Source organism: Hemicordylus capensis, chromosome 4 (assembly GCF_027244095.1).
Source record: "Hemicordylus capensis ecotype Gifberg chromosome 4, rHemCap1.1.pri, whole genome shotgun sequence".
Classification (NCBI taxonomy): domain Eukaryota; kingdom Metazoa; phylum Chordata; class Lepidosauria; order Squamata; family Cordylidae; genus Hemicordylus; species Hemicordylus capensis.
Genome location: NC_069660.1, coordinates 30,004,558 through 30,120,013, shown reverse-complemented (window position 1 = coordinate 30,120,013; position 115,456 = coordinate 30,004,558). Strand labels below are relative to the sequence as shown.

The window sequence follows — 115,456 nt, the reverse complement described above, 5'->3', positions numbered from 1 at the left end:
TTACCATTGCCTCTTCCTGCACAGCATGAGATGATGCCTTTCAGCATGTTCCTATATCGCTGCTGCCCGATATAGTACCAGTGGGGATTTGAACCGGCAACCTTGTGCTTGTTAGTCAAACATTTCCCCGCTGCGCCACTTAAGGTGACTTTAACTGCTGCAGCTGCAAGCATTGTAACCTAAGGAGGTAGCTTAAGGAAAGGTGTTTGTTATAATTAGGCAAATATTCTGAATGTAAAAAATTACTGTTCTTCTTCAGCTTATATGTTTCTGGAGATGCCCCAAAGATACAACTGGACCAGGCGCGTAACAACGATCGGGCAAGGGGAGACAGTTGTTTGGGGGCCCCACTGCCTGGAGGGGCACCCCAGAGGCACCTCACGTGGCTCCCCATTGCCCCCTGCCCAGCCCCAAGGCCCCTCAGCCACTTGCCCTGTTCGCCGTCTCTCCAGCTTGTTCTCCTGGCCGGCAATCCAGCAGCCGACAAGCTGCAAAGAGCTCCTTTTCTCCCGCCTCTCAGCTGATCGGCGGGTGGGCGGGGCTTCCACGGAGGCCTCCTGTAGGCCTCTGTGAAGCCTGAACTCGAGTAGGGAGCAAGCCAGCCAGGAAGGAGGAGGCAGCCAGAGTGGCCACCACTGTTCTCTGCAGCAGAAGACCCCCTGCTGCCAGGTAGAGTGTGAACTCCTTTTTGTGGTTACCTTCCCCGCCCGCAATATATAGGCATCTGCTTGCCATAGGGCTTTGATATGGGGGGGGGGGGAGGGACTGAGAAGTCTCTGAATATTTATTTTTAAACAGCTTGGAAAACTTGCTGGCTTAAAAAAAAACTATCTAAAAAGTCCTATAAGTGGCTTGTTTCATGGCAGAAAATTACAAAAACTTCTGGAAGAAACAGTATTATATTTATTTTATTCATTCATTCATTCATTTATAAATGCACTTATGTTCAAGTTGTTTTGCAACCCAGAAGGTCTGAGTGAGAACTGAGAAGCAGGTGTGGTGCTTTTATTCTATTTTATTTTTCTTGTGTGTGAACTGCTCTCCAGTAACTTGCAGGGACTTCAGGGTAAATCTGGCCAAAGTGTGAATGCAGCACCTCCATAATTCCAGAGGAGAAGTGTGTTAAAGGGCTTTAAAAGCCTGGTGTGGAAAACCTCCTGCAGTCAAACTTGACTGAATTTGTTCGGAATTCTGAGAAAACAAACATAGGCTCACCCTGCATGGTTGAAAGTCTCCTTTGCTAATCTGCAGCAAGGGGACCATTTTAATAATTAGTGTTGCTAGTGTGTTCTAGGCATTAAAAGTAGCACAAATGTATAGTACTCAATGTATATCACTGTATATTGTGACGTGTGCGTGTGTGTATTCAGTGAAATGTATTTCCAGGCAACATACTTATTTTGAAATATCAGACTTAAATCCTTGGGGGCCTGGAGTGTGTGGAGGCCCTGGACTGAGTGGGGGGGCACCATTTTAAAACCTCGTCTCTGGGCCCACTCCAACCTTGCTACGCCCCTGAACTGGACAGCATTCTTGGGGCCAAACATGGTAGTTCTGTAAGTAATTGGAAACGCCAATGTCTTTTTCTTTTTTAAAAGAACAACAGAGAGGAGGAGGAGGGGGGAGGAAGAGGAAGAGGAAGAGGAGGCGGTGGCAGCCAATTTGAACAGTTCAGGGAGGGGGGGCTGTGATTTCAATACATTGCATCTTGTTGGATTGTAAATCGCCTTCATGACAAAGCAGGATACACATTCTTTCATTAAAATATAAACATTTATTTTCTCCCTATACTAATCAAAACACATTTCCACAGGCTACTATTAGGCATGGAGAAGAAAGCTTATGGACACAAACAACAGTGGAGGGTAGTGTATGTACTGGGTGCGGGAGGCTGGTGAGGGGAAGCCAGGAGGAGCCATAGAGATGAGAAGGAAGAGAGTGGTGGTGGGGCCATAGCTCCGTGTAGACCAGGGCAGCTCAACTTCGGCCTTCCTGCAGATGTTGGCCCTCCAGCAGATGTTGGTCTACAGCACCCATGATTCCTGGCTATTGACCACTGTGGCAGCTGGGGGGCCCAAGTTGAGTAGGCCTGGTGTAGAGCATCTGCCTTGCACGCAGGAGGTCCCAGCTCCAATCCCTGGCATCTCCAGGTAGCTCTGAGAAAAATTCCTGCCTGAAAACCTGGAGAGTTGCACTTGCAGCCAGTCAGAGTAAACAAACTGAGCTAGATGGACCAATGGTCTGACTCAGTAGACAGCAACTTTCTATGTTCCTTAAGAGGGCATGTTATGGACCCCTCACCTCCCTAGGAACAGCCCTGGGGAAGGAAACAGGACAAAACAGGATCCGTCTACTTTGTTTGTTTGTTTGTTTGTTTGATTTATATACTGCCCTATAAAAACAGAATAAAACCAATTAAACAATTCAAACAGCTAAAAAACCCTGGAAATCAGGGCAGCAATTTAAAACAATTTTGTCAGTCATTTAAAAAAAAACCCTGGAAGGCCAGGCCAAACAGATAGGTTTTAAGGGGTCTCCTGAAGGACTCTCCTTAAGGCCTCTCCTTTGGATGAAAAGCATGTCCCCTGTCATGCACACAGCATGGACTGCACCCATGAAGTGTGGTACATTTTCAGTCTGCATTGATAGTGGGAGTTGGCAGGGACGGATTAAGCTTTTTGCCGCTCATAGGCAAAAAGGCTTTTGCCACTGTTTTACATTAAACAAGAAAGGTTTGCCTTTTTAAAAATAAGGTAAAAGGGAGGACTTTCTCCTTGCCCACTCTACCCTTGCTGCTGCAGCCGCTGCCCACAGAGAGGGATGGCAAAATTTGAGCAGGGGCAAAATTTGCTGCTCCTCAAATTTTGCCGCCATAGGCAAATGCCTACTCTGCCTCTCCGCTAATCCGCCACTGGGAGTTGGACATGCAGAAGTGCCCTCAGAAACACATGACTGGTTAATTCACCCTCTTTTGCACATTCTCTTTTGCTTCTCCCCCACCTTTTAAAAAGTGAGGCCTGGAGGCCCCTTGTTGCCTTACTGGTGCCACCATAATCTGCTGCCTGAGGTAACTGCCTTGCCTTGTGAATCTCCATCTTTGTGACTATTCTGCCATCAGCTGAAGACTTTATTTCCCCTGGCAGGCTTTTGTTTGAGCAGGAAATCATTTATCTGAATGTTTGTTTGTTTGCTTGCTTGCTATCTGTTTCTTCTTAGTACTGCTTTGTTGTTTTAATATCATCTTGTTTTATTGGATGGATTATCAAAAGTTGGTCCCCAGGTGTTGACGGATTTTAAACCCCATCATCCCCAGATACAATGGCCTTCAGCCATGATGGGATTTGTAGTCCAACAACATCTGGGGACCCAAGTTCAAGAATCCCTGCTTTTATTGGTTTTTAAACAGGGAAGCTGCCTTGAGCCATTCTGTTTTGTAACTAAAAAAGCAGCACGCACATCTTCAAAGGATCCTACTTCAACCACGGCACTTCATTGATTCTCAAATCCCACACAGGAAGGGATTATTCTCACAGTTAAGACTAAGAATAGCCCGCTGCTCTCTGAAGAGGCTTGAATCCTGGGTCAAAACTAGTTGCCTGTAAGAAATGCGCCCCGATTACATTTTTAAAAATAAGAATTATATTTTTAAAATTCAAACTAACCCCCCAAATAAGTAATCGTGGCAGCAGAGATTACATGATGCTCAGTTACAACTTCACATGTTGACTTCACAAAATCAATAATGAACTGATGCTTCTATGTAGTGTCTTTGCAGGGCCAAAATAATAAATATCCACCATTCAATAAAATCATCAACAGAAGTTGGCTTACTTGCCTCTTTTGTTTGAGTTAATCTTATCTGTAACTAAATTTCCCCAAGACTTATCAGACAGACAGCAGAGTATCTGACATGGGCTTCCTGCCATAAAAGCAGAACCTATAACCACAACTCTCACTCACGTTGTAGCATCACCACAACAGCCATCTCCTGTCTAGCAGCCTTCCTTTTCTGGCCTCTTGAGCGATGAGCTGAGAGGCTAGGAGGGCAAGGAGCTCTGCTCTTTTGTGGTAATTTTTTCATGATGCTCCACCCCTTTCACCACTGTACATGCAGCACAGTATGGGGAGTGACTCCCCAGAGAATCGCTTTGTTCAGGAAACAAAGCTGAGCACCCCACCCATTTCCCCAAGAACAAAAGAGTCTGTACTATGGCTTAGATGGTGTGGCTGATCATGTCACTCCTTTTGGGGTCAGGTTTCATGAAGAACAAGTGAGTTTGTGAGGCCCAGTTTGCCCTAGTGACAATTCCCCTGAGTTTTGAAATAACGATAAAGATTTGATCGGACTGGGTGGAGGGGCAGAAGAAGCACATGGATAGCCTCCAATTTCAACCAGGAAGGCAGTAGCCAAACCCCCTCCATCATGTCTAGTTGCAACTAGCCAAGAGCAGGGGTGTATCTAGGCTGAGGCAGGCATGGCATGTGCGCTGGGTGCCACTTGAAGGGGGGGCGCCATTTTTTAAAATGAATTTGGGGGGGGGGAAATGGCCACCAAAAACAAAATGGCCACCATGCATGCTCAAATGGCCTCTGCAAGGCCCTAGGCCATGCAGATCCCCCTCCAGCCTTTAGGAAGCCCCCACAAGGGTCTACAGGTTAAAAAAAAAATTTAATATAAGTCACTGTATACATATTCAGTTTGGCACTATGTACAGAGAATCAGGGCTTGTGAATACTGAGCTGAAGCTTATGAGCTAGGATTGTATTCATTTGCTCTTAATTTGCTTCTTGTGATAAGTGAGTTAAATGTGATGTCTTAATAATATGGCTATTAATGGTGAGTTTGTCTTTGAATCAGTATGAAATCCTTAGTATTAAGGCCACTGGGAGTTTCTTGCTCTCATTTTAACTGTCTTTCTGAAATACTAGAATATATTCCAAGCAGTGACAGAGTTTACTCTGCATATCCTTTAATTATTTTCAGAGTATCTGGGAAAAGCCAAATTCTCCATTTGTTTTAAAAACTTATGTAATAGGGATGCTACAATGCATAGTAGAGAATTAGACAGGCACTTCTGTTTAGTTTTCCAAGTACACCTCCACATAGTATTTGGGTATTTCATGAGCCCCAGCCTACTGAAATTTGTAGTTTTCCAGCATTTTTTGGTCTGGCTACGTCCACTGCTAAATAGTTTTTGAAAGATTAAACGTTTAACGAGCTTGACTTGTATTTTTGAGCTGATGTTATGGTGAAGTTATTTGAAAGATGGGTATCAGATGTTTGGACAGGGGGTGCAATTTCAGTGCTTGACTTAGGCGCTATTTTCCCTAGATATGCCTCTGGCCAAGAGTCCCCATTCCCTCCATCTATCAGTGGCCATGATTGAGGTTAGGGCCAGGTTTAGGAGATAGCTAACCCTGGTTAAGTACCTGAGGTGCAGACTTGGGAAGGGGATGCCAGGTATGTCTATTACTCTTAAAATGTATGCATTTATTGATTGATTGATTTGATTTGATTTGATTTGATTTGATTTGATTTGATTTTTATACCGCCCTTCCGAAATGGCTCAGGGCGGTTTACAATTAAAAACAGAAGCCATGAAATCCAATAACAATTAAAACAGAAATATAAATATGAACACCAATTTAAACAAATCTTTAAAAACAATTAAACTATCAGAACAATTAAAACCCTGAAAACCAGGTTAACATTAAAACAATTAAAACTAATTAAATTGAAGTTCTTCTATGACTTCAGAAGAAACATAACAGCTTCATTTGCTTATACAGGGCACACATAAATTCAGTTTCAGAAAGACATGTGTGCAACTTTATTTGTTTTGTTTCATTTATATCCCACCCTTCCTCCATGGAGCTCAGGACAGTACACACATGGCTCTCGCTTTTTATCCTCACAACACCCCTGTGAGCAGGGCCGGTGCTACCATTAGGCCAACTAGGCAGCCGCTTAGGGCGCAGACCTCAGAGGGGCACAGAGTGTATCAAATAAATCAAAATGATTTGTATGCCAAAATATTTTCTTTTGTATTTGAGAAAGATAATCAAAAATTGATATATTACCTATTCTTGCAAATTAAAATAAATTTAACAGTTTCAGGTTTTGTGCTTTTCATTTTCTCTACAAAAATCTGTTTTTGAAAATCAAAGTTGAATTTTTTGAGGTGTGTGTGTGTGCAAATGCTTAGCCTTGCCTAGGGTACAAAATAGTCTGCCACCGGCCCTTCCTGTGAGATAGGTTAGGCTGGGAGATAGTGACTGGCCCAAAGTCACCCAATGGGCTTCACGGCTGATTAGGGGATTGAATCCAGCAGTGTGCCTAGGTAATTTTAGAGCCTGGACCTAATTGCATTTCCAGGGGGCCCCTTCCACCCACCCACCCCCCGTGTGGGCAGACAGAGCAGGCCCAGCCGCACTCAGCACCTCACTACCCCCTCCACAACAGGGGATCAGGTGGGTGGGCTGGTGGAGCAGGTCCAGCCACACCCGGCCCCAGCTGCAACCGGCCCTCACCACCCCCTCTGCAATGTGAGATTGGGCGGGCAGGCTGCATGGGATGCAAGTCTGCATAATCGGCGGGTGGGCAGGCTGCTGCAGGGCATCCAGTGGTGGTGCAGCACAGGCCAGCAGCACAGCCACCACCTGGGGACATTGGGTGGGTCTCCCAGGTGGTGGAGGACCAGACTTCAGACCGGAAGTCCAGTTCAAAGGGCACCACTGATTGAATCCATGTCTCCCAGGACCTAGCCCAGCACTCTAACACCTGAACCCCATCTTATATATGACAGAGATAAATCCCACATGCAGACTGGGCACCAGAGTTCTGAAGGGGACTACAACTGCAATACAGGAAAGATGTTCAGGAACTGAACAAGCGCAAGAGGGCGCAATGTTCATCTAGGACTGGCTAAGTGAGGCCATCAGAAGGAGAGGAAGCTTCTCACCATGCCTGGACTAAGACCTGCTGACCTTCCCTAAGCAGCATTTTCTTTTCCATCTTTGGTGGGCTTTGTATTAGATTTTAAATTATGATAGTCACTTTGGTTTCCAGTTTGGGGCTGAAAAGTAGGATTAAAAAAGACAACCAACCAACCATCCAGTTTTAAAACAGAATTAAGAAAATAATGACCAAGGATGAGCATAACCTGGTCACCTGGTTAGCTGGATCATTCTGACACATGAGCCCTAGTCACATGTTATGATCTACACTTGTATAATCCATGTACAATGTACACAGACCCCTCAAACACATGGTGCAGATAGAAATTACACAGATACAGTTGTTCACACATTATGTTGAACACAGGTACAGCAGTACATTTCCTATCTGCATTATGCATTTGAGGGGCCTGTACCTGGAATCACTTTTCTGGAGGCAGGTACAACCATTCAGGCTACTGAACTGGCTGATTCACAATTGCATTTTACTGTAAAAACAAACACACACACAAATCAGTTTTTGAAAAAACAGGTGAGGACAACCCAGAAAATACTGGAATGCAGTGATTTGGTAACAGTGGGCCTATTTGCGTGTTATGTTCAACACTCATACAAGTGTATGGCATACATATGTAGGGATATGTACACAGGCACAGTTGTTCACACATTATGTTGAGCACAGGTACAGCAGTACATTTCTATTTGTACTATGCATTTGAGGGGCCTGTACCCAGGATCACTTTTAATATCAACGCAGGTGCTGTCATTCACACAAAAACATATATGAGTGTACAGACCTCTACAGATACAATACAACGGCCGCATTTGTATGTAACACAAAACTGGAGTTGAAAGGGCCGGAGGTTGCCAAACCTGCATGTCCAAATGCAGGACACACCATCCAAACTCTGGTTCTTCATGGAAAGTGACCTGAGGTTTCGCTCTCCAAACTCCAATTTGTACCCTTGAGTTGTACTGAGTTTCACCACCCCAACCCAAGGTTGAACGTAACCTCTATTACATGCAAATGCGGAACTGCAGGCTGCATTCCCTGTAAGTTGAGGGCAGAAGTCCCTCCCTCTCTCCAGCTGTGATTGGCTGTGCGGGGTGTCCTTCATGCAAGAAGGAAGCCCACAAAGCCAGTTCCCCCTCCTCTCTGCTGCCTCCCTGATTGTATAGAGAGCCTGCTCTCCATTACATCTGAATTCAGACAGGAGAGTGGAGGGTGGGTCCGTAACAGTTCCGTGTTACGTGAAAATACAGCCAATGTCTAAATAGGGCTATGGCCAGAGGTTGCCAGTTCGAATTCCCACTGGTATGTTATCGAGACTATGGGAAACACCTATATCAGGCAGCAGCGATATAGGAAGATGCTGAAAGGCATAGTCTCATACTGCATGGGAGATGGCAATGATAAACCCCTCCTGTATTCTACCAAAGAAAACCACAGGGCTCTGTGGTTGCCAGGAGTAGAAACTGACTCAACGGCACACTTTATTTTTACTTTAAGGAGGGTTTATCTGGTATTGACCAAGAAGTATTCTTTGTGGTTGCTAAGACAGTGTATAGTGGAACTTCATTTATCCAAATGCTATAGCTTGGGGCAAGGTTTCCTACAGTCTGCACATATTTATCCATTTCAACAATACCCCATTCTTCCTTCAAATAACTCATTTGAGGTTATGTATGGTTTCAAGGCATCCTGTCCAAGGAGCTTAAAGGTTCGGACAAACTTCTGCAAGCAGCATTGGGTCCTGTGATATCAGAACATGCTCTTGAAATTTTTTTACTTTTCTTGACTAAGCACAGGATGTTTCATAAGGGGATAAAAACTGGTGGATAGAGGGTGAGAAATATTGCAGCTGCCAAGACCTCTCATGAACCTGGCAAAGTAATATATGGATGGAAAGATGGTAACAGCCTAGAGAAAGGAAATGGGAATGGGGGTGGGCAGGAAAGCCCATAGTGCACTGATGAAGTCCATTATGCTTGGCTTGCATAAAGTCCTTGGCAAGAATGGAGTGCTAAAATAGTATCTCTTTTCATTACAATGATCACATCTCTCTCCATAAATCTGAGTCCTGGCTTCTTGCCACTTTCCCCATCAAATTAATTGAAGATTCTTGTCTTTACCATTCTCCTCTCTGGGGAGTCTGACTCCTCTTTCTTCTCTTCCTGTCACGTTTTCATCCTCTCTTGTCCCTTTAAGCTCATACATCGATCTCCTAAAAACCCTCCTCCCATCTAACAATAGCAACAATGAACTGAACTTTTTAATTAGTGTTTTAATTGGTTATGCTGGCTTGTGTTTGGTTCAGTGGTTTTTATGGCTGCTGTGACGGTTTGGTTATTGTACTTCTTAATAAATGAGTAGGTGCGATTCTGATAAACGAATCCCCCTCTTTCTCTAGCAAGTTCAGGGTGATGTATGTGTGGTTCTAATCAGGTCTGAGTCCTTCAACTGACAGTACATGCCCTAGGCAAGTCACCTGCTGCTGCTTGAGTTTCATTTTTTTAGGATTTGATATTCCTGTCTCTGTAGCGCTGTAGAAATACCTGAAGCTTGATATCACAATCTGCTTCTGCTTTCATATTAACCGCCCCTTTCCCTTTAATGAGAATATCAACCTCAATCATCGATCCCTGGCAAACTCTCCATTGTCTGGTTTAATTTCCTTTGGAACAACTTGGAAGCAGGTGAGATGCCCATGGGAAGGTATAGCTGTTTATAGCAGGCAAGAGGTGTTACAAATGTAGTCAATTTGCTGGATCCCTCATCCAGTTTTATGTGCCGAAAGGCACTGATAACTCCACAAATATTCTGACTCTGGAGAGGTCGGAAAGAATATTGTCAGTGGTAGACAATGGAAAGTTATACCTTCTGAGTTCCCACTTCAGAGGCCTGGGGTCTAGATGGATCCTTCATTTGCATGATGGTTTCTTCACTACCAGCATGCTGCTTATTCATGAGGTGCTGGTTTCCTCTGCTTTAAAAAGCCCTGTCTCTTCAAGCAGTCCAGTCTGTTACTGGGAACTAGTAAAAGTGGTTCTAACAGAGGGTTCTAATCCCCCTAAAGGGTAGTTGAAGGGCTCCCAGGGGGTACTCAGAGCCCTCCAGCTTCCCCACGCTGGTCACATTATTTGTCCCTCTTCTGAGAATCACCTGCTTGAAGCCAATGTGTCCTCAGCAAGGTGTCCACTACAAAAGGAGAGAGAGGAAGATGAAGACCCTCCAGCCTCTGCTCCTGATTGGCTGGCTATGTGCTGAAGCTCAGCATACCCCTCCCCTCAGCCTGGAGAGGCTTCAGAAAATTAATACTGAATACTCCCCTTGAAATTAATGGGACTGTTGCAGAGAAATTACTGATGAGCTATAAGTAATTGAACAGGAAGCCAACTTTAAATGAGAAATGAGTTTGATATTTATTACTAACTAAAACATAGGCTAAGAAAACAATAGTCTCTTATGCAGAGAGAGGGAGAACCTTTCAGTCTGAATTTAAGACAGCAAGTAAAGAGGAGCAAACAAACCCAAACTCCAACCCCACACCAGTACATAGCTACATTCAGACAAACATGCCCCATGCACAGAACTGAGACAATGAGGTCATTCACACAATCAAAAACTGTGTTCTACCCAGGTTTAGGAGCTGTGTGTGCTCCACCCCATTTTTCCCCTCCTACCTTGTATCCACACAATCACTTCTACCCAGGTTTTCCTCTTACCTTGCTTCCACACAACCAAAAACTGGGAGCACACATAGCTCCCAAACCTGGGTAGAACACAGTTCTTGATTGTGTGAATGACCTCATTGTTTTTGTATTTGTACAACCTGGGAACTAGATCATGAAGGGCCACTGGCTGACGCAATGCACTGTTCTAGCATCCCTGTTAGAACTTGCTGCACCGTTGCTACACAAGCAAAAGCATAAGAACAGCCTTGCTGGATCAGGCCCAAGTCCCATCTAGTCCAGCATCCTGTTGCACACAGTGGCCCACTAGATGCTGCTGGAAGCCACAGGCAGGAGTTGAGGGCATGCCCTCTCTCCTGCTGCGACTCCCCTGCAACTGGGTTGCAGTTGTGCCGCAGTAGAGAACTGGTGGTAGCGCTATCACTATTACTGCATTTTCCTGTTCACAATAACAGGAATAAATATGGTAATGTGGGAAGCGCTACCACCAGTTCTCTACAGCTGTGCCATGGCTTCCAGGGATGCAGTAGTAGCACCACAAATTCTGAGATGTTAGGACTGTGCATCCTATCAGCCACCAGAATTAGTTGGTGCATCCTGTGCATCCCACCAGAATTGTCCTTTCTGGCAAGAAAACTGGGTTTACAAGTGGGTTGGTTTCAATGATGCTTAGTTCCCCCTTGAGACAGCCATCACCTTTGAATATCTCCGAAGATCTCTAGGATGATTTCTATCGTCCCTTTAGTGGAAAAACATTTTGGTGCAGTACCCTAACCAAGCCTATTGCCTGGATGGCCGAGGAACCCAAAGCAGGAGGAAGACCACAGCCACTTAGGAATTCTTGTTCTTGAGATTTGTTAAGAGTCCCTGGCTACCGGCTATTGTGATTGGGGATGATGGTATTGTAGTCTGTCAACAAAGGTCACCACTTGAGACCCTTGCCCATGTCAACTGAGCAGACACCAATAATTACGCATTTATCAGAATTCTTTCTGTGCCCAACATTGGTCATTTCTCAAAGGAAGAGGCACCTACCAGCTTCTTCAGAGATGGTGGCTGCAGAGACTGTACTCTTCCTCTTGGACAACACACTTGAACTGGAGAAAAAGAAACACATAATATCCTGAGCAGTGCAGGGGGGGGGGCTTCAGGGTCCCCCGCAACTTGGCCAAGGAACAGGCTCCTCCACTGAAGCTGTTCATCACAATATGTTCATATTTTGGAAAAGGAGCTACTGTGAAGAGTCAAGACATGATAAGCTGTGCTTTTGTATCCCCTGGTTGTGTGTCCGGAAAAATGACTTGCTGAGTAGAGTCAGGGCAATTGAATAGGCAGATGGTACAAATAGAAAGTGTACTGCTGTACCTGCGTTCAACATGATGTGTGAACAACTGTGCCTGTGTTCATATCCTGACCTATGTATGCTGTACACTTGTACGAGTGTTGAACATAACCCCCGAATAGGCCTACTGTTATATAGGAGCACCATATTGGTTGAAGGATAACAAATGTGGTGGTTGGTGACATTTTTTAAAAATGGTGAATGGAATCTGAATTGACCCAAGTTAAGAAGTAGGTGATTTTTGTTGCTGCTGCAAGTAACGGGGCAGAAAGACTTTGATCTGACTTTCTGAATGGAAGATTTGGGAAAGGGTGATGGGTTAAGATACAATCAGCATTCAGACAGTGAGAGACCTTATTTATATTGTCTCATATGAATGGTGGCAGCTGTAGTATCTGCCCTCTAGACCTGCCTTTGTAAAATCACCTGGCTGATAAATATGATTGTATGATTGTAATAGGGATTCCAAGATGTTGACTACAACTCCCATAATCCCCAGCTGGTGGCCACTGCAGCTGAGGATGATGGGAATTGTAGTCAACAACATCTTGGAGTCCCTGTACAGGGAACACTGGTCAGTATGTCTAGACTTGTCTACTGTGTCATGTCCAAGCACTAGCCTGGACCAAAGATGCCAACACCTTTCCTACAAGAGGCTCTTTTTCCTTTAACCGTGTGATAGGAACTTTTTTTTTGTGATAGGAACAATTATCTGTGTGATAGGAACAATTTTTGATTGTAATTTTTAATGTTACCTTATTTATATGTCATTGTACACTGCCCTGGCGTCTTTGGAGTGGGCGGTATATTAAATGCTTCTAATGAATATAAATAAATAAATAAATTTCAATATATGTGGTTTTGCCCAGCCGGGGTAAAGCTGTACCTGTTGATTTCCAGCTATGCAGCTTTTGAAAGCGCAAGGTTGTCTACTCGGAAGGAAGCTGGCTACCCTAATTCAAATTAAGGTCTGGATACTGATCAGCAAGGCAAATCTCCTATATTGGTGGTTTTCAAATTATGGCAGCTATGCAAGTTCCTTGGAAGCTTATGCTTAAGCTGCTCAATTGTGTAAAGGTGGGGGACACGATCTTGCTTCTTTCTTTCTTTCTTTCATTGGATTTATATGTCACCCTACTCCCATAGGACTCAGGGCGACTTACAAGCAATAACATATACAGCAACAAAATTTCATAAAAATATATCTTACATAACCTCATAAACCACTTCTGGGTGTGTACCCTCAAATGTCCCAGAATTATCTGCTATACCAGAATTGTCTGCTATACAAAGGGATTCCCCTGTTAACTGGGCAAAAAGGCACCTTTTTAAAGTGGTGATTCTCTTTATTTAGCAGGGGGAGAGCAACTGGCCCTCTCCAGCCCCAGCACAGTATCAGCAACAGAGTTAGCTCTGCAGATGCTTATTAAAGTGTTTGAGTTGGTATATTACTCCAGCAACGAGTTCAAAGATGGACAATAACTACCCTGGAGATTGTTGGGAAGGTATGGAGCAGAAAGGTACTTTTTACCACATGTGGTGGACATGCAAAAAAGCCCCCAAATTTTGGAAAACAATACATTCTAAGATGCAGCAAATTCTACATGTAAATTTTCCTCTCCCTTCTCCCCTGGAAACTTTCACGTTAAATTTTACTAAGCAGTATATTCTGGAAAAATACACTGAACTTTCTTTATATAGGATAACGGCAACAAGAATTCTTTATACTTCCTGTTGGAAAACAAATCTGATCCTGACTTTAGAAGATTGGCAACTTAAACTCTATGCATCAATGGTGAAAATTACTGCATATACTAAGAATAAATCTGAAGATTCTTTCTTTCAGACATGGGAACCATTTATTCAATATAATATGTTGCAGGGTTTGGTACCTCATACGAGATTTGGTTTTTCCTTGTAGAAGACTCTAATGTAGACTGTATTTTATAATATAGTAGGAACATACATTTTATTTTTTAGTTTTGCAGTTATCCATTTGCAGCAATTTGGGGTGGGGGAAGGAAGGGTGAGATATGCTGGTTGGAATAATCCAGGTCAATGTATACATACTGAAGTGAGAATCAGTGTATGTGCTTTGCTTGACTATCTGTTTTTCTTTGTTTATATCTCTGTTAAAACAATAAACATATAAATAAAAAATTAAATTAAAAAGTCTTTGCTGAACATGTTAACTTCTCATCTGTGAGTGTTCCTGTGAGTATAAACTCAATCCGTTACCCATCCCAAGAGACCATGATGTCCACATTAGCAGCATTCCTTTGCAACTCATGCATTCTAGTTTATTGCCACTTTCTCACCCACACCCCACATACTTCAGCATAGTGTTTCAGTCTTGGTTTTGTGTTGCTTCATAGAGGAGTATTGTGATCTCTTCCTTTTGCCTTTGATGAAGATTCCTGCACTAGGTAATCATGATGATGTAATCACTGAGCTTGTTTTCCTTTCCCTCCTTTGTAGCATGATGCTTCCACATTCTCCAGAGGGAATTTAAGAAGGTGCAGCGCTATTGTCAATGACTCATCTAGCTGTGGCAAAAGTATTTCTCACTGTAATAGATACAGTGAGACAGGGTCAGATTATTCAGAACTGAGGACAAGAGTGGGTGGACAAGCATGTGCAGCCTTTCAAGTTGCATCCTGGAAGCTGGAAATTACCAGCATAATATAGGCAATCTCACACTGGCTGTTCAATTCAGTGGGTGGCCTTAAGCAAGCCATCCCTCAAATTTAGGATTCCATAATACTGGCCCATGATACAGGATTAGTATAGTACAGGGTTTCTCAGACTTGGGTGCCAGATGTTGCTGGACTACAAATCTCATCATCACAGTTCTAGAATTTTAATAAGCCCTATAGGTTGGGAGTTCATTTTGGCCTTCTCATAGCTTTCAGTCCTGAGGACCCATGCATAATACATCTTGGGCAATTTTGGAGCTGAGACAGATGCAAAAGATTTTATAAACCCACTCACCTTTCCTTAGATGTGAAGAACAGAGACCTTTATAGAGCCCTAATCTTTGCCCCCTCCTCCCCACCATGAATGGCAGCAAAGGTCTTCGTCTGTACCTTGATGGGTGAAGATATGCCCATGGATGGAGCCAACACTATTGGCCCTTCAAGTCCTTGCACAGTGGCCCCCATTAAAAGTTAATTACAGACCAGGGCTTGTGAGACTATTCTTTTTCAAGAAATATGGTTTTTATATAATAGCTCAAGAACAGGAGAAGTGGCATGAAGGGAATGAGGCCATAGTTCCAAGACAAGAGCTTCCTATATGCAGAAGGTCTCAGATTCAATCCCTGGGATTTGCAGGCTAGACTGGGAAAGACTCCTGCCTGAAACCTGGAGAGCTTCTGCCAGAGTAGACCACACTGAACTAGATGGACCAATGGTTTGACAGGGCATATACAGCAGCTTTCTATGTAAGTGCATACAGTTTCCTGAACAAGCCAACAGATCCTTTCTAATTAAACCCATATCGCTAGATAATCTTATTAGTTAAGCTCCTGAGGTATTAAAGAGAACAGACTGTTCCCTTGACTCCTTTAAAGGTTCCTTGAGTCATGAAAAGAACAAAGTATGATCACAAGATGTAAAGTAAGGCTGCATATGAATAACTATCCTAGCTTTGACCTGATGCCTATGTGGCTTTGGCCAATTTCAAGTCACCACAGAAATTCCTTCATCCATTTCCAGCAGATCTACTGGCTGATATTCCAACTGTGTGGTCACACACCAGGAAGAAGCACCCCTGAGGCAGACTGCTTCTTTACCTCTGCATAGCTGATTGCACCAGGGGTGGGGGGAAATTTTGCAGATGTCTCCTTCCACCAGAAGTGTCCTGAGATACCCAAAAATGTGTCCCTAAGGGACATATTTTTGAGTGACACAGGGCACTTTCAGGGAAAGGAGATATTGGCAAAAATCCAATGTCCCAAAGAACCTAGAGTCAGCTCTACAAATCTTAGGAACAGGCTGGTGTGGGGACTCTTCCTGGCATGTCGTTGCATGGTTAGTGGGAATGTCGACCATTGCCCAAACACAGAAGCAATTTAAACCATTTAGAAGCAATGTACATGACTATTGTTGAGGTTCAGTGGGACAAACATGGGTGAAACTGTGGCCTACCATACACAAATAAGGTGGTAAACGGGCTTGTGAAAAGGAGTATTTTCAGTGTTTTCTCATTTCAAAAAGATCATGTTACCATATTCTAAAACAGAGTTGTTCTAGTGTTTTTTGGGAACATTAGTAGAGCAAGGTAGAACTTCACCATATTCTCAGGAGAATATCTTATCTTGAAAATGGGAGTAGCGGCATGCAAGTGCATATATGTTCAGGTAGGTTCTACATTTCAAGGTTGAATACTTGTTTGTTCCCCGCACCAATTTTCGAGGGATGGCAGGAAAGATCTAAGAAACTACTGCAGCATTTTTCTTAACACTGAGGTATTACACTAAAAATTAAACATCAGCTCAACCTTTGCCTATTTTTTTTTGGCGGGGGGGGGGGGGGTTGGTGAGAAGGAAAGATGCAAAGTACATTGCAGTGTGACATGAATTTCCTGAACATGAGCTGATATCGTAACAAAGAGGGTCTTTAATGATGCACCAGGACCACTTGTACAGCTCCCCAGTCCTCCTGCACATGCACTTTTGAGCAAAGGGGCTAATACTTACAACATTGCTCATGCTCCAGAAGCATTCTGTAAGATTGGGAACATGTCACTGAGCAGCGTTTTGAGCTGTTAGCCCTCTTGGGCAACACTGCATGCACAGGAGGACTGGGGAAGTTGTGCGAGGGCTCCTGACACATCCTCCTAGACCACCCCCCACCCCCACCATGTGTGTGCTTCATTAGTCAGGATGTCAGTCCTGGTGATTTCTTACCAATTAGCAGTTTACTAGTGTGTCCTTAGCAGCTTTGGACTATTATTTACGTGACATGAACAAGTATGGGATATTCTTGAGTCACACCATTCTTTAAAAATGTGCCAGTTTTAGGGTTGAAAGTTTAAATTAACAATTTCATTTGATAATGGATTTAAAGCAGCATATTATTAAATGGCAAACAGAATAATCAGCTTTGTGGAAGATACTTAGGAATTATTATAAACCTCAGAATCAAAATAACCCTTGCTTGAGCAAAGGAATGTGGAGCCAGAGAAAGTGTATCCCATTCAACTAGTACCTTAGTGTTAAAGGTCACCATTCCAAAGTTAAGAATAAGCGGAACCCCACCTGTGTTAACATATGGATTTAAAATGATGGCTCATTGAGAGGATAAAATGGAATCCACATTATTGGTTCCCATTTCTCAGCAATCATTAAATTCAGACCACGGTGAGGGAAGAGAATTGCTTATTTGGGGAATCTGATAAAAATTATTCAAGTGAGTTCTCTGGCTTTTTGTTCCTTTTAAACATGCAGGAGGCAGCCTTTGATTTATAACTGAAACCTGGAGTATATTATGCAACATAATGAGGGGAAAAATAAGAGTGAATTAATAGAAATGTTACTAATTTCTCTCAAACAAGTGTGTTTTGCGTTACTTAAAGCAACCGAGCTTGAAGTAATCCTTTAAGGCTGGCTTGCAACCCCAGCCTTATGCTACACATAGCCTGCATATTTAAAAAACGCCCTTCATAAAAAAAGAAACATCAGTACAATCTCTTGGTTCTTCAATATGTATTCTTTTTACTGAAAAAATCATTCATAAATTAACAAATACAAAAATGTACAAACACATGGGTAAATAAAGGTGACACAAAGGATTGCTTTGCTGAAAGGTGTGTGTTTTAAAACATTAGATTTCACTGCAAAAATGTACCCCTGGCACCTCATAGAAAACATGAGAGCAAACTCAAAATGGTAAGTTGAAAGGAGCTTGTGTATGGTTTAATGCTACTTTTAACAGTAGGTGTTTGGAAATGCATGGCGGTTGCTCAGCTGGTAAACTCTTCAAAGAGGTTTTATTTTAAAAAGTAGTTATTTTAAAACAAAAACATTAGCAAATAAAGACCCACATGGCTCATACAAAAACACAGGCATTTATCATTATGTTCTGCCACCGAGCAGTGTTGGTAGACAGTGCTGATGGACATGGGGAGCAGTGGCATTATTAAATTTCAGCTGCCAAAGAAAAAGGTTTAAAATGATTTTTACACCATATCACATGCGTTTGACAATTATGTTTTCAAAATTTACATATACTATACAGTATTTGACTTAGCTGATAAGAGTAACAGTGCGCATTAAAAAAACACCCCACATTTTTAAAAAGGAAAAGAAAGTAACGTGATTGGAAACAAAACAAACCAAGAGTGCCATTGATTAAGGAGTGAAACTAACCCTTTCATGCCAACCATTAACAAGCGCATTTCTGAGCAGAGGTAATTCCTTTTCATGTTTATGAAGAGAAAGTGTGGAGGAATGGCCAAGTCTGTCTTATGACCTGAGGATCTGAACTGTCAAACTGCTATTTGGATATATATGTGCACAGGATAGTGAATTCAGAGTGTTTGAAATACATTCCTTGGTTGAAGCACCATTAAATAAAACTGTTGGTTCCTACTAGCTTTCCAGGGCTAAAAATGGAATGGGAAAGAAAAAGGGTATGTGTGTTAACCATATCTGAAAAATGCCAAAATTTAGAGGTCTTTATTGCTATATGTGCCATAAAAAAAACCTCAACACACACACAAATCCTTACCTCTGCAGCAGTCATGAGGGGTTCCCTTGAATGTATTTTAAAGCACATGTATTTCAAAAGACTTAACCTAAATTACACACTTACCAGCATTCTCAAGAGCAGACTTGCTGCCCTTTCATATGGGCTGATAAGATTCTCTCACACACTCATTCATTCTCTCTCACACGCTCCATATTTTCATGACAAAAAAGTAGGCCTGGTCAGTCACACCCACAACAGATGTTTATGGGGGTCATAAACCCACCGAACCAAGAAAACTAAGTGTAAATTATGCAAGTTAAGGAAATTGAAGGCAACAATGCAATAAATTGAAATAAAAGTACTTTTGAGGTTAAGTACTCACAATCCGTGTCTATAAATATATATTATAAAAGCAATCCAAGAAGACACATTTACCAGAGTTATAGGCCCTAGTAAAAAAAAGTTTGTACATACTGTATAAACAGATGGATTGGTTTTAAACCTGAACAAAAAAAAGGCACAAATCTAAGACGACCATTTCAAACAAAAAATGGATGTAGGATATGGACCAAACACTTCTGCCCAATTTTCACATTTTTTTCCTGAACTAGTTTCAATGCCCTTCATTCTGCTAATTATGATTTGAAGTCTGGATAAATTTATCCCAGTATTTGTATTTTGTGCAATGCTTTCGCTGGTTATAACCTAACCTACCATTTAGCCTATATTAGTTCAGCGTTCAGTTTCATTTACACAATAAATATATCAAAATACTATTCAGAAAAAACACAGTCCCCCTGAAAAGTTATATTACAAGAACCACTGTAGACATTTCCCAAAGACAGATCAAGCAATCTGCAGCTGGCTGCCCAAACGTAAAGACTAAATGATAAATGTGAAGGTTTAAGGGGCAAGTCTACATGTTGACAACTTACTGGAGACCCTATCTCTTGTGGAGGTGAAGGCATTTTCCTCTGATGTTTAGTTGCCACTACAGGATATATGGCAAAATGTGATGGACCATCAGGAAAAAGAGGGGCGGGGAAACACTACATCACTACAGAATGGTGTGCAAGACTAGTCTTTGTTCTTTTATGAATTAATCACCCTCAAATCCAATTTTTTTCTCCCCCAAAGCAAGCACTACTATGGCTTCTATTTTGCTAAGCCTCACAATCTACCAACAAGGTCCCAATCCCACCAATGGCCAGGTAACTAGCTGTGAAGAGAGAGTTTCTCACATGAGTGTCACCATGATGTGCTGAAGTGCTTGCACAGGTGGGGGCTTACTTGAATTATCTTATGTTGTAAACCTTCAGCTTCAGTTTTGAATTGTAAAAGAATTTTTTTTAAAAAAAGAGCAAATTTATACAGCTTATTTACACCTACACTTCTTTAAGAAGCGATTCTGTCGTGTGTATATTATATATATTCTTTTCTTCAAGCAGGTCAATTAGAAAACCAACACACACGTAGAAGAATGATGATAGAAGTAGCAGTTCATCTTCCATCAGGGTCATTGCCTACAGGATTGCTTCCGGCATCCAGAGTCAAGAAGCCAGTAATGTCCTTTACAACCAAACTGGCTCTATGAGCGGAAAAGCACATTCAATCACAGTTTGGTGTTGGAGATTGTTGGAGGAGATGGAATGCTGGGGCAAAAGCAGCAGGTCATACCACAGTTCTTTAAAAAAAAAACAAATTAGAAAGCAAGAGAAGTCCGAGCTCACTGCACAGTCCAAGTGTCTCAGATGATCTGTGTGCGTGCTTTCAGTATTATTCTTCAAAATACTGTGATCCTTCATTAGACACAAGATTTTTCTTGTTCAGGAGAAGCCTACAAAACACTCTTCATATTTTCTTTTCACCACCTTAGTATTCATTCACCAGAGCCAGCTCTGGCGTCAGGTTGACAGTTATGTTTTTATACAAGGAGTCGTATGTAACATTTGGAAAATAGTTCAAGTTATTGAGGCCATCCAAGACTTGCCTCTCTTTGGACTTCCTCAGCAGTGCATACCTATTTCAAGAGTGAAAAAGAACCAACCATTAAGGACAGTCCTGTTCAGAACTTCACTAAGCAGAGTCCTATTCAGTTCCACACAACAGGTAAACATATCATGAATAGCAATGCTTTCTTGAGATACTAAAGATTGGTTATCTCCTGCCTTCAAATTTGCTGCAACAATTTAAAAAATGTTCTCTGAAGTAGGACAGTCAGACTTCAAATAAGCACACTGAGCAGTTATTTTTGTATGCCTTTGGGATTTTTATCAGTCAAATCACAGTAGGAACAGAAATACAGTGGGAGCACTCTTTTTTGAGCACTGTTTCCCAATAAAAATTTCGGTTACACAGAACTACAAGGTCACTGAACAACTATGAAATACATTGTATTTACATTTATAAAAATAAGGTTATACACAAATTAAAAATACATTTGAACATATTTAAATGTATGATTTTTTTCACTGTCCTAGCACAGCACTGCTATGTGGAAAGACCCTTACAGGGCATAACCACCTTGTTTGCCTCCTTCTGAACATGGGCACTACGGGGGACAGAAAGTCTTATTCTTATTTTAGCCTTCTCTCCCCCTGCTTGGATAAGCAACACCTTTGTTCTTCAAACCAAATCCCCTCTCCAGGATCCTTAAAGCCAGGGGTTTCCAACCAGTGTTACTCCAGATGTTGCTGAACTACAACTCCCTCATTCCCAGCCACAATACATGGGATGTATGGGAGTTGTTGTTTAGCAACATCTGAAGTACCACTAGTTGGAAACCCCAGCTTTAAGCCAAGGATTGAGCAATCCTTACCACAGTTTAAAGGACTTCAGCAGTAAGGGAGGGATTTATGTCAGGCTTATTCAACTTTGGCCAGCTGTAGTCTAACAGTTTTTGGACTACAACTCTCATAATCCCCAGCCACACTGGCCAATAGCCAGGGGTTATGCGAGTTGTAGGCCAACATCTGCAGGAGGGCTGAAGTTGAGCAGACTCAACTTGGAACAATCCTCTAAGTGTACAGCCATCCACCAAAACCAGTTGCCTCTGTTTCACCCAATAATTCCCCCCATTTGGGTCCTCATATGTAGAACAGAATTCACGTTGTGTGCATGTAGTTAGCTTAGTGGTACCATTTTTATGCAGCTAACATAAATGAGCAAAAGTTGTACATAAATTCCTTTTTTCAAAAAAACCCAAAAAACCAGTAAAAAATATTTAACTTTTCAGGATTATATCAAGGAACTATATAGTTAACAAAAAACCCAAAGTACAAATCTGATTTAAATTGGTCTTTTCACTCTGATTTGAATCATGCTTTAAAAACCACTCTGCATTGTATAATTTGGAAACCAAATATTGTGCCTTCCAAATTACACAGTACAGGTTTGCTTAAGTATTGTGGCAGAGACTTGTAGTAATTGAGTGGCATTTTGAAATTAATAGAAAAAAATGATTTAAAAAAATCAAGAGAGAACAGAGTAGAATAGTGGGAAATTAGTATGAAGAATTGTGCTATGGAATATTCCTTCTACATTGGTGGTATTGTACTGAAAGAGGTTAAAAAAAATTAAAAATACAGTTTCTAAGGAATTGAATAAAGACATTTAACACAAAAAGCATGCTGCAGTCCTAAAAGCAAAGGAAACAATGGGAAAGACATTGGGGAAGAGGGGAAAAAACCCAACAACAGAACCGGGAGAGCAGGATCTGGAGAGAATGAAAGATCTGAACTTGAGACAGATAAAAATGAGTAAGTGAAGAGGAGGGTAATGGTCACTTCAACCACATGGAATATTTTAACTGTAGTACATTGGACTGACTGGAAGACAAGAAAGGGAAGTAAGTATCATGAACTTGTTTCTCCCCATGTTCATTGCAAATCAAGTTTCTGCTCAAAATTCTGCTTGGGCACTTCTTGGCTGACATCCAAAAGGATGAAGTCAAGGAAGACTATCAAAACAGTAGTGAGGAACAGGCCATGAAGACAGGCTTTCTTTGCATACTGGGTCTAGAGCTGTGTTGTGATTTCAGGTTAGTGTTGAGGAGCTTACAAAATAGCAAATTATGGAATCCAGAAATAAGAACCAGGGAAGAAAAATCTGGTTGTGGAGTACACTAACAAAGCAGTGAACTTCAGAAAATAGAGATGGCTACAGCAGATGTATTAGCGGGTAACACATTTAGGGAAGCTCATTCTCCCCCAATATCTGGAAATTTTGAGGAAGTAGTTGTGAGGTGGAACTGTGTCTAACTAGTCTGCTACAGCCAGTGTTTGCCAGAACTTTTGGTAGTGGTCACACACAGCTCTATACTTCAGACAAGCTGCTGAAGTAGTTGATGACATAACTAGCTGTAGAGCTAGTGGGGACTGCTGTAAACTAAATAGGACCAGGGAGAAAAAGAAAGAATCTCTCTACTGCACACTTGAGTAAGTTATATGCTGGTGATTTTAAAACACAGACCTAGCTGCATAGCATTGCAAAGGCCTGATTGGTTCCCACGGCTTTATCTCTCTCACACACTTCTTCTGGGAAACTTAGAGCAGCTCACATGGAGCTGCTGGTATTTAATAATCTAACAGTATTATGTATAGCTAGAGCATTATCCTAGGCCCTAAATGAAGCCTACAAAATTCCCGCAAATGGAATTATACGTTAAAAAGGAAGTATACATTAAAGTATATCCACTCTAAGTTAGGCAACTCTCCCCACCTCTGGAAGACTTTTTACTGTTTCTGCTGTTTTTATTCATTTGTTGTGCTTGTATAGGTTCTGTTGATTTAATACTGAGCTGTGTTTATACCATATTTGGAATGGTTTATTATATGCAAGCTGCTTTGGGAATTTATTGTAAACTGAAGGCTGACACAAACGTTTCACATAAATCAATCAAATGGATATAATTGCTGGGCCACATGGAAACCTAAGCACCTAATTTGCTAGATCCTAATCATAATGGGTCAAGGTTAATCTAGACAGGAAAAAAGGATTAGAGGTCTCCTGAAGCAGAGAAGTAACTTCAAATCAATTCTTTTAGAGCTCTAGAGAAGGTGGTCACAAGAGTGTAGAGTCAAAGAGCAATACTTCAGTAGCTGGATACTCAGGAGAAGCCAAAAGGAGTATACACATGTCATGAGAAGGTAGGTATGTTTGAGATGCTAAGAAGCAAAAATTGCAGTGGCATCTTTGCTTCAAAATGGCTTGTTGCACCCAGAGGTGGAAAATTTGCTCTGAACATTGCTAAGCAGCAGTAACACCAGAAGCAGCTTTGCCTGGGAATGCGGTCATCTTTAGTTAAGCCAACTATAAGGCAAGTTCCTGGTTCATACAAGGTCAAATTCAACAGCAAACAGAAGTTCATTTAGAAAGAATCCTTTAAGGTAATACTGAATAACTGATTTTTAAAAATGCATTGGAATCCTATATTTGTAATAGTTATGTTCAAGATGAATATGTCAATGAACTGACTAGAGTTGTGCACATGCCACTGGCAAAACTCCAATGCTGTAAACAAGGTTGTATTTCCCCCCTCAAAAATCTCAAGACAGACCTGTCAAAGTAGAATTTATTTTGTCATACATTCACTTCAGTCATGTTCTAACGAGAGTTTCACCAACATCCTTTTCTCACTGCAAGTGTCATGCGGAGTTAACAGCTAGGCAGCTATTGTATTTAGATCATTATGTGAAAACATTCCCTTTCCCCAGCAGCACAGAAATCAGTTTAGTATCAAGGCTGGTTCTTATGTCACAAGAACAGGTAGTACTGTGCCTCGAGTGCCTGTCATCAGGACACAACAGCTAATAAGTGACTTTGGTTCAGGACAGTTCAGGTGTGCATTGTCCTCCTGTTGACAGCAGCTCCAATCTGTTAAGACGCGGGGCAAAGCTAAATCTAATGTTTTAGACCTTTGGTGCGCCAGACTAACCTAACAATTTTCATGGCTTCCTAGAAAACAGAATTCTAGGGACAGGCTACATATTTACTAAATGGGAAAAGTTTTCACAAATGTTTATCAAGGATCAGGCACAGCCCACATCTTCAATACCAGGGCCTAGCTCTAGATTCTTATACTGCACGCTGCACTAGTGCCTCCTCAGCACACAATTGCTATCAGCCCACACACATCAAGGATGAAAGGGAAGAGCTTCCAAGTCAGGGGATATGATGTGCTGGCTGGCTATTCTAAAGCACAATCTTTGTCTGACAACCACAGCTTGTAGTGGAACCTGAATGAAAGCTGGAAGGTGAAGAGGAAGAAGGTGTCTCTCTCATTAAGTCAAATGGCTGCTCAGGGAAAAGGAGATGTTGGAAAGCAGACTAGAACCTTATGTACTGCAGGCTCATTCTGTGCTTGAGAGTGTGCCTAATTCAGAGTTCATGTTGCAATACTGATAGGAAAAAAATATCTCCAGAAGTCTCCTAGTTACTTTGCTGCCATCGCTGGTGTTTAACAATTGATAAAAGTGTAAGAGCTGCCAAAAAAAGAAAAGAAGACAGACTCATCCCCACCACTTTATTCCTAAAAAAAGAAAAAAAAATGTGCTGAATATACAATGGCTATGTATATATGATGGCTATGATGTGAATGGCTATGATGTGAAAAGTTCCACTCAAGTGATGATGAATACTGAAGAGTATCAAGTTACTTAAATAAACTAGGTTTCCTAACTCTCATGGTTAAGAAGAACCACCTAGAAGTGTGACTGCTACTGCATCTGTTAAGCCACATTTGCAAAATGCAAGCATGATTCAAACTTTGTTTATAGTAAGCATTCTTAAGGCAAGGAAAGCTTGCCTTAAGTGTTTCCCCCAAATGCAGTCCTGATGCTAAGAGACAGAAGCAGGTGACATACAAAAACAATCTTACACAGAACAGTAGTATTGGCTACAAGAGATTAAAGCACCTTTTCTCCTTTCACCTTGTTGAAAGGAGAAAAATATATGTAAGTTTCAAATAATATTGGGCCAAAACAGTAACAAACCTTATTATTGATATGTCTGGATTGTACATATACAAACTGCATAATGAAGCCTGCAATTTTCATATCTCTGTCACATAGATCTTCTAGATCTATATGATTTCTATCTCATGGCAGATGGTTACCTCAGGCTGAACCATAAGGCTGGAGGTTACATATAGCAGCCTTCCCATGAGGTTTAAGGTACTGCACATTAATCTTTTAAGAGTCATCTGATTCCATCTTGAGCTTTGAGATAGCAGAGTTTTCATGGCTAGTCAGGAAGGCTAGTAACTAAAAACACATATGCTGGAAGACTTCATGTTGCCATCTATGTAGCTGCCAAGAAGTTGGCCCTTTCAAAGTATTTACTAATGAGAAAATTTGACTTACCTTCCTAAGAACTGCACTTCACCTCTATGATGGTGTGGAATAGATTTGTATTTCCCCGTCTCCCCTTCCGGCCGAGTCACCAAGTAGCCTTCATAATGTACCCTGGAGAAGAAAGGGAGAGAAGGGACAAGTTTTTCCAGCAGCTCATCATTAGCTAGAGCTTTACATATCAGGTGGTATAAAAATATGATAAATAAATAAACAAGCCAGGACTCCACAATCTCGATTTTGTGACTGCTGCCACTGACCTACCTCCACCAGGTTCCACCTTAAGTCAGGTTCTACTTTAGTTAGTTATCCTGTTGTCTGCAGGCCAACATTTATTCAGGAAAAATAACAGGCAATTAAAAACGGAGGAACATAAGGCCTTGTTGCAAAGCAGTTCACAAGTTTGTCCTGAGCAGTAACCAGGAAGTCAGTTTTTGGGATTCAGTTTTTGTCCAGGTTTGTTTGTTTATTTATTTAACATTTTTATACTGCTCAAAACTTCTCTGGGTAGTTTACAACAAAAACAAAAAGTTAAAACATTATAAGAATTTAAAACCACAACACAATATTTTAAAATGAAGTTAAAACTATTAAAACGGTATTTAGTGTTTGGGTGGTTTAAAAAAAAAAAAAATCTCTAGTTCAGTTCCAGTTCAGACACTAATGATAACTGGTAGCTCAGAAATCGGTAAAGATACTTTGAACTGATTTTGATATATACCAAATAGAATATCCGCTTGCAAATCAACTTTAGCACATGAATACACTAGCTATAGGAAAAATATCCTGTTTACGCAAAATGGCAGCAAGGAGGGGCCGACATCCGAAATAACGCTGCACTAGTGCTACAGAAGAGCACTGACTGTCACCATCTTTCCCCCTTCCCAGCCCACTGTACCTCTGAAAATATATCCAAGACCTACATAACCTTCAGGGGCAATGCTTCAGGAGGCACAGAGGACTGTAGAAGGAAGGGAAAATGGCAGAAATTGGTGTTCTCCTGTACGCACAGTATTAATCTGGATGCCAGCGAGGAACTATAGTGCTAAAGAAACAGAAGTTTCTGTTCCTTGGTAAAAGCAGCTACACATTTGACTGTTTTGGTTAATATTTTAATTGCTATATTTGGTTTTAATGTGCCTTTCATGCAAATATTTTCAGTGTATGTGCACTTTTAATTCTTGCTCTATGCTTGTATGACATTACTACTACTACTATTATTTATGTACCTCTTTCCAATAAAAGATTCTGAAAGTGGTTAACATTGGAATTGGAAAGATAAAAATAAATGATTCCCTGAGATTTTAAATTCAAATAAAACTTAAATAGGGAGTTATTGATTTATATTTTATTTCATTTAATTAAAATTATTAAGTTTATTATTACATTATTTAATGCAAAATATTTATTATTTTATAGGCCATTTTTAACCAGCAACTGCTATTAAAACAGAATAAAGTTGTAAAACACACTTCTTTTCTTCCATATTTATGGTGTATGTACATGTGCATGCAGTATCTATAGTGGCACATAATGCACACGTGCACACACTGCCTTGATACTGCCACCGAGAACAAAACTCATTCCACTCATCGATGAAAAAATTAGAGGGAACACTGGAAGGGGGCATCGAAAATGGCACCCCCTGTGGCAGAAAATGTTGCGCCAGTGCAGCATTACTCTGGATGTTGGCCATTCTTCCTTAGAAGACTTGAGGAGGGGGGAACTGCCTAAATGTTAGTCAGCGAGGTTGGCAGTCAAGGTTTGGGCATAGGGCCAATGAACATAACATGGAACTAAGCAGAGCCCTCAGGCAGCTTGTATTGCGAAGACAGTGTGTAATGTGTGCTCAGTATGTCCCAGCCCAAACATTCCAAAGTTAAGCCAGTAAAAACCATCCCATCATAATTGTACATCACACACAACAGATCTCAATGCTCATCTAGTAGTGTGGTAATTTCATAACATTTAGGAATATGCACATGATCCATCCACTTCTGCCACTTGAATACAAAATACCTGTTCCAAAGGTCATCATCTTCTCCTCCCCAGCCCCAGAAGGCATTAGGAAAGCCATTGATTTTTTGAAACTGGTTCACTGTTAAACCACTCACTCCTCCAAAGAACTCATTGTAAGGGAGGCTATATAAAGAACACAGAATAAACAGCGTTAGTCAGACCTGCTGTGGATAAAGCTTATCACAGTTTAGGGCAGACTTGGTTGCCTATTCACATCCTGTCAAAAATAGTAGTTTTCCAGGATGTAGACAAGGTCAGCCTTAAGTTACAGCAACGACTGCCTCTATTTTTCTGTGTACATTTTAAAGGTATCTTAACTACAAATATGAGGGGCTACCGTTACTTACAGATACATATATTTATCCAGCTTTGCTGCAAAGTGTCTTGGCATCTGTCCACATCCATAGTAGTTACGGTCATTTTCAGGTATATGGTCCACATCATGGAAGATCAGACAATCCCAGTTCAAGTCTTTCATTGCTTCCCGAAAGCCAACATTGAAGAGCATGGCACGGTTAAAGGGCTGGTTACCAGCCTAATAAGAGAGAACCCAAACAAACTAATTACATTCATGAGAATCTATGTATTGCTTTCCATGCATCTAGACACCTGACAGTGTAACAAATAAGTGAGAACACAGTCATTAGATGCTCAATTGCCAGCTCCTGCAAGAAGCAAGTAATTTCTATACAGCCATGGAAGATGGCAGGAGCCATGCTCTTTGCTAGTTCACACATGAGAGTGTAATCATCTATCCCTGGAAAAGGAGGGAGGCTTTTTGAAAGAATGCCTATGCAAAATTTTATTCTCCAGTTATAGATTGAACACCTGAGACTGACTTAGACCAGTTCATCTATCAAACTCCTGCCTGCTCTGACTGGTAGTGGCTCTCTAGAATTTCAAGTAGTTCTTTTTCAGCTCTGCAACCCAAGATTATTTTAACTGGGGATACCTGGAACTTTATAAATGTAAGGCATGTTTTCTCACTGAGCTATGACCCAACCACTGTTAAAAGGAGGAACCATAACTCAGTGCACCTGCTTGGCATCCAGAAGATTCCAGGTTCAATCCAAGGCATCTCCAGATATAAGATCTCAGTGCTACAAAAGACTTCTGCTGAGACTCTGAAGAGCCACTTAAAGTCAGAGCAGACATTACTGGGTTAGATGCAGGGGCACAGCAACATTTGAGTGGGCCCCTGGGACAAAGAAGTGAAAGTGGACACCTGCCCCCACCCCATCATCTTCTTTAGAGAGGGGGAGAACAAAGCATCAAGCTTCCACCTAGTCAGCAGGGCACTGTCATATAGTCAGTGGAGCCATCTCCCCCAGTCCTTGTTCAGTTATGGCGACACCCATGGCTAAATGGACCAATGGTCTGAATGTGTTTCAGCTTCATAGAACATCTACATTTGTGTTAGAAAACAATGGGCAGCTTGGAAGAAATGTTCTTATGTTATGGAATTACTGCTTAAGTTGCTGTGGAATAATGGCTTAGAATTAAATTCAAGAGATATCTGAAGGAACATCTGTTTTAGACCAAGACAGAAAAAATTTAAGAAAGTACACCCAGGATGCAGTGCTTTCAGAACCGAGGCCAATTATGTTTTACCTGCAACACTGCTTAAACAAGTTAGGCTTCTCCCAGATCCCATCTATGCAGTACTACTGAGACAGACCAGTTTGGGTTTGTGGCCTGGTCACTTTCTGCGACCTGGAGGCTACAAGCCCTAGAGACTCTGCACAAGCATGAATGTGTCACAGGAGGATATTTAAATGCAAAAATGGCACTTTCTGACAATGTCTGCCTCCTGAATTTGGTTAACACCACCAAAGTAAGTGTGACACGTATACAGAATTACTGACAACTTTGCCTTATTCTGTGCATCCTTGCCTCTACTTGCAAATGTTTGCTAAATAAACATAGGAACCAACATCCAGACACTCACAACCGCTGTATCAGAGTTTTCCACTGTGCAAGGGAACCTCTCCTGAAGTTTTCAGAGATCCTCCCCTTCCCTCTGCATCCATCTGTACTTCCTGGAACTGGGGGCGGGGGGAGTGGCAGAGGGAGCTAGTTTTGGAAGGCACAAACTGCAGAGAAGAGCAGATGGCCAAAAACTATCCTCCCATTAGGGAAGTGCATGAACTGGCAGATAATTTGGCGGTGGGTGGAGGGCTTTAAAGAAGCAGGGAGGGTGCTCTTACACCCCCCACTGGTGCTGACATGCGCACTGGCCACTTCTGTCTGATGCTTGACCGGGGCGGCAAGAGGCCATCCTGTGCCAGTGATTTTGGGCACAGCACCAGAAGGGGGAACCAGCAATGGGGGTGGGTGGGGGGGTTAAGAGCACCCTGCACCCTCTCTGCTGCTTAAAGGTAACACACACACACCCCGCCGCCACCACACAAGCTCGAATGCTGGACCGGTTCAGAAGTCTGGAAAAGGACCTCCGAACCGGTTCATGCACATCCCTTCCTCCTATTCCCTGCACAATAAAAATCTCTGGGGCAACAGCAGAGGGTTGGTCTGAAGGCTGGCCAGGGTACTGTACAGTATTTTCAGTCCCGTGGAGTCTACCAGTGCCCAGCCTTGGGCAGTGCACCTCTGCCTTTAATGAAAAGATGGCATGGAGAAACCAGTTAGATATAGCTTCTTCTGTTACTGAGCATCTCCATGACATCGCTATTAAAAAACAAGTGTCCCCTTCAAAAATCATCACTACATTATGCCTCAAGCCACAGTGGCATTACTTGTACTTTGAGAACCATGGAAATACAAATTGGTTACTTCAGCAGAAACCCATAGAATGATTTACACCTGAAGACCATTCACATGTGTACACAAATGTACGTACTTGGTGTACATGTTTGGAGAGGTTCTAAGGCCACCTTTCCCAAAACAAGCCTCTTTGTTTCCCTTAATACAGCAGGACTTCTTTATTCATGGTCCCAGTATACGCAGTTCTGCATATCCATGATTTTTTTTTAAAAGGCACTGGCTTCAATGATCACAATACAGGGTTTTGTGTATCCATGGTTTTCTGGAGCCTTTCCTTCCCCATTAACCCATCCCTAATGACCTTCTCAGAGTAACCTCCTGCACCACCTTGCAACCATGGTAAAATCCGAACTGAACTATACAACCGTACTTGAACAATTAAAAAACTCTGATTCTGCATCCATTGTACTGTTACTGTAAATTGGTCCAAAGTGCTGTGTGTTAAAAATTGATTTTAATCATCCTATTACTATTTGCATTGCTGGGGAGCCTTGCTGGAGGTGTGGGAGAGCATCTGATTTGATTTGAACAGTGATGTCCTCCAGCCTTGTTTGGGCTGACTTGATGATTTTGGTGTCATTTTCCAAGGCTTTGGAACCTAACACACACACAACCTGCCCCCTTCCCATAGTGCAATGATTCAGCCTTCGCGGTTTCAGCATTCAGTTTCAGCATTCGCAGCTGTAGGCCAGGAACCTAACCCCCACGAATAATGAGATCCTCTTAAATCTACTGGATTGATGGTAAGCTTCTTAGGAAGTATACAAATATTAGCTTTAATCTCTAAGATGCTTTTTAAAAGAGTAGCATTTGGGTCCGAAGTGCCAATTATAGGAACAGAACTTTAGAAACACGAGGCAGGCATCTGCTTTGGAAAGCTTGGTAAGTTATTAAGTGTAGCCACACTCCAAGCACACTTTGGGGATTTAACGCTGCTGTACAAGAATCCTATAAGGAAGATAATTAACTGTCTCTTGCACAGTGCATTCTGGGAAGGAAAGCATTATTATTCTAGGTTATTTGTACTAGAGAGAAATTAGCCTTGGAAAAGATACATGCAAACTAACTTACTTGCTCAATAACATAAAATGCAAACTGTAGACGTTGACGTTGCAGCATTGGAATAAGGTGTCTAAAGAGGACAGGGAGATGCTCATAACGATTGCGGAATGGAATCAGAATTGCCACCTAGAGAGACAAAAATAACCATTCATTCTTCCTGGAACTTTTAAACAACCATCAATGTAAGATACTGAGGACAGGAAACTCATTTGAACATGAACTTATTAACCAACATATTCAGAACACTATGAAGTTTATAATACTCGGGGCATGTCCAGGCAGCTCCAATTGAGGAGACAGGATTATTAAAAAAAAATTCATTTGTGGCTTATACTTACCACAATTAAAATGACACTTGGGGAACAGCCGATGGGAGCTGGGCAGTATCCCATTTGGCAAAAGCCATCCTTTAAAGTGTGAGGCTGCAAAGAATGCAAATAAAACAGAAAGGGACGGAGCAAAACCGCATAAAGAGCAGACGGGAGCCTGTGCCAGCAGGTCAAAGAGTCTAAATAATAGCATACATCAGGGGAGAGATTCAGCGTATAGGTGCTTGTATGCCATTGCCAGAAGCCTCTGAGCCAAGATGGGTGAGCTGGAGTGCTTGGTTGCTAACGCAGAAATAGACATAGTGGGCATAACAGAAACATGGTGGAACAGTGAGAACCGGTGGGACACTGTTATCCCTGGGTATAAACTCTATAGAAAGGACAGGGAGGGGCGCCTTGGAGGAGGGGTAGCACTGTATGTTAAAGAAGGGATAGAATCTAACAAGCTAGAAAACCTAAGTGGACTGGAGTCCTCCACAGAAACCCTGTGGGTGACTATACAAGGCTAGAAAGGAGACGTGCTACTGGGGACGTGCTATCGCCCTCCGGATCAAAATGTTGACAGTGACTGGGAGTTGCAGGAAAAATCAGGGAGGCGTCAGGGAGAGGCAGGGCTGTGATTATGGGTGATTTCAACTACCCACACATAGACTGGGTAAATTCACATTCAAGTCAGGACAAAGAGGTCAGATTTCTAAATACGCTAAATGACTGTGCCCTAGAACAGTTGGTCATGGAACCGACCAGAGAGAAGGCGACCTTGGATCTAATTCTGAGTGACACCCAGGACCTGGTGCGTGATGTCAGTGTCATCGACCCTTTAGGGAACAGTGACCACAGTGCCATCAAATTCAGCATACATGCGGGGAGAGAATCACCAAGGATGTCAAACACAGACATTTTGAATTTCAGAAGAGGAAACTTCTCCAAAATGAGGAGTATGGTGAAAAAAAAGCTGAGGGGGAAAATCAGGAGAGTCACTTCGCTCCAGAGTGCATGGAGTTTACTCAAAACCACAATACTAGAAGCCCAGTCAGCTTGTATACCCAAAAGGAGGAAAGGTACCACTAAGTCCAGGAGGATGCCAGCATGGCTAACGGGTACTGTCAAAGAAGCCATAAAAGGGAAGAATACTTTCTTCCGAAGTTGGAAGGCCTGTCCAAACGAAGAGAACAGAAAGGAACACAAACTCTGGCAAAAGAAATGCAAGGTGACAATAAGGGAGGCAAAAAGAGAGTTTGAGGAACATTTAGCCAAAAGTATCAAGGGCGAATAACAAAAACTTCTTTAAGTACATCAGAAGCAGGAAACCTGCCAGGGAGGCGGTTGGGCCATTAGACAATGAGGGAGTGAAAGGGATTATTAAGGAGGATATGGAGGTTGCAGAAAAACTGAATGAGTTCTTTGCATCTGTCTTCACGGCAGAGGATACTGAGCATATACCTGTTCCTGAACCAGGCTTTTTAGGGATGAAGGCTAGAGAGCTGAGTCAGATAGAAGTGACAAGGGATGATGTTCTAAACTGTCTGGAAAAACTGAGAGCTAACAAATCACCAGGGCCGGATGGCATCCATCCAAGAGTCCTCAAAGAACTCAAATGTGAAATTGCCAACCTCCTTGCTAAAATATTTAACTTATCCCTGAAATCGGGCTCTGTACCAGAGGACTGGAGAGTAGCAAATGTAACACCGATTTTCAAAAAGGGATCCAGGGGTGATCCGGGAAATTACAGGCCAGATAGCCTAATGTCCGTTCCAGGCAAATTGATGGAAAGCATCCTCAAGAATAAAATTGTAAAGCACCTAGAAGAACAGGCCCTGCTGGGAGTGAGCCAGCATGGGTTCCACAAAGGTAAATCTTGCCTCACCAACCTTTTGGACTTCTTTGAGAGTGTCAACGAGTGTGTGGATCAAGGTGATCCAGTTGACATAGTCTACCTGGACTTCCAAAAAGCTTTTGACAAAGTTCCTCATCAAAGACTCCTGAGGAAACTTAGCTGTCATGGGATAAGGGGACAAGTACATGTGTGGATTGCTAACTGGTTGAAAGACAGGAAACAGAGGGTAGGTATAAATGGAGAGTTTTCACAATGGAGGGAAGTAAGAAGTGGGGTCCCCCAGGGATCTGTACTGGGACCGGTGCTTTTTAATTTATTCATAAATGATCTAGAAGCAGGGGTAAGCAGCGACGTGGCCAAATTTGCAGATGATACCAAACTCTTCCGGGTAGTGAAATCCCAAACAGATTGTGAGCAGCTCCAAAAGGATCTCTCTAAACTGGGGGAGTGGGCGACAAAATGGCAAATGCGGTTCAATGTTAGCAAGTGTAAAGTGATGCACATTGGGACGAAAAACCCCAACTTCAAGTATATGCTGATGGGATCCGAGCTGTCGGTGACGGACCAGGAGAGGGATCTTGGGGTTGTGGTTGACAGCTCATTGAAAGTGTCGACTCAATGTGCGGCAGCTGTGAAAAAGGCCAATTCCATGCTAGGGATCATTAGAAAGGGGATTGAAAATAAAACGGCTAACATTATAATGCCCTTATACAACTATGGTGCGACCACACTTGGAGTACTACGTACAATTCTGGTCACCACATCTTAAAAAGGACATTGTTGAACTGGAGAAGGTACAGAAGAGGGCAACCAAGATGATCAGGGGCCTAGAGCACCTTTCTTACGAGGCAAGACTACAACACCTGGGGCTTTTTAGTTTAGAAAAAAGACGACTGCAGGGAGACATGATAGAGGTCTATAAAACCATGCATGGTGTGGAGAAAGCGGATAGAGATTTTTTTCCCTCTCACACAACACTAGAACCAGGGGTCACTCCATGAAATTGATTGCCAGAAGGTCTAGGACCAACAAACGGAAGTACTTTTTCACACAACACGTGATCCACTTGTGGAACTCTCTGCCTCAGGATGTGGTGACAGTCTACAACCTGGATGGCTTTAAGAGGGGTTTGGATGACTTCATGGAGGAGAGGTCTATCAATGGCTACTAGTCGGAGGGCTGTGGGCCACCTCCAGCCTCAAGGGCAGGGTGCCTCTGAGTACCAGTTGCAGGGGAGTAATGGCAGGTGAGAGGGCATGCCCTCAACTCCTGACTGTAGGCTCCCAATGGCATCTGGTGGGCCACTGTGCAAAACAGGATGCTGGACTAGATGGGCCTTGGGCCTAATCCAGCAGGGCTGTTCTTATGTTCTTACACCCCAGGCAGTTTATAAGAAGTGTTGAAAAGGAAATGCTCATTACTTTTTTTCAAGTCATCAAGTGTTCTGGGATTTTTTAATCCCTGAACATACCAAAGGGATACTTCATCCCAGAGGCTCCCACTCCTAACATGACCAGGCCAACCTATGAAATCCACAGTCTGAGGAAGAGGTATATGGCTGGGTTATGTCCACAGTTTGCCTTATGGTGTAGTAATAGTAGTAGCAGCGTTTGCACTTTCCAGCTTACTTTCCAACGAGGCATGCAGTCTTTCGGCTTCCAGTGGCCTCCTAGTTTGATAGTAGGGTCTTGGGAGAAGAACTGATGGATCTCATCCATACTGATTTCACTCATATTTACATCAATAGGACCCTCTGTATACACAGACAAATAGAAGAAAAGTGAGAAACAAGTCCAGCTGTACTGGGGGCAGGATGTAGTTTGGAAGCACTGTACTTCTTTACACATTATGCTGCAGCCTCTTTAGAGTCATACATTCCCCAAACTCCTAGTTGGGTGACTAGCAACCAACTTTCATTCTCTCTTCATGTCTGAGCCACAATGCAAGGGTAATGAATTTACTTATGCTATAAGTTATAAAGGGACACTATGAACTTGCAAATAAAACTTGAAGGGTCGGTTCCTCAATATTGCTTGCCTAGAGTCGGGGCCTCCTAAGTCCAAGCAGCAGAGGCATTCATGCCTGTGCATGCTTTGTCCCAGAGGGTAACCAAGCACAGACACTTGTTCTAACTGTTTGCCCTGGTCCTGATTTTACTCTAGAAAGGTTTAGGCCCCACATTTCTCAATGACTGTTCCTGTTGACCATGATCTCCACATGCCAAGGCCAAAAAAAAAGCAAGGCCCTGTGAAATCCAACTTTAAATTATCTTCAACCCCCGCCCCAGTCCAAAGTAATCTGGACCCAATCGTTGTCAGAAATGCCACAAAGCAGAGCCTTTTCTTAAATCGAGAAAGAGAGAGCTGAAGAGGAATTCTTTCAGGAGTTGATTTTTTTTAAATAGTGTTTTGCTATTAGATGTTATGCCCAGTAGTTTTTGTGGAAAAGATCATGCCATACAAAAGACATGACCCAGCCAAGTTGAGAACTTCATCTGGAAAACAGTTAAGCACACAGACTAGTTATTTCATTGAAATCAATGGGACTTAAAAGTACTCAACTTGATTGGATTATGATCTTTTGATTACAAGAGTGCTCCTGCAACTCATCCTGAGAGTGAGAGTGTGTGCACGCGCGCGCACACACACACACAGACAGTCACAGGAGTTGTGTTTGGATTTGAATCTACTGACATAGTCAGCATAATACATAAGACTACAGTGTCTCATTCTTGGACTGAAAAGTAGTGTAAAAAATCTACTTCAAAGAAAAGGTCAAGTAGTAAAAGGGCATCTAGCTGCTGGTGAATGGAAAGAGATGTTCTACTTACTAACAACAAATTTGGAAATCTGTGTGAAGACTTCAACTGGACAATAAGCTGTAGAATACCTCTGACACATCCACCTTGGCTTGAAATTAAAAGTATAATGGGCTACTGGCTGCAAAGAGGGATGGAAAATTGAGGTATACAATTCCACAAGTCACAACAGTACTTACTCATAGAAGGGAGTCTCTCAGGGCAGGTATGGTTTGGAAAGTAGGTAAAATCTTCAGGAAGGAAAGTTGTGGTTTGTAGAAATGTTTCATTGTGGTTCAGATCAAGAGGATAATCTATGGGGAAAGAACAACACTACTTAGGCTGTAGATTTTGCAGTCTCTTTCCTAGATCTGCAGTATTCTGTTCCTAACAAATCTGGCACACTTCATATTCACAGCGTTACACAGAACTGTCACAAAAAAGTATTTTCATACAATTTCACTCATCATTAGGCAACTACCTGCATTAATATGTTAAAAATTTATGAAGCCACTACAAGATGCTGTTGCAGTGCCAACAGTGACAGTATCTACTGACACATAACTGAGATTTTTCATCTCATATGTTTGAGAAATTCCAGGCACTTTGTTCTAGGATCTGTTATGTGGTAATTCCTGAAAGAAAAGCTTCTATTCCCTTTATTAAGAAAAATGAAAATGATTTGATAGGAGGGTAGCTAGCAAAACCAAGGCTCAGGCAAATCCTTTTGCTCAGCATAGGTGGCTTTCATACACATGTGGAACTATATCTTGCACTTGCTTCATATTTTGGACAACAGCAGACCAGACGATACCAATAGGCACCCAGTCCAAACTATCCCCCTTAGAGGAAGTTGCTGCCCACTTCTAAGCTGGTGTGAACTTGAACAATATTGTTGCAATGACATCTACCACATAGTATTTATTGATTTAAGAGGAAAATGTTCTAAGACCATTATGGGGGTTACTAGCGAAGATTCACTAACAACTCCCCCCTGCCCAATCTCCACCGACTCAATGCTTTCTCCCTGCCCACCTCTACTCAAATGCTTTGAACTCAATGACAAGTGTGGACCATTTTTTCCAGCCAGTTATAGGTTTACATAATTATTTGAATTTAAAAACAATGCATTAGTGACCCTTTTTTTCTTGCATTTGCAGTGCAAAACTGACAGACCTCCAAAATAGCAAAACAAAGGCATGCAGCATCTGAGACAGTATTGCTATTCAGTGTTCAAATCACCCATCCTTCATCACTCCAACCTAATGTCAATAACCAAGTTTAGCAGATGGGAAGAATAGTAACTGCAGCAGTTTGTTCACACTCAAATGCAAGGGATGCCAATATGAAATAAAACAATGACAGTCCAGACACTCCATTAGGGTCTAGTTCAGCTAGTTTATCATGCCTACTTCTTATTGTCATAGCAAAATTTAATGAAACTCATCTCTATTAAAATCAAACACGTAGTATATACTGCTTCCTTTTCTGCTGTTTTGTTCTACTCCTAAGCTTTTTCAAAACAGTTACTACATTCTTACAGCCTACAGTTTCTGGTAACACATTTGCATTAACAGAGTTTCAGTTAATGAACCTTCCTTTCTTGGTACAGCTATTACTACTTTAAAAATGAGAACAAGCTACTCTCCAGCGTATACCTTTACTATTACACCTCAGCCTACTGCTGCCCTCTTAGCAGTGGGGCTATGAAGCGGTATAATGTAATGGGTCAGTGTATTGATCTTTATGAGGAAATGTTGCATGCAAAAGCAAATATGGTGGTTAAGGGAGTCCCTGTCTCTCTGTGTCTCTGTCTCTAAAGTAGTATTAGCAGCAGCATGAGCTATGAATTGAGTACAATTACAATGATCTTTCCATAGACACATGGGGAGGAGATCTGGTCTTGTGGTAGTGAGCATGAATAATTCCCTTTGCTAAGCAGGGTCTGCCCTAGTTTGCATTTGGATGGGAGACTACATGCGAGTGCTATGTTGTAAGATATTCTCCAAATGGGTGGGGCTATAACTCAGTGAGAGAACATCTGCTTGCATTCAGAAAGTTCCAGGTTCACTCCCTGGCATCTCCAGGTAGGGCTGAGAAAGACTCCTGCCTGAAACCTTAGAGCCACTGCCATTCAGTGTAGACAATACCGAGCTAGATGGACTAGTGGTCTGACTCAATATGAGGCAGCTTCATGTTTCCATGACCATTAACCTTCTCTCCATTCATATCCATTACACTGTGATTCCACCATTAACAAAGTTTTAGCTTGTTTGTTCTTTCTCCACACAGAGAAAAAGGCAGACGTTTGAAGGGGCCAGTGTTCCCTCTAACAGGAATTCCCAGATGTTGTTGACTACAACTCCCATAATCCCCAGCCAAAGGCCATTGCAGCTGGGGATGCTGGGAATTCTAGTCCCAATTTCTAGTTCTAGAAATTGAATAAATAAAAATAAATAAATAATAGTCAATCACATCTGGGAATGTCTGTTAGAGGGAACACTGAAGGGGGCATGGTTCAGTTGCACATGGGTAGATGGCAGATTTGTCCATCCTAGAACATAAATACATCCTTATAGCAAAGAACTGATGACAACTGCCTATGTGGCTTAGTCATCATGCTGCATGCCACTTTATATGCTTCTCTAACCTACCTAAGATAGCATGAGGAAATGTGAGAAAATAGAATTTCCAAAGAGGTGTGGATTGGTTTTGTAATTTGAACACATGTAAGATTTGAAAGGCCATTACAAGCTCCTTCTCATAACAATAGGGAAGCCTTATATAGTGCTTCCTCCTTTCTCTTTTTGGTGAAAACAGAAAGGATGATCTTCTGCTGGGTGTGGTGGTTAGACAGAAACTAAGTGAAGGGAAACTAAGTGATGTAATTCCAGAACAACACCAATAAATGAGACCAAGTGGGTTCTGAGATCAATGGTGATTCAAAGTTATGAGTCAACACTGAGAAGGGACCGTTATGAGAGTTTCCTTGACTGCTTTAGGGTCAATATACACACCACCAGCAGCATTCTCTCTAATTTTTTTCCATCTGTGTGTGGAATGAATTTTGTTCTGGGTGGCAGTATCAAGGCAGTGTGCGCACACATTCACTCAGAGTGGAGCCTTCCTGATTGAACCTGAGTGGGATCTAAAATTAACTGAGTGGACATTAAAAAAACTTGTGAGTGTGCACACCTTAGAGGGAACACTGACCAGTAGTTAACCATGTATACCACTCTGGGCTCCTTGGAGGAAGAGTGGGATCTATAAATGTATATTTATTTATATTTTTATATATATATATATATATATATATATATATATATATATATATATATACAGTAAATATAAATTAAACATAAATGAATGAATGAATGAATGAATAAAAAGATCTGCTAACAGCATTTACACAGCCAAGCATTTTGAACATATAGACATGCAGTTGGGGGCAGTAATTTGCCTTTATGCTCAGTGCAAGATATAATGAGCTGCCTCTTCCACACTGGTTCAGTGACCCAGGAATGTTGTGGAACTAGATGGGTTTCTGCAAGATACATTAACATTGGACAAAACCACAGGTCCTCAGGAACCCTATTGTTCAAAAGGTGAGATGAGATATGCCTCCTCACAGAGATTAAGGAGCAATATATTTTGTAGTCAAGTGAAAACGCTGTTTGTTTTGACTGTGGGCACCTTCCAGGGTCCACAAATGGAGTTTGGGGACATAAGAGCAGCCTTGCTGGATCAGGCCCAAGGCCTCTGCAGTCCAGCACCCTGTCTCCCACAGTGGTCCACCAGATACCTCTGGGAAGCCCATAAACAGGAAATGAAAATATGCCCCCTCTCCTGTCACTGCTCCCCTGCAACTGATATTTGGAGGCACCCTGCCTCTGAACATGGAGATAGCCTATAGCTACCAAGACTACTTGCCCTTCATGAATTTATCTATTTTCATTTCTGTATGAAGAAGTCCCAAATGCTGGAGCCTCACCTCATAAGGAAGGTGCTCTAGCTCCCTGATCATCTTGGTTGCTCTTTACACAGTATTTCAAATGTGGCTGCACCACAGATTTGTATAAGGGCTTCAAAATATCAGCAGTTTTATTTTCAATCCCTTTCCTAATAATCCCTAGCATGGAATTTGCCTTTTTCACAGCTGCTGTGCACTGAGTAGACTGGCAGTGAGCTATCCACCACGAACCCACACTCCCTCTCCTGATCAGTCATAGACACAGCTCAGATCCCATCAGTAAATATGTGAAGTTGGGATTTTGTGCCCCAATTTCACATCACTTTTACACTTACTTGCACTGAACTCCATTTGCCATTTTGTTGCCCACTCACCTAGTTTGGCAAGATCTGTTTGGAGCTCCTTACAATCTGTTTTAGATTTTCATTACCCTACGTAGTTTAGTATCATCTGCAAGTTTGGTCACCTCACTGCTTACCCCCATTTTCTAGGGCATTGATGAATGAATAAATTTTAAAAAAACATAGGTTCCAATACAGATTCCTGGGGACCCCACTTCTTACATCTCACCATTGTGAAAATTGTCCATTTATTCCTACCCTCGTTCAGATTCTCAGCAATCTCCCTAATCTGTTTAAGCATCCCTTTCACTCCCTTGTCATCTAATAGCCCAACCACCTCCCTGGCACGTTTCCTGGTGTATTTAAAGGTTTTTAAAATGAAGTTAAGTAAGTTCCTTTATGTTCTCGAACTCTTCTCTTGCACCCTTTATTTTTTTATTTGACTAACTGGACCTAAAGTGGCTCAGAGCAGTTTACATTAAAATAAAATATGTAACAATTAAAATAAAAATACTTTTAAACCAGATTAAAACTAAAACTATCATTCAAAGCTGGCTAAAAGGATGGCTCTTTAAGGCTCTCCTGAAAGCCCCCCAAAGCCTTCTTGCATTTATTGTCTCCTTGCATTTCTTTTGCCCAAATCTGTGTTTCTTTAGTTATCATTTGGGCAAGATTTCAACTTTCTGAAGGAAGTCTTGTTGACTTCCTCTATAGCTTCCTTGACTCTAATTGTTAGCCATGCTAGCATCCTCCTGGACATTGTGGAACCTTTTCTTCTTTTCAGCATACATTCTGAGATTGTGGCTTTAAATAAGCTCTGATCTGATCCTTTCTTTGATACCCGATTCCCTTTTCCAACTCCAGGTCACCATCAGCATTTTGATCGGGAGGGCAATAGCATGTCCCCAATAACATTTCTTTTCAGGCCTTGTATAACTACCCATAACATTTCTGTGGAGAAGTATGGTCCTCCTACGTTGTCTACCTTGTTAGATTCTATCCCTTCTTTAATATACAGCATTGCAACACCGCAATGTGTGCCCTCCCCTATCTTTTCTATGAACTTTATAGACAGAAATAACAGTGTCCTACTGTTTTTCACTGTTCCACCAAGTTACCGTTATGCCCACTATATCTATTTTCATTTGCAACTAAGCACTTCAGCTTGGCCATCTTGTAACGGAGGCTTCTGGCACTGGCATATAAACACCTATGTGTGGTATCCCCCTTTCCAGGTGTTTGGGTGCACCATCTCCCTTATGGCCATTTGACCAGCTATCATCTCTCTCTCTGGTTCTATTCAGTCCCTTTTCCAGATTATCTGAAATATTTACTCCCTCGCATTTTAAGGGATGATGTTTGCCCAGTTCCTGACAGCTTTCCCTCAGGTGTCCTTCTGAAAACTGCTCTGTGACCGTTTTGATTTTAAGTGCCAGCAGTCTGGTTCCATCTTGACGTTCCTTAGTGCTTAACAAATCTAAACTCCTCCCTCCTGGCACCACTGTCTCATGCAGGCATTAAGACCCCTCAGATCCAATTGCTTTGCTGGCCCTGCATGTAAAAAAAAAGTGCCATTTCTGAAAATTCCAACCGGGAGGTCCTGGCCTTCAATATGCTACCTAGCAACCTAAATTTGGATTCCAGGAACTTCTGACTAAATTTCTCAGTATCAGTGCTGACATGCACCATGATTGCTGACTCCTCCCCAACACTGCCCAACAATCTATCTAGATGCCATATGTCCGCAATGTTCAAACGAGGCAGGTGAGCCACCAGGCTGTCGACACATCCATCAGGAACCTATCTCTCTATGTCCCAATGATCAAATTGCCCCCTAACTGGAGGTCCCCACCTCCTGGAAGAGTATAATCTATGTGAGGATATCAGTTCAGCAGCGTGGAACAGATCCTTTCTAAGGGAGCATTTGCCTCTTTCTCGGAATGATGTCCTTCTCCAAAACTCTCATTCTTTTTGTTAGAGCTTTTGTCCAAGATTTAGGTAGTTCATTTTAATGCCTGCAGGCTCATTCTTTCATGCTAGCATGATGTACTTCTGAAAGTATTGATCTGAACACTAAATCTCTGTAAGTGCCTTGTCAGGTTGAAACACAAAACAGAAACATGTGTGGCTGAGGAGACATGGGCTTTATAAATCTGGGTTGCACATTGCATTTTTGAAAAGGAACACAGACACTTCATTGTTACAAATGCCAGATCTCACCCACACTGAATCCCTGGGAGATCCAAATGGTGCGGCTTGCTATCCACTTGCACGGTTCTGCAACAACCAAATGTTATTCAGCATTTCTGGGAAGAGGGCCATGCAAGAAAGGGATCTCTCTCCAAGTATTTTATGCATTTACCAATTCCCCATCACTATCACACACCAGAATATAGATTCAGGTTGTCTTATTTCCCACAGTTGACCAAGTTTATAAATATTACCTGAGTCATTCCCACTGCTGTTCCTCTTGGCATAGGCACTGCGGACCACCTGCTCATAAACCTGAGCTCCTATTGTTCTCATGTTTTCACGAATCATGATGCCTTGGGCTTGCATCATGAAGAAGTAGGTATTCACTGCAAGAAAACAAAAGTTAGATTAGTTGTAGCCTTTCTGTAGAAATAGAAAAATTCTCAAGTCTTCCAGGAACTGCTTCTGCTTCTCTATCAGTATTACAAAAATCTCCAAGCCATTGACTCCTTGTCCACAGTACCAGCTGGATGCAGAATACACCTTCAGATGACTATAAGTACAATACATCTAGGACATGCAACTGAAGCAAAACAAACAATAATGCTTGCATGCTTTAGCGACTGTTAAATAATCCACAAATCTACTTCACTGTGAACAGCATAATCCACATGCTCATAGTGTAATTTTGCATAGAACTGATGTTCAGGAAGGTTTTACCTATTTTTTAAAAAAATGTTCTAGTCTTTATGGATCCAGAATTAAGTTTGAAAACATGAAATCAAGGATAGTCTCAGCAGAATTTCTCCTAGTCTTGGGGCAGCAGGAGTTAAATGTCTTCATCATCTCCTCCTCCCCAAGGATAAGAACAGCAGAATTATACAAAATATGCAAGTATGCTAGCTTTTCTCAGGTTTGAGAAACTCCTTCTCCTAACAGAGAATCTATTATTATGGAATATGAATATAGATCAATAATCTATATCTATATCTAGAGAGAGGGAGAGGGAGAGAGAAACAAACAAACACAAGATCAGTAATCTTAAACAAAACAAAGGTATGTATTTATCTCCTTGAAGGTTCAAATCTTAAGGTGCTAGAAGCCAACTCAACTGGCAGTCAAGGAACCCTGGGTCAGGAAGAAGGCAGTCACCGCAGTTGCACACACTTTGATGCTTGAGTCTTGGAGACTGGGAAGGCAGTGCACTTATGTCTGGCATTGCTCTTAGAGTTTACATGATTCTCAAAGCTGCTGCTCTGTGCCCCTTTCTCCCCTCTTCCTGATAACATCCAAGATCAAACAGTGTGTGATGAGACATCATTATGCTGTATATTTCCCTACCAACCAATTTCATGGACCAGGGTTGAGGAAATGCACAACACAATGACATCACACCACGCATGTTTTTATCTTCGATGTTAGGAAATGGGGAGATGCACAGCAACAACTCCATCTCCTTTAGCTTCTAGTTCCAACCCAAGTGTGTCCCACCGCTTCAATTCTTCTTTTTAAAACATTTTTTATATCCTGCTCTTCATCCAAGGAGCCCAGAGTGGTGTACTACATACTTAAGTTTCTCCTCACAACAACCCTGTGAAGTCGGTTAGGCTGAGAGAGAAGTGACTGGCTCAGAGTCACCCAGTAAGTAACATGGCTGAATGGGGATCTGAACTCTGGTTTCCCCAGTCCTAGTCCAGCACTCTAACCACTACACTATGCTGGCTCACTTCTCCCAACTGAAATGCAGGTTTATAAGTTTTATCAAGAAAATTGCAACTGTTAAGTTTCCACAGTATTGGGGAATATTAGGAGGAGTTTATAAGTACTCTAGGTGGTGAAGGAACTTAATGGAATTAGTTAAAGCAGGAAGAGTCCAGGACTAATCTCAGAAAACTGAATTGGAAAAGAATATTGAATAGCCAGTGAAATTTTTCAAAGTAACTGTAAAGCAAAATGTTCAACAGGAACAAAAATCAGAAAGCATAGCTTAACAAGAACATGCTTGCAACATGTTGCGTAGATATGTTACGAGACTTGTCTTGGGAAACAAAGATTGACACATGCTGGTACCAGAAACTCCAATCTTCACTATGTTTCCGCCTACTTGTACAGATAGAACAAAGGTTACTTGAGACTATTGCCCTCACATTCCATGGCTCTCTTCTAATCTTAAATTCTCTCTCTCTCCCACCTCCCCCCATCCCAGAAAGAGCTAATTAGATGATAGGAAGCTAAACACGCCTGGTTCAACAGTAAACTCCAGTTGCTATTATACAAGCTGTAGACCTACACTGTCCCACATCATAAAAGCTCCTAAACAGTATGTGGAGGCACAGATTTGAATTGCCATTCACAGGCTAACAAAAGCTTCATAGGGTGCTTCCCCAAGAATAATTTCTGCACACATACCTCTCAGCTGCCCTCTGCAAGCAAAAGATGTGCTGTACAGATGTCAGTGGGAAGTACCACCAGCACTAACATAAGGTCACACACCCTCATGCAATGCTACGATTTACATGTCACGGAGAACTGCTGACTTACACAGAAGCTTATATATTATGTCTTTAGTTTATATACCAACTGAAAACATTTGTTACATGAACACAGAACTGAGTGGCTGGCATACAGACAAATGACTCAGCAGTGGAAGATGTTTTCTGTCATGCCAAGGGGGAAGGGTGATTTTTAGGACACTCTCTCAAGCACTCTCACTCACACCTTCCTGTGCCAGCTGACCATATGTCGTTGAGGGTCCCCTCTTTTTAAAAACACCTAGAATATTTTTTTTAAACCTGCTATGAACTCAGGCATGTGAAACACAATTAAAGTTATGAACGCATTACACTTACACCCTTTTCTTCATTCAAAGCATCTTATATGGGGCTCACTAGCAATCTACCATCCAGGCTTTGACTAGGCCAAGGCCTTAGCTCTAACAATGTTCCGGCATCTGTGCCCTCAGACCCTTCTGTGGGCCCAGGGTTGTGCACAATGTGTTATTTAGAGTTTGATTTTAGACTGCTTTTCATTCATGTAAGCTTCTAAAGCTGTTTAAAATTTTTAAAAGCCAACCAAAAACACACCAATACAAGACATAAATGAAACCACAACAGGCAAGACAAAAAAGCTATTAATTTTTTTTCTAGCTCAGACTAAAATAAGCAACTCTGGCACTAAGTCAACTTCTGGAAGGGCCATACATGGAAAAGAACCATCCTCACTGGTCTTTTGAAAAATGAAGAGTGCTGGCTAGACAAGTATTCCTGGGCACAGAATTGCATAACTGAAGTGCCACTACTGAGAAGGCCCTGTGAAGTAAGGTGGTGGTGTCACCAGTTCCACAGCACATGGAAAGCAGCAATGGGCTGTTTTACACAATCATATTATGTGGTAGGCTGCAAGGAGCAGATCAGGTCATGCCTCAGGCTATGTAGTAAGGGAGCTCAAATGTTCTGGAAACTGTTCACATGTGCTAAAACCAAAGATTTGCTCACCTCTATTTGGTTGCTTTAATTTTGTTAGAAGTGGGAAAGAAACCACATTTTAGCAGAATGTGCAATTTCAAAAGGTGGTATTTTTTGTCTAGACCAATTCAGTGAATGATTCTCCTATTCAGAAACAAGTGTTATTTTGAAAGCTTCCAGGGAGAAAAGTGTGATGGTGCTGATTTTGCTTATTTCACACTAGGAGAATTTTAAAAGCTGAGTTTGATCCAGAACATTACTAAAACATATATTTCAAATTCTCAAGCGCTGGCAACAAATAGAACAAAACTCATTCTGTGCACAGATGAACAAAATTAGAGGTAACACTGGAAGAAAGTATCCCATTTCAACAGATTCCCAACATCCAGACTTCCAGATTTGGAGAGGAAAGGAAAGATTGAAAGGCAAGATTGTGCTGTCAAGTTGGTGTCGACTCCTGGCGACCACAGAGCCATGTGGTAGAATAGAAGAGAGGTTTACCATTGCCTTTCTCCCGCGCAGTATGAGATGATGCCTTTGCATTGTCACTGAAGTAAGCTTCCGTCTCCAGCACATTCTTATATCGCTGCTGCCCAATATAGGTGACTACAAATATATATATTTACTAGGCGCAGTCTGGGAAGCACACCGGCAGAGGTTCAAAACGAACAGCCTCTTGCTCCCTAGGCAAGCTGTTTTCACCCTGCGCCACCACAGCTGATTCTAGATTTGAGGGGTTATATATTTGGAACAGTCTACCATGCCATCTCTCTTATAACAGCATCTCCACTTGATGATGTTAATCAATTAGTACTGCTTGCCAATCCTACTTTTCTATCAGTGTTGACAGATTCCACAATAGTTTAACAAACTCCTGGACTACATTTAGATCTATCCACAGAGAAAACAAGTTAAAATGTGTAATCTTTGGCAACAGGAAAAAACAATTTCTTGGATGCTGAGCCACTTTCTTCAATGACTTTCAAGAATGTGCTGCAACTGTCTTCTGATTACAACAGATCAATGTGTGTGTGGCGGGGGGAAGAAACGTTGGGTAATGAGGTTTTTCCATCTAGGATACGAGCCATAATCCACATGTTACTAACTAATGGGTTAGAGTCTTCAGTCTTGATTATAGGTGCTTTAGAACTCTCACTGCCTCTCTCAGCCAAGATTGTGAGAAGAGGCCTAACCTTTGTGTATAGGAATGTGAAGAGCCATGTTCTTGTGAGTAAAAAAGCTTTGTGAGGTAGGCTTTCTGGTTTTCTCCTCTTAAAGGGATATAGCAGGGCTTGAATCAGAACTTTTGCATACAAAACCACTTGTTCTGCTATTGCTCCTCCTTACTATAGGTTGGATTTCTCTCAAATATTGTCATCTTTGTTTTGGAGTATGGGAAAAATTAATTACCAGTGACAGCCAGGAACTGGAACATATCTGTATATCATCATCTGTTCTTGGGGCAAATGGCAGACAAGCTACCAAACTCTGAGCTTCAGTACAAAAGAACCTTGTTAACTGTGGACTTGCCATCCGTGGTTTTGCATATCCACGGACGGGTAATAGATACCCAAACTCGGCATATATGAAGGGGGAAAAGACAGACTTGCGTATCCGCAGGCTGGCCACCAATATACTTGTAAAGGGGAATCTGGCAAGGATTCCCCTTTACAAGTAAAGGGTGTGGGTTGGAGGAGGTTGAAGGAAAATGAGAAAGCATTTTACATTTAAAAAATAGCTACGGATGGCGGCGGAGGCATCACATTTTACCTTTGAAAGGCGGTGGCAACAGCAAAGATCAGATAGGTCCAGTAGGCACATTTTGTCTTTTTAAATCACCACAGAGGAGGTTGAGCAGCAGGGATCCCAGCGGAGGCAGCAATGGGGACCCATTTCAAATGAGCCCATTTCAAGCCTCTCTGATGGTGTCCCCGTTGCTGCCTCCGCGGCAATTTAAAAAGACAAAACGAGCCCGCTATCTGATCCCCACTGTTGCCACCGCCTCTGTGCCAATTTTCAAAGGTAAAATGTGCCACCTCCACCACAATCCCACCGCCATCAACAGTGATTTTTTAAAAATTTCACCTGGTTTTTGGCCATTTTTTTAAAAAACCAAAAACACACCAATAAAACACCACATTTTTGGCCCATCCCACCCCCCAGGAATGTAACCCTCACAGTTCCGTAGCTCAATGTCCTGGTATTGCAGTTTCAGTATCCGCTACACTATCCACTACACTAGCCAGGAAAGGAACCCCGGCGAATGCCGAGGTATTCTGTACGGCGCAAACAAAACCTAGTTGAGTTTTGCTTCTGAGCTGCAGGAGTTTTGAGGCAAGTTGCCATCTGGCTATTGACCAAAAAGAAGTGTGGGCTCTAAAAGAAAATGCTATCAATACAAATGACTGCTAAATTGAGTATATACAAATATTTTGTGTTCTATATTTTATCAGAAAGTCTCTTCTGTATTTATAATACATGGTAGTGTGGAAATAACTTTTAAAAAAGATTGCTACTCTAGTTAAATCCATTTATTCTGTTGGGCTGTAAAATTTTGTCACTACACTGGATATGTCTAGCTGATTTAATCCACCAAACTAGATAAACCCATTAATCTGCTTAAAAACAATGCATAATCTCTAGTGGCTGCAGATAATCTCTTATCTCAGTATATCAAATATAGTGATTTTGTTCAGATTGGAGATGATCTACAAGGAAATTCTTCCACTGAAGTTTTTGGAGGCAACTGATACGAGTCATACATTCTGATGCGTACATTTCTAGCAGGCAAGAAAAAGCCATGTTTTATTGTGCAAAACTTCAGAAAAACATTTTTGCATGTGCAATTCTGATATTTTAATACTATTAAGCAGCTTTTTGTTGGCTTACAGTTGGTTTTTTGTTTTTCAAAAAAAAAATGCAACTGCTACATTTCTCAGCTTGAGCAAATATTGAATGTTCCTTTTTGTTGCTGCAGTCTGATGAGTGCTGCAACTGTCGTCTCCCGTGCTGAGCAATGAGGCACCTTTTTAAAGTAGTGATTCTCTTTACTTAGCAGGGGGAGAGCAATTTGCCCTATCCAGTCCCAGCACAGTATCCCTCCAGTGGCTATTGCTGGTGTCTATCTTATGTTTCTTTTTAGATTGTGTGACATGAGCCCTTTGGGGACGGGGATACAACTTATTTATTATTTCTCCATGTAAACCACTTTGGGAACTTTGTTGGAGGGGGAGAGAGAGAAAGAGACAGAGACAGAGACAGAGACAGAGACAGAGAGATATGTATTTGTAGTAGTAGTAGTAGTCCTCACTCCTTCAAGACTAGCCCCTTGCACAGATATTTTTAATTTATTCTTTGAGAAATTCCCTAACAGAAAAATCAAATTTTGTTGTGCCCCACAGAAACAAGAATTCATCTGTTTGAGTATAACTGAAACAATTGTATTTTTAACAAAGTCTGTGAAGGATAGAGTTGAAATACCTTGCAAATCCATTATTTATTTATTGCCTGTTCAGACATCCCTAAAAGGTATGTGTGTCTGCTTGTTAGTCAAGCACTTCCCCACAGCACCACTTCTACACTAGTCATGTGGGGCACAACAGAATTTGACTTTTCTGTTAGGGAATTTCTCAAAGAATAAATTAAAAATATCTGTGCGAGGGGCTAGTCTTGAAGGAGTGAGCAAGTTAGTGTAGACAATACTGAGCTAGCTAGATGGACCAATGGTCTGACTTGGTATAAGGCAGCTTCCTATGTTCTAAGTATTTTGGATGCAGCCAGCTGAGAACACAGTAAGAAAATGAATAGCAATAAGGCTATATAAAAACAGATTAATCACTGAATGCCTGCCTGAAGAAAGTATTTGAACTCCATTAAAAATGAGAGGGAGCCTTCTAGATCTTTCCCAGAAATGTATTTCACAACTATGGTGCTATACCTGAGCAGGTACTGTCCCTTGGGAAGAGAGCAGGTTTTGTGGTAGCAAGCATGAATTGTTCTCTTTACTAAGCAGGGTCTGCCCTGGTTTACATTTGAATGGGAGCCTGCATGTGTGAACACTGTGTGATATTATCCTTAGTGGATGGGGCTGCTCTGGGAAGAACATCTGCATGCAGAAGATTCCAAGTTCTCTCCCTTGCATCTCCATGATAGGGCTGAGAGAGATTCCTGCCTGCAACTTTGGAGAAGCCACTGCGAGTCTGTGTAGACAATACTGAGCTAGATGGATCAGTAGTCTGACACAGTATATGGCAATTTCCTATGTTCCTATCAGCCAGCCCTATCTTCAATGAAGATGGGCCAAGGGCCAGGCTTATTTGGGTAAGACTCATCTTAGGTCACTAAGAGCTTTAGAAGTACCAGCACCAAGTTGAGCCCAGAATTAGTACATAACCAATGCAGTTGATGAAGGATCGGAGCAATGTGCTACAATCATCATGTACATATGTGATCTTGTAGCTGCAGTTTCTAAACTATCTTCAAAGGGAAGCTCCACATTGAGAGCACTGCAGTATTCAAGCCAGAACATAACTAGGCTAGGTCCACTTTCTCCAGGTAAAGCCACAGCTGGTGAACCAGATGAGACTTGTAAAAGCATTCCCAGGTACCAACTCCACCAAAGCATCCAGGAACAGTGCCAGATGAAGGAGTGCTCTCAAACTATTTACTTCCCTGAATGCACTCCAAGGTTGCATATTTCATGTAGCTCAGAACTACTATTCAACAGTACATCCATCTCGTCTGGATTCAATTTCTGACTCCACCCCCCCCCCCCACTCACATCAGAACTGACTTAAGACACCAGTCAGATTGTCCACTATTTCCCTATAATCAGAACTTGGAAAGGGCAGGAAGAGATGCATGTCACCTGCATACGTATGTAGCTTGGGAAGGCTCCTGGATCCAAAACTCTTTGGTTTCTCAGGATGAGGCAACTGCTAGGGGCACTTTTTATCAGCTTAGGCCAATATGTCAGTTATACCCATTTCTGGAGGAAAATGATGTTAACACAGTGGTACATATACTGGGACCCTCCAGGCTTGACTACTGTAATACATGCTACATGGGGCTGCCTTTGTATGTAGTCCAGAAACTGCAGTTGGTGCAGAATGTGGCAGCCAGACTGGTCTCCGGGATAACCCACAGAGACCATATAACACTGATCTAAAAAAAAACCCTGCACTGGCTGCCAATATGTCTGAGCAAAATACAAAGTGCTAGTTATTACCTATAAAGCCCTTAACAGCCTGGGTCCAGGGTATTCGAGAGAGAGCGCCTCTTTTGTCATGAACCCTCCTGCCTAATACTATCATCTGGGGAGGTCTAGGTATGGCTACCACCAGCTTGTTTGGTGGCTACTCAGGACCAGGTGGCTACCAGCTTGTTTCGTGGCTACTCTGTGGCTGCCCAGGGACTCTAGAATGCACTCCCCATTAAAATAAGCATCTCTCCATCTCTGGCTATTTCTAAAAAGACCCTTACGATGCACTTGTTCTCAGGCTTTTAATTAGTTTTCTATCATAAAATTGTTTTAATCATTTTATCCTGTTTTTATATTTGTTATATTTATGCTTATGTACACCACCCTAGGGATGCACATGTCAGGCGGTATAAAAATATGATAAATAATACACTGATGATAGAGTAGTCTATTCAGGAAGTCACGATACAAGTCATAGGATCCCCCTGCTAAGTGGGCAAAAAGATGCAAGTGGTGGTTCTCATATTTAGCAGGAGAAGAGCAACTGTCCCTATTCATTATCAATTAGCATTGTCTCAATTGGCTAATGCCGGAATCTCTTGTGACTTTAAAAATACAAAACAGTGAGCCCCTTTGGGACAGGAAACCATGTTTTACTGCCGTGCAAACTACTTTATGGACTTTTTGTTGAAAAGTAGTTTTTACATATAATTCAATTTAAAATCATGAGCCCAGTTATGAATGCAGTGGAAACAATGGCTCCTGATGTTTGCAAGATAATTTTTTTTTGGGGGGGGGGGGGATGTGTAAGCAGCATTTCCTGAAAATGAATTGTTAGAGAAAGGGAAAGTATATGTAGACTTTCTGGCTTATGTGGCATTTAAAAAGGCTGATGTGACCACAATATATGGCTGGTCAGCTGCCACATTTAGGCAAGTATGATGCAGATTAATCACAGAATTCTCGAAGTACACTTGCACACAATTCTGCTATGCTAAATACTTATTGAAACCCCAGATAAGCCATATATTGGCTACATATTTTATCTGCTTTTCCAAGATGTTTAAGCCTTGAGGGATAGGAACATAGGAAGCTGAGTCAGACCATTGGTCCAGCTAACTCAGATACATCCGGGCTACATTTCAGCCCTCCAGTTGTTGGACTACAACTCCCATCAGGGGTGATGGAAGTTGTAGATCAACTTCTGCAGGAGAGCCAAAGTTGGCCTACACTGATTGGCAGCAGCTCTCCAATGTTTCAGGCAGGAGTCTTTTCCAGTCCTACCTAGAGATGCCTGTAGATGTGGGATGGAATTTTTTTCTTCCCTGTTGAAATGTTTCTATTTCTAAAGTTTCTACTATGAGAAACCTTTGAGATAGTGAAGATAAATTAATATGGTGGAGGTGGGGTGTGTGCATGTTTTACTGCAGAAACACGGTGTTTTACCGCAGAAATTGGCCAAACAACATGCTAAATCAGATCACAATCCATTAGAGTATCAGGAAAAAATTGTATAGTTTTTGGAGGAAATTAATGCATGTTTTATGCAAATGAGGGAGAAATTTGAATGGGAAATTTTTCCAGAACACAGACATCTCTGGATACTAGGGATTGAACCTGGAAACTTCTGCATGCAAAGCAGATACTCTACCAACAAGTTATGGCATTAAGTAGAATGCAAGTGCAAAGGAACATCTAGCCAATTTCATCTCAAGAACTCAGGCGAGTGCTATTTTCCAAAACTAAAGGCTATTACAGCTGAACTAGAGCATAAGTAGTATTAAAAGTAGTATTAAAAGTTAAAACTTATATAGTAAGGGTCACCACTAAAGCTTTTACTAAAGAACTGAGGAATTTAGTCTACATTAAGTTGCTCAAAACTGCTTTTTCTATTTGCCTCTAAACACCAGCTCACATTTAAAAAATTGATTTGCATTCATAACTGGACCAGAACCTACTGTATTGCTTCTATGAGAAAACAGGCCATCAGACATTAGTGGTAAATTTGCAGAAGTTCCTCCACAGTCTAGGAAGCTTCCACAATATAATTATTTTTCTATGTGAACTGCTTTGTAAACATTTTGTTGAAAAGTGGTATATAAATAGTAGTATATTTAAGATTCTTCTCTAAAGTCCTTAATTCCCTTTCCAGGTTGTGTTTTTGCTTTAATTTGTCTAGCTGTTACTGAGCCTTTATGATATTCTATTCACTCCAAGCGATCTTAATTGGTTTGGCCCTGCTTGCTTTCTCAAGGGATTGTCATTTACATACAGCACCCTCCTTAGTGGCCAGGTGTGCTTGTATCATGTTGCAAGCTGATTACAATGCTAGTTGCTTGGTGAATGCTTAAACAAAGCAGCTGTGTGGTCCTTGAACAGGGTCAGAATACAACATCCATTAGCAGACAGGTAAAATCCAAAGACCTGACAGAAATGTGAATGTGCCCTGAAATTACAGATTTTGCCCTGACCGAGAAGTGTTTCAACAGAAGAGCAAGACAACAGGTTTGCAAAGAGAGGAGAAGCACATGGGCAATGTCCGAGATACAGAAGAGCCTTATGCAAAGGAGGGGAGGAGCCTGAAAGGACAAATTGAGACAGAAAGAAAAAAGTGAATTAGAACTCCCTTCAAAGCAAGGGGGAAAGATGGGGGAAACAGCTGACTATAGGCCAACTAGACATTGCCACCATCTCCCTATTCTTCAGGCTAACTACTTTTGATGAATCCTCCATTGTGATGAATGCTTTTTCTGACTTGGGACTCAAGCTGGGAGATCTTCCTCACAGAGACCTCTATCCTTCTTGTTGGGGTCTTTTTTCGACATATACCACAGTTCACACCTACCACTTTCCCAACCAGTATTCCACTCACTTCTGTCTCCTTAGGATGCTAAGGGCTGGTTTATACAATCAAAAACAAACAAAAACTTTGCCTGAACCATAACACTTTAAGCTGCAGGTGGAGCTTACACATTTGAATCTTCATTTCTGCTGATTCTACAGAATGCTGATGCATCTTTTAAAAAAATTGCACATGTTCCTTTTGTTTTAAATTGTGTTTATTAAACCCCTTTGGATCTATAACATGTTGCTTCTTGCACTTTTTATAAGACCAGTGTATTGTTTTGTTCTTTGAATGGATGCCAAAATAGAAACATTTCTATCAATAGGATACAATACAGTACCTTCCATTGCCTGTCTAAGGTATAATTTATATTTGAAAACATTTATTTCCCTAACTCTGCATTCTTTTACAGTAATGTTGGTACAGTATAACATCTAAGAGCATGTCGTCAGTCCACACACTTCCAGAAAACTGACATCTGATCTAGGGAAGAAGACATCATGCCAGGCAGTACACGTTTTATAAGAATTGCACAAGGCCACTTCAAAGCAAAAGTCTTATTGATGTTCCCACTAGCACCACTGCCCTGACAAGTTGTTGTATATCCAAAGATCTATATCTAACCTTAGAAGTTTTTTCTTCTGAAATACACATAACATAATAATAATAATGATGATGATGAGAAAATGTCAGCTCTTATCTCTTTCATTCTAGTGTTCAGGGAATATTAGCAGCAAAAGGATTAGGGGATAAAGGGCAATGGGTCCAACTCTCAGCCAAAATTTCCACAGGACCAAAAGCATCTATTTGATTGGTCACAGATTTAAAACATGGGTGTTAAATTTGAATTGTCTCTTGTGAAAAGGCAATTGGTACGAGCGGCAGCTCTACACACAAGGACTCTACAAGTCATAGGAAGCTGCCAGATAAGATATATTTTTATGAAATTGTGGTGTTGTGTATATTATTGCTTGTAAGCGGCCCTGAGTCCTATGGGAATAGGGCGACATATAAATCTAATTTTTTTTAAAAAAAATACTGAGTCAGACCATTGGTCTATCTAGCTCAGTATTGTCTTCACAGACTGGCAGCGGCTTCTCCAAGGTTCTGGCAGGAATCTCTATCTTGGAGAAGCCAGGGAGGGAACTTGAAACCTTCCCAGAGAGGCTCCATCCCCTGAGGGGAATATCTTGCAGTGCTCACACATCAAGTCTCCCATTCATATACAACCAGGGCACACCCTGCTTAGCTAAGTTGACAAGTCATGCCTGCTACCACAAGACCAGCTCTCCTCTCAAAGAGAGCTGAGTTTCAAGGTATATTAGAACCACCTGAACCCCACTGAAGTAAATAAGTTTAAATACAAGCACTTTGGCTGAACAAAAATCCAGCTCAGTGGCAAGCACAGCTCAATTCAGATTGATCCAAGAACTACTTTAGAAACTAACTGCTCGTGAATCTCCCCTCAGTTTCACAGCAGGTTTCCCATGGAGGGCTACTTTTTGAGGAAAATCTTTCTTGGGCACATGAAACTAGTCATGTGGTTATCTGAATCCTGGCCAGTATGATTAAAATGGTATTCCAAATTGGAAAGAAAAATCAATTGCAAGGAATTCCTCTTGAAGGAAAAGTTACATGCCCCAGTGAATAAGCACTGAAACAGTGTCTCACTGGAAAAGGTTCACTGAATATTTACTTTTATAAGGAAGCTGTCAAGATTTTAAATTTTTTATTCTTCTTTAGAACTCACCCAAAATCTTAGGGTTAAACACAAACACACCTTTGTTTACTACTACTACTACTAGATTCACTTTACTCTTCACAAACTGTATCTGCACTGAAGGCCATTATATCTGCATAATATACATTGATTTAACTCTGTAAGGACAGCTCACCATATCACAAAGCTGGGAAAAAACTAAAGGAAAGGCTCCTTACCAGCTCCTAACTCTCCTCCTCCTTTGTTAAAACACTGCCATACACATCACATGGTAACTATTTGAAAGCTGCTATTTTTGAACAGTGAGGAGGGTTGATTCATTTCAAATAAGGCAGCGAGCTTATCCTCTGATTAAACACAGAGCATAATCCACGTAAATCTTGTTAGCTGGGAACTAAGTCCCTTACTCTCTACTCAGGGGAAGTGCTTTTATTGCACTGCTATGCAGGGAAGAAGAATTTAGCTTCCTTGACTGAAGCCATACCTGAGAAAGTTATCTAAATATAGAGACAAAGCACTGAGCAGATAAGCCATTGTTCCAAACAAAAAAGTTGTAGTGCTAGCTGAAATAGAACTGTTCTAACTGCAACAAGAGGAATCAATATTGGGCTTGGGCTTTGTGATTTTTCTTCTGTAACCTGAACTGGAGCATTTTGGACAATATGTCTGAGTCAGCTCCACCCATGTATCAGTTGGGGCCATGCAGTAGCACCCCTTCTAGTGCACACAGTTTCCCTTCTCAAATTTCCATGCAATTAATAGAGGAATAGCACACTGAGGGGAACAGGAAGTACCTGGGCATGTGCTTCATGACATGTGGGTGGGGCTAGCTTAGACATATCATCTAAACCAGTGTTTCTCAACCTTTTTGGAGTCAAGGACCGGTACATTCTTCCTGCAGAGTTTCAAGGACCGCTACATTCTTCATGCGCAGTTTCCCAGACCAGCAGTTAGTAAAGAGGTTTCAAGTTTATCTATTAGTACTATACTACAGACGTGCACAATTCAAATGACCTGGGGGGCCAAAACTGACTGTGATTCAGCTTATGGGGGCCATGGTCAATTTTTAGGGTGCTGATGATTAAAGTAACACTGAATATCAATCAATTAATTAAATCAAATTAAAGTGAAATTAATTAAAATGAATTTAATCAAAATTTAACTTTTGAAGTTCTGGCCAAGATTAATTTAAATTAAAATAAAATATATTGAATTAAAAATTCTAATAAAATAAATACAATACAATCTGTACAAAATACATAACAATAAAATGCACTGTTCTTCCTTTCCACCTCTGCCAAATCATCACACTTAACACGGAGCACTTCTAAGGAAAAGAATTAGAGACGTTTTTCTCTTAATTTTTGATAAGATTATACTTTGATCCTTCACCACACAGGCTTTTATAAGAAGGAAAGAGAGAAGCAAGAGAGGGAAAGAATAGGGCAGGCTTGGCTTGAGAAAGAGAATGGGGCAGGCTTGGCTTGAGAGAGAGACACAGAGGGATAGAAAAAGGAAAAGGGGATGGAGCAGGCTTGAAGGGAGAGAGGAAGAGAAAGAAAGAGAAAAAGCTAGAAAAGAAAGAGATGGAAAAAGAATAGGGAGGTCTGGCTTGAGGGAGAGAGAGAGAAAGTCTCTATAAGCTGCTCAGATCTTGCAGAAGGAGCTAGGTAAAAAGGCACAGAAAAAGCAAAATTAGGCAGGAGCCTGGGTAGGCAACAAGGGAATTGACAGGCCTAGGAAAGGATGTTTAGCTGAGGGAGCAGTTGAGGAAGGAGGGAGAAAGAAGGCTAGAGAGAAAATGGGTAGATAAGAGAGGTGCATGTGGCAAGGGGACTGTAGAGAGACTGGAGTTAACTTATTCATTTAAATAACAGATCTAATCTTAGGATGCAGACATCTACATTTTCTACAGACAATGCTACATTTTCCTGAGATTTAGCATTCTTGTGAGTTCACCCCCATGCAGTAAAATAAAACATTGCCACATGTAGAGATTTAGCAAGACATATTAACTTTTGAATATGGAATGTGGTTGTAGCACCACCAAATCACCTTATCATTGAAAATGACAGTTAAAAGTCATCTTTTGATGACTTCACTACAGCATGTTTTCTTGAGAGGACTGGGCAGGAGTGAAATGGATTTAAATGCCAAGGCAGTTAATCTTGTCAAGTTAGGAAGCAGTATCAATTACTAATTTTATTTTTGCCAAAGATAAGATGTGGTGAATGTTCAAAGTACAACTAAGTTTCTCTTAAAACCTTTGGAAATATGTTTTATTTGCTATTCATGTCAGATCTGTGTCACAACATTGTAGATTCAATGAGGAGTTGATTGCAAAACCTCTGTGCCCCAAACAGGGTGGCACAATTTGCAACAGCCAGAACTCCAAATGCCCAAATAAAATTCCAAAAGAGAACGCAATGCAGCCTATGTCTAGCACTTTCCAATTTATTTAACTGAGTTATGCACTTAATGAAGTATCTTCCCTTGTATTTCATGAAATATAGAAGCATTAGCTGGATCACACCTTTTGCTGGAGTTAGATTGGGTCATGGGAGTCCATAATCGTTGCAAAACAGAACATCTTGAGTTAATTATTAGAACTGCAGGCCTGAGGGAAAAAGTGCTGACACCCAGTGCTCCCTCCTGCATAATGTTTTTACGTGTTCCCAATTGCTCCCTGCCTGCCTTCATCAGCTTCTGCTCTTCCTTTTTTCTTTGCTATTATCACTGCTCAGAATTTATGTTGGACTCCTCCTCTCCCAAGAGAGTTTTTCTGTGTGATAAAAAATACAATTAATTCTGGGTCAGAAATATTTGATGTGGAGAGCATTTGGAAAATATTAATTGGCGATCTTGTCAATCATTTGACATTGGTCAGTATACTACTACATGGAAAGTTGAAAACAAGAGTCAATGTGGCTGTTGCCCTTCACTTGACATTTGTTGCACAAATGGAACTACAGAAGGAGTTATATGTAGTTCTGGAAATAGATGGTAGACATTTAGCAGCACAACAGTAATGCCTGTTACAATGGTATTAAAGAGAATTCTTAACAAGTATAGGGAACTATTGTCTCATCATAATATTTAGGGCTTTGCTTGCCGCTTGCCTTCCCTTGCCACGAACCTCCACGTATATTTTTAAATTCCGATGCTGAAGGAATGGCTGCTGGGTGGGGGATGAGCCAGTGGTCCTTCTACCCACGCCCCCCCCCCACGCCCGCTTTGAACCTCCGTGTTTAAAAAATTCTTGAAATTTTTTAATTTTTGGCAAATACCAGCCAGTGCCGCATTCACAGCACAGCCAAGAATGCTCTCCCTGCCTCTAAAGGCAGGGAAAGTAGCTCCCAGCCATGATGCAAAAACAGCACTGGCAGGTATTTGCTCTCAAATGGGGAGTGCAACCACATTTGCAAGCGAAGCCACGCCCCCTGCATCTGATGTCAGATGCAGGGGGCTTGGTGGGGGGTGCCGTGGCAGGAAGAACAGGGGCCACTGTTTGGCTTCCTCCACCTCTCTAAGTGGGCTAACTTGTGGACTGCCTGATTTGAACCAAATTTGGTACAGTTGTAGTGAGTGACTCATAGGGACATCTCAATGGCAGAGTTTGTGATATCATTATGATATTCAAGATAGCGGACTCAAACGTTTAAGGCTGAAGTGGGCTAAGTTGTGAGAATGTTGATTATCAATTAAGATTATAGTGAAAGTAAAGTAGGCAGATTCGTTATTACTAGAACAACTTGTGTTTTATTAAAGCTACTGACAACATAAAGCAGGAAGAGTACATCTCAATCAAAAGAACAAAAGGCTATGCCTTATGCTGGACTCAGCATCAAAGGCCAGATGAGAAACACTGCTGCATTATAAAGATGTAAAGATGATGTACTTTAACTTTGTGGAGCATAAAGAGGTGAACCTGGCCTTGCTGGCCACTAGAAACAATAGCTGGCTGCCAAGGACAACATGCATGGAACATTGTTCAAGGAGGCCTTTAGATTTGTTTCCGCACCCCCGCCCCACACACTGCATGCAGTGTCCTCTCTAAATTTTTCTCATCTGTGTGCGGAATGATGGTTTTTCTGGGCTGCAATATCAAGGCAGTGTGTGCAGATCTGCATTCAGAGTGGGGCCTTCCTGATTCAACCTGAGTGGGAGCTAAAATTAACTGCATTTAAAAAAAATATGTGAGTGCATGCGTTAGAGGGAACACTGCCTGCATGGCGGATTATTTCTGTAGGTATACAGAGCTTCCAAAACAGTATATGATTAGGCAGGAGATGTTAGCTATTCAAAGTAAAATATTCCACTTAGCTATTGCAAGCCCCTTCATGTAAGCCTAGGCAGCAATCTGGATACCATACTATACAGTAACTAGGTTTCTGCTCATTCGTATTCACACTGTCAGTCTATGATCTGTTACTAATGCATACACAGCAACACTAGCATAAACACTGATAGAATGGAAGTAGACCAATGAAGACAGGAGCTGGAGCTAAATATCTTACACCCCCCCCTCCCCAAGGAAGACAATTTAACACAACAGGGCTCAATCAGTTCTCTGATACAGCTAACATTTTAATGCATCAGGCATCTTATTTGCTATTCCTTACCTCCATCATCAGGTATAGTTTCTTTGGCTAAACAGACCAAATTAAATTTTTGTTCCCTGTCCAAGGAGCTACATATTGTATTCTATCTAGCAGTCCTTTGTGTTTTGTTGATTAAAAGTTTGTCCTAGTGGGGATCCTGTAGAAAGTATGGGGGTTGGAGTCAGAAAGAAGAGGGAGGGAAAGGAGAAAATGGAGTTGTTTCTGGAACGAAGTCTTAAACATAAGATTGCTTTGCATTTAGGAATGAAGCAGCTATAAAGCATTTGAAGGTGAGATTTTTAACTAGCTATGTGTGTGAGCCTGCCAAAGCTTGTGAAGGTACTTACAGCTACATTTCCCTGCATGACTGGGCCTACATTTCTGAATGGCTGCATTCTACTCTTGATGCTGCTGTTTCTCCAGCTCCCTGGCCTGCATAATCCCTGAAGGTACTTTCCCCCTTATCAGTCCTGAACTCTGTTCACTGGATGCCTACTGTAGCATGGCTCAGATCTCACCACCACCTTTTCCTTGTCCACCCCAGGATAACTTGCTCTTCCCTGGAAGCAACAGATGTCCTATTTCTGCAGTTACCTACTCACTATACAGAGTCCCAATTTTACTCCAGCAAAGGAGGCAGATATATTGCTTCACTGCTTCGGCCTGAAAGGCCAAAGAATATATAATCATTTGCCATTTCCTACCAACTTGGAAAGGGATGACAACCGTTATGAAGCTGCTTTTCAATTGTTTTAATGTTTTTAGAATATCGGGGGTTTTCAAAAAATGTTTTTTAAATTGCTGTGTTTTAAAAAATTTTGTTTTTGTTTTTAACTAACATTTTACCTTTGTTTTTATCTGGTTGTAAACCGCCCAGAAACATAAGTTTTGGGTGCTATAAAAATATGTTAAATAAATTAGATTATCATTTCAACCCTACGTTTAATGTGATTGCAGAACACTACAATTTCTATTCTAGATCCCAACAGCCTGGTGAATCTGTTCATCAGTATGTCACAGCATTGCATGCCTTAAGTATAACCTGTGAGTCTGCCAACTTTATTGATGGGATCAGATTGTTCTAGAAACAGAGTGCTCCAAACTGCATGAAAAACTGCTATTGGAGAGGAAACTTGCCTTGGATAGAATTACAGAGATGGCTGGGAGGGTAGAAAATGCTCTTTACTGTTCCAAACAACACTCTTTGATGCCCCCCAAAACCAACCTCCTGAAATCCAGGCTGCTCAGTCTAAATCCTTCCAATCACAATTTTCTCATATGGCACTGCCCCAGAAAGTGGCAGCAAAAGAAAGGAAGAGCTACCATTGCTACCAATGTAGAGACTCTACCCACAAAACCAATTTCGTGCACTCTCCTGCACAGAAGGTCACATGCAACAGGTGCAAAAAGAGAGATGACACTTTGCTATGATTTGTAAGTCTGCTGTCCACTCCATTACTGATCACTATATAATAAGGATGGACCACCAGACGGACCACCTCTTGGTGTTTTAGTTTTAAGTGTGACAGACTCAGAGCTTGCTTCTCCACATTTTCAAGTAAAACCTAACGGCCATGAATCATGCTTTACAAACACACACACACACCCCTCCCTACTACATCAGAACTGCACTTGCAGCCTTCAGACATCCACCCATGGAGATATGGAGGTTTCCCTGTTGCCATATATGGATATTTCATTGCTGTCCTGGAATACAAAGGGCATACTGCAGAAGGGAGAATCTATGTGTCACAAAAAGGAGTCTCAACATTGGGCTGGAAACATCAGAAAGCTCTATGGATAGTGTTAGACCCAAATAGCACAGAACCCGTATTCCAGATGATGGAGCATCCATATGCTGATATAATTGCTAGTTTCTCAGACATTTTTGCAGATATTCCCGTCACTGCTATACATTTCAAACATAAAATTCAGATGAAGGCAAATGCAATACCTGTACAACACAGAGTGGAATGTATCATAGCATTGCACTAACCACTTAAAGATGAGCTTTTACAGCATGCTGACATCATAGAATCTGTTGATTGATCAGAATGGGTCTTTCCTATTTTTCTTGTATGGAAATCAAACTCTACACTTCAAATGTGCGTAGATTTAAGAAATGTAAACTTCAACATGGTAATGGGTTGTCATCCATTACCAAATATCAATGAAACGATACTACTGTGGAAGAGGCCTCCGTGTTCATAACTTTGGGTTTGTCTTCGGCTTATCATCAAATTCCTCTGCTCAAACGTTCTTGCAAATATACAGCCTTCATTACCCTGAGGGTCTTTTTCAATACAAAAGACTGCTCTTTGGATTCACCTCTGCAGCTTCATTATTTCAAAGAATGATGCATGCAGTTTTGGGGATTACTTACACTTCATCACTTACTTGGCATCACTTACTTTCAGGATGAAATTTTAGTGTATGGCAAAACCATTGAGGAGCATGATGCTAAACTGACAGAAGTCTTAAGAAAACCCCGACATCACAAACTCATAAACTGCAGAGAAGAGTCAGTTTTGCAAACACAAGCTGAGGTACTTGGCACACACAATAGAGTGGCATACAACCCAAAAGAAACTTGGTGAAAGCTATGTGGGAAGCACCAGTGCCACATAACAAGGATGCCTTTGACTCATTTTTAGGACTCTGTATTACTCGAAATTTGTTAGACAATTTACCTCAAAAGTTGTTCCACTGCACCTTTTAAAAAAGAATGTACCATTTAACTGGGATGCATCCTGAAAGACTAGTTTTCAGACTATCAAATTGGCCCTGCTCTCACTTCTTTTGACACCAACAGGCACACTACTATAACCACTGATGCTTTTGAATTTGGTTTGGGTGCTGTCTTGACCCAGTAAAAAGGGGACTGGGAAGTTACAGTTGCCTTTGTTTTCAGAGTGCTTACCGCTTCAGAGAAGTTATATTCTGTCATTGAAAAAAAAAGGCTCTAACAAGTTTCTGGGCGGTAAGGCACTTATTTGTGGGGCAGAAAATTCACTTTATGGTCAGACCATAAACCTCTGCTTTATTTTACCTGGGTATCAAGTTGCACAACCCCAAGAATAGCCAAATGGATCACCAGACTTACAATTGCAGATTATCTCAACTTCCAGAGCAAGAGGAGATCACAGAAGAGGAGAATGAAGGTGTAGTAATTGCACAAATAGCTTCATCCACTCATGGAGTGATCATGTCTTCTGAATGGAAAGCAGCCCTCAGTGCTGATCAAGTGCTTACTGAACTTAATTAAACCTTCCATAACTAATGGACACCCACACAAAAACAGGGTACCTGAACATCTTCAACCATATATGAAAGTAGAGAGTGAGCTGTCCCTTCTCAAATTGGTGCTGAGGACTGGTCATTTCGTGGTGCCAACCTCCTTACAAACAAAAGTGATCAAAATTTCCCACAAAGATCATCTGGGCATGAGCTTGACTAAAAGGTAAATCAGAGAACGTTTCTGGGGGCCAGGTATGGACAAACACATCCAAGATGTAATCAGGCCCTGTATGGCTTGGTGCTGTATGTGACAAGTCAAAGACTTACCACCCCCTTGACTCCAATAGAATATACCAGTGGTCCCTGGGGGAAAGTTGCTCTCGATATAATGGGGCCTTTTGATAAACACATAAAACAAAGCTTTGTTATAGTGATGGTAGATTACTATTCCAAGTGGCCAGAAGTTTCATTTGCTAACAAGAATTACTACAAACAAGGTGATCCAGGTAATGGTTTAGTGGAAAGAATGAACAGATTAGTGAAAGCAAGTTTACAACCGGCTACCATGCAACAGCCCTGGAAAGGGGCAACCCCGAAACTATTTGCTTATCGAACCACACCTCGTTCTGCTACAAGAAAACCACATTTTGAACTGCTGAGAGGATGCAAAGCTACCACCAAACCTACCCAATGGCAACAACTGAGAGAGCTTTCTGAGCCATCTCATCCTGAGGATACAGAGATTTGTGTTCAAGTGAGGGAGAAACAACAAAAATAAAAATTGTATGTGGCTCAGAAACAGGGTGCATACAGCAAACATTTCAAGTGGGGCACTTTGTTTGAGTATGGCTGCCTTATAAAGTGAGAAAAAGATGTTATTTCTTACATTTCTGTACCGTCCCATACAAAAAGAGTCCCTGGGCAGTTCATAATCTAAAAACCATTAGAACACTGGAACCAATTTATAAAACTAAAAACTAAAATAAAAACTCTAAAACTCAAAGCTCTATGTTCCCGATATTCTGGACCAAAACAAATAAATCCGAGGAGATTGTTATATTGGATAATGAAAACAAATTTAATAGTTCAAGATTTTAAGCATGCTTATGAGAAAAGAGGAGGAGAGCTGGTCTTGTGGTAGCAAGCATGACTTTTCCCCTTAGCTAAGCAGAGTCTGCCCTGTTTGCATATGAATGGGAGACTAGAAGTGTGAGCACTGTAAGATATTCCCCTCAGAGGATGGAGCTGCTCTGGGAAGAGCAAAAGGTTTCAAGTTCTCTCCCCAGCTTCTCCAAGATAGGACTGAGAGAGATTCCTGCCTGCATCCTTGGAGAAGCCGCTGCCAGTCTGTAGAGAATACTGAGCTAGATAGACCAATGGTCTGACTCAGTATATGGCAGCTTCCTATGTTCCTATGATATTGATCTCAAGAGAGCAAGTGGTAGAGGAATTCCATCTTGCCTCCAGCTTTGACCTCATGGATGAGGCTAATGCATCATGGACAATCCTTTGTACCAGAAACAAATCACTAATAGCTCCTGTGCCAAAGACCCAAAGAATAAAGGAGAAGTGTGCATTACATATGAGCCCCTGGTGGCGCAGTGGTAAAACTGCCGCCCTGTAACCAGAAGGTTACAAATTCAATCCTGACCAGGGGCTCAAGGTTGACTCAGCCTTCCATCCTTCCGAGGTCGGTAAAATGAGTACCCAGAATGTTGGGGGAAATATGCTAAATCATTGTAAACCGCTTAGAGAGCTCCGGCTATAGAGCAGTATATAAATGTAAGTGCTATTGCTATTGCTATTACAAGATACTACCTAAAAGATTTCAAGACTTAATTCAATTCTGTTTGTTATATAGGGGAAGGATGTGTTGTATTCTATCTAGCAGTCCTTTATGTTTTGTTGATTAGAAATTTGTCCCAGTGGGGATCCTGTAGGGCAGGCCTGCTCAACCTAGACCTCCTCCCCACCCCAGCTGTTTTTGCACTACAAATCCTATGACCCCCAGTCACAGTGGCCAATAGCCAGGGATTATGGGACATCTGCAGGAGAGCCAAAGTTGAGCAGCCCTGCTGTAGAGAGTATGGGAGGTGGAGTGAGAAAGATAAAGGAGGGAAAGCAGAAGAGGGAAATGAAGTAGTTTCTGAAATAAGACAAACATGTAATTGCTTTGCGTTTACGAGGCAAACAGCTATAAAGCACTACATTGTCAAAACCTGCTGCTTCCTTTACCCTGTGGGTTCATTGCTTGTGTCAGCTAATGTAACCTCTACTACCATCACCAAATTCACATAAGCATAAAAGGCTGGAACTTAAAAGTCAACAACTACTGGTACACAAAAAGGCATATACTTAGTCAATTGTGTTGACTCAGCAAAACTGACAGGAGGATATATGCAATTTGATAAATATACTGTTTCTGCCAAGTTGCATATTTGTCAACTATAAACTGTTAGAATATGATATGCAGGGGGAGCACTTGGGACTTTTTTGTGCAGCTTTATTTTGACAAGTTTCCAGCCCTCAAACTGACTATAGCCAGAAGGACTGGAAACAAGCAGAAGTTCCAGTCCAATAAATCTCCCTTTAAATCAATAAATGTTTAGCCAATGACTTCAAATTGCTGCCAATAGGTTTTGTAATTTATTGTTTCCAAGTCCACAATCAGTATTTTTAAAGAGGATTTTTGTTTTGTTTTTTTGCATAGTTCAGGTGACAATTTCATAAGCAGATACTCTACAAAAAGAGCAATATCTCAATTATCTGCAGTTTGGCATTTGCCACATTTACAGAAGAGATATTCAGATAATGACTGTTACAAATATCTTAGACACATTAGAGAAACTGCCTCATGATAGTCTATAAAAGGACTCAAAACTGAATTTTCCTATCACCTAGAAGAATTGTGAACTTGAAAGCAGAATTCATCTTTTTAAAATATCTGACCCAAAACTGCTTTTCTGCAGCACTATTTGTCCTCTGGATGAGGAATGCTGAATATTGGATATGTTCACAACCCAATATTACTAACATAATTAGTTTTAAAGTCTGGTATCCTGTAGGAGGGTTGGTTTTGTTTTTGTTTTGGCTGTGCTGCTAAAAAGCCTATATTTCCATACAAAAATAATCTCAACTTGAAATATCTTCAGACTTCTACTGTTTAAAAGCTAGTCAATAGGGCTGTGCAATGTTGGCTCCTCAGATGAGGGTGTGAAAGGGATTATTAAGGAGGATAAGGAGATTACAGAGAAGCTGAATGAGTTCTTTGCAGCTGTCTTCATGGCAAAGGATACTGACCATACACCCTCTCCAGAATTGAGCTTTTCAGGTTTAGCAACTGAAGAACTGGCCAATTTGAGGTGACAAGGGAAGAGGTTCTAAATTCTGTTGAAAAACTAAAAATTAACAAATCGCCAAGGCCAGATGGCATCCATTCAAGAGTTCTGAAGGAACTTAAATGTGAAATTGCAGATCTCCTAGCTTATGTTTGTTATTTCTATTTCTGCTGGCCAATGGCTGTAATAAAATTGACGATGATCTCGCAAAAATATATAACTTGTCCCTACAATCAGGCTCTGTACCAGAGGACTGGAAAGTAGCCAATGTGACCCCGATTTTCAAAAGGGATCCAGGAGGGATCCGGGAAATTACAGGCTGGTCAGCTTAACTTCGGTGCCGGGTAAATTGATGGAAAGCATATTTAAGGACAAAATTGTTAAACACAAGGAAGAACAGGCCTTGGTGAAAAAGAACCAGCATAGCTTCCACAACGGCAAGTCTTGCCTCACTAAACTTTTGGAGTTCTTAGAGAGTGCCAACAGGCATGTGGATAAAGGTGATCTGTTGACATAGTATACTCGGAATTCCAAAAAACTTTTAACAAAGTCCACCACCAAAGGCTCCTGAGTAAACTAAGTAGTCATGGAATAAGGGGACAGTTTCATTTGTGGATCGGTAACTGGTTGAAGGACAGGAAACAGAGGGTAGGGGTATGTGCACAGTTTTCACAATGGAGGTAGGAAGGAAGTGGGGTCCCCCAGCGATCAGTATTGGGACCAGTGATCTTTAACTTGTTCATAAACGATCTAGAAGTTGGGGTGACCAGTGAAGTGGCCAAATCTGCAGATGACACTAAACTATTTAAAAGGTAAAGTGTGTCATCAAGTTGATTTTGACTCCTGGTGCCCACAGAGCCCTGTGGTTTTCTTTGGTAGAACACAGGAGAGGTTTACCATTGCCTCCTCCCATGCAGTATGAGATGATGCCTTTCAGCATCTTCCTATATCGCTGCTGCCTGACATAGTAGCAGCAGGGATCCGAGCTGGCAGCGTTCTATTTAGGGCAGTGAAATCCACAACAGATTGTGAGGAACTCCAAAAAGCTCTCTCCAAATTGGGGGACAGGGTGACAAAATAACAAATAAGGTTCAATGTAAGAAAGTGTAAAGTGATGCACATTGGGGCAAAAAACACCAACCACATATACACTGATGGGATCTGAGCTGTCAGTGTCTGACTAGGGGAGAGTTCTTTGGGTCATGGTGGACAGCTCATCTAAAGTGTCGACTCAGTGTGCGGCACCTGTGAAAAAGGCTAATTTCATGCTAGGAATCATTAGGAAGGGGATTGAAAAAGTAATGCTAATATTATAATGCCCTTATACAAACCTATGGTGCGGCCACATCTGGAGTACTGCATACAGCTTCGGTCACCATATCTTAAGAACAATACTGCAGAACTAGAAAAACTGCAGAAGTGGGCAACCAAAATGATCAGGGGCCTGGAACATTTTCGTTATGAGGCTAAGCTACAGCATCTGGGGCTCTTTACCTTGGAGAAGAAGCGACTAAGGAGAGACATGATTGAGGTGTATAAAATTATGCATGGAGTAGAGAGGGTGGACAGAGAGAAATTTTTCTCCCTCTTTCACAACGCTAGAACCATGGGCAACCACATGAAACTGAAGGTTGGGAATTTTAGGACCAACAAGAGGAAGTACTTTTTCCACACAGCGCATAATTAATATATGGAATTCTTTGCCATGGCATGTGGTGATGGCCACCAGCTTGGATGGCTTAAAAGGATGGCTTTAGACAAATTCATGGTGGGCAGGTCTATCAATAGCTACTAGTCTGGTGATTGTGGGCCACCTCCAGCCTCAAAGGAACAATGCCCCTCAATACCAGTTGCAGGGGAGCAACAGCAGGAGAGGGCATGCCCTCACCTCTTGCCTGTGGGCTCCCCAGAGGCTGTCTGGTGGGCCACTGTGTGAAACAGGATGCGGGACTAGATGGGCCTTGTGCCTGATCCAGCAGGGCTGTTCTTATGTAATTTCAGGTCAGGAACATTGGAAAAATCGCCCAATATGGGTCATTTCAGAAGAGGTCCAAAAAGTACCTAATTTCAACTAGGGAAGCCCATTTCAGTTTGGACTTCTTCAATCCTGTTTAAGGGAAATCAGAGCTTTCCAGAGCGCCAAATGGTGGCACTATCTGCTCTTTTTGTGAGGTATTATCACTGCTGAGGAGGAAATCTTTTGCCTTTAATCTGCCTGAGCATTTCTTATTTTAAAAAGAAAAGGTTTTAACAGTTACAACTATAAAAATGAAGCAGTCAATTTCCAGGTTTCCTCCTGAGATTTTCCGATGTCTCATTACTTTTCTTCTGGGTTTCACAGTGAGTAATTTTTCAAAAGTAACCGGGAAATCTTAAGTTAAAGTCAAAGTATGGCCAGAATCATTTGTAATTAAATGCACGGAATCTAGTCATCTTTACCTATTTGTGGGGTAGCTTTCAGGGCTCCCCTTTAGCAGGTTGGGGTCCCCCCCCAACACACACACACACACACACACACACACACACACACACACACACACACTCCCCATAGAGGTCTATAAGAATTTCCACAGGTGGGTGAGAGAAGAGAAGCTGATTCTGACCCCGGCATTCTGAAGGGTCCATAAGACTCTGAACCACATTTGCAAACATGTACAATCCTACTAGTGTCTCAGCTTGTATCATCATGCAAGTAGCCTGCACACTAAATTCAAGTTTCAATGGTGCAGCGAAAAGCGACAAAGAAACAAAAGCTGCTGATTACTGCCAGCCAACCACATCCTGGTCACCTTGAAAGCTGAACACAAAAGTTTGCCTTATCAGACGATTACTGACTGGCAATGGCTCCCCAAGATTTCAGACAGGGGTCTTTTCTTTCTCAGTCCTACCTGGAGATGCCAGGGATCACCGTTCCTTCTAGGCCACACGGCTGTGTGCACAAAACTTTCACCCCCCCACCCCCACAGTAATCCTAAAGAGCTGTTCACTCACCCTCTTGCCGCCACTGTGGCTGCTGCTCCCCTGGTCCTTGCCACTTGCTCCACAGCTGCTGCCCCTGTCCACACTGCCTTTCCCCATTGCCTGGGGAAAACAGAGCACCCTCCACCTTCACTGCTCTGCTCTCCCACTGCTCTACCTTCGCCTTTCAGAGCCCACATGGCAACAGCAGCAAACAGGCGATGGGACTCTGAGCGGAGACTGGAGCTGATTCCCCTGATCTTGCCCTTCACCTCCCCCCCCCGCCCCGCATTTCTGGCTGGTGTTGCTGCAATATTGAGGGGTAGGGATTGGAGCAGGGGGAGCTGCATGGTGGGGGCTGGATGATGGCAGTGGTGCTGCAGCATTGTAGCAGAACTCCCCCTCTGCAGGGACAAGTGGTGGGAGGTTGAGATTGGGAAGCTGGTGTGGCTATGCCATCCTCTACAAAAGACCTGCCCCTCTGCAAGGGCAACATCATCTTGCAACAGAATTAAAATGAACCTTCTTGCCTTGCCTCTTTCCCCACCCCTCCACATTATAGAAATTGAAATATTATTTTGTGAACAGATGCTGATGCAGGTCCTAGGAAACTAGGAACACAGGGTCAAAAGTGGGGTGGATGAAATTAAGCAGCGTTATAAAATAAAGATGAAATCACCACCCAAAAACAAGCAGCCTGGGAGGCTCGCTCACTTAGGATTGCTGGTTCTCAAAACTGTCCACAGGTTGCAAAACAGGCGTGGTTGGTTGCCCTCTGGTATCCCTTCACCCACCTGCCTCCCTTCCCTTTGCTCTGAATATTCTCTCTGCTGCCCTCAATCTCTTTGCACCGAGTCATTGAGAGGAGACAGCTTGGGCTTTTTCTCCCCACTCCTCTTAATACTTCAATAGGTTTGTGTGCAAATAGATACTAGTTTTGGGGAAGGGCAGGTTAAGCTGGAGGGGAGAATATGAATAATAAGCTGTGCACTTTAAGCTATCCATGTGGTTACTTTCTCCTTTATTCAATTTATATGCTGAACTGAGAGAAGCTGGATTGGAAGAAGATGAACACGGCTTTAAAGCTGGAGGAAGAAACAGCAATAACCTGCGCTACACTGATGATACCACTCTGATAGCTGAGAATGTGGATCATCTGCAAGCTCTAGTAATGAAAGTCAAGGAGCACAGGGAAAAAAGGGACTACAATTCAATGTAAAGAAGACTAAACTAATGACAACAGGTACAGCAACCAGCCCCAGAACTGACAATGTAGACATTGAAGTGGTGGATAGCTTCTGCCTTTAAGGATCAACCGCCAACAGTAAAGGATCCAGCAGTCAAGAAATATGCCACAGACTAGCACTTGGTAGGGTTGCAATGAAGGCCTTGGAAAAGATATTTAGATGCCGTGATGTGTCTACACCTACAAAAATTAGAATCGTTCAGACAATGGTTTTTACCATGATGCTCTTTGCATGCAAAAGCAGGACTTTGAAGTAGTGAGGTAAAAAAGCACTGATGCTTTTGAACTGAAGACTTTTGAGGATACCATGGACAGCCAGGAAAACAAACAAATGGATCACAGAACAAATCAATCCAGAATTTTCACTCGAGGCACAAAGTACCAGGCTCAAACTATCATACTTCGGATACATTATACAAAGTATTAGCATAATGGACTTCTCAGCTCCCCTGAGAAGTCCATAATGCTGGGAAAATTTGAAGGAAAGAGAAGAGGATGACCAGCAGCAAGGTGGATGGACTCGATTATGACAGCAATGAATGCACCAGAGAGACCTTAAAGCCCAAGTTGAAGACACATCATCCTGGAGAGAATCTATCTATGTGGTGTAAGAGTCGACACCGACTTGACGGCACTCAATCAATCAATAGCAATAGCAATAGCAATAGCACTTACATTTATATACCGCTCTATAGCCAGAGCTCTCTAAGCGGTTTACAATGATTTAGCATATTGCCCCCAACATTCTGGGTACTCATTTTACCGACCTCGGAAGGATGGAAGGCTGAGTCAACCTTGAGCCCCTGGTGAGGATCGAACTTGTAACCTTCTGGTTACAGGGCAGCAGTTTTACCACTACGCCACCAGGGGCTCATACTATCAATCACATTAAACAAAAAGGGAGAATGTGAATGAGGACATCATTGTCGCTTGGGCTCTTGCACAGCAAGATCAGAGGAATTGGCTTCAGATTCTGTTCCAGGTCCCGTCGCATGTTTGCTGCTGCCACATGGGCTTCAGAGTGAAGGTGGGATGGGGGGGGGGAATCGCAGAGCATCGAGGGTGGAAGGTGGGAAAACAGGCAATTGGGCAAGGTGGCACATGGGGGAGCAGCAGCCATGGAACAAGCAGCAAGGATCAGGGGACATGGTAGGGACAGGGGGCTTTATCCCGGCATTTTTGGGTTACTCTCGGCCAGACCGGCACAGCATCTTCTCTCCCTGCCAATAGTGTGTGTTCTCTCTCTCTCTCTCTTTCCTTTCCCCAATTCCCTTTAGACTCCTTTGCTCCCTCTATTAATTCCTCACCTCATCTTGTATAATTTCATATTTCTGGTGTGCAAAGGTTGCCCAATACTGTTGTTCACACTGTGATTCTGTTACCAAAGAGTTTAGGCTCCCAGACACCAGCATGATCCTACATCCCTGCTTTTATTCCCAGTTTGTGTTCATTACCTCCATGCATGCATAGCCTCTCACTGGTGAGCTCTTTAAATTCCCTTTACTATATCTTATAGATTTCCTTTAACCTATCCTAATACTATCTATTTAAATTCCCTTTAACCTATATGTGCATCAAATCAAATATCCTGTTAGAATTTTAATTACACATGAATGTGGTACATTTGTTTGTTACTAGGGTGCCCAGTGTGTCAAGGTGATGTTGTTGCTCTACCATTATACATGCAATAGTAATTTTAAAAGGAATATATATGACTAACATCATTCTATTCCTATAGAATAAAATGTGAACAGAAGAATGCTTATTTCAGATCTAGTTCTGTGAAAGTATCCAATAGTTTAAATCCAAAGTTATTTTTACACTATACTGCAAATGTATGACTGGGAGGCTATTTTAAGAAATATTTATTAAGTAAATTGGTACAGTCATTGCAGCCCACATACACTTCCTTGGCTTTTCATTTTATAATGTTTGAACTGATTGCTGAATATACATTTCTGACTTTTATAGGGGTTTATTAGAGGCACATTTATATTGAGATAAATGGACCGTGTGTGTGTGTTTTGTATCTATAGTGGTACATAATAATGCACATGTGCGCACACTGCTTTGCTACTGCTGCCCAGAATGAAACCCATTTTGCTCATGGCTGGAAAAAAATATAATAGAGGGAACACTGCCAAGGATCAAACCTGGGACTTTCTATATAGAAAGTGTGCACTGTTCCACTGAGCTACAGCCTCATCCCTGATTTCAAGGGATTTGAAATTCATTTAGTCACTTTCATCAGTTAAGTGAGGTCTAATTTCAAGTACCTTGAACAGAACAGACATAGGAGAAGATAAATTGTTTATACCAAGTTATCCTGTACAGCAGCAATCAGCAATATTTAGTCAGATACTAGATGAAAATCATCCAACTCTTTAGGTGTGCAAAATATTTAACTAGTAGCTGACAAAACAATTCCATCCTTTCTGACTCTCCAGGCTAGAGTATCTTCAGCAGAGACTCTCCTGCAGAGCAGATGTACATAATAAATGGCAGCACTTCCAGCATTGCAGGGGATTTCACTGCTTTGGAGGTTGCTGCTATAACAATCTTCTCTGACTCAGCAGTTAAACAGGATGCTGGGAAAAGAGCACCATTAAAAAATCCAGGCATTATTAATGTGGACTCTGGCAGTGAGCCGCCAATTGGAAAAACACTGAGGAAACAGGACTACGGATGGAAAGGCAGACCTTTGCCCATTTAAGCATTTCACACCATTCTGTTTACATTTCTCATTTGGATTCAGGCTGCACTTCACATTTCTGTCTGAGGCCTGGTTGAAGGTCGGGATGGTAGGCGAGGAAGGGAAATATTTCAGAGTAAACAACACTTGAAAATTAGCACTCAAGAACCACCCTGGTTTTAGAGTTCCTATTAACATGATTCAAACTGCATGCAACCAGTACCTTTGTTAAGATTGCTTGGCAGTGTAGAAAACCTGATCCTTCCTCAAACATCTGACTGAGCTTCTTTCCCTGGCTGAAGGGCAGTGATGAAGTATCTTGCTGGTTTGGGATTTTTCTCCTTGAATACTGTATGTCATATTCATGTGCTATTATGTTTAGTTCCAGCTGTGAACCTTTCAACTGTAGTGGAGCAATGCAATTTTATTTCCCATTATACTAGTTTACATTAACAACTGCCTTCAATTTTGGACTTCACTCTCCTCTAAATCCCATTAACCACATTATATTTCTGTGCAAAGCAAGACATTAAGCCATGCTGGAATCAGCTGCATTTCCAGTATTAATGAGAATGCTATGAGCAGATTGTTTTAGGCTCTCTTCTCAAAGGCCTGCCAGCAACACAAACTTGTTTTAATAGTTTTATTTGGTGCCTAACTGCAGTTTTGCACAAGTACTCTTAACAAGCTAGTTTGACTGTAGCATCCTACAATTTCTGCTATGCAACAGGATGGGGAAGCAAGCACATCCTCCTGCATTGTGTGCATAAGAACCAGAACGTTCATGCCGTGATGTGAACAGGGCTTAGCACACTCACATGTCTAGGTCTGCTTCTCATTACAAGTTATTCATGTGATGAGGGATGGTGCATAGGCCCAAGGTGTACTCAGCTGCATAGACAAACTATCTAGGACCATGTGTCAATTTGCCTTTGGGGTAGCAAGACTAATAAAAGGAGGGAGCAATGTGTTTAGTAGCCTTTTGTGCTTGCAACATCATTCTCAGACACTGCTTTCTTCTTTATGAACTGCTTAAACTGTGTACACCACTTAGAGATACCCATATCAGGCAGTATAGAAATATGATAAATAATAAACTGTTGTAGCTTCTCTAAAGACAAGACAAGATAGCTGAGGTATCTTTTTGTTCATCCTCACTTACCAGTTTGGGCTTACAGACCAAACTGTAAAACCATGCAGTTATGGTGCTATAGGGGAAGAATGGCAGTTAAGTCCCCAAATAGCAAAGCCAAACCAGTTTGGTGAGAAAGCAGCAATGCACAAGGTCTCGAGACTGTTCTTTAGTATTGAAGAACTACAAGGATTTATTTAAATAAAAAGGTCAAACGAATATGAAAAAGCGTGCAGCTTAATTTCAGCTGTAGCTCATGGCTGAAGAGAAAGACCAAAAACAAACAGTCATCTATGGAGACACAAAATGGAGACTAACAGTGGAAGTACAAAGAGGGGAAGGGTCCAACACTTTTATCCATAACTATTTTATGCTATTTTTAGTGTGTCGTGTATTTTAATCTGTGACTTTTAAATATTTTAAATGTTGTACACTACTGCCTAGAGATGTAGATATCAGGCAGTATAAAAATATGATAAATAAATTATCTAAGATGATTGATCAAATAAGCCCACAAAAGTTACTATACTATCAAAAGATTGTAACTTGCCTGCCCAAATACAGCTCTGACAGTGATTTGTAGAATACTGAAAGCTTGAATCCATTCAAGACCCCTGTCAAGTGATAAGTAGCTACACTTCAAGCCATTCTAAGCTGTCTGTACAATGAGTAATGATCTGTCTCAGAGCTGCTGTGGGGATGATTGAGGCACCATGTTGGAATGCACATTAGCAAGTCATGTACAAACTTCCCAAAGTCCACAGAAGAAAGCTACCACACCAAACTCTTAGACTCTACCTGAGAGGAGAGCTGGTCCGGAGGGGAGAGCTGGTCTTGTGGTAGCAAGCATGACTTGTCCCCATAGCTAAGCAGGGTCTGCCCTGGTTGCATATGAATGGGAGACTTGATGTGTGAACACTGTAAGATATTCCCCTCAGGGGATGAAGCCACTCTGGGAAGAGCAGAAGGTTTCAAGTTCCCTCCCTGGCTTCTCCAAGATAGGGCTGAGAGAGATTCCTGCCTGCAACCTTGGAGAAGTCGCTGCCAGTCTGAAGACAATACTGAGTTAGATAGACCAATGGTCTGACTCAGTATATGGCAGTTTCCTATTATGCATCTCTCTCTCTCTATATATATATATGTGTGTGTGTGTGTGTGTGTGTGCGCGCTTACATATGCCCTGCAAGCATACAATACACAATTTTTTAAAAGACATGCTAATGATATTCTTAATTTCCTTTTTAAAAACTGTAATATGAGCATTGTGTTGTGGCTTTTTTGTCACACAGGTAACAGCAGCCTGCTGGAAGGGCCAAATCTACATTGCACTGTAGTACATATAGAGCTTATTATTTATTTTTTATTATTGTACCCATTTTCAAGAAAAAGTTCATAAAGCAGTTTACCTACCAGAAGGAAGAAAGGGTAGAAATTGTAGTAGTAATATGTTAGTAGGTTTGACAGGTGCAGGGCAGACTCAAATATTTTTGCTCAACTGCCATAAAAAAAAAATCCCAAGGCTTGTGAATGTCTAGAAGCATTTCAATGCTTCTAGACATACCATCACATGTACCAGCCACCTTGAACATAAAATTCCACGAAGATGGGCATTTGCAGGAAGAAAGGAGTAACTGAGGGCCAAAAATTGTTAAGAGCCTCTCCTGCTACTTTTGCATTGCTGCTTTTTGTTATGATCAAGGAGGAAGGGTCTACAGAGACTATAGTGACTTCCCTAAAGTCACAGTGAGTTCATAGCTAAGGTGAGATTTGAACCAGAGATTTCTAGTTCAGTCAATACACTACAGTCAGGTCCAGATAATAATCTAACTCATATTTAGATTCTTGTAAATGAGCCATGATGAGAGACCAAAAGCTTCAACTTTTGAATAAGCTATTGCTTCCTGTTGTCCAATATCAGAAAACTCTTATTAGTCAGCAAACAAGAATTTGAAACAATGACTTTATTGTAACTAACCACAATTAGAGTGAATAACTGTTTCCCAAGTTCAAACATAATGGAAAACGTTTATTCAAAGCCAGAATTAGCAGCTCTCAGTTTCCTCCCTTTGTATGCAAAGGAGGAGGAACACACAAGCCCAAAGCCCACTGTGGCTTGTTCATGGTAAAATAAACCATGGTTAGTATAGCACTTGTGACTTTTCTCCTTGCACTAAAGATCTGGCAATTAGTTATGAAAATTTATTTTAAGAATATGTTTATTTACAATATTAAGGCAACAACTAAAGCATCTAAGTTTTGCAAACCACTACTTTTGTGAAACATTGCAGCCATAGATGGATATGTACATTTAGTTTGCTGCAGGATGATTTAGAATCACAATAAGTCATCCTTGAAATGCATTTAGGATGACTTAATTAGAACCATCTGTGGGTTATGCAATTTAATAATTGTTCAATGGCCCAAAACCTGAATTTGTGTTCTCTAAATAGTGAGATCTTAACAAAACGCAGGTAAGAAAAGTGAGATTACTGCTCTGAAGGTAATAAGCACTTTGTGAACTTGCTCCTACTATCTACAAGTCACTAGGGGTGGTGGTGGAAATAACTCAAGCAAGTCAGTTCTAATGCACTCAGCTCTAGTCATTTTCACTGAGCTTTTCTTGAGAAGCTACACTCTATCTGTTAAGGAGATCTTTCCAGCTCTGACCCCGTTTGCACTTCTGGTGATTATTGCCAACAGCTTAGTTTAGATCTTTTTTTAAAAAATTCCCAAGTAGAATTTTACATGTTTTCAAGGGCCCACAAGTTCTAGCTCAGTAAAGGTAAAGTGTGCTGTTGAGTCGATGTCGACTCCTGGTGACCACAGAGCCCTGTGGTTGTCTTTGGTAGAATACAAGAGGGGTTTACCATTGCCATCTCCCACGCGGTGTGAGATGATGCCGCCTTTCAGCATCTTCCTATATCGCTGCTGCCTGATATAAGTGTTTCTGATAATCTGGGAAACATACCAGCGGGGATTCGAACCAGCAACCTCTGGCTTGCTAGTCAGCTCAGTAAAGTAAAATAAAGTGTGGCTGAGTTGGTATTGACTCCTGATGACCACAGATCCCTGTGGTTGTCTTCAGTAGAATACAGGAGGGGTTTACCATTGCCATCTCCTGCGCAGTAAGAGATGATGCCTTTCAGCAGCTCAGTAGCTAGCCATTATTTATGGTCATGTGTAGGGGAGTGGTTGGCTCAGGGCAATATTTGTATTCTGCTTTCAGGAGACTTATACTGCTCCTGCCTGCTCCAAAACCAGCATGATGAGATGCTTTCATTCCATTGCTAAGACCTCTGGCAAATGCAGAGGGCTCAGGAATCTTATGCTATACTAGCCCTCCACTTACTGCAGTCCCCACGAGAACCTTCTTCAGGTAGGTATTTAACAAGCTATCAAGCTGTTCAATATTTCTCTGCAGCAGTGTAGGTTGAAATCTTTTAAACATGAAGGTTCTCGAGAGTCTACATTCAAGCCGAATCTCATGCCTCATCCCATACTCTGCAGCTGCATAGATTTCAAGAGCTCAAGTACAAGGCATCATTTTCAGTTATCCCTCCATGCATGTGGTCATTTTAGCTTTACAGAATTTATGGTTCAATATCATGCTACAGGTTTCTTTTGATAAATTTAAAGGATAAGCTGCAAATATCAAACTAAAACACATGTCTGCATTTTCACCACTGACATTGTTTTTCAACCTACTATGTCTGCAACTCTCTAAACACCCCAGAGATCTCCTGTTGGAAGTGTGTTGTACATGGGAGCCTTTAATTGCTCCTGGGATTATGCCAGTAATAAATGATCATGCCTGTGTATCTCCAGAGACACCCTCGGGGGTGGGGGGGGAGATATATAGTGGGGCTCTACCAGACACATGATTTAATCTGAGATTTAGAGCCATCAGTTATATTGGGCACATTTGGTTGCATTCGATAATACACAATGCTCCTTTCAAAACAGAACATACTGGCAATAAGCATGGCAGAATATAGCTTTCCTCCCACATTAAAACCCCATCAGCTACCACAAGTTTGCAAATAAAGCACATAAAGTTTACCAGATTGATTGTTCTCACTAGCCCACACATCTGTGTTAGTCATTTGTGGTCTAAAAGATGGCCAGTTTCAGCAAAGCTTCCCTACCGGTTTGCCTGAAAGCCATTTTTACTCAACAGAGGCATCTAAGCAAGTGGCTAGTTATAAGCCTTAGTCAACAAGCTTGAGGTAGTTTTAAGGTTCTGTTTTACACACTGATGAGAATCTTTAATGTACAGAATGGGATGCTTGTTAGACCATATACAGATGTAATGCATGTTCTTTTAGCTTTTCTTTTGACCCCTGGTTTCTAGAATTTGAAGTTTGCTGCTGGTTCAAATATTATTAGGACATGCAGACTGGAATTAGGCATTACATTAGACATAGGACTGCAGTCCAAACAGCAGCCCCACATCTCTTCCTCCCAATAATGTTTTAGCAATGCAAAATGTGTAATGTAAATGCAAGGGAATGCACATCTCCATCTTAGCTCAAGAATGCCTGATACTTCCCCTGCACCCTGAGTGCTCTGAATGGGGGACATTCCTCCCTTTTCCCACTGACTGAATCAATCTCTTGCCTCTTGTTATGGAAAGGGGGAAAGCCATCAGGGTAGAGTCTTAATCCCTTTGTCTTGATAGGTAACCAGACCAACCCAGTTGGTAACTCAGACCAGACCAACCTCAAACACGTAAATTCAGACCCCACTAGAGAAACACCTATATCCGGCAGCAGCAATATAGGAAGATCCTGAAAGGCATCATCTCATACTGCACTGGAGATGGCAATGGTAAACCCCTCCTGTATTTTACCAGAGACAACAACAGGGCTCTGTGGATGCCAAGAGTCGACACCAACTCGATGGCACACTTTAATTTACTAGGGAGGGGGAACCTCCACCTTGGAGGGAAGGCTTCAAGCCCAGGTTGGCCAAACACAAGCATTAAAACAGAGATACACCAGTTCTTTTCACTGGATCCCAGAGCTGTCCATCTCTAGAATGGGAAAGCCTTCCCCCTCTTTAATCATTATCAAGTACTGGACATGTCACCATATTTTACTGGTGACCAGAAGGGAGACATTGTAGAAATGAATGCTTTCTACCTTGGCACCCACTTAAGTGCTGAACTAAGGTAAAGCTCAGTTTTAATGTTTTTGTATTTTCTTTTGAATTTGAGTGCCTTTCTTTACTCCCATTTCTCTGTTTTACTCAGTTCTCTATTCTGTGTGAAACTCTTAATTTCTTAATACATTTCAAACAATTAAAAGTGACTTCAGTCTGGATTAAAAGGTTCTGGAGGGTTACTTGCAAAATTCTTCCCCATGCACCTCGTAAGGTCATTGCTACTGTTGATTTGTTTTTAGACCAATACTGTATATTGTTGTCTAAAGCTGGGTTATGTGGACACTGGCTGTACAGTGTCGGTAAATTCCAAACGAGACAGTTATGGGGTTTTTGAAGCCATGTCTGATCCTAGTCTGTGACTTTAGATCAGTCTTCAACCAGTGGCCCACCTCAAAGGAGCAGTGTGCTCCTAAATTGGGATCCGAACAATCTCTAGGAAAGGGTAGAGTAACCCACTGGTCTGTCACAGCAATGTATCATCATGCTGCATATTTTCCAACCTCCACAAGTGGCAGCCAATTAAGTGGAGTGAGGACTCACAGTATGATGTCATGTTACATGCTTTGTGTTAGTAGCCATTACCTGGGGAAACCATAACATCTAGTCTCAGTCTACATATGCTCCTTAAAAAAAAAAAAAAAGCCAAGGAATCAATTTAGCAGCTTTTCCAGCATTTGCCAGCTTGTATTTACATACCTTAGCCATTAGTCACCTGAAACCTCTGTTAACTGGGCAAAGAGGCACCCTTTTAAAGTGGTGATTCTCTTTACTTAGTAGGGTGAGAGCAACTGGCCCTATCCACGCCCAGCACATCATTCCATCAGTAGCTGTGGTGTCTATCTTATGTTTCTTTTTAGACTGTGAGCCTTTTGGGGACAGGGATCCATCATAATTATTTATTCATTTATTATTTCTCTAGGTAAACCGCTTTGGACATTTTGCTGGAAAATGTATATAAATATTTGTTGTTGCTGCTGTTGAATTTCTGTGATCACTATGGAGATCACATATTTATTTTTTGTCTGACTTCTAGTTACTCTTATTTCATCTCTCAATCCTGAGTGGCAAGCAAGCAAAAATTAAATTAGAACTAGTGGTCACAAATAACTGTGTCTAGACAATCAATACTTAGTAACAAATAGTTACTACTAGTTACTTGAGTGGCCGCAGCCACTCCAGTCCAACACATACTAAGTGAAAACACCATGTGACAACTGAACAAACCCAAGAGAATAGAAACCACACTCGTATACTGTTGTACAAAAGGACTAATGCAAGGATTGTTAATGCCTATGTGCAGTACCCTTTTGCCTTTAGCAACTGTACAGGTCACAGCAGAGGAACGCTTGGCAGATACAACTTTCTCTGTCACTGCAGCACACTGACTGGAGAAGCCACAACTGTTAAATAACTCCCAGACACAAAGCCATTAAGTGGACAGGAACCCATATCCAGAGCTTATGCACAACTCAATATCACATAAAAATGACTGAAGTTGGGGGGAAAACTAAGTTGAAAGAGGATCTAGTCAAAGAGGAAATAGCAAAAAGCAGTGCTAAAAAAGGTAGTTTTCAGAACTGAAGTAGCTGATAGACTTCCTCCATGGACTTTGGGATCTACTGTGTTCCAAAATTTCAATAGTAACTTAAATGAAACTGAACATGCCAATAACATTGATGCCTGTGAATACAGAGAAGGACCAAGAAGTCTGTGCACAATGAACTTGATGTCCTTATAAACTCAAATGCTAACCAGAAAGAAATTCCAGTGTTAAAAAAAAAAAAAATCTAGGGAACACTAAATCATGTTTTACTATTGGTTAAAAACAAATTGGAAAGCAGACAAGAATGAACCAAGGATCTTGGGTGACCAGAAGATTTTTTTATCAACGGAATGGAGCTGCAGAGACTGCAAATTTTACTTTGCAGACTTTTAAGAAACATTAGGTCAGGCTTTTCCAGCAGAGACACAGAAGCATTAAGTTTGAAGTAAGAGGCCTCATTTACTATGCCCCACTTTTCATCCGCATAAGGTAGCTTCTGACATACACAGGTATAAAAGTTAACAATCCCCAACCAGTGTATGGGTCCCTTCGGTTAGTATGGAAGAATGATGTGGGGAAGACGGACATATTAGGGTTGCCAACTGTCCCTCATTATGCAGGACTTTATGCAGCCATTTTAGGGATGAAATGTTGGTCCCTATAGAGACAGCATTTGTCCCTCATTTATTCAATTCAATTACATATAGGCCAATGATACTCAGGCTCTTGATTACCACTGCATACACCTCCCAGTCCCCGCCCCCCCCCCCCCGCCAGCCCCCACAAATTTGGTCTCTCATTCTGGAACTTGTGTCCCTCATTCTGGTGATGAAATTTTGGCAACCCTAGGACAGATGGAGACAGATGAAAAATAGCAGAGGATACTTTATGATTTTCCTGTGTCTAGCCCCTGGTTGTTAGATGGGGCTTCTAGGCTGGATATTGCATACATTGTCCTCATGGCCTTAGCAGAAAGAACCTCAAGTTGGTCACTTGGAAGCAAAGATTAGAAGGAAAGAAAAGTCCATGGGGAGATCTCTACCTGGAAGATCTTTCAGCCCACTAATTGATACAGATACAAACTGCGTGTTAGGTTGGGTAGGAAGAGGGATGTCCAGCTGGGCTAGAGTGGGGTGGTGGTGTTGCCTTGGGAGGGTGCTGCTCTGCGGAGAAGGAGAAGGGCTCCAAGAACACAAAGAGTTCTCTGAATAAAAATGGCCCTGTTCAGGCAAGGGAATCGCCTTGCGTACTGGGGTGGAGACCGGGGGGGGGGCATAAAAGGGTGAGGTCGGAAGGGGTCCTAGGACCTTTCCGTCAGTTGTCCTCTGAGCAGGAGAAAGAGGAGGTGCCAAGGGGAGGAAAAGGCCAAAAAAAGTGTACAGAATGCCTTCACAATAGAAGTTCCTGAGCCATTTAGATGCATCATCCGAGAGAGGATGATTGCCCTCTGAGTTAAGCCCCAGCTCCACATTACTCACAGTTCCCAGTGTTTAAACAAAGGATCCCACTGGTGGGGGAAGATGAGGGTGGATTATCTGGCTGTCCTCCTTGCGTTGGAGAGCTTGGCGTTGCTGGCTGGGTTGTGGTGGAACCGATTTCCCCTCCTCCAAAGAGTACCGGACTTTGAGGTTGCGGGTGAGGAAAAGGCTCCCATCCAAGCCACTTTTGGTTTTAAACCATCTGAGAGGATGTTATGCAGCGCGACTGATGCTGAAGACAGACTACCTGCAGAAACCAGTGTTAACTCTGATGTGCTAATGGGAATTTGTTTTTCTTATTCTTTGGTTTAGCTGGAGGTAGCGCCTGGTCTTGGACCAAGTGTTTGATTTCTCTCCTTGCCTTTTGTTAGGCTGAACCAACGCACCCTCATTAACTGGGAAAGCAGGGCAGCTCCATATTCTTTTGGTAGGGCTTGAGTTTGAGCCATTAGTGGGGCTTCTGAAAGGGGACCTCCAATAATGAGCCTGTGAGGGCTTCTGTCATTTGCATAGGATCCATGAAAACTAAAGAGGGGCACCCCAATAAAATTAAGGGAACAATGCAAATAGAATAACCAAAGGTCGAATTGGAGGGGGGGGGCGGGGGGTGTTTGGAATTTGATAAAAGTAAAGTAAACTGGCCTGAAATGGACATTCGATTTGAAGAGCTATCTCTGCGTGCTGTTCTCCGAAGCAAGACAGGAAACGAATTGGGGCTTTGGGGCTCCACCTACTGCTAACCAAAAGTTCTGCTGTGGTAACTTCCTGTCTATTCCTGAGGCATGATGGGTACACAACCCTATGATAAAGGATGGGCTCTGATTATGGCGGGGAAATTTTTTTCTCGTGGGCAGTACCCCATGGCTGGCACAATCATCAATTTCTAGTACTGGTGAGAGTATATCACAGTAAGACCAATGAAGCACACTCTCAGTTCACAGGCTGTCCTTCCAAATCTATTAAGGCTAAGAGGCAGAGCATGCTGTTATGTGAGTTCCACTGTGTTCATTCAGAGCCAGAAGGAGCAGCAGGCTTGCTCTTATAGCTCTAGGGCCATAAAAGATAGAAGCCATGAGAAGTCCTGGCACTTTTTTGCAGCTGCCAGACTCTAAACATTCACAGAAATACCTACTTTTCATGAATTAGACCTACTATCCGCTAACCCACTGTTTCTCAACCAGTGGTCCGGGGACCACTGCGGGTCCACAGAGACTTGAGTGGTGGTCTGCGGCTGTGAGGTAAATCCACCCCACCCCCAACAATGGAGGAAGGATTAACCTAGAGCCAACACCTTTGTTTTGTGGGGAAATTATGGGTAACAACTCCAACCAAGTTGGAGTAGATTCATTGGCCCGTGATGTTCACACCATTGGGACATGAGAGCTGGTCTTGTGATAGCAAGCATGAATCGTCCCCTTTGTTAAGCAGGGTCCACCCTGGTTTGCATTAGAATGGGAGACATGTGAGCACAGTCAGATATTCCCCTTAGGGAGATGAGGCCACTCTGGGAAGAGAATCTGCATGTAGAAGGTTCAAAATTCCCTCCCTGGCATCTCCAGATATGGCTGAGAGAGACTCCTGCCTGTAACATTGGAGAAGCTGCTGCCAATGCTGAACTAGATAAAACAATGGTCCAACGCTGTGTAAGGCAGCTTCTTATGAGGCTTAATGTCCAGTTTGGTTAGGTCGTTCATGGTCCAACCCACAACCTGTGTGGACTGATGGGAACAGAAAAATATGTGGATTAGTGTGACAGTAATGTTTAAGAAGAATTTAGTACTATGTGCCTCTGCACATATGGAGAGTACTGTTGTCTATGCAGGTAGTGGACTGAAGCATATCCAACAGTACCCCAACTACCTAGCTAAATTGTTTCCACAGCGCCAGCCAAGAGTGGGAGAAGCACCGGTGACAATGGCAGCCAAGGGCAAGGCCATTACTCACTTCAGTTCTGGCTGTCAATCAGCTCAAGTACAGGCAGAATATCAACAGGTGCTGCTTGTACCCTCATATGCGAGTCAAAGTTGCACCTGTTATGTTTCTGCCTATCATGCAGCAGTTAAATGTCCTGGTCCTTACAAGGAACTCAGTAACCCCTTCCCCCTTATGAGGAACAAGGTTGGAAGGTGATAAAAGCCATACAGGAGCACTGAGTCCCACCAGTTCTGAGGTTAAACACAAACAAAATAGATGCAGTCAGAGGTAAGAAGAGAGGCTGGTTCATTTACCTCAGAGACAGCAGTTAAACCATTCAGCTATAATGGCAAATGTTCCTTCAAGACATTTCTCCTCCTTTAGGGGTGAAGAAACATTTCCCCACTCAGCCCTTTCACAGCTGTTTCCAGAGAAACAGTCCCTCCCTTCCCTCTCCTTTTCTCCACATGAACATTTCAATTGATCTGAGCCTGTCCAAATGTGATGTTAGGGAGCTCTCTTAAATTCAAAACATTTTAATTAACCCATGAAAGTGTGTAGTATGGAAGACAGACCATCTAAAGAGACCTTTCCTGACTCAATTGAGTCAATCTGTGCTTCCCTATTTGGATCAAAAAAAATCCCATTATAAAGATGGAAGACCTCGTAACTAGCCATTTTTTTCAGATTTGATAAAAAGCTGATAGTTGTTGAGCAGGAAATTCTGAGTGTAACAATGCCACTTCTAGCACAAATAGTGCAAACAGAATGCTTTGAGAAGCCACAGAATGCTGGGGCGGGGGGGGGGGTGTTTCCAGGTGAGACAACATGACAGAATCCTATTTTACTTCTCCACCCATAATACATAGACATTCCCATGCCTCTGTTATAAGTAAGACTGTGCATAGGCACATAAGAGTTTAAGTAAGCTCTTATTTGGAAACCTCATATTGGCTAGATCAAGACAAACTTCCAACTTATCTCATTTCTTTTGCATATATCCCTGCTCTGGGATGGTTTTCATAAAGTTAAAGTGTGCTGTCAAGTTGATTTCAACTCCTGGTGCCCACAGAGCTGTGTGGTTGTCTTTGGTAGAATACAGGAGGCGTTTCCCATTGCCATCTCCCGTGCAGTATGAGATGATGCCATTCAGCATCTTTCTATACCACTGTTGCCCGATATAGGTGTTTCCCATCATCTGGGAAACATACCAGCTGGTATTCGAACCAGCAACCTTTTGCTCCCTAGGCAAGTTTCTTCCACGCTGCTGGAGGGTAGGAACCAGGGAGTTGTACCCTGGGAAGCAGTGGACTGAACACACAGTTTTTTAAAAACAACAACCTGGGACTGTTTTAAGAAATGGAGGAAGAATAAAATAAGTGTATAAAGGCAGACATATACAGTAAAAAAAAAAAGTTGGTCCCATTTAACAGGCTGGTCTTAAAAGTGGGTCCAACCAATAGCTTTGTCAAGCCTTACTGAGCTCTCGAGAGGAAACTAAATGTGGGATGTGCTTTAACAGTTTTTCTACTGCACAACTGAAACCAAGTCAAATCAGACTGTGATTTCATGTCCTTAGTTCTACAGGTCTGAAGTTATCAAGGCAAAGTTTCCATAGGGCAAAGCCTGACCACACAGTTCTCAAAACTTACCCTTTAAGCAGAAGCATTTGTATGATTGATCACCATAGTTGTTGTAAGCCTAGTTCAGGGTTAGGCAACCTTGGCTCTCCAGCAGCTACTAAACTACAGCTCCCGTCATCCCCAGGCATAATGTATTGTGGCTGTGGATGGGAGTTGTAGTTTAGTAGCAGCTGGAGAGCCAAGGCTGCCTACCTGCTCTAGTCAGACCCGTGACTGAAAATGGAGCATCTCTGTGCAAAACAGCTCCAATACATTTATGATAAAGAATCATCACCATGTGTGTATCAAATTATCATTTTTATGTATAACTAGTATTTACTCATTTGAAAGTATGCCTATGACTATTGTTTCTTATATCAGTGCTGGCTTTATTAATTATCACTTATGTCAATCACAGCCCTTCTAAGTTTCTGTGGAAATTTTCATCCAACAAGTGCAGAATACCACTATGAGTATATCTGGTTATCAACAAAAACTCAGAGGCACTCTGTTTGGTGTAAGTATATGTGTATATCCAGTATCCCCTTTTGTTGGTGCTTACTTGCTGTGTATTTTTGGAGCTTCATAATTACCATTATTTCATCAATATAATGAGGCTACATTATAAAACTATATGAACTATACTGGGATGAAACTCCTCCCCAAACAGGGAAGAAATTGAGTTTGCAAGTGAAGACATACTGAATAATTTAATATTTTCTGTTCTGGGGTGCATCGGAAACATAGCAATGAAAGGGAAAAAAATGCATCTGAACACCACCACACTTCTTGTATTGATTTGGAAACAACAACAGATTATTGAAAACAGACAAAGCATTTTAATGCCAACAGCCTAGACAACTAAAAGGTAGGTTTGTGTGTACAGTGGTGTTTTCTGTCTTTTGGCTCTAGCTGGCAGGGTATAATTAAGGAAGACAGAATGATAAGTATGGGTGTTTGGTTGAAGGTCAGCAAGGGTGGGCTGATAGAAGGAAATAAAAAATAATGGCAAAAATAGTCTGATAAAGCTGATTCAATGTCTATGATTTACTCCAATTTAATCTCAGGATTTGAGTTGGGGGGAGTGCAGATTTTGCAACATTTAAATTCAATGTTTTAAACAGACTTGGATTTGAACCATATTCAGTACAGTAGTCAAAGTGGCCACCATCTGCTCTACCACCAGCAGGAAAAAGCATCAATGAGCTGGTGCCCAAGTAAGATGAGAAAATCATCAGACACTTAACTTGCCTGTCTGAGGAGGAACTGTCAACAAGCAAACTGGCACTGACAGGCTGAAATAGCACCATGGATGTGTGAATTGACCCATTATCTCGGGACAGTGTTAAAGCTGAAGCCCCAACATGACAGCTCAAGTCTTGCCTACTCCAAAGAATGTTTACAAGCCTTGTGTTTCCAACAGCTGTTTTCACTAGGGTCTCATTTAAATCTGACCAGAGCAAGCCTAATTGACAGAGCACTTACAGATTACTGATGTAGTAGTCACCCCAGCTTTATAACACATCTACTGCTGCAACCAAAGCAAGACTTAAAGGACCATGCTTTCAATGGTCAGACTGTACAAACACTCAGTGGAATGACTGATGAAGCACTGCTCCACAACTCTCTATGAATACATGAAGCAGGATCATCAAACACAAAATGCACATGGTACTTTAGGTTGATCTTTTGCAGAAAACTGTAGTAAGTTATAGATAAACTCTCAACTCATTTCTCTCATTTAAGGGTTAGCTACTGCACAGCAGATAACACTTAAGGGATACATGAAAATAGGAGACAACACATATTCTGTATAAAGAAGTCCAAGTACAAAAAAGGCTTTAGAGTACGTGCTTCATTTATTTTTTAAAAGAATTTAGGTCCAAATGCTCACTGTTGCCTCTGAAGTAGTCTCACTGAGATCAATGATGAAAAGTCTGCAGTCAAAAGTCCAATTCATACATGCAAGCACCACATCTGTGTAGTTCCACAGTAAATTGTGTGGAGGATTCTGCATGCAACTGCTATGATTTCAAGTTACCAGGTGCTGCAGTATGGGCATAATTGCCACAACTACAGCTTGCCATGTGGGGCTGCAGTCATATAATTGCATTTTAAGTGATCACACATATGACTGCTTTCATATGAGAATCAGGTTCAAGGTAGCAGACAACATACATCATGTTCTGTCATGAAAGTCAATACATGGGAAAGAAAAGACAAAGGATTGGATGTTCCTCTTGAACATACCCTGTTTGCTTGTTAGAACATTACTAGACTAGATGGTGTCTTCAGAGTCTTCCTAAAGAAAGTATGATTGTCTCATTTATAGTTTGAATGGGGTTTATATCTACTAGTTCCAGAGGATCAGAGCAATCACAATAAGCTTAGAGGTGGTGTCACGGTTAGAGTCGTGGACTAGGACTGCGGAGACCAGAGTTCAAAAATCCCTGTTTAGCCATGAAACCCACAGGGTGACTCTGGGCCAGCCACTTCTCTCTCAGTCTAACCTACCACATAGGGCTGCTATGAGGTTAAACATAACTATGCACACCACCACTCTAGGCTCCTTGAAAGAAGAGCAGGATATGAACGCAATACATACATACATAGGCCTTAAATGGGGCAATTGGCCTAGCTGAAGCCTCAGCTGAAGCTAAATACTTTGTAAGTTTCCCTGGTATCACATGGAAGCACTCATTCCCAATGTGCTCATTTCTGCATAGTACTGCACTTTTCACAGGACCAATAGAGCTCCTTTAAGATAAATTGAGACCTGTTAAGTCCCAGTGCCATCTTGGAAGATGCACACAAAGTACTTCCCAATGCTTCCCCAAGGAGTGCTATGCTGCTTTCTGAATTTAAATTACACAGGTTGTACCTGTGTTAACATTTATGCATTTTGCTGGGCATCCACTAAAAGCAAAATACTCTTTTGGGAGAGATGCATGATTTTCATTTTCTCTTTTGCTGATATAATTAGAATTCCTTTCATAAAAAAGGAGCTCTCCCCAAAAGTATGACACTAGCATTATGGCTTCTAAGCCAGAAATAATTCTGATCATAGCAATAGTTGCTATCACACTAAAAAAAAAAAAAAAAAAAGCCTTTATCATGTACTCAGTTTATTAAGTGCTACTGAAATGAAAACAAGTTACAGGTTTAGTGGTTTCCTATAAAAGTTGGTCCAGTAATACAAAGGTCAACAGTTTCCCCAACCTTATTAAGACCACTGTATTTCTCTTTTTCTTCTGGAAGCAAAGAGCTATGCAAAGAGCTATACCTGTTATCACTGCTCCTTTGTTTTAACAGCAATAAACCCATTAAAATTGTTGAGAAGTTCATGGGGCAAAGCGGCCCCAAGTTTAGCAGGAAATCATCACAATAATAAATGTAGATCATTTCCTTCTTTCGGAAAAACTGGAGCAGATAACTCCGAGGTCACTTTCACATAATATTTTATTAATTTTATATACCACCCTTCCAAAAATGGCTCAGGGCGGTTTAGAGAGCCAGCGTGGTGTAGTGGTTAGAGTGCTGGACTAGGACCGGGGAGACCCAAGTTCAAATCCCCATTCAGCCATGATACTAGCTGGGTGACTCTGGGCCAGTCACTTCTCTCTCAGCCTAACCTACTTCACAGGGTTGTTGTGAGGAGAAACTCAAGTATGTAGTACACCACTCTGGGCTCCTTGGAAAAAGAGCAGAATATAAAATGTAAAATAATAATAATAATAATAATTTACATTAAATAAAACAATTAAAATCAAACTAAATCAATTAAAATTTAAACATTAAACTGATTAACATTAAAATCATTTAAAACCAACATTAAAAATTTAAAACCATGAATCTAATTAAAAGCTTGGGTGAATAAATGTGTCTTCAGTGCCTTTTTTAAAGGTTTGTGGAGGTAAATCCTACCCCCACTCACAAAAGGTTGGGTCAGCGATAGACCTAAGAGATGTACCAATTAAAAGTACTGACTGGATTACTGGACCTTCTGTCCATGCAGATTTCCCTTCTCACATCTATGCACTCTCTTTTCATAACAAAAGCCTTTACAACCTTGGCAATTCCCACATTGTTACACTCAGGAAGAGAGATCGACAACGATGGAATCCTTGCTGGTTCCACCCAACACACCTGCCCATCAAAAAGGGCCACTTAGAATGTGCCCTGAGGATATAAGACGACCTAATTACATGATCCAGTGTGCTCCTTGCAATCTCTGTGCTCTCTACGCACCAGCTACCTTGGAGTTACCAACAGCTTTTTGGGCGACTTGCTGTCCACAAGCCAGCATGCAAAGCTGTGTTCAGTACTTCGTGCCACTCTCCAGATTGGCTTCCTTGCCCAGCCTGATCTGCCCAGTCTTCCTCACTGACACAGGAAGCTGGTTCCATGGAGGAAGCACTCCCGTGGTTTCACCTTTACCTACTAACCCCTGCAACCTCCTTGCACCTGCCTTGGCCCAAGCTGTTCCTGAGGAACAAGGTTCATTGGTGGTTCCTGAAGTCTTTTGCCCAGACTAGGTAATATGAGTGTTTGCCCCTCACTGTATTCTCCTTTCTTACATCCAGTCACCTCCTTCTCCAAAAAGCCTCTTTTTCTCTTGCCCACCTGGCAACTTACACAATTAGGACTCTAAGCTAATATACCTCACTGCAGTTAAACATATTTTTGATAGCAATATTGTTTTAACCACACCATTTCTCTCCTCTGTACCCCTCCCTACAATAAATACATTTTTATTTTTGTAACTTTAATCTTGTCTCAGTCTAGTCATTTTCTGAGTCCACAACTCTGCGCAAATTAAAACTAATGTGAAACCATTCCTTGCTGAGCTAATTTTCCCCACGCAAGCCCAAAAGCAGATTTCGGGGTGTTCACCAATCACCCTGGATCAGTTTCATTAACACTAATCGCAACCAAAAATACTATTCTTCGACTCATGCAAGCATGGGAGCAGGAAGCAAATGCTCCTGAAGATGAGAGATGGCGCGCAAAGTCCAGGTTTAATCGCTCCATGTGACATCTGAATCAGCCTTATGACTCGGTTTCATAACATTTCTCAAAGCCAGCCAAAGGTTTGCTCACCAAAGAGGATCTCCCTTCCTGGAATCTAAATATTAAGCCAGGAAAATCATTCTTGCTCACATACATACTGCATTTCAAGTCAGTAACTGCATACATTCCATGTCCTGTGTTTGCTTCAGGATATCACAGATCAAGGTGGAATAATTTGTGAGAAATGTACAAGGATAGTCGGGCTCCAAGAGAAACTGGAGTGCTATTTGCAAGACAGAAGATGGAGCCTTATCCCCACTTTCACTCACACAATCAAATTAAATAATCCAGAATGCAAAGTGTCAAAGCAGACAGCAGATGCATAAGGAGTAATTTTAACTGTAAATCTGCTTGAACAACCTATAAACCTCCTGCTTTTTCTGCCTATGTAAGAGAGCAAAAAGAAACATGGTAAAGTAGTTCATAAGTCACAATATGTGGTTGCTGAGCTGCATTTGGCTTGCGAGTCACAAGTTATGAAGGCATACTTGAGGCACAGTAGGAGGAACTACACTAGATGCTTATTTCAGACTATGATTCTAGATGCCTTTTCATCTTTTAAAAATCCACATGTGAGCCAACCCTACCAAATGTAAAAAAAATTGCTATGTTCTTTTGCCTCTCCAATGCCTATAGGAGTGTAGCATTCATTTTCTTTCCATTGCACCGTATGCTTCTAGATGGTACATACAGAAAAGCTGCCCAGCATTCCATTAGCTACAAAATTCATCTTTTGAAACAAAAAGCTGATCTAGCCTCAAGGACAGAGCTCTTCAGCTTTCCTTCACAACAGCAGCTTCCTCTGTTTTATAAGACCAAGCTCAGAGTGAAGATTCCATGCATCAGACCTCACATTTTGTTTGTGCCCAGGGAAATCTGTGGTATATAGCTATGCCTTTAGCATTGCCCAAAACAGCAAATTTATTAAAGTTTGCTCCCTCTAGCATCAACAATGTGCAGAGGAGAGCTGGTTTTATGGTAGCAAACATGACTTGTCCCCTTAGTTAAGCAGGGTCTGCCCTGGTTGCATATGAATGGGAGACTAGAAATGTGAGCACTGTAAGATATTCCCCTCAGGGGATGGAGGCTCTTTGGGAAGAGAAGATGGTTTCAAGTTCCTTCCCTGGCTTCTCCAAGTTAGGACTGAGAGAGACTCCTGCCGCAACCTGGAGAAGCCACTGCCAGTCTGCATAGACAATACTGAGCTAGATAGACCAATGGTCTGACTCAGTATATGACAGCTTCCTGTTTTCCTAATGTGCCTTGCAGCTAAAAATGATCAGAGTTGCCCCAAGGAAATCTAGTCAAACTGGTGAGAAAATGGGAAGAACTGCAAGGACAAGACACCTAGGATGAGACCATGGGGAAACTGAGCCACTTTAGAACACTGGGGGAAATTTTCCATCCACCAGCTGTTCCCTGAACTGACCTTGCCAATGTGGGAACCAAATGCTATAATCCCAAGTTTAGCTCCATTTGCTTCTGATTTCCATGCATCAGTATTTAATTTCCCAAAGCAGAGGTGTTGGGACTGACAGTCACAAACTCCACTTAGAAAGGCATTGCATCGAGGTCCAGATGTTGTTAGGATGTGGCAAGTTATTTTTGAAGAACAGGCACACTTTGTAGATTTACATGTTCCAAGCTTGAGATAGCAGACCAACAGGCTCTGGGGCTAAACCGAGGAGCTCTAGTTGACTCCATAGTCTGCATGGAACATCTAAGCCCAACATGGGAAGGCTCACAGAATTCCCAGCACCTATAATAGCCAAGAATCAGCACAACCATAGTTACCTCTTTGCTGAACATATATTGTATAAACACTTGATAAAGTACATCCACCTTTAGCAAAGTCAAAATTCCCATATATTTAGCTCAGCTCAAGATAGCCTAGAGCTGACAATCTTGGGCGATGACAACACAAGCAGAGCAAAATGAAGAGAAAATATCCTAAAGCCAACCTAAGGCATACATCTTCAAGATTTGACTTTACTTCTCAGACTTCATTCAAAAATGCTAGAAAGAGCTTGCAATTATCAGAGAGGTATTAAAAACAGAAATAAATGAAGAGGAAGGGATGAGTAGGAGGCCGTTTTTCAATTTTTTTAAAAAACCAGGTTACAAAATATAACTACTTCTATGCACCTAGAACAAGATAGCATGGCACAGCATCCACATCATTATACCCTCCATATTTCCATTTATGCCACAAGGGAATATTAGAACAGAGTCTGGAAAGGAGAAACCAGTGCACAGTGGAGTCATAACATGTGTCAAGGTCAAAAGTGAAGCATTTATCACAGATATTAAACGATTGAGAATTCCTCCAACAAAGTCTAAGATAATATATCAGCATGTACAATACACTGGCCCTCATAAAGTCACCCTTTCGAAAAATAAGTAAAATGCATGGGTGCACAAGTTTTTGCTTGGTTCTGGTAGCCAGCCAAAATCTGTGTGCACTACTGACCTTGATCTTTCCTCAAGTGGAAGGAGAAAAGTCTTTATTGAAAGTGCCCATGTCCAAGTCCTAGTCCAGCCACCTAATGGAGCAGCAGGGAAATGCTTGACTAACAAGGAGAAGGTTGCCTGTTCGAATCCTCACTGGTATGTTTCGGGCAGCAGCAATATAGGAAGATGCTGAAAGGCACCATCTCATACTGCGCAGGAGGTGGTAATTGTAAACCCCTCCTGTATTCTACCAAAAGAAAGCCACAGGGCTCTGTGGGTACCAGGAGTCAAAATTGACTTGACGGCACACTTTACCTTTAAGTCCTAGTCCAACTACAGAGCAAGCCTCTCCCTCCTTCCCACATCCAAACTGCAGGTGAAGACTTATCCCTATAACACTGAACTTCATGTGAGATGTTTTGCTGCTTCTAAGACAATCTGAGGTTCAGTGTGAGGTCAACAAGATCCTCTATCTTTCTCCAGGCCTAGGAGATGGAGTGGGAACATGCCAAAATAAGGTGATAAGGTGCACTCACCAGCGGTGAGTAAGAACGCTTAATGTCTCACATTACGCTTTTGGACATATGCAAATATAACAGTAAGAATCAGTATACATTTTCTCAGAATTAAGTCCCATTGTACCCAGTGGTCTGCCTCCTTTGTGTGGGTGTCGAGAGGGGAGTCAATTACCTGCCCCCAACCAATCCCATCAAATTCACTGGGACTTGCAGTCTTTGCCCCCTCCTGGAAAATGTCCTGTGGATGCCTTATATACATAAATAATGCATATAAAATTACAAGTTTAATGAGCAAAATCTGAGATAATTTTTATGAGTATTCCAGTATCTAAGGAACCAGAGACATCAATTTATAGTTCATTACCAAAAATGAAAAGGTTAATAGACTCCAAGGTCCAAGGAGATAGAATCCATGATGGAAAATGAGAGGAGAGCTGGTCTTGTGGTAAAGTGTGCTATCGAGTCGGTGTTGACACCTGGTGACCACAGACCCCTGTGGTTGTCTTTGGGAGACTACAGGAGGGATTTACTATTGCCTCCTCCTGTGCAGTATGAGATGATGCCTTTTAGCATCTTCCTATATCGCTGCTGTCCGATATAGGTGTTTCCCATAGTCTGGGAAACATACCAATGCGGATTCCAACTGGCAACCTCTGGCTTGCTAATCAAGTCATTTCCCCGCTGTGCCATTAGGGGGCTATGGTGCTAGGAAGCATGATTTGCCCCCTTGCTAAGCAGGATCCACCCTGGTTCCCATTTGAATGGGAGACTACATGTGAGCACTGTAAAATATTTCCTTTAGGGGATGAAGCCACTTTGGGAAGAGCACCTGCATCCTTTCATGCAGAAGGTTCCAAGTTCCCTCTCTGGCATCTCCAAGATAGGGCTGAGAGAGACTCCTGCCTGCAACCTTGGAGAAACTACTGCCAATCTGTGTAGACAGTACTGAGCTAAATGGACCAATGGTCTGACTTGGTATAAGGTAGCTTCTTATGTTCCTATGAAGCAACAACCATTCAAGCTAAGAGAATGTCTTCTCCCATAATATATTTTCCTTTCATTGAGATCTGGCACTGAAATCTTGTAGGTGCCACCCCTCTCTGGGGTTAGACCATCTTCAAACATAATATAACCCTTTCAGTGATAGCCATGTGCTTATGGAATTTGCCATCTGAGTTCTTCTCAGCCCTTAGCCAAATGATGCTAAAAAATGTATAGTTTTTAATATGCTGCGTTTGTAGCTGGTATTGTACTGACTTATTTCCCCTGCTGCTTATGCGTTTTAACAGTTGTTTAAAGCAGTCATTTTAGTGTATATTTTCTGTGTTAAGATCATACATGAACTGAAAAGCAGATAATACATTTTTAATAGTTACACCAAGCTGATAATTTGTTTCATATATTTGCTAAATTGTATGCAGCCAATACAAACTCGAAAAAGTTAACATCCCAACCTTGCTAATTTGCACTGTCTGCCACAAAGTTTCATTTCATATTTGACTGAGTAGATGGGTTCCTCTTGACTTCCTAACTTCTTATGAACAATCTCCATTTTTATGTTTTTACCACTGCAGTAGCACTAAATGTATACCGAAAGCAACCAGTGACTAAAGCAGCCATTTTCAACTAATATTCATGCTACTTTGTGAGTGGCAAATCATTACATATTCATAATATTGAAGGATTTAGATTTAAATGGCTAGATTGAATAGATCATGATAAAGCAGCAAAACAACAAAATAAAATGCACCACAGAAGCTAAATCAAATAAATCAACATTGCATGTTACAAATAGCAGGCTTCATACTACAGGGAATGTACTGAAATCAACATTCAATAACACTTGGTATTCAATGTTACTTTGTATAAAGCAATTTGTGGCAGGCCATATATGCCTTACACACCATCTGAGCAGCAAAAAATATGGAGAAATAAGGATTTGCTACTACCATAGGGCAGCATTTTAGATGAACAGTCCTCGATATCCATCTATAAGGAGTCCACAATTTATCCTAAGATTTACAAAGGAACATTCACACATTCAAGTAGGCATGTATGTCTATTACTGATCCCCTGGATTAAATTGATAATTTTACACTGAAAAATAACCTGAAACATTCTTCAAATTTCTTAACCATGCTTTTAGACACAAGGCCTATGCTGCAGTCCTAAAGCACAGACAGTAATGACAATGTAGTAAAAGAGAAGAAGCTTATAGAACACTGTTGCACTTTCACCAGGTATATGAAAATATAATGTACAGAGAGTGAGAAACAACTAGTGAAGCCTTCTTATGATTTAAGTGAACAGAAAACACACATCTTGCAAAAGAAATCGAAATCTGTAGAGCATCCTGGTTATCAAAACCCAACCACAGAAAACTAGTATCTGATTATATTTTTCAAAGAGGAGAGCTGGTCTTATGGTAGCAAGCATGACTTGTCCCTTAGCTAAGCAACGTCCACCCTGGTTGCATTTGAATGGGAGAGTACAGGTGTGCACTGTAAGATATTCCCCTTAGGGGTTGGAGCCACTTTGGGTAGAGTATCAAGGTTCCAGGTTCCCTCCCTGGCTTCTCTAAGACAGGGCTGAGAGAGAGAGGCTGCTGCCAGTCTGTGTAGACAACACTGAGCTAGATACACCAAAGGTCTTACTCTGTATATGCCAGCTTCCTATGCTGGTGTGTGGGGTGTCGGGACAGCTAGCATCATTGATCACTATTGCTCTTGTCACCAGCATGTGACTCCTCCTGCCAATCCCATCTACTGGGCCCAAACGTCAAGGTTCAGTGTGTTCCATTGCTCTGGTGGTGGTGTTTTAAAGAAGATTGCCTATTTGAGAATTACTTATTAGCAGACTTTGCATTCTCCCCAACCAGCATGCATACTGCCCAAGCAGAATAATTCCTTCAATCAGGCCTTTTTGAAAAAGGTACCAATGTGCTGATAAACTAAAGTACATAAGAACATAAGAACAGCCCTGCTGGATCAGGCCCAAGGCCCATCTAGTCCAGCATCCTGTTTCACACAGTGGCCCACCAGATGCCGCTGGAAGCCACAGACAGGAGTTGAGGGCGTGCCCTCTCTCCTGCCATTACTCCCCTGCAACTTGTACTCGGAGGCACCCTGCCCTTGAGGCTGGAGGTGGCCCACAGCCCTCCAACTAGTAGCCATTGATAGACCTCTCCTCCATGAAGTCATCCAAACCCCTCTTAAAGCCATCCAGGTTGTTGGCTGTCACCACATCCTTTGGCAGAGAGTTCCACAAGTGGATCACGCGTTGTGTGAAAAAGTACTTCCGTTTGTTGGTCCTAGACCTCCTGGCAATCAATTTCATGGAGTGACCCCTGGTTCTAGTGTTGTGTGAGAGGGAAAAGAATCTCTCTCTCTCCACTTTCTCCATGCCATGCATGATTTTATAGACTTCTATCATGTCCCCCCGCAGACGTCTTTTTTCTAAACTAAAAAGCCCCAGGTGTTGTAGTCTTGCCTCATAAGAAAGGTGCTCTAGGCCCCTGATCATCTTGGTTGCCCTCTTCTGTACCTTCTCCAGTTCAACAATGTCCTTTTTAAGATGTGGTGACCAGAATTGTACGCAGTACTCCAAGTGTGGTTGCACCACAGTTGTATAAGGGAATTATAATGTTAGCCGTTTTATTTTCAATCCCCTTTCTAATGATCCCTAGCATGGAATTGGCCTTTTTCACAGCTGCTGCACATTGAGTCGACACTTTCAACTTACTGTCCACCACGACCCCAAGATCCCTCTCCTGGTCCGTCACCGACAGCTCGGATCCCATCAGCATATACTTGAAGTTGGGGTTTTTCGTCCCAATGTGCATCACTTTACACTTGCTAACATTGAACCGCATTTGCCATTTTGTCGCCCACTCCCCCAGTTTAGAGAGATCCTTTTGGAGCTGCTCACAATCCGTTTGGGATTTCACTACCTGGAAGAGTTTGGTATCATCTGCAGATTTGGCCACCTCGCTGCTTACCCCTGCTTCTAGATCATTTATGAATAAATTAAAAAGCACAGGTCCCAGTACAGATCCCTGGGGGACCCCACTTCTTACTACCCTCCATTGTGAAAACTCTTCATTTATACCTACCCTCTGTTTCCTGTCTTTCAACCAGTTAGCAATCCACACATGTACTTGTCCCCTTATCCCATGACCGCTAAGTTTCAGAGTCTGATGAGGAACTTTGTCAAAAGCTTTTTGGAAGTCCAGGTAGACTATGTCAACTGGATCACCTTGATCCACACACTCGTTGACACTCTCAAACAAGTCCAAAAGGTTGGCGAGGCAAGATTTACCTTTGTGGAAGCCATGCTGGCTCACTCCCAGCAGGGCCTGTTCTTCTAGGTGCTTTACAATTTTATCCTTGAGGATGCTTTCCATCAATTTGCCCGGAACGGATGTTAGGCTAACCGGCCTGTAATTTCCTAGATCGCCCCTGGATCCCTTTTTGAAAATCGGTGTTACATTTGCTACTCTCCAGTCCTCTGGTACAGAGCCCGATTTCAGGGATAAGTTAAATATTTTAGCAAAGAGGTCAGCAATTTCACATTTGAGTTCTTTGAGGACTCTTGGATGGATGCCATCCGGCCCTGGTGATTTGTTAGCTTTCAGTTTTTCCAGACAGTTTAGAACATCACCCCTTGTCACTTCTATCTGACTCAGCTCTCTGGCCTCCATCCCTAAAAAGCCTGGTTCAGGAACAGGTATATGCTCAGTATCCTCTGCTGTGAAGACAGACGCAAAGAACTCATTCAGTTTCTCTGCAACCTCCATATCCTCCTTAATAATCCCTTTCACTCCCTCATTGTCTAATGGCCCAACCGCCTCCCTGGCAGGTTTCCTGCTTCTGATGTACTAAAAGAAGTTTTTGTTATTCGCCCTTGATACTTTTGGCTAAATGTTCCTCAAACTCTCTTTTTGCCTCCCTTATTGTCACCTTGCATTTCTTTTGCCAGAGTTTGTGTTTCTTTCTGTTCTCTTCGTTTGGACAGGCCTTCCAATTTCGGAAGGAAGTCTCCTTCCCTTTTATGGCTTCTTTGACGGTACCCGTTAGCCATGCTGGCATCCTCCTGGACTTAGTGGTACCTTTCCTCCTTTTGGGTATACAAGCTGACTGGGCTTCTAGTATTGTGGTTTTGAGTAAACTCCATGCACTCTGGAGCGAAGTGACTCTCCTGATTTTCCCCCTCAGCTTTTTTTTCACCATACTCCTCATTTTGGAGAAGTTTCCTCTTCTGAAATTCAAAATGTCTGTGTTTGACATCCTTGGTGATTCTCTCCCTGCATGTATGCTGAATTTGTTGGCACTGTGGTCACTGTTCCCTAAAGGGTCGATGACACTGACATCACGCACCAGGTCCTGGGTGTCACTCAGAATTAAGTCCAAGGTCGCCTTCTCTCTGGTCGGTTCCATGACCAACTGTTCTAGGGCATAGTCATTTAGCGTATCTAGAAATTTGACCTCTTTGTCCTGACTTGAATGTGAATTTACCCAGTCTATGTGTGGGTAGTTGAAATCACCCATAATCACAGCCCTGGCTCTCCTTGATGCCTCCCTGATTTCCTCCTGTATCTCCCAGTCACTATCGGCATTTTGATCCGGAGGACGATAGCACGTCCTCAGTAGCACGATTCCTTTCCGGCCTTGTATAGTCACCCACAGGGTTTCTGTGGAGGACCCAGTCCACTTAGGTTTTCTAGCTTGTTAGATTCTATCCCTTCTTTAACATACAGTGCTACCCCTCCTCCAAGGTGCCCCTCCCTGTCCTTTCTATAGAGTTTATACCCAGGGATAACAGTGTCCCACCGGTTCTCACTGTTCCACCATGTTTCTGTTATGCCCACTATGTCTATTTCTGCGTTAGCAACCAAGCACTCCAGCTCACCCATCTTGGCTCGGAGGCTTCTGGCATTGGCATACAAGCACCTATACGCTGAATCTCTCCCCTTATGTATGCTATTCTTTTGACTCGTTGACCTGCTGGCACAGGCTCCTGTCTGCTCTTTATGCGGTTCTGCTCCGTCCTCTTCTGTTTTATTTGCATTCTTTGCAGCCTCACAGTTTGAAGGATGGCTTTTGCCAAATGGGATACTGCCCAGCTCCCATCGGCTGTTCCCCAGGTGTCATTTTAAAAGCTGTTCTGCAACCTTTTTGATTTTAAGCGCCAGCAGTCTGGTTCCATCTTGGTTCAAGTGCAGCCCGTCCCTTTTGTACAGTAAAGTTGTGCCCAACCACAGAGCCCTGTGGGGTTTTTTGGGTGGGTAGAATATAGGAGGGGTTTACCATTGCCATCTCCCATGCAGTATGAGATGATGCCTTTCGACATCTTCTTATATTGCTGCTGCCCGATATAAGTGTTTCCCAGTGGGGATTCAAACCAGCAACCTCTTGCTCCCTAGGCAAGTTACTTCCTCGCTATGCTAATGGTAGCAAAGTTTACATCCTTTCAATCTCCCTCCACTACCACCCTTACAATCCTCCCCCCTGTATTTTGGGCTAGAACCAGAAAACATGTTGAATTAGACACAGTTGTGGGTACAAGGGAAGGGAAGAGGAAACATGCAAGGGAAGAGGAGATAGAGAAACAGGAAAAGATCACACCTTGGGCAAACTTCCTTGCTGGTGGATAAAGGGAACATTTAAATAAATGTATAATTGGCAGAATGGCACCCAAGTGAATGAGATTGCCTACACATGCAGAATACAAGGTAGATAGTTTCAGTATAAGTCACCAACATCAAAAGCTTGCTTATACACTCAATTTTACATAGAAAGTTTAGTGTGTATAATCTCTGGCGTGCACACCATTGTGTGTGGTATAGCACATTCCTACTATAGCTATATATATCATTTACATGCACACATAAACACGTGGGGGGTGGGGTGGAGCGCATACGGTGCATATCTCAGATAGCGAAAGTCGACCTTAGGGGAGCCTGAAGGGAGAGCCAGATGGAGGAAGAAGAGAAGCCAGCCACTGCCCAGAAGTGCTCCCTGAATGTTTCTGCGCTTACAAATAGGGTGGGGGTGCGAGAGAAGAAGAGGAAGAGAAATGCGGCTGGCCCTCGCGGGCGGCGGGGGGGGGGGCTGCGAAAGAGAAAGCGCTGAGCCCGCCCAGAGGCTGCGGCAAGGAGGGCTGCCTGGCGCGAGGGAGCGAGCGAGCAAGGGCCGCGCGGCTTGGCCGGCTCTTCTCCTCCAGGGCAGCAGCAGCAGCCGCCGCCCAAGCGGGGCCTCAAGCAGGGGCTTCCACCGGCCCCCTCCCGTCCTCCCCAGCATCTCTCGACCGTTGGGCGGGGTGGGGGAGAAGAGCCTCGCCCCCGCCCCAAAAGCGCGCTGTACACAGGCGCGCCCTCCACCTCCCAGGCAAGGAGGAAAGAAAATCTCGCCTCCAAGGAAGAAAGTGGTGAGGGGGGGCGGGAAGCACAGGGGCGGCTCCAAAGCTCCCCCCCACCCCCGAGAAGTGGTTTGCCCCCCATTCCCGATTCAGAGCTCCTAGTGTGGGGGGCACACCGCTCGCCCACCCAGAAATGCACTTCGCCCCCTTCTGCCCCCCCCCGGTGCTGCCACTGCAAAGCAAGCCCCCCCCACACACACACACAGCCTGGGGGGGCGGCCGCCGCCCTCCCCTCCCCATTCCTTCCCCTCCTCACCAATGCCGGGCGCCACATACACGAAGTAGAGGAAGGACGAGGAGAGCGAGAAGAAGAAGAGGGCGGCCAGCAGCGAGCGCCGGGGGAGCCGCCAAGGCCGCCGAGGGCTCCGGTGCCACCGCATGGTACGGCCCCTCCTCACTCCCTCGCTCGCGCCCGCCGCCCGAACTGAGGAGAAGGTTGTTGGCCGCGGCGCTGCTGCTTGCTGGCTGACTGACTCGCGGGCGGGCGAGCGGGGAGAGGCAGGGAGGGAGGGGGGCGGAGACTGACTCGGCGGCGGCGGCAGCTCTTTCTTCACCCTCTCGTCTCCGCCCCTCCTTCTCCTCCTTCCCCTTCTCTGCCTGCGAGCCGAGCCGCCGCCGGTCCGCGGCCCCGCCGCTGCATGAATGAGGGGCCGGCCTCCGGCGCTGCTCTCAACAACCCCCTTTTTCCTCCCCACCTCAGCAGCAGAGGCTGAGGTGACCCGGCAAAGCGGAGCGGGCGCGAGTGGGAGGAGCCACGCAGGGTAGGGGCGGGGCCTGGCGCTCTCTGCCAGTGCCAACCTCGCTCGTCTCAGCCCTTGACCGATAGAAAGACACACGCGCGCGCGCGCGCTCGCCGCTCCCTTTCTTTCTCGACGCTGGGCTAGGGGAGTATTTCCCGTAACCCAGCGGTGAGGAAGGGAGCGGCGGGCGAACAGGGACCGTCTCTGCGCGCGCGGGGCATTCCCCATCGCTGGCGAGGCGCTTCCTAAACGCTTATGACAAGAAAAGCAAGTGTCACAGTAGCAACCACCATGTTTGGTGTTAGAGAGAGGGGGAACCATCTTTTCACGCCTTCTGCTCTGGTTTGGAGAGTTTGTTATTGTTGAAAAGCGGTGCGTACCTCTTCTAAATGTTAGTCGTTCAGGAAGACTTTGTCTGCCCGTCTGCCCGCCCGCCCCGCAAAAGGGCGGCATGGAAATCTTATAAAATAAAATGGTGTTGTTTTTAAGTGGATGTGTTGTGCATTCGGGAGGAACAAAGTTGCTGGGATGAAAAGAGGCGTCTAGGAATTCTGTGATGGCCCTGCTGCTGCTGCTGTCTTGGATCGCTGTGACTTGGGATTGTAGCCTTGGGGGGGGGGGGTGTTGCTTGCGGCTACAGAAGGATCGCGGCATCGCGCTCGTGCGCAGGTTTTCCTGGGTTCACAGCTGCGGGTCAACGACAGAGGCACAGCTGCTTCGGTTCAAGCAAGCTTCAAGTGGCAGGCATAGGACAGAAACACACATGCGTGTTCTGTGGTTATATGATTCCAGCTAAAGGAATATTTCCTCTACCTGGTTCCAGGTAGAGGAAACATCTTCCACACCTCCAAAAGCATTGGTGGCACTGACTTCAGCCTATGGCAAGAGAGAGGATAGGTCTTTTTACCTATCCTCTCTCTTCCCATAGGCTGAAGTCAATGCCACCAATGCTCTTGGAGGTGTGGAAGATGTTTCCTCTACCTGGAATCGGGTATGTTCAGATCAATGTGTGTGAGTTCATGAGCCATTTCATAGGTGCCCTTCTCTTTTTACTGCCCAAGCACCCAGTGCCAGGGGCATAACTATAATAGGGCAAGGGGCAACAGTTGTCTGGGGGCCCCCAGAGGCAAGACACATGACTGACTCCCCCAGCCGCGCACCCGCCCGGGGTTCCTTCAGTTATATTCATCCTCCGAAATTGATGTAAGTGTTAAGACCTGGAGCTACCAGAACAGCATGTCTTTCTCTAGTACCATTAAGTGACTTTCATGGTCCACAATTTACAAAACTGCTTCAGTGAGTTGGGGGCCCATTTTAAAATCTTGTCTCTGGGCCCACTCCAACCTTGCTACACCCCTGCCCAGTGCATTCCACTCACCTGCTCCTATTTTGTGTGTGCTCAGAGTTGTTCTTACCTCTGGACTTCCAGGCCGAAGTCCAGGGTCTCTACAGTTCCTAGGGGCCCCCAAACTCTCTTTAGTTTGTCCCGGGTGGTGAGGTCACCCAGCTGAGCATGATGATGCTTCATTTGCAGTTGGAGGTGGGGCTCCAAAGGCCTTTAGGTCCAGGCTCCAAAATTACCTAGGTGCACTTCTGTGTGTGCTCACCTGCTCTGATAGGTTTTCCTGTTTGGATCCAGGTTTACCTGTGTAGGGAGAAATAGAAAAGAGCTTTGCTATAAGCCTGATTCAGACGTGATGCTGTATAAGCGTACAGATGTCTGTATACTTGTACATGAGTTTGTGTAAATGACTAAACCTGCATTAATTTTAAAAGTGAACCTGGATACAAATGCATGCTCCAGACAGGAAGTGTACTTCTGTCCCTGTGTTCAGCATAATATGTAAATGACTGTACACCTGTGTACAGATCTGTACCTGTGCACACTGTACACTCATTGTACGAGTGTTGAACATAACGTGTGAATGAGCCTTGTGAGAAAAATGTCTGTGTAGTACTTTTCTGTTCAAAATGGTTGCAAAACAATGCCCAGAAATATCTTAGCACCTTTGGATGCCCATATGTTTTCTCTAATTGTTGCAGTTTTAAGGGAAATTGCATGGGAGAGCAGTCATGGGGGAGGAATTTAAAAAACCCTCTTCTTTTAGTTCTACATATGAGAGAACTAATCATGGATCTTCAATGCTTCATATATAGTTTAAAGTGTGCCGTCAAGTCGATTTTGACTCCTGGTGCCCACAGAGCCCTGTGGTTTTCTTTTGGTAGAATACAGGATGGGTTTACCGTTGCCTCCTCCCGCGCAGTATGAGATGATGCCTTTCAGCATCTTCCTATATTGCTGCTGCCCAATATAGGTGTATCTGATAGTCTGGGAAACGTACCAGTGGGGATTCAAACCAGCAACCTTCTGCTTGTTGTTAGTCAAGCATTTCCCCCGCTGTGCCACTTAAGGTGACTCAACAGCAACACTGAAGATATGGTGGCAAAAGAAAAGGGCTGGGTGTTGATAGCGATGTAGTTGTGAGTCTGCTACCATGCATTAGTGCTGTGACAGAGGAGCTGTTGAGAGTTATTTATTATAGCATGTATTATTTATTTTTATTTATATACCATCCTTCGTCCTAAAAAATAACATAAAAACAGAACAAAAAAATAGCTAAAAATTTAAAAAGAGCAGAGACAGCTCATTGGCCAAAAGTCTGAAAAAGAAGAATGAATTTGTATTCAGCATTACATTTGTATGCTGTCCTTCCTCCAAGGACCTCAAGATATACACTACCTTGAGCTCCCGGGGAAAAGGGCAAAATAAGTTTATAGGAGACAAGTCTATCAGTGGAAGGACAAGACCAGTTGCTTGGTGGCAGTGGTGGGAACTACTGTCTTCATTGCCTGTCTGCGGGCCTTCCAGATGCATCTGGTGGGCCACTGTGGGAAACAGAATGCTAGATAATACTATTACTACTACACTACGGTGAATATGTATATACCACTCTTCAACCAATAGGCTCTTCTTATGTTCTTCTGAAAAGGTAATACATGCTATAATTTATCTTCATTCAACAATCCTGTGAAGTAAGTTAGATAAACAAAGTAATTTGCTTATTACTTTGGAATGCTCTCTCAGTTGGCATCTGCTCCTTAACCTCCACCACAGTTTTTAGGAAAAAAGTAAAGATGTGGCTCTTCACCCTGGCTTTTAAATGAAAGTATTGCTTCTATGGCTACTGCTTTGGGTATTACTTTTTAATATAAGTTTTTAAACTTTATATAGATATATTTATATTTAATATTTGTACCATTGTATTTTAATTGTGCATTGTTCTAATCATATTGCAGACCGCTTTGAGATTATTTTGATGAAAAGTGGTATAGAAATCAAACAATGAATAAATAAATTCATGTCTGTGGGGATTTGCGCTCAGGGGGTTCCACTCCACATCTATCACTCCATCCATTAAACTACATTACCCCCAGTGTGTTACCTGAATGCACTGCAGCTGACTCTGTGTGTGTGTCACTGCTGCGGCTGTTGACTCTCTGTGTGTGTGTGTGTTCATATGTTAACGTAGAATTACAGGTGAGCAGAGATTTTATGGTGCCTTTCAATATCCACACCCACTGTTGCTTTTGAACTGAAATTTGAAATCATGAACTTCTGGAGCATTGCTTTCATATTGAGTTCACTCTAGCCTTGTCACCAGGAACGTTTTCAACTGCTGACGCTTTTCAAAGAGCACATAAGAACATAGGAACACCAGGAATGTTTTCAACTGCTGACGCTTTTCAAAGAGCACATAAGAACATAGGAACATAAGAACAGCCCAGCTGGAGACTTGATGTATGAGCACTGCAAGATATTCCCCTCAGGGGATGAAGCCGCTCTGGGAAGAGCAGAAGGTTTCAGGTTCCCTCCCTGGCTTCTCCAAGATAGGACAAGATTTATTATTATTATTTTTATAGGACAAGATTTTTTAATTAAACCAACAAACTACCAAAGCATACAGTACGTTGCCAAAGCGCAATTATATACAAAGTGGTTGTTTGTACATGATATATCTACAAAGATTTACACACAAGGATTTGGAAACACACAAGTTATGAAGTATATGCAGGTAGTACTGTAACTCGGGGGTGGGGGATTACAAGGCACATCAGGTAATCGGGGGGGTTACGTCCGACGTCCATTTCCACAATTTGTCCCATTGCTGTTTAGAAGATAGGGCTGAGAGAGATTCCTGCCTGCAACCTTGGAGAAGCCGCTGCCAGTCTGTGAAGACAATACTGAGCTAGATAGACCAATGGTCTGACTCAGTATATGGCAGTTTCCTATGTTTCCTATGTTCCTATGGATCAGGCCTAAGGCCCATCTAGTCCAGCATCCTGTTTCACACAGTGGCCTACCAAATCCCACTGGAAGCCTACAGGCAGGAGTTGTGGGCATGCCCTCTCTCCTCCTGTTACTCCGCTGCAACTGGTACTCAGAAGCATCCTGCCTTTGAGGCTGGAGGTGGCTCTCCGGCTAGTAGTTGTTGACAGACCTCTCCTCTATGAAGTTATCCAAGCCCCTCTTAAAGCTATCCAGGTTGTTGGCTGTCACCACATCTTATTTATTTATTTATCTTGTGTCAGAGAGTTCCACAAGTTGATTATGTGTTGCGTTTCACATAAAGGGAGAATCAAGGATGAAAGAACGTGCCAAGAAGATACAAATGACTTCATAGCTAAATTCACATGGGCAGGTTCAACTGATACACTGAACTGAATCCTTCAATGTGTGGTGGGGGAAGCATGTGGACATCTCCCCTCATACCCAGTGCACAATTGTCTAATCATGTGGGGGTGGAGGTTTGTCTGAATGCATGATTTTAACATGAAACCAAGATGTTTAAAACCCCATGTTGAGGGGCAGTTCAGACAAACTACCACCAACCTGTGCTACTAGATACTGGTGTGGGAGGCAAACGTGTGCCCATACCCAAGCATTTAAGGGGCCAATTTGGAGTCTCAGTCCTTTTCTGGAAAAATATGTTTCCCTTGGAAGGAACCTTCTGTACAGGACTGGAACATATGGATGAGTGGTGTTCAAGTCTTTCAGGGTGATCACTTTATTTAGCAATGCATATGCCACACAGAATCTAAGTATTCTTTTCTCAGGGAAGTGCCTTTGGTTATCTCATTGCCTCAGATTGCAAGGTATAGGGAATTTCTAGGCAGGGACTGCCATACTTGGTTCACTCACTCTGGGTTCACATGGTGTCATCAACCACCTGTCATTGACTTGCTTGTACTTGCGCTGAACCTAAGTAATTCTGTTTGTTAATGCAGACAGTTTGTGCAGTCCAGCAGGGCAAGGACCGCACAAATGGATATTTGTAGAGTCACTGTTCCACCTTTTTTTTACAAGTCCATGCCCAGGTACAACAAATAGAAATAGTAGAGGTAAAGGGGGAGGTTAAGTCTACTGTAGATGTTCTGTGTCTTGTGATGTGGAAGCCATTCGCTCCTCAGACTCCGTCACAGTTTTTAGAAAGCTGGTTACATCTTGGCTTTTTATCATGATTGTTTTATTGCTGCTTCTGTGTGCTTTTATCCATGTATAGTTTTTCTGTATTTGTGTTTTATATATTTTAATATCAGATTGTTTTAAATTTTTCAGCTGAATACTTTAAATTCATTTTTATTATGTGTTTTAACTTTTGTAAACCGCCTTGAGATTGTTTTTAATGAAAGGCAGTATATAAATTTAACAATAAATAAATAAATAAGGAATGTTGCAGTGCCACGTGTAACTTCAAGTGGAAAAGCAATGACTGGATATCCTTACAAGGAACCCACCTGGAAGTGCCCATAGTTCCCTACCTCCACCCATGGGAATTCCGGAACAACTTTGCAAGGTTAGTTTCCTTTGGAGAAGAGAGTACTGGAGACTTGTAGTGTTTACTTTTCAGCCTACTTTCTGAAGGGAAGAAGGCTTAGGAGATCTTAGGAGTGTGTGTGTCCCTCTAATAATTTATGTTTACAGTCAGATACCAACCAGATTTAAAGCACATAGAATACACTGATGGGAGTGTTCTGGCCACCACTGACCACCCAATGTATAGCCAGAACCCTTTTTATTTTATCTTTACATTTCTATCCAGCTCTTCTTCTGGATATACTCTTCCAGAGTGGTGTACATGGATTATGTTTATCCTCACAGCAGCCCTATGAAGTAGGTTAAAGTTGTGCCGTTGAGTCGGTGTCAACTCCTCGCGTCCAAAGAGCCCTGTTGTTGTCTTTGGCAGAATACAGGAGGGGTTTACCATTGCCATCTCCCACGCAGTATGAGATGATGCCTTTCAGCATCTTCCTATATAGCTGCTGCCCAATTTAGGTGTTTCCCATAGTCTGGGAAACATTCCAGCGGAGATTCGAACTGGCAGCCTCTTGATCCCTAGGCAAGTTACTTCCCTGCTGCACCATTAGGTGGCTCTCATGAGGTAGGTTAGGCTGAGAGATAAGTGACTGGCCCAGAGTCACCCAGTGAGTTTCATGGCTGAATGGGGATTTGAACTCGGTTCTTTCTGGTCCAAGTCCAACACTATACATCAAATTTACATCACATGGGAGGGGGTGCTAAGGAAATCTGATTGATTGATTTATTTTGTCAACCCACTGTATTGTTTCAAGATGGTGGCCACTCAGAATGTAGACAACACCCCTTCATAACCCACATGCTGAAGGCAGATGCATATCAAATTCACAGCACATGGGAGGGGATCCTAGGTAAGACTCACCATGAGCATTTTCAGACAGCAGGCTTTACTGTGAGGCTTCACAGCAAATTCAAAAGGGTGGGGCCACTCTGGGAAAAGCATCTGAATGCTGGCATGCAGAAGGTTCCAAGTTCCCTCCCTGGCATCTCCAAATAGGGCTGAGATGAGAGAGACTCCTGCTTGCAACCTTGGAGAAGCCACTGCCAGTCCGTGTAGACAATACTGAGCTATATACACCAGTGGTCTGACTCAGTAGAAGGCAGTTTCCTATGTTCCTTTGTTCCTAACTTCCTATAATCTGTTCCCTCACTGATCCTGCTCCCGGACTCATTGCCCTGCCCTGGGCCTGAGTCTAACGCTGATGCTCTCTCTTCACTTCGCTGCCTCACCTTGAGCAGCATGCTCTCTCCTCTGGCCAGTACAGCTACTTGCTGTAGCAGGTAGTGTGCAACCAGTTTCATTGGTAAGTCTGCCTCTAACTATCATCTCTGCACACTCCAGTGCGTTCTGTCTGTTCCCCCACCCACCCCGGCACTGTCCTCTCCAGCACAAAATGTGTCTAGAGGGGGCAGGGCAACAGGTAATGATCTGCTTCTGGCAGATACTATCAGATTCACAGCAACATCACTCCTATAACAGCAGCAGCTCCTCCATAGCTCCTGGTAGCCTGTTTTTTAAATCTAGAGCTTTTTATTTCTCTCTGGCCCGATTCGAACTGCCAGTGGGACAAACTAGATATGTGGAAAATTTCTCATCAGATATCCTGAGATCCGTTTCTTTCCTAAAAAGCAGCCAGAGAAGGCTGATTTATACTGGGCCATGGTATGTTTCTCATGTTGGGAATTCTCTCTGGTAAGAGATACCCTTCTAATATAGCAGAGTGCACAGAGGCACAACACAGCAGAGTTTACCTAGGCATGCATGTATGCTGAGAGTAAAATAACTTGGAGCCAGTTCATAGTTTCAAATCAATATAAGGAGTATTTATTAGTGAACTCCATTCTAGATAGTAAAGTGGAGAGATAGGATGTCTAATCTAGCTAGCTAGCTGGATGCACATGGATGCATCTCTGCACACATGGTGCAGGGAGAGAGGAGCTTGCATGTTGCAAGGGAGAAGAAAGGAAAGGAGAAGAAAGAGGAAGTGGCCAGACAGGAAGGAAGTAAGGAAGTCCCTAAGAGTAGCAATCTACATATCAAAGGGATAGTGTCAGAGCAGTAGAGAAGGGATGGCCAATGTCTTGACCTCTCTAGCCCTCTGACTCACTAGTCTGTCCCCCTCTGTCATTGTCATTGTGATGTCCTTCACTTTCAACATCTCAGACTATGGGAGATCCCTATATTGGGCAGTAGCGATATAGGAAGATGCTGAAAGGCATCATCTCATAATGCATGGGAGGAGGCAATGGGAAACCCCTCCTGTATTCTACCAAAGACAGCCACAGGGCTCTGTGGTCATCAGGAGTCAACACTGACTTGACGACACACTTTACCTTTACCTTTATGCTGCTGAGGGAGGGGGGGACTCCACTTGCGCAAGCATGACTTGTCCTCTTAGCTAAGCAGGGTCCACCCTGGTTGCATATGAAAGGGAGACTAGAAGTGTGAGCACTGTTAAGATATTCCCCTCAGGGGGTGGATCTGCTCTGAGAAGAGCAGAAGGTTCCAAGTTCCCTCCCTGGCTTCTCCAAAACAGGGAACCTTGGAGAAGCCGCTGCCAGTCTGTGAAGACAAATACTGAGCTTGATAGACCAATGGTCTGACTCAGTATATGGCAGCTTCCTATGTGCCTATGCCTCTCCACTGATGCATTCCCAGTTCACTCACACTGCCCCATCCCTGCAGCTGTATATGCCTTAAAAATAAATTTTAAAATATAAATAAAAAAGGAGATCTGATATAGATCTCCCAGTGTCACATCATGTTTGGCCCTATAGGCCAAAGGTAAATGTGTCCCTAAATGCATTATTGTGCTGCTAAATTAAAAAATAATAATAATCGCATGGAAGGTGTGGGGGATTGATCTGAATTGGGACGGCACTGCAGGGTGTGAGAGAAGGAGTTCAACCTTTCCCCATTGCACTACAGTCCCAACACAAATCCTTCCTCCCCAAAGATTTCCTCCTTGGAAGGGAAATTGCCAGTGTATGTGGTGGGGTACAATTTGCATGGAATATATGGTGTCAGGAGGAAGGGTTAAAAAAAACCCTTCTCTGTGCCCAAACACATCACTCACATGCACCTGTGACTGCTAGAAGCACAATAGCACCGTTTGGCTCTAATTTTTATTATTAATACTTTTATACCACTTTTCAACAAAAACAAAAACAAAAAAAAAGCTCACTAAGTGGTTTACATAGCTAGAGAAATGCTGGGGGGCAGGAGATCCATGTCCCAAGAGGGCTCACAATCTTAGGGGGGGAGAGGAAAAAATGGCACAGAAAACACCATCAATCAAATATCTGTTGGAGGATGCTATGCTGGGGCTGAATAGGAATAGTTGTTCTCTCCTTGCTAAATATGAGAACCACCACTTAAAGGTGCCTCTTCCCTGTTAGCTGGGGATAGATCAGCCCTAAAACTGAAAGCCTGTGCACACTTATTTGGCAGACAGTTCCACTGACTGAACTCTGTGAGGCTTCCTTCTGTATAAGCATGCATCACATTAGCTGCACACCCCATTTTACAGGAAATGAGCTGATTGTGGTTGTTTTTTTAACCCTACAAGATAGTAGATTAGGAGGCTATTCTGACGGTCAGGCGAAATCGGACTAGGAGAGCCTAGCCCAATTTCGCCTGACTGTCTGAACCACTGGGCATGCAGGCAAGCCCGGAGGCCTCCAGGCAGTTAACCCGCCAAAGTAACCCTCCCCTTAAACCAGGTTTGTGGAGCGAGTGCTCAGCAAACCCGGTTTTTTTTGCTCATGAGTTGCTGCAGTGCGGCTCCATGCCATGGCTACTCATGAAGAGACCCCCGACTGGGAGGCTGAAAAGCCGCCTCCTGGCTTGGGGGTCTCTCCAGCATGCCCTGCGCACTTGTGCAGGGCATGCTGGAGCTTCCGGGGGCCGCGTGGCCCCCGATTCCGCCAGCTCCATAACGGAGCCAGCAGTTGTGAGGGCGGCCAATCTGGCCGCCTAGAGCAGACTGCTGCTCGTCTGCGTGGAGAGCGGGCTTAGCCCGCTCTCCTTGCGCACCCTCCCCAGACTCTCCTCACAGATCATGAGAAGAGCCTCTAGATTTGGTGTACGTTCTCAAGAAGTAGCTCTGACCTTATATTGGTACTTTGCAGCCACAGTGCATGGACTCCAGATGCCAGTATGTGATGCAGGCCCTCTCTACAGTGCTGTGGTGGTCTACTGCTTCCCTTTCCTGTTTTAGGATCATTCTTGTCAACATCAATCATTGTCATCGTCATCATGTGTATTTAAGGGTGGCTATAACATATCAGGCTATTGCAGCACCCAAATGGTAGGTGGAGGTGGGCAGCACCCTATGCAGCAGTGGATTGGGGGAAGTTTATTATGACCAGGTGCAACATGCTTGCACATTCTCTGACTCTCTCTTTCCCCTTCTCTCTCCCCAGCCCCCATATAAATAGCTAGTTGAGTGGAGATAGGAACTCGGGAAGCAGAGGAAGAGAGAGAAAAAAGGTGGGCAGAAGCAGAAAAGATGTGAGAAGAGGGACAGAATATCAATATAGCCAGAGATCACAGCCCTTTCCTGCCAGCCTTGCTTTCTTCTCATTCTACGTGCTGTTGCCCTCATTCGGTTTCTCCAGCACTGTGCTTCTGTTTCCCTGTACTAGTCTGCACCATTCTCTTTATGCATCAGTAGCATTTTCTTTCATGTGATGAGATGAAACACCGGCTTGTCTTCACTGACCTCTCAGAAAAAGATCATGCAAATGGATTCTGCAGGGAACAGGAAAGGTTGAGGTTTTAGGATGTGAAGTAGGAGTTTTCTTCCTCAAGGCCATTTCAAGGTTGTTAACATGACCATAAATGTTGGTGGGGGTGGGGGAGAAGGCTGGTGGAGAGGCAGGCTTCTACCTGCCTCCCTGCACATGATCAAATGAAGTTTGAAGGCTCTGCTACTTATGAAGCACACAAGCTCAATTGGGTGTATGAACGGGGTGGGGGAGGGAAATTTCCCTGGGCCCCTGAGGGATGGGGCATCAGCTGAGGGACCGTTTGCTCTTTGCTTTCCCCTTCATGCTTCTCTGAAGAAGTTGGGGCAAGGGCCAACTTCACTTTTTATCCCAGAGGACATTCATTTTCATCCTGAAAATGAATAATAAAACAACACTGAAACCTGTGAAATAAAAACAGCATATGTGAAATGCTTTTCCACACTACTGTTCATAGCCAATGGCACCCATGTGTCTGTCATTAGTGGGGAAAGATTGTCAGACACATCCTTAGTGATTCCCAGCACTTTTCTCTTTTAAAAGGAAGCAGAAGAGGGGAAGGAAATGCATCTCTTCCAATAGGTGCATTCTCATGCATGCTGTGTAAGAGAGGGACCTTTTCTAAGCCTGGGTATAGGAGCATAGAAAGCTGCCTTATACTCAGGGGCGGAGCCACCATTGAGCGAATGGGTTCAAAGAACCCAGGCCACCAATGAAAAGGGCCGCTGGAGCCCCTGTTGCACATGATGTCACACACAAAGGGTTTTTCTGATTGCCAGAAGGCCTGCCCCAGTCCTCCCCCTCTCATTTCCAGGCTACACTTGCTGCCTGACAGCATTTATTTCCCTTCCCCTCCTCCCTGTTAGGCAGCTGTCAGGAAGCAAGAGAAATGAGAAGGGAGAAGCTCATTCAGGGCTCTCCGAAGCCACTCCCCCATATGCATGACATCACACTCACGGGGCATCACTGGACCCAATCCGCCATTCAGCTGGCTCTCCCACTGCTTATACTGAGTCAGACCTTTGGCCTGTCTAGCTACAGTACAGTGACTGGCAGCCACTCTCCAAGGTTTCAGGCCCTATCCACCCCCAGCCCAGCATCCCTCCAGTGACTGTTGCTGGT

The 115,456-nt window shown here is 42.6% G+C and overlaps 1 protein-coding gene across 2 annotated transcripts; it reads right to left on the bottom strand.

Annotated features, from left to right (window-relative positions):
* Positions 1 to 17,684: 17,684 nt before the first annotated feature.
* Positions 17,685 to 103,720, bottom strand: B4GALT5 (beta-1,4-galactosyltransferase 5). 2 transcript variants are annotated; one of them, XM_053244770.1, is made up of 9 exons: positions 103,227 to 103,720; positions 43,614 to 43,748; positions 37,059 to 37,172; positions 35,690 to 35,814; positions 31,905 to 32,021; positions 28,400 to 28,587; positions 28,053 to 28,175; positions 26,046 to 26,147; positions 17,685 to 20,704 (listed from the first exon to the last, which is right to left on the bottom strand). In XM_053244770.1, the coding sequence occupies exons 1-9, from the start codon at positions 103,348 to 103,350 to the stop codon at positions 20,557 to 20,559; spliced, it is 1,176 nt and encodes a 391-aa protein (XP_053100745.1). In that variant the 5' UTR covers positions 103,351 to 103,720; the 3' UTR covers positions 17,685 to 20,556. The 2 variants fall into 2 exon arrangements, with proteins under 2 accessions (XP_053100745.1, XP_053100746.1); XM_053244771.1 differs by having other exon boundaries at positions 103,247 to 103,719.
* Between the last annotated feature and the right edge of the window lie 11,736 nt (positions 103,721 to 115,456).

Bases quoted from the DNA above. Each gene is read 5' to 3' on its own strand.
- B4GALT5 (XM_053244770.1), bottom strand. From the start codon at position 103,350: ATGCGGTGGCACCGGAGCCCTCGGCGGCCTTGGCGGCTCCCCCGGCGC. The intron at 43,749-103,226 runs GTGAGGAGGGGA...GTTTTCTTGCAG, and splicing joins GTATGTGGCGCCCGGCATTG to TGAATACCTACTTCTTCATG. The intron at 28,588-31,904 runs GTAAGTTAGTTT...CTCTCTTATTAG, and splicing joins CATTTTATGTTATTGAGCAA to GCTGGTAACCAGCCCTTTAA.